This window comes from Dufourea novaeangliae, unplaced genomic scaffold, assembly GCF_001272555.1.
Source record: "Dufourea novaeangliae isolate 0120121106 unplaced genomic scaffold, ASM127255v1 scaffold147, whole genome shotgun sequence".
Classification (NCBI taxonomy): Eukaryota; Metazoa; Arthropoda; class Insecta; order Hymenoptera; family Halictidae; genus Dufourea; species Dufourea novaeangliae.
This window is the reverse complement of record NW_015374029.1, coordinates 897876-1042054: the sequence shown is the minus strand read 5'-3', so window position 1 is coordinate 1042054 and position 144179 is coordinate 897876. Positions and strand designations below refer to the sequence as shown.

The 144179-nt window shown below is 36.1% G+C and overlaps 2 protein-coding genes across 2 annotated transcripts; one reads left to right on the top strand and one right to left on the bottom strand.

Moving 5' to 3' along the window:
* Positions 1-68674: 68674 nt before the first annotated feature.
* LOC107189407 lies at positions 68675-127904 on the top strand. Its single transcript, XM_015577932.1, has 20 exons — positions 68675-68807; positions 69726-70184; positions 71092-71335; positions 72449-72911; positions 74036-74174; positions 74726-74903; positions 76194-76398; positions 76884-76995; positions 105916-106018; positions 110160-110332; positions 115262-115742; positions 117132-117528; positions 118544-118778; positions 119215-119386; positions 119658-119897; positions 120369-120524; positions 124215-124372; positions 126077-126186; positions 126251-126772; positions 127752-127904. The coding sequence occupies exons 1-20, from the start codon at positions 68675-68677 to the stop codon at positions 127902-127904; spliced, it is 4833 nt and encodes a 1610-aa protein (XP_015433418.1).
* Positions 127905-141019: 13115 nt separating this feature from the next.
* On the bottom strand, positions 141020-143605 carry LOC107189408 (histone acetyltransferase Tip60). Its single transcript, XM_015577933.1, has 5 exons — positions 143561-143605; positions 143398-143455; positions 142912-142980; positions 141749-142829; positions 141020-141607 (listed from the first exon to the last, which is right to left on the bottom strand). The coding sequence occupies exons 1-5, from the start codon at positions 143603-143605 to the stop codon at positions 141499-141501; spliced, it is 1362 nt and encodes a 453-aa protein (XP_015433419.1). The 3' UTR covers positions 141020-141498.
* Between the last annotated feature and the right edge of the window lie 574 nt (positions 143606-144179).

Below are 144179 nucleotides of genomic sequence, written 5' to 3'. Positions count from 1 at the left end.
GGTGTACATTATCGGGGAAAATATCATTTTCCAGCAAAAACGTTTCTAAATATTCACGTGTATTAAATTCACATTAAATAACAGAACGATTTTAGTAAACGTTCGAAACTATATGGAAATTTTTTTCCTTTAGAAGTAAAAGCTCTATAGACTCTTTGTTTTCTAGATCCATAATATTTACGAATATTTTACAATCATTCTTCCATTTTCAGGTACAAAATGAACAATACTTATTTAGACAGAGGTTTTAATGTGCATTAATTTCCAACACTTTCGCCTTTGTAGCTTTGTTTGTTCGCCCCCTTTTTTTTTAAAATTCAATCTTACGGAGAAACACGCTCTTAGCATGTTCAATGCAGAGGAATTATTAATACAATTGAGGCCATTGATGGAAAAGGGGCACATACGCCACAACACTATTTCGAGAAAATCGACTTGAAAGGTTTCAGTAGAGCAGAGCTGGGCATTGAAATGAAAATAAGAAATAAATATTTGAAATAATTTATTTTGGAATTTTATTTTCAATATTGTTATTTGAAAATGAAAATATTATCTATTCATTTGAGATAATAGCAATTTCAAATAATGAATTATTTTGCTCTTTTTGTATTTCATATTTAGTGAAAGAAATAATACTCAACATAATACGCAATAAGATTTTATTTTAAGAAATCTTTACAGCAATTTGCTTTAAGCAGAACTCGCTCTTCGACAAGCTCATCCGTGAGAGATTATTGCTTGAGTCCATCTGATATTGTCGCGCAAGAAAATAATCGTTCCACTGGTGCGGAAGATGGAAGAGGGGTGTTACTCTCCAGAAAAATGTTAATAAACCAAACTTAAATCTAGTCACCTGATATAACTTCGAAGAACAATTTCACAATTATTTCTAAGAATTCTTTCAAATGATTAGAAAATAAAATAACATGTTATTCGAAATGATATTTCAAAGGTGCCCAAGTCTGCAGAGTACTACCTAATGAGAAGTAATGTAATTAAAACCAATTTGTCTAAAAGGGGTAGTATCATATCCTTCAAACGTCCTGAAGCCACAGGTCATGATTTCAAGTTAATATTTCTTTTTTTCTATAAGTTTTAAAGAATTGGTATATGTTTCCTATTTCCACCAGTGGCCTCAATTCCACCCCCAGTGACGAAAATTATTTCAATTTCCTTTTGCTCACTTTTACTTTAAAACGATTACAAATTCTCATACCATTAACTTATTCAATTTCAATTTTCACTTGCTATACGATTAACTTATTTAATTTTAATTTTCATTCGACATACGTATCGACTTCGTCATTTAAAAACGTCTTCTCCTCGGTACACAATATCGACTCAGCGCTGAACGTGTTAATGGTTCTCGCGAAACGAAATTCAAAACGACAAAAGGCGTCTCGCGGGAAAAGCCGTTTCCCGACGTCAGTCGGCCCTCGCTCGACATTTAAAACAATCTGGAAACTCGTTTTCGCCGCGTCTGTCCTCCCTCTAGCGCGCAATCTCGCCTCACGGAGAACAATTCCGAGCTCGAGGACCGCGCGAACAACTGCCCCGAAAACGGTCTCGGAGTAAACGAAACTGGTGGGATCTTTTCTTTTGACGCGTGACACTCGCGGTGTGTCTCTTCGACGGGGATTTCTTGGCCACGCCGGCTGGTGAAAACTGAGCACTTTTCAGAAACTTTCTAATGAAATGGGGCGTCCGTCGTTTAGCTGGCAATTGTGATGATTACGTTTTGCGGGTAGTACTTGTCTGAGGGTGGCTTTTGTTCATCTTGCTGGTGGATTGCACACTGTATATTTTTTTTAAACTATACACAACCTGTCTGGTATTTAGCGGTCTGTCCATTTTAAAGTGCATTTTAGGTCAAATTATATTCTTGTGCAAGAATAATGTTGAAGGTAAATTTAACCCAACATGGTGCAGGTCTGCCTGTTTTTATAACGATTCTGTGAAACTTATAGGGTCTACACTTATATAAACTGTGTGTGATCGGTGTTGATTTTTTTTACTGTCGAATTAGTTATAGATTTTTCTATTGTTTTACTATACATAGATTTTTCTACTGTTTCCTCTGTTGATTCGTTTACTGTCTGAACACTTGTAGATTTTTCTACTGTCGAATTAGGTATAGATTTTTCTATTGTTTAACTATACATAGATTTTTCTACTGTTGGTTCAGTTATAGATTTTTCTACTGTTTCATCTGTTGATTCGTTTACTGTCTGATCACTTGTAGATTTTTCTACTGTCGAATTAGTTATAGATTTTTCTATTGTTTAACTATACACAGATTTTTCTACTGTTGGTTCAGTTATAGATTTTTCTACTGTTTCATCTGTTGATTCGTTTACTGTCTGATCACTTGTAGATTTTTCTACTGTCTAATTGGTTATAGATTTTTCTACTGTTTCATCTGCTTATTCGTTCTCTGTCTGATCACTTGTAGAGTTTTCTACTGTCGAATTAGTTATAGATTTTTCTATTGTTTAACTATACTATTCATCTGTTGATTCGTTTACTGTCTGATCACTTGTAGGTTTTTCTACTGTCGAATTAGTTATAGATTTTTCTATTGTTTAACTATACATAGATTTTTCTACTGTTGGTTCAGTTATAGATTTTTCTACTGTTTCATCTGTTGATTCGTTTACTGTCTGATCACTTGTAGATTTTTCTACTGTCTAATTGGTTATAGATTTTTCTACTGTTTCATCTGCTTATTCGTTCTCTGTCTGATCACTTGTAGAGTTTTCTATTGTCAGATTTGTTATAGATTTTTTTACCGTCAAATTAGTTTTAGATATTTATATTGTTTGACTATACATAGATTTTTCTACTGTTGGTTCAGTTATAGCTTTTTCTACTGCCAGACTAGCCACAGGTTTTTCTAGCGTCTCATCTGCAGATTTGTCCGCGGTCCGTCGTTTAGCTGGCAATTGTTATGATTACGTTCCGTGTAGTACTTGTCTGGGGCTGGCTTTTGTTCATCATGCTGGAAGATTGTACACTCGCGTTCATAAGTGTTGAGATACTTGTCGAGTGTGAAGTGAATGTGATGAATTTCTTCCTAATATTTTGTATAATCTGAGATGGCGAAAAGTATTGAAGGACAGTAATAAGTAGACTGCGGATGTTTGTGTAAATTAACAATTTCTGATATTCGTATCTAAAAATTAAAACATGACAGTATATTGAATTCTACAGTGGAAGCTGTATTACCTTTAGAATAACGTATAAATAGTAATAAACTTTATGAAAATCATTATTTTAGTGCATTTTCCAAGTTACGGGATGCTATAAATGCATAAACTTCCACAGCCTACTAATAAGTATCGATAATTATACATGAATTGTTAATTTTCAAATATAGTATGCGTTATTGAATGACATATTTAATACTTGTAAGAGTTACTAAGCATAAATAATACTAAAAAATTATTACAGGCAACTATTAATTACTATTACTAATTATTAGACTGTGATTTTTTTTATGCAAAATCACATTTCCATAAAGTGATTCATAAAGACAAGAACGAAATTAGGATTTTCTTTTCCGCCTTAACCCCTTGCCTTATATTGGCGAGTCAGACTTGTGACAATTTTAAACTGAATTTAGCAAACATGAATTCTACTCATTTCCTTTAAGTCGAAGTAAAGTACTATTTTCCTGATTTTATGTTGAACTTTTAAGATAACTGTACACTTATAATGAACGTGGAATTGATTTTGCGCCTGGAAAGTTATTAATTATAAAGTAATACCCGGCGAAGTCATGAAAAATATCGTAAGACAAGGGGTTCAATATCTTATTGGATTAAGAATAAAATAGAAAACACGTTACGTACACTTAATATATAATAAAATTACGGTTCCTGTATAATTTTCCGGGTTCGATGATCCGATTTCCCATACACAAACGTTGATTTCACGTTCCTCGACGACCCATCGTCCAAATCTCGCGTCTTCCCTTCTTGACACAGTTTCATAACACCGTTGCCCCCGCGGCCTATTCATCTTTTCCCGGCGTCAATCTCGTTTCCCGTGGTCTTTGCTCCCCTCCTCGAGTCACGAAAAACCCCTCCTTTCAACGATGCCATGGGAGCTAACATCGTGGCGAAATCAGCCCCCCCATACGGAATCGATGAAGCTTAAATCCCTGGACAAAAAGGGGCTGACGCGGGACCTCGAGGCTTTTACCGCGATCGTTACGTGGTTGGACAATTCTTCTCTGTGAATTCTCTGTAATTCCGAATTGTAGTGGTGAGATATTTCACAGCTTGGAATTGTTATGGTTAAATTTTGTATATTTTGTAATTTTAATTTTCGAATCCTGTATTTCGAAGTTGTAATGGAATGCTTTATATTTTGGAATTGTAATTTTCAACGTTTCTATATTTTGGAACTGTAATTGTCGAATTTTATATATTTGGGAATTGTAATCTCCGAATCCTTTGTACTTCAGAATTGTAATTAAACGCTCCATATTTTGGAACTGGAATGTTCCAATCCTCTATACTTCGAAATTGTGATTGAATTCTCTATATTTTGGAATTGTAATGGTCAACTTTTCTATGTTTATCTAACTTTATTGTATTTCTGATATTTTGGAGTTATAATGGTCAAATTTGTTCTATTTTGGAATTGCAAAAATATTCTACAATTTGGAATTGTAACAGGCTAATTTACTATATTCAGAAATTACAGTACCCAAATCCCGCATATTTCGGAATTGTACTCAAATTTTTTACTTATATCTATTCTGGAATTGTATTAATATCCAAGTTCTCTATACTTTCGAACCGTAACCAAACTTCTTGAATCAGTACTTCTTCAGCTTCAATTCCTTTAATTTCTTCAACTTCCTTCACACCATTTCCGTACATCTAATTTTCACACATTCAACCCTCTACCACCGCGGTACACCAAAGTCGTAAACTGTCCCCCAATTTTAAGCCATATTTACACGATTATCGGTCGAACATCTTTCGCAAAACGCTCTCAAACCGCCACCCTTAACCACCCCAAAGTCCGTAACAATTTAACTCGATAACGTCCAGTACCGAAATTCAGATTCACTTCTCGACCCAAGATTAAACGTCGTCGTTCCACATGGCGTCTGGAAGTTGCGTCTCAAAGGGGCGAAACTTTCGTCGCGTTTCAGGTCGTAAAAATTTTCCAGGAGGGGTGGAGGATAAATCTTCCCTGCGGCGGTTTCTCTTCTCTGTGTGCTCTCACCTATCCGAGTGTATACGTTGCGTTTCACGACGAATCGGTTCTGGTTTACGAAATTTTCTCTAGTACATCTCGGTACATATTTACGACGAGCAAGTACACTTTCGATCGATCGCTAGGATGGCTAATGCGAGGCACGTATCGGGGCCAAGTGGTGGTATCGGAGGAAAATCCTCGGTGAACGCTGGAAAACGCTGGAAAATGCTGGAAAACCTGGGAAATTGTATGGATTGCGGTCTTACACGGGTTCCGTGGTCTTTGAGAGTTCGGTATTGCTGCATCCTGATTTAAGGCAGGTAGAATCGCGAATCTTTATGCGAATTTCGATTTATATAGGGTGTCCCGGTATTGATGGTACAATCGGGGATGAGGTTCATTCTACATGAAAAAATGAGTCGCAAATATGGGATAAATTTTTTTTATTCGAGGTTTCGTTTTCGAGAAAATCGACGTTGAAAATTAATCTGAACGCGTGCATTGGCCATGGTGTTAAGTAGAAACGGAATTCAGTCAACAGACACGCTAATCCTATCCAATTGCACGCGTATCCAGTAGATTTTCAAATTCAAACAAAAGTCTCAAATAAACAAAATTTATTCCATTTTTTCGACTTATTTTCTTATGTGAAAGCACCCCCTCCACGGTTGTAACATCAATCCTGGGACACCCTGTATAGGGTGAGTCACATAATTCGTCCAACCCGAATATCTTCTAAAGTAAGTGTTCTATAGAACATTATTTTATATAGAAATTGTAGGGCATTGAAGGGAACATATGATGATGCAACGTTTTTTTTAAATAACTTATTTGTTTACGAGATATTAAGGTGACCTTTAATTTTTTTCATGGATTGCGTAACTTTTTGTATTGAAATTTAAAAGAACAGTGAATTCATTATAAGAATGTATTAAACTTTATTTGTTCTAAACATAAGTAGCGAGTAAACTTTACTGTCACTTTCTGTATTATGTGCACGGAAAAGTAAAATCCTAAGTTACCACTAGAACTACCAAACTCGTCAAAATACAGATTGCTTACTTTACTATTACTAAAATTATAGTATTGCTTTTTATGGAATTTATGTTGACTTTTAATTTACAACATATTTTATATTACACTATATTATTCTAGATTGTATTACCTATTATCTATGTATATTACTATATTGTACAATTTAATTTAACGTTGATAGTTCTGGCGTTAAAGAATATTTCTGTTAAAAAAAGATTTGAGGTAGTAAAGCAACGTTTTCAATTTTTCAAATACTGATTCTGTCGATCAAATCGTTATTTAACCTTCTCTCATAAATAACAATGTACGTGTGTGTACGTACAGATATCAATGATTGTGTACACAAGAGCATTGACGAAGACGCTCGTGTGCTCGAGAAATGGCGCACAGTTTCTGTTTGTCTGTTGGATCACAGTGCTTGTCAGTAGTGTACAGGGTATCTCGTTAAATTTACTCAATCTCTGTATAAATATTGTTCACAGAATTTTGACTAATCTAGTGTACTTGTTTATTTTTCATAACGTGCCTATATATCAAGATTTATGAATCTTATTAATGTTAATTAGACTAATTCAGACCAATGTTATGTCACCCACGTGGGGATGATTTACCTGCCCCAGTATTCACTTGAATTTTCTTCAACAATTTTGTTAATCTTTCAATTGAAATGAATAATTTCTGATACAATTTTAATTTTTAATGTAATTACTTCTAGTACAATGTTTATTTATCTAAATAAAACACAAAACTTTCATCAGATGCAACGACTTTCCTGTTTTATTCTGAATCCAATACGATATTTAGGAAAAGAAAGATATTACACTAAAAAAATGTTATTTTGCATAAAAATTTGCAGGCTAATAATTATGAATTCCAATTAATAATTCCCTGAAACAATTCTGTAGTATGATTTAGATTTAGTAACTCTGATGATTGTTAAGCATATAAACACTAATATACAATGATTAAAAATAACAATAGACATCGTCAATACCCACTAGTATCCTTTGATATTTGTCCCCATCTTGGATTGGTACAAAAGGTCAGGAAGAAATTCGTATGGTCACTTCTATGAAAAAACGTATGTAAAAATTCGATTCGATGAGGGAAGTTTTATTTCAAGGAATATATAAAAACAAAATAAAATCAGAGTTAATTATTGTGTGGCAAGGAAACACGGGGTTCTCATTTCGGTCGAAAATAACCGAGCTGCTGCAACCGTGTGCACGGAATTAATGGAAATCTTGCTCGATCCCCCTCGAATTCCACACGGGAACGAATACTTTTCCGGGCATGTAAATTTCACGAGGTCACCGTTGCCGACCGGTTCGGTTCAAAGAGTTTCCTCCCGGTAATTAACAACGTAATGGAAAGTAATATTTATTCCAGCCTGGAAAATGTCCCATGTAATATTACATCTGACGTTTGCTCGTCGTCCTGTATTTACGTGGCAGAAATTTTCTGTATAATACCAAATATCGTGTTCTGTTTACCCAAATATAGTGCAACGAATTACGACAAATAATGCTTATATTATTTATATCTTGGTTACGCAGATTCATTAAAAATATAAATTTGCATTATGAATTGAGAGTATGGAACAATGTTGTTTAATTAACTGTGCGTAGAACCATGTTAAATTAACCCCAGCGGTTTCAAAACTGCTGTACTTTTTTTCAAACTGTACACAAGCTGCCTATATTTAGGGGTCTGTGCATTTTAAAGTGCATTTTTATTCAAATGATATACTTGTACAACGATAACGTTTGCAGTAAAATTAACCCCACATGGTGCAGACTTGCCTTTTATTCACCTGGTTCGTAGAGGGTTAATGTTGAGTGAAACATTTTTTATAACGATTCTGCGAAACTTATGGAGTCTGCACTTATATAAATTGTGTGTGATCGGTTTTGATATTCGTTCTACTGTCTGATTAATTACACATCTTTCTACTGTCTGATAAGTCAGATTTTTCTACTGTTCAATCAATTATATATTTTTCTACTATGTCACATGCAGATTCGTCTGCAGTCTGATGATGTATAAATTTTTGTACTGTTGGATTAGTTATAGATTTTTCTACTGTTTGACTAGCCATAGATTTGTCTACTGTCACATCTGGAGATTTGTCTACCGTCCGATTAGTTAGAAGTTTTTCTACTGTTCATGTAGTTATAAATTTTGCCAATGTCTGCTTTGCCATAGTTCATTTTACTGTCAGATTCGAAAATATTTGCTTCACTGTCTGCTTAGTCGTTATTTTTTCTACTGCCTGATGTATTCCAATTAATTCCACTCTCTGATTAGTTATAGGTTTTCCTACTGTCTGGCTATAAATACGTAATTCTACTTGTTGTTTTGTAGAAATTTATTCTGACTGATTAGTAACAAAAACAGTGGAAGTGTTTTTCATGTGTTCGTCGTCACAAAACCTTTCTGCAAACGATGTTAAATAAAACATTGGTTTTTGAATCGGAAAAGTCAACTGTCACCAGTATTGAATGAATGAAATCTAATTATGAAAGGATTTAATTTAATTTATGGAGTGAGTGATGACATAAACTAAATTCTTGTGAAATAATATCTTTCTCCTTCAATAATTATGAGTCTTGGCCTCATGCATTTACCGAATAGTCTTTCGAGCATTAGTTATGTGACCCATAATATACAACGCATAAATATGTAACGAATAATTGCTTCATACCATGAATTCAGCAGTGGTTTTACATAATGATACTATATTTGTCATTGCTATCGGCGGACACACGCGCGAATAAATTATCGATTGGTAATGTTTATTCGTGAATAAATTGTGGGGTATACAGTATCCACTAAATCAACATCCCCTCGCGAAATGAAATTCAGGGCAGAATGCAATTAACACTTCGGAAACTTTCAAGTTCATTAATCGAGCGAGGTCTGGGAGTGATTTAAATTCTGAGAAGAAAGTGTCCGACAATGGCGGGAAATTTGAATGGACCTCGTTGCCTCAAGAGTTCCGTTCGACAGGTGATTCAACGGAGCCCTCATTAATCAATTGGCGTCACGATTTGTTCTTCCTTTACCTTCTATAGTCCTGTACAGGCTATTCCTGGAAAAGAAGGTCAAACATTTAAAACAAACACTTAGATTACATTTATCATCCAAGGTAGATGTATAATATTTTCTATTTCTATTGATTTACAGATTTATTCTGTATTTATGAATCGCCATATGTAATGTATATTTAGGTATCATCTTTACTTCCAACATCATCAAATCATTAATCATTAATTCGCCAATTTTTCTTCAGTATAGTGTAATTTAAAAGTATCCTTTTAATGCCTTGCTCGATGAAAATATCACATACTGCTGGAATAGCAAATCTAGTTAAGGTATCGTAGGTTTCTATTTTCTTACAAGTGCTTGCAAGTTTGCTACAGAATATTGAATTACTCACTGTTATACATGGTGACCTACCTAACACGAACACCTTTAATATTGCATTTGTTTTTGAAGATACAAAAAAACGAATGTGAGGGGATATTATTATTTGGTTACAAGGAGCAAATACTGATAAGTAAAAATTGTTCTCAAGGTCATATTTTTCGAAATTTTGAGGTTTTCGATGTTTTCTTAAATGGGACCACATATTTTTTTCAAAGTGGCGTAATAGTTGAGATCAAAATCAATCCAGTGACCTATATTAGTGTGAACTTCATGTGACCTTGAGTACGAAAAACCTACAAACGTATGAGAGTAGATTTAAATAATAAAATAACTATGATAAAGGGATTAGTGTAAAAATGTATCGAAGTTGATGGACATCACTTTGAGCATTTATTAATATAAATTGAAGGTGTTAGAGATATTAAAGGTGTTTACGTTAGATGGGACAGCTTGTATATATTTTTCATTAGTTTATTGAGTAAGAATGATTCTTAATCTTAGCTGCTTTTATAGGAACACCCTATGTATCGTTGAGTTGCCTTTCACTAGAGTTCAAGGAAGCATTAATCAAAAAGCAGGCGTCACGTTTGTCCTCTGGGTGCCGCGAAGGTGTTCCTTCGACGTGAAAATCCCTCTGGTTCCGTTTTTATGTCCACATTTCTGCCCGTTCTAATTTCTTGCCGACGTTGTCCCTCTTTCTTTTGCTCCATGTTCAGGTAACTTTTCCAAAGAGGCACCCTCGAAGCTTCGAACAAAGGGCGCAATCTTATAAAAAGCTTTCGAAGAATGGTCCTTGTGCTGTAAGACGAGCGAAGTTCAGATGGATCGTGAATGATCATAAATGATGTCGACAACTGAAGTACTCAATCAAATATAATGATATACAATAGCTAAAAAATATAATACAATAAGTACAAAGTTGACAATGACTTTTTAGAACAAACTTCTAAACAGATGGTTTGAGGAATTATTAATTTGTTTCCTCAAAGAAAGATTTCACTAAAATAAATATTCCAATAATTGCGAGATTCAAATGAAGATTTCATTAAATTGAAAATAAACTAAACCAGTGGAAGGGATTTAGTCAACATTTCTACAGTATTCTGATGCTATTGAATTAATAATTCAATATAATTATTCTCATATTATTCCATCGTGTAATTAGACTGCATAGAAATGAAATTTCGTACGTAACAGCGGACAATTAAGAGAGCTAAAATAATTACGGCACGGCCTAATATTTCACCGGTGAATACTAAGATAATCGTGATGTATGGACACACACACACAGGTAATTCGTTATTTTCCAGTGACGTTCGAGAGATCACAAACAAATTATCATGATTGAGCATTGAGTGACAGGCCGCAGTGCATCGAAATATACACGATGAGGTGTAATTTTGGATTTAATTAGTTTTCTATTACCAAGAGATATCTCTTTCTCGAAAGTTGAAATTCGATTAACAAACAGTGCATGTATCGATGAATCGATTTCTCCGATCGTAGTTCCCATATAATCCCGATCCAGACACACAAAGGCGACTAACTTGACGCAATAGTAATTAAACCATGGCTCTTGACCAGGTGAAATTAAATCGTCTGAAAGGCCGATCGCTTCGTTCTGGGCGAGCTTGAAATTCCTCGTTGGATCGTTCGCCCCCAGTCGATAGTAATTACCGAGCATCGATTTCATATTATCGCCTGGTGGGCTTCAAGGTTGATGATTGAGCAGGTTCACAAAGACTTTATGGAAGGTACAATGTGCGCAGGCAACTGTGGTCGATGAAGATCGTGGTTGTTTGAGAGAAAGTTTTGAGTTCGTAAGGAATTTTCACATAATGTCTTGCTGAACGCAATTTAGAAAATATATTACTTTTCTTTCAGTTCTTTAATATTCGTTCCACTGTCTGACCAGTCACATAGTCCTCTACTGTCTGTTTTGTTGCACTTCTTTTCACTGGCTGATCCATTAGGATTCGTACTACTGTACGATTAGATATTGGTCATTCTATTGTTTGACCCATTCTAGGTCGTTCTAGTGGTTCATTAAGTGTGGCTTTTCCTATTTTCCGATGTGTTTTAGTTCATTCTACTGTGTATAGTCGATTCTGTATTGTTTCTTCTATTCGAATTTTTATTCACTGGTCGTTTCATTACCATTCGTACTACTGTATGATTACATATTGGTCCTCCTATTGTTCGACTAATTGTAGGTCGTTCTACAGTTCATTACTTCAGGACTTTCCTTCTGTCTGATCTGATTTAGGTCTTACTACTGCCTATACATACATTCTATTGTCTAATCAGTCACAACTGTTTTGCTGCAATTCATTTTACTGACTGATCCGTTACAGTTCGTACTATTGTATGATTACACATAGGTCGTTCTACTGTCTGACTCATTCTAGGTCATTCTACTGGTTCATTACTTGTACCTTTTCCTATTGTCGTGTTTAAGTTTATTCCTCTGTTTGTTTACTGACAGTGTTTTCTATTCTCTCTTCTATTGCAGTTCTTTTCACTAGCTGCTCCATTACGATTTGTACTACTGTATGATTAGATATATTCCATTCTACTGTCTGACGCATTGTAGATCGTCCTACTAGTTCATTACTTGAGGACTTCCCTAATGTCTGAGTTGGTTTAGTTCTTTCTACTGTTAGTATAGCTTATGATCATTCCTCTGTTTGATCAGTTATAGTGTTTCTTATTGTCTGTTTTGTTGCAATTCTTTTTACTGGCTAATATATTATGGTTCCTGCTACAATATGATTAAATATACACCGTACACTGTCTAACTCATTCTATGTCGTTCTACTGGTTCATTACTTGTACCTTTCCCTAGTGCCTGACTTGTTTTAGTTCATTCTACTGTCTGCACAGTCGATTCTCATTCTACTGTACGATCAATCACACTGTTCTCTACTGTCTGTTCTGATACCATTCTTTGCAGTATCTCGTCACTCACGACTCGTTCCACTATTCGATCAGTTTTAATTCTAACTACTATCTGATCCATTGCAGTTCATTCTACTGTGGTATCAGCCATAGATATTTTTACTATCCGCTTGATTCCACATTTTTCTACTGTCCGGATAGCTACAGATTTTTGTCCTATCTGTTCCTTTTATTGTCTAATCAGTCACGACTCGTGTACCACTGTACGAATAGAGGTCATTCTACTAGAAATTCGTTTCCTTTAATCATACGTACAACGTAATCGATAATAAAACATTTCTTCGTCTGCCCATTGTGTCGCAACATTCCTACACAAAATGTCGAATGAAATTCGGCACTGTGACAGTACAAAAGGTGTCAACGTTGAATGTACGCGTACCATCGGAATCCCAGAATATCGGCTGGCCGTTGTTCCGTCGATACCGTCAACAGACAAAAGGACAGGGTGTCGCACCGCGTCGATAAGTTCGTACGTAATCGACAAACTGTTAAAATTTTCACTGTGTCCGGTCGGCTGTGCCAGCAGAACACTCTTTGTCGACCGTCCACGTGACTGTTCGGTTGTTTGTTGCTAGGAAATCTGTTCCACAGGCGTGTTAACGCTTTGCCCGGTGTACTGGCCCCGAATATTCCTTTCATAGAACGATATTTGAGGAGTGAAAAGTAGAGAATATCACGGTACCTTGGTTATTGCCTGTATTTCCGAAAGAAGTGATTTATAGTCGTTTATTTCGTTTATAGTCATCATCGTTACATAACTAATGGTATTGTGTTCTCTTTTTGTGTGGTCTCTAATCCTTGTCTTCTCTAATCGTATTACATCTCTACTATTACTGTTATTCCACCAGTTGTTAATTATTCAGATTATCCTCAGTCCTTCCGTTCGTTAAATTGTTTACTTCCCATGAAGTTCAATATTGGCAGAGTATTTCATAGTGATATAATTCATAAAACAATATCTGTATTCTTTTAAAGGATCCGAAGAATATGGTCATTTAATGGTAAAGTTTTTCATTGAATTATTTAAAGAATTTGCCAATGTTTGAAGAAACGAGTGGATCGTGACTATGAATGGAAGACTGAAGGATGTTTTAAAGATCATACGAATTTCTCGATCACGTTTTTCGAACAGTCAGGAATCGTGGCGTTGAAAACTAGGTCGGAGGATTCGCGGACTTTTCGGAATTGAGTCTTTTCAATTATCGACAGCCGTTGTTGGATGCCTCGAAGTTTCCGAGCATTTCAACGAGCTCCTCTGTCAACTGTCTTTCAATTCGTCTTCCTCGTTTCTCGCGCTCTGAAATTCGCCGGCTCGAAACATTGACAGGCGACGAGTAAATATCCGCGGGGACAATTTAATCAAGCGATTCTATTTCTATAACCCGCGTATATAGATTTTACATGTACTTTATGTTTCGTGTATACAACATATTTTACAATTATTAGAGTTTTTTTGTGCACAAGATTTTTCATTTGAATAAATGATGCAAGTAGAAAATTACAGGCAAATGAGCTTCGGTATATTTTTGGAGAAATACGGGTTTCTTAATGAGAATGAAGAGTATACAGGGTGTCCAAAAATAACTTCGATTCCCGAAAATGAGGGATTCCTGGGGTGATTTCAAACAACTTTCTCCTTAGCAAAAATGTTACAGGAGGATTTGTTAACGCGATATTAACGAAAAACCCCGACCAATCAGAGCGTGAGTCTGCCAGCCGAGCTCTAATTGGTCGGGGTTTTCCGTTAATATCTCGTTAACAAAGCCTCGTGTAACATTTTTGCTAAGGAAAATGTTGCTTCAAATCATCACAAGAATTCCTTATTTCCGAGACTCGAAGCTATTTTGGGACACTCTGTATAGGCTGTTACATTAATCATGAACATATCGAGTCTTCCAAGAAGTAATCGACCATGTTGTTTGAATGAAATTGTAGGGTCATTTGAGTTCAGAGTGTATTCCAGTATTTTTTTTTCGTACAGAAGATACAAGCTGATTGGGAACTGTTGATTTTCTGAAAAATGAATATGGGTAAAATATAGTGGACTATTTTGTGGGTACAGTTAATGTAAATTATTTCCTCTGTTATTCAGTATGAATTATTGTAACTGATGAAAGGGATATTTTGATGAAATATCTATTCAAAATCATAGACTCTTTGTTATCCACTGCTGTAGGAATTATTATTTCTATCTTGACTCAACACTAGTTGCAGTATTTCTAGTACTACTTATATGCTCATCTTTTTTCTCTTTCTGTTATTTATGGTCGCGTCAATAACTAGATTAACTCATCAATGACTGGATGATGTATACTTGCGGATAATTATATATGTTCATATATTTTAAATAACTAATTAGTCCTTGAATTGTTATTATATCTTTTAAATTGCTTCTACTGGTGGTATCAATGTTGAATTGTTGTCAATGGGTAAAGCACTTTCTGCACTGGAGGATGATTTGGTGTACTGTCAGTTTGGAGTTGCACAAGTCATAGAATAGGGGATCTTCTTTGCTGAAGAGATATTGACGAGGGAGTTCAGTGTATTAGTATGTTTCAACTGAAAAGTAACTCATACGAAAAACATTGTCTTCTATAGTACCTATGTACTTTTACGTATAAAATTACTTCATTTAACGGTAAATTGCATTTTCCTCTTCCTAGTGTGGTATTTTAATCAAAGTATAAAATTATCGTACTCCTTCGCGGGAGGTTCAGCGTAATCGAGACCGGTAGAGTGAATTTTCCGACGGGTTATCCGATTCGTCGGGAAATTTATGAACGTATAATAGTATAGGGATGGATGGAGCCGATATCGGATATCTGCGAAACTAATTGAAATATTTGCCGATATTTGACCGGTCGTCGTGCCAGGCAATGCATCCAGTTTAAAAGTTCTGCGGTCGGATCACGTAACCCAGCATTGTCTTTATTATATTCCCCGTTCCAGCATGTATACGCGTAAAATGTAGCGGTTTCGCTATCAGATTGGTTCAGTCAGATGTGCTTTTGTTGTGAAGACTAATAAAAGTAAAAAATAAAAGAAAATTATTGTCGATCATAGATAGGTTTTTATGCATTACATAGGAACACATTATGTACATGTTACTTTTAATTGTTAAGTCTTGCATTTTGTGTGATCTACATCATTTTGTTTAAGTGGACTAACAATAGAGTAAAATTCTGATTTTGGAGGATAAATGTATGTTCATAGTCTTGGAAGCTCTTTCATAGTTCACTTGAAAGTTTTTTGATAGTCTTTAAACCCTTTTGACAGTTTTCAAACTCGTTTGATAGTCTTGAAGACCTTTACATAGGCTGCAAACCATTTGGATACCCTGGACACCATTTGGGTAGTCTTGAAAGGGTTTCGATAGTCTTCATGCCTTTTTGATAGTCCTCAAGCCCTTTCGATAGTCTCCATGACCTTTCGATAGACTTTAACCCTCTCTATAGGCTTGAAACTCTTTCAATAGTCCTGAAACCCTTTCAATAGTCTAGAATCACTTTTTATAGTCTTGAAACCCATTCGATAGTCTTGAAATCCTTTTGATAGTCTTGAAACCCTTTCAATAGTCTTGAAACACTTTTTATAGTCTTGAAACCCCTTCGATAGTCTTGAAATCCTTTCGATAGTCTTTAAACCCATTCTTGAAATCCTTTTGATAGTCTTGAAACCCTTTCAATAGTCTTGAAACACTTTTTATAGTCTTGAAACCCCTTCGATAGTCTTGAAATCCTTTCGATAGCCTTTAAACCCTTTCGACAGTCTTGAAACATTTTCGATACTCTCAAAAACTTTGTGATGATCATAAAGATCTCCTCAAGTTCTGCACCTCTTCTGGAATTCTTGAAAGTCCACCGATACTTTGAGAAGCCTTCTAACGTTCCTGCAAAAATCTCAAATGTTTCGAAGCTTCGACAGTAATTCTAAAAACTATTAACCAATCCTTCCGAATGTTTCTTTTCCTCTCAATAACTAAGAGCTTTAGAATATCGTACCGACGTCTAAAGACTTTTCACATTTCCAAATACCATGAGCCTTAATCTTAAAGCTGTCTCAAATATCTCTTTTTAACAACGACGAATCAATCGACTTAGAGAACGTTTCACATCGGTTCAAGTTTCGCAATCATTTCGAAATCTCGTTGAAGCAATAAGTAGTTCGACAGATATCGTTCCCCGTCTCCCAGTGCCCAGCTTCCGCTCTAGGGAAACAAATCCCTGGCCGAGTCTCAGTTCTTCCGTCCTCCAGAGAGGCCAGATAACGACGAGGTCTTCGTTATTTTAATTTTAATCTGACCCACCCTTTTTAATAGACGTCCTACAGACTCAAAGCACTGCCGCGTATAAAACGAAACGGATGGTGGGCCATTGTAGGCTAAGAGTAATTCGCTCGTGGACAGAGACGAATAAATTCGGAAAAACAAGAGATACCGACGAGAACTGGCCCCTGTACACGGATTTCTTTTTTTCGCCAACCTGTCCCATTGTTGCGTCGCTCCTTTTCTACTTGCCAGTGACAGCCACGTGGACAAGATTTACAACAAAGACGCTTTCCCCTCCCGCTTTCTATGCCGCCCTTTTCAAGCGGATAATTAATCCGTACGGTGTTCTTTATCATTTTCAGTTCTTTCGTACGTTGCATTCAGACGGTAAGTGTTCGTGATTGTGCACGATTAATTTTGGGTGGAATTCTGGTGGATAAGGAAGAGAAGAATGTAGGTTTCCCTACTGTGACATTAGATTTGTACGCTGCTTTTGTCAAACAGAGGGATTCAGTTCTTCTTTTATGGTGCTGTGTATGTACTTACTATGCACAAAATATTTCACAATTATGACTTGATTTCTGTGAAGTATCTCTGGGAGAATTTACTTCACAGGTGTTTTGTTGAAGATCCTCCGAGGAGTGGTCCTCTGTGATTTTTAGTACTTAAGATAAAAATGGGGTTTGATGAGATTTGATTTGCTGGAGGAAAATTAATAAGAAAGCTTTATTTCACTGTAGTACTGTAAGAAATTAAATTTTGAAGTATGTTTTTTAATTTCTTGGACCTTGACGTTAGAAGAATCGGTGGGATCGAAATGGTCCATTAACGTGTGATCAGCGAGATTTCATAATCTTATTCTACTACACTATATAGTGCAGTCACTATTATTGAGATTATTTTTGTTCTCAGCTTGCAAAAAATTTGCAATGCATACATGTAAAGATGGCTCATCATAACAGACATAAGACTTTTCGATGACAACAGGTACACGTGGGATCAAAATGACATGGTGATATCCTAACCTCAAAATCCTCCAAAGTACGCTACTCATATCCTCTTTCTCTCCACTTCATAAATGTCTTCCATCCTCTAATTAAACGATACACGATGGATACTTTAGGTTCCCTAAAGCCTCCAATACGTAACACAGCTAACCGTCGACCACAATAATCCTAGTCGCTTAGGGAGTTCTAACCTCAAAACCTTTCAAAACCACGCTACTCGTGTCCTCTCCGTCTGCAGTCTCTAAATTTCCTCCATTCCCCAATTAAACGATACACAATGCAAGCTTTCAGCTCCCTAAAATCTCAAATTCGTAACACGATTAACCCCAGATCATATCCTAGATACCACGTGACGCTTTGAAGACGGCTTAAAGGCGCCTTAAACCTAATATAGCCGTAAAATAGGCGTCTTTAAGGCGTCATATGCTGTTTGGAATTGGTAGATATTTCGAGTATTCTAACCTCAACATTTTTAAAACCACGCTACTCAGATCCTCTTCGCCTCCACTGCTTAAATATTCCCCATTCTCCAATTAAACGATACCCAATTAAAGCTTTTAGCTCCCTAAAACCTGACAGTCATAACACGGATAACCGAGGACCACAATAGTAGACATTTCGAGCATCCTAACCTCAAATCCTTCCCAATCACGTTACTCACGTCCCTTTCGTCTTCGCTCCTTAAATATCACTCATTCTCCATTTAAACCATAAACAATTAAAGCTTTCAATTCCCTAAAACCTGACAGTCATAACACGGATAACCGAAGACCACAATACTAGGCATTTCGAGCATCCTAACCTCAAATCCTTCCAAATCACATTACTCACGTCCCTTTCGTCTCTGGTCCTTAAATATTCTTTAATGAAACGACACACAATTGAAGCTTTCAGCTGTTTAAAACTTCAAAGTCATAACACAGATAACCGAGGACCACAATAGTAGACGTTTCGATCATCCTAACCTCAAATCCTTCCAAATCACGTTACTCACGTCCCTTTCGTCTCCGCTCCTTGAATATCCCTCATCCCTCATTTAAACCATAAACAATTAAAGCTTTCAGCTACTTAAAACCTGACAGTCATAACACGGATAACCGAGGACCACAATACTAGAAATTTCGAGCATCCTAACCTCAAATCCTTCCAAATCACATTACTCACGTCCCTTTCGTCTCTGGTCCTTAAATATTCTCTAATTAAACGACACATAATTGAAGCTTTCAGCTGTTTAAAACTTCAAAGTCATAACACAGATAACCGAGGACCACAATAGTAGACGTTTCGATCATCCTAACCTCAAATCCTTCCAAATCACGTTACTCACGTCCCTTTCGTCTCCGCTCCTTGAATATCCCTCATCCCTCATTTAAACCATAAACAATTAAAGCTTTCAGCTACCTAAAACCTGACAGTCATAACACGGATAACCGAGGACCACAATACTAGAAATTTCGAGCATCCTAACCTAAAAATCTTCCAAATCACGTTTCTCACGTCCCTTTCGCCTCCGCTCCTCAAATATCCCTCATTCCCCACTTAAACCATACACAATTAAAGCTTTCAGCTGTCTAAAGCCCCGAATTCATAACACGGACAACTGTGGCCACAATAATTCTCGCCATCCGGTCCAAGTCCCTTAAAACCGGCCGCCCCTTAATTTCCGCGATCGAAGCATACCAGCCGGTCACGCCGACCTTGAATCACTTGGAACGAGTTCGAACGTCGGGTCAGCCGAAAGCTCGTTAACCCGGATTGAACTCCCGGCCGAACGGTGGAAAACCAGCCGCGTCGCGGCGGTGTCCCCGTGTCGGAAGTCAATTAGGAACGGGCCGGAAGTTAGCGGGGAACACGGGGTCAGGTTAGGCGAGTGTGGCGCGGTACAGGAAAGGGAGGATTTCGCGCGTAAACTAGACCGAACGAGTCTACGTCAGCCGCGAGCTATACCCCGTAAATTCTAAAGGTCGTTCGCGATGACCGGCGACACGGTAAATTGATGGCGTCCGGAAAGGGGGTGAAAGGGGGTTTAGAGTCGAAAGGACCGCCGCCTTTATATTCGACCAACCTGTGCACACATTGTTTCGGAAACTTCTGGCCGCACATTTCGGGGGCCGAACCAGTTTCGGCAGGATATTGGCCGTTGTTAGCCTTTGAGGGGTATTTTAAGCTGGGGCTTGAGGGTGGTTCGACGCCCTGCGAATGGCCAGTGGAATTGGTAGTCTGTTTCTGTATAGGAGGTATTTATTGTGAGGGAATGTGAATGGAACAGCTGTTGGTCGGTTTCTGTTTTGAAGAAATGGGGAATGGGTGTTTCTTGTGGGAGGGAGAGATTGAGTTAGAGCGATGGGGGTTGTGGTGTTGTGGGTCTTAACTCAGAGCTGATCTAGGTGTAGGCCATAATACAAATCTTATTATGATGTAGGCCATGTCTGGTCTAGATCTAACCAGAATCGACACAGGTAAAACCAAAACTTAATCCACACTTGACATAGACTTGTAGATCATGATTGGTCTAGATCTAACCAGAATCGACACAGGTAAAACCAAAACTTAATCCACACTTGACACGGACTTGTAGATCATGACTAGTCTAGATATAACCTAGGACTGGCACAGATTTAACCAAAACTTAATCCACGCTTGACACAAAGGCCTTTTTTTGACATGGAGGAAATCTTCAAAAAATTTCCAGGTTTCCTAGGGGAGGAACCGGGTAGTATGAAATTTTTACTTTACCCCTACGATGTTCTTGCATCGGCGCTGAGTGGGGGAGTACCAGGAACTACAAAAATCGATAAAATCGAAGCGATACAGTTGGCGTTCTTCCTTCCGAGTGAAAAAAGTATTTATTGAATGAACATCCATATTATTACTGTTGTAACCACTATTTCACTATTAAGCAATCCTAAGCTTATCGTTTACGCATCATCAATCATGGGTGACTGTCGTACCAACGTAAATTGATCTAAACCTCGTGAACAGAAATTGAACTGAAATACAATTAATGCAGAAAATATGAAAATTTGCGTTTTCCATATTAACACTATTATACTGAATTTTTGTACCACTAACAAGGGAAGGCACAGAAGTGTCCCCCTCGTATTTCTGTTAAGCAGTCGAAAATAAGGGATGCGTATTTATTTTTTATAAGGGGTGAAATCACCCCTCGAAGTTTCGACCCGAAAGTACTATCTCCAAAACTTCTAATGGACGAGGTTTGTGGTTTGTCATGTAGAATAATATTGTGCTAAAAAATTATCCAAAACATAATTTGTTTATAACAAAAAAATTTCGGAACAAAACTTCGAGTGGAGGTTTCACCCCTTAAAGTTTTGTCTCAGCCGATAACAAAAATACGTATCCCTTATTTTTGACTGCTTAACAGACATACGAAGTTTCATCAAAATCGGAGGGGGACACTTCCGTGCCTTGTAAGCAATTCTGATCTTTTCATTTACGCGCCATCGATCATGAATAATCGCCGTTCCAACCTAAATCGATCTAAAACTTAAACATCAACTGAGCTGAAACACACCCAATATGGAGAAAATATTAAAAATTGCATTTTGAGATGAATGGTAAATTGTGTTTCTCTGTATATTTCGCGAAATTCTTCCTAGAGACAAAAACGCTTAGGTTTCCATCGGGGCACGGTATCGAGAAACTAATTTTCCCATAATGGTCTCTTATTTCGCGGGCAAGCGCCGCGGTATTCGCTCGTGAGGCATAATTAGATTCCGCCGCAAATTAGGTCTCTATTTTTGCGGTATCGGCTAAATGCACCGATACAGGTGAATTATAAACAGTTAGCCTCCATTCTCAATGCTTAACCACCACGATGATGTCGTTACGTACATCACGTCGTGTTCCAACCACTTCTGCATTGGATATTGTGGACGCTGTAAAATAAACGAACGCACGTTCTGCGTGATATGTTGTCATGCGTGTGGTCACTGTATGTTACACGAGGCGGTAACTGTGTATTACAGGCATGGTCGCTGCGTATTACACGCGTTACGATCCGGTTACAAGGCTCACTTTGAATTGCAGACGAGGGTGGACGGGATTGATGGAACGAGAGTGATTCGTGTTCCGAGTCACCTTAACCTTGAATTGTTAATCATACCCTGTGTGACCAAACTAGGAAACTACCCTAAAATTTTCAACTTGTATGTATTGTGGTTAATCTTCATCCGTCCCTCATTTCCTCAACTTAATTTGTTCCGCGGTGTTAAATCGATACAGCGGTGAAAAATTAATATAATTGATGAATACTAGTTAAATTTGCAGATTATTTAAAATAAAAGTCACGGAGCTTCAACTAAGTTGATATATTATAGATGACAGAATGATATCATTTCTTAAGAGAAAAGTGGATCAATTTGGCACAAGGGACGGATTAGGGTTAAAATAAAAACAAACCAAGTACAGTAAATTATTGATGAGTGTTTGAAGGCTCCTCTGCACTGAACATTAAATATTTCATAAACTGATGTCCATATGCGGCTGAAACAAATATCATTGGATTCAGAATTTCAAATTCCATCACTGTGGTAAATGGACTGCGGATTTTATGGATTCATAGCACGCAGAACTATGTGAAATATAGCAAAGGATAAAAATTCGATAGAGTTTAATAAATTTTTTATTTTATTTTTGTACTAATAGAATCCCTGAGAAAAGAAAGAACTTTCTATTTTTACTCCCCTCTTTGTAAATCACTTTATAAAATGTTTTTTTGTATAAAAATCAGCAGTCTAGTGATAAACCCCATTAAAAAGTCAGCGTTACACCTGGGGATTTTTCTGTGTGAGTGTCGAGGAGCCTTCGAACACTCATCGAGGATTTACTGCATGCCATGTCTGAAATTGTGTTGAAAAATAATGTTTCCCCAGAAAAGGATAGATTATATTCCCTAGAAAAGAAGTGTTTTTTTTACTATTTTCATTACAATACATAAGTAGACTGCGGATTTGATACATTTATCGTAAAAATGAATGAACAAAACACACTAGAGCAATAATTTTCGTCAAAATTAGCATCGATTTTGCTTTGCTTTGTATTTAACAAAACCGATAATAAGGAAAACAAATCCCAAACGTAACTTGAGTTTAATGAATTAATCTATAAAAATTTGAATTGACATAAAATTCCGCAGTCTACACATAAAGATTGAAAATTTTAGGGTGGTTTCATAGTTGTGGTGACATGTACAACGTATCAGTGAACCGATATCAGGGTTCTATATTTTGGTATATATTCCATATTACGTACAATTTATGTTTTTTTTTAAATTTTAGTTCAGTGTTGAACATTGTTCATAATATTAGAAATATAAGACCGCTCTTAAATTGAGGGGTAAATACACGACTAAATAACCATGTATAAGTCTTTTTGTTGCGATTGATTTTGTCAGAATGACATTCGAAAAACAAAACGGTACTTCATATTTGTCTAGGTTCCTCTACAAGTATCAATAAACCAACAGTTTAATTCGAAAGAAGTTGATTCTACAGAAAAAGAAAGAGAAACCTGTAAAGTTTGAAAGTACTGAAAGATTCAGTACATTATGCATTGATAATTCAATTACCTTAAAGATTTTCTTCAACTCATGATAGACAAGATCTTCAGTAAACGTTCAGAGTAGATCCCCAATAAATATTCCACTTTTACGAGCATTAGAGATAATTGAGGAGCGTTAATAATTTTAATGCATCAATGATTCGCGAGCATCGTACACTTAAGCTTCAATATTTATTCTTCGCCACCCGTAAAATTCCATGCAAGCGAAACTTTCGATGTGTGTATATTTAAATTGAATTACTAGTCTCTTTATTTAAATTTTTGCGGAATCAATACGCTGCCTCGATCAACCCTGTTAAGGATTGCACGCTCACAAATATTGATGCTCCACTCAAAATTCTTTAATAACGTAATTCCAATCTCGTTTCAGTCTCTCGGTCTATTGATATACTTTTTTTCAATAATCAAGTTAACAGCGTTACCATTGATACCTTGCATTTAGTGGTACTCGAAACAAATATTTCAAGCCCGTCTGTTACATTTAATTGAACACGTCGTTTCGAATTTTATTATTGTCCATTACCGTAAAAATAAATTAAAGGCTATGAATTTCCATTTATTTCGAAATATTAACACGAATAACAAAACGGCAAACCTTCAATGAAATCGCTGCAATGTTGTTCGATTGTATCGCGAAACCCGGCCCGTTAACCAACGAATCTGATATTAATTACACGGAACGGAAGGAGAAATCTGCATACGGTTAGTCCACGTAAAACATACAATTACGATCGATCCCATGGAAATTGCAATCGTAACGAAACACTGCATAATACGGCAAGGACCAATTAGCGACCGGTGTGTATGACGTGGATCTCAGAGAGGGGAGATTTATATCATTGGATCCGATTTTTCTCGTGAATATTTTATCCCGAGGCGTGATTACCCGCGTTATTTATGGCTGTCGTCCGGTTCTTTATATTGCGCTCGAATCGTCAACGTTTCCCACGACGTACAGTGGCTCATAATAAAAAATTTAACAATTTTTACGCTTATTTAGCTGAAGCAATACAAAATTTTGAAACTTATACAAAGTGGAACAAAACATTTTTTGTTAGAAAGTAAGTCTTAATAAACATCGGTCGGAAAATTAATATTTTCGATGTTGTAAACAATATTCTCTTTCAGTTATAGCTAGTGACTTTCTCGGTATCGTATGGAAACAATGAAGAAAATTGTACAAAAATTAATAGTTATTGTAGAATACCTGCTGTAACTAGAAAAAGGAGCAATGATAAGGTAATCTATTGTTTTCACACAATACGATAACTCCCGAAACGAGGAAGTTACTAGCTTTAACTGGAATAAATAATTGTTTATAACTTCGAAAATATGATTTTTTCGATACAAGTTTATTAGGACCTTTTTTTCATCATTTGGCGTGTACTAAAAACCCTAAAAGTTATGAACCCTTTCTTTTGATCACCGTATATATTTTCAACGATCTAATGTAACCATTATAAGTTACTTCACACGTCACGAAACAATGTGAATTTTTCTTATAATTCCGTAGGGGGAATTGATTATAAATATTCAAACCGAAGTAAATACTTGCATAAATTTTTATAAAATGTAGGGATCCCCAACATCTTCGTGAAAGTCGGAATTTTTAGGGGACTTTCTTCTATTTTTTACTAACAATTCGTATGGAACAAATCTGTCATGGTTAATAATATGTCGATGTGAGGTTTTCGGAAGATAAAAGAAATTTTTGTAACCTTTTCAACTGATAAATTATGAAGCTGCGTTGAATTTCCGCCGGTTGTCACTTAGTCGTCCGATAGAGTTAAAAACAAACAGAAACGAATATTCCCCGGTCATATCGAGAGCAAAATAGGATCAATTTGTTCGCGTTCCACTGGATCCGATCGTAATCCTGTTTTACAGGGCGCGCAAATTTTTATCGAGAAGCTATTATTCAAACAGACCCGTGACGAACGTGTAATCAAGACCTGTCGAGACTCAATTATTTCAATTTCGTGCGTGCATGTGTACTTTGTGTTTTCTGCATGTTCGAAATCGACAGTTGGTAAAAATTCCGAATTGCAATTATTTGAAACTGGACGCTGAATAAGGTATGTAAATTTCAACGACGTGTTAGTATATTATTCATTGCTCAGAATATTGGGAACATTTAGTAAATAATAATTTCGTGTTAGTAACAAATGGACGTCAGATAGCTTTGTACAATTTAATTATAATATATAATTTATTTTCATCTGTTCATATTCCCCTAGAATTTCAATTCATAATAATTAAATCAATTTTACAATAACGTATTCACTTCATCGAGAGTTCTACTGTATTCAAAATTGAACAAAAGCTTTAATGAACTTCGTTAAAAATCCAATATATTATACATTTTACAGTCATATTTGTCAGAAATGGAATAAATTCCGAGTCTGATTACTCAAAAATCGCAGGAACTGAATAAAAAATGAAGACGGAATACGTGAATTTTTAGTGTAGAATTTCTCAGATTAAAATAGCTGATATACAAAATTCATTGTACCAACATAAAAAGTAATCGAAATATATGTTCAGATTTGAGTAGAAATGTTGGTGAAGAAAGAAGCAGGAAAAATGTAAGAATTCACACTGAAAAGATAGAAGAAGATTTGCTCTTGAAAACGCATTTTATTTCATGTCGATATCTCGATTCGTTCTCGAGGTATAAGGTTACAAAGTTTGCCATTTGAGACGGGGATGATGAATGACAGTCGTGGGACACGGAAGTTGCGTGACCTAGTTTTTACGCACGCCGTAGTAGTAATAGTAATAGTAAAAAACTGCTGACTCTGCATTCGTCGCTGACTGCGAGCCTCGCCCATAACGGTGAATGAGTGCGAGTGAGAGGTCCGATTGCGCGAGGGAGAGGGAGATAGTCGAATACTCGAAATTAGGGTTCACTTCAAACAACGATATCTCGGGAACGAAAGGACATACCTGCATAGAACAAAAGGCATTTTGAAGAGGAAAAACCTCAGTCTTTCTGTGGAGGTCGGATAGTATACATCGAGGCGACGCACCGTCGTGATATACAGGTATTATTTTGAACTGACTTTAAATACGTTCATGGCAAAAATTGTCGATGATATTATTGTTCATACATACGTGATTAGTGTTACGTTTCGTCATTGGTGATGATACGTGTTAGTGCGGTGTTATGATACACAAGAGTGTTAAAGTGCGTCTGATAGTATAATTTTTAATTAACATGAAATAGATGGGAACGAAATGCAATTTATTGTAATGTTATGGCAGTATTAAATACGATAATTTTAAGTGATAATGGGGACGAGGAAGTTAGTATTGATAGTCATTGAAAGGAAATTAAAATATTAGAAAGGATATTTACTTATTAAAAATTAACATAGATGCCTGTAGAAAATATAAAAAATAAGGTTCTTGGAAAGTAATGACGATATATACGATTTTATTTTTTATTTGATTAACAGTGAAAAGGATAAATAATACACACATTTTGAGGATGCATTGTGTAGGACATTAATTTCGATAATAAATGTAGCTACGATAATTTGGAATGATGTCTCGATTGGTTTCGCTTTGAATCGGATGCGTCGGTTTCAATTAACCCGGTTAATCGAACTCCAATTGTAGTTACATCGAATTACATCCGGTTACGTTGTCCAGTGATAATTGACAAGGATCGATGGCGAATATAAAGTGTATTCGGCTGAGCTTATTGACTGTTGATGGATGGTTTCGCAATGTCAGGATTGAATTGCTCGTAAAACGGTTACGAAAATTCTCTATTTATATCAGCATAGTTTCCAAAATTTCTATCGTAAAAAACAAATGAACCTTGCATTAAATTCTATACAATCTATACCGTGTAACGTCTCTAAAATTCTTATGAAATTTAAATTGGTAAAGATCCACCATCTAATTATAATATTACATTCACGATGCCAATTGTTAATGCCCAAAATATCGAATCTTTTTATTGGTAGACAAATGACGCTTGATTGTCCAGTATCACGCATAAAGAAACACGAAAAAGGTTGTTTCCTATCGGAAGAATAGCCTCGATCGTGTCCACGATTGTAAATAATCAGCAGAAATGAGTTGCGTCGAAACGAAATCCAATAACTCGTTTTAATGACTCGGTTACACGTTGGGCACAACGTCGAAAACTCTGGCTCGGTCTTCAGACGACGGCTTTGTTCGGCTAAATGACATTCGTACACGATAAATCAGCTTTTGTGTGCGATGAATCGGGACGAGTACGTTGAAACAATGGAGAGCGTGTAGCACGAAATGTCGTAAACCGATTGGCAAAACTCGATGATTTCGGCGAAAATGGAGAATTGAGGCCTCGTAGCGTTCATCGTTGATCGGATCACACGTATCATGCACGACCTGTGGACTCCCTACGCGGTTGCACACCTGTGAATTCGTTAAGTAATGTATAATCGGTGCAAATTAAGAGGTAGCACGATCCCTATTCCGTCATTTTTTCCTTTCGACGAATGAAGAAAGTACTTATGCTCTCTTAGCGAAAGAAGAAAGAATTTGTAGTTTCATGTTTATAGAGAAAGAGAACAAAATTTTCTTAGCATATTCATAGAAAGTATTTAAGGTAGTCAAAGAATGAAGAAGAAAGTACTCATATTGTCTTGCATACAGTGAAAGGATACAAAATTTTATTAGGAGATTCATAGGAAGTATTCAATCTATTCTAAGAATACTTTTTTGTACAAAAATGTAGAAACTTCTTTCTTTTCTTATGTAGCTTACAGGATTCAAAGTACAATAGAAAGCTTGTCGGATATCATGAAAGCTTTTTTTGTATTTCACAGAGCTCTATGGGTTATAAATGTTTAAAATCAGCAGTCTACTTATGACTTATAGATGCTGCTCCAATGGGAACAGCACCCACATGCTACCCATAATTAAATAATATAACAACTTGCTGTATGTCCACTTGGATAAATAGCAGGAATAATTTGGGGATAAATAAAAAAAAAACTTAGACTCAATCCAATAGGTAGATACAGTGGCCGAAATAAGGATAGGTTCACTTTAATTGGATGACATAAAAATGTGTCTTATATTGTATTTTTGATTTTATTTATTATTATTTATTCTTTCTAATACAATTAACAAAATACACAGTTGAATTGAATAACATAATGTTTATTTGTGTCAGTTATAAAATTTAACAGTTTTCCACACCCCATTATGATGTAAAAGTATTAAACGAACATAAACTATTTTTCGGAATGTTTGCAGATTAAAAATTTTTGTGACAAAAAATTGCAGTGACAAAAGTATTTTTTAAATATTTCAACGTGAACCTAAGATTATTTCGTATCCCGTACACGATACTTTTCAATATGTTTCCTAAAGAAGTACGTGTTTACATTAAAGCTTTTGATATTCGAGTGACTGCTTATACAGTGGGTAGAGCACATTCTCGTGCAACAATAACAAACGGCACAGTACGTTTCCGGAAACGTAAACAAAAATAAACACAGTAAACCAGACGACACGGATAGTGAATTTATCATTATTTCGGTCACTGTACATATGGGATACGCAATATAATTTTGAAAAAACATCAAATTTCCTTCACAAATACCAGGTAACCTACCACTTACGAGCGCCAGTACAGATTTTCCTCTTCGATGGCGAAATTGTTAAGCACTAAGAAAGAAGGTCAATGAGAAACAGGACACCTTACAGATGTCCCCAATCTTCCCATGTTTTTCTTGTCGCGAGAAAATATTTCCAAAAGTCCTCATCTCCTCTAGTGTCTCGACGTCGTGCAAATACTTGGTCAAACATCTACGAAACGACGAATAAAATCCTCGAACCGTGATTCCCCGAAAATTCATCGAGGTAATCAAAGGGGAACGTGTTTCTCCTTTATGTTCGTGTGTTTGTTAATAGTAGAAGCCTTCCAAATAAAACGTCGTCGTCGAAACGATCGTCGATGTAGAAACGTTTCCCTAAAGCGTTATGCGCGTTTCATGAGGCGGCAACAAGTTCTCCGACGACGTTAACGAGCGATCGTGCTCGTGAATTATTCTAGGGATGGAGTACATTGTCAGCGGTAATCAAAGAAAGTGGTCCTCGATGGGTACCACCTTGACCGTGACACGCAATCGTTTCGATTTTCGACTCAGATGGCACAATACGTGTGTACAGGACGACACTTCGGAGTTGTGGGTGGGTGTTTTGTTGGAACCTGGTGGGAAAGATAAATTATTTATATCTTAAAGACTTAAGTTATAATGTAGTTTTTTTTAAACATCAGCAACTAGAAATTTAGTTAGGGTGAACGCACCAATAATAAAATACTTAAGAGAATTTGTAACTATTAAAATTGAATTTTAAGCGATGATAATATTAATAATTATTTGGCACATGAAAAGTAGATTTTTTATCTTGTAACGTATAGATTTCGGTTTGAAAAATTGGAAAAAGGTAATTAATTATATTAAAAAGAAAAAATACAGATTTCACCAGAGAATGAACATTTTTAAACAATGGCGCGAAAATTTGTTTGAATATGAAACAAAGAATTGAAAAAAATCAATGTTTTATCATTTGCTTAGTTTAATAACTTAATGTACTCGTTTTTATGTATAATGCTCATTCACTGGTCGATCCATTTTTCCAGGAAAATCGAGAATTTAGTTGGGAATCGAGAATATTGTTGAAAATCGAGAATTTTTATGGAAACCGAGAATTATGTTAGAAATCAAGAATTTTGTTGGAAATCTAGAATTTTTATTGGCAATTGAGAATAATGTTGGAAACCGAGAATTATGTTAGAAATCGAGAATTTTTATGGAAATTGAGAATTATGTTGGAAACCGAGAATTATGTTAGAAATCGAGAATTTTTATGGAAATTGAGAATTATGTTAGAAATCGAGAATTTTTATGGAAATTGAGAATTATGTTGGGAATCCAGACTTTTTTGGAAATCGAGAATTCTGTTGAAAATCGAAAATTATGTTGAAAATCGAGAATTTTGTTAAAATCGTGGAATTTCGTTGAAAATAAAGTATTTTGTTCCTCTCTCACGGTACAGTTCACCCTTAACAGGGTGCACGTGGTTGACCCAAGATCCCCCAAATGGTTTTAGGGCGAGCTTCCCCACAGAAATGTTTCCCCGGTGAATACCGAAATGCTAGCTTCTAGAAAAAGGCACGGACCTCTGCGTCGCTAGTCACGGTGTTTCTGTTCTACCTACAGTAACCTTCCAAGTTGAAAATCTCAGTACTTTCAGGCGGACATTAGGTTTCTTGAAACGTTTTATGTGTCATAACAAAGGGGAAGAAATTGGAATCTTGTAGACTTTTATTGTGGTCCAATATAGATTCGACTGTAAAAATGTGGAATTAAATGGGCTATGACTGTGGATAAGAACGGATACTAAAATGTGATTCTATTGTTTTTATTGCATACAATTTTTCGGTAGACATAATACTGACGAAATTATATGCTTTAGTAGTTTTTTGTAAAATTAGTCGTCCAGTGTATTTAACTCTAGAACTATGAAGTCAAAATGTCTGTTTTGTAAGTTATTACAAAGCTTCTTAAAATGTCGTAACTGGTAGTTACACAGATATAGATTTTCATGGACGAATTTCCAGAGACTGGAATTAAACAGAAGTTTGTTCACTCTGTTACAACTTCCATCAAGTACAAAATCAGATCAAAACCTGATTTATTAGTTTCTTATTGTACTGAGCTCTCTCAGTTCACTGAAAGTTTTTCTAATCCTTATTGCAATATGAAAAACGAAGAACTTGATCAATTTATAGATCTGTATACAATGACGTTCATATTCGTTAACATACCTTGAAAAGAACAAATTAGTGTACCAATTTTTTATGCAATTCCTATTTATGTAATCTCATCATCACTTTGATTATCCTTTTGTGATCAATTTTTTAATTACGAATGGAAAAATTCACAGTTTGCTACGTAATTGGGTCAAACAAATGTGACACTCTTGTGGATCAAGATTTGATCAATCTGATGGCAATAGCTACACTACGATACATCTATTGGATGGGTCAAAAGTGACCCGGTATCAGTTCAATAATGTTTAAACAGACATTGTTCTGAATAAGATAACCCAAATTATGTGGATATCAAACGATCTTGAAAACAGTCGATTAGCAATCTATTCAGCGTTTAATAATTATCGTTAGCTACTATTCAATTTTGTATTCCAATACCACCTACATATTCGTACGCGACAGAAACGCGCGAAGTAGGCGGTCTATTGGTAATCGATGGGACAGGTTTCTATGTACCCATCTGTTCGTCATTACATGTCATGCAATCCATCCTGCTGGAGTATTGATTAACGTACAATCAGTATCCACACTAACAGTGTGTATTATTGTATATACAGGGTGTTAATAAAAATGTGTGGCACTTTCAGAGAGTAAATTCTATACAAGATGTCCCACCTAAAATCGAATACATAAATATCTTCTTTATTTTTACACAGTTTCAATGGTTTCAGATTGGAAGTATCGTACATGGAACATTTTTCTTATGATCGTTTTTTTCGAATCTTGTTTAGGTTGCAGGTATTTTTTTTACCAGACGTTATACTTAAATATGTCTAATTTACGATCTCGAGGTGAATTGGAATATTGAAAAAATAATAAAATTCAAATTTTTGAAAAAAAAAAACTTTCTTTAAAATCACTCATTTGTTACTTTTGTCCCTACCCGTAGAGATGATTGTAACATCGCATTTATTAGTCGACTGTATAAATGAATTAAGGGGTTATACCTACCTGCGAGCTTGAAAGAAGGCATGTATTTTCGGAATTTATGATTAAAAAAGTCTTCAAGTTTTTTAAACATATGTCATTATATTCGAAAGTGTACATTTTAAAGTGCTTATAGTAATTTGTTCAATGCAAAATATGAATAAATAGGGGAAATATCAGCGATCTCCCGGCGGCGTTTTTATTTTAGACGTTTTACGGTGACCACTGTAACTTCGAGTTCGTTTATCAGAAATAAAAAATCCGAGCAAATTTAGTTAACATATTAAATTATCTAGTGCCCGATAGTTGATTATCCTGAAAAATTAATTTACGACAAAATGGCGGCTGTTTAAAGTCGAAGTATCGATTTTCGCTAAAAAAAATCGTTAATTTTTTATTTATAAAATAAAAATTACGCAATGAAATACAAAAAGCCACGATCAGGCACTAGATTTTTATGTATAGAATGAGTCCACCAAAGCTGAATCAGTTCGGTGCAACGGTTCTCGAGATATTTTGGTCACCGATTTAGAAAATGTGGTTTTAAGAAAAACACGTTTAAAGTTTGAAGTCAGGTTTACAACCGAATCAATGCAAATTTTTTATATATAGTTATTCTTAGTATAACGGCTTCATATATCTTTGGGTATTTACTAACACAACCATAAATTGCATTGGCGCACAGTATTCATGCCATACGCACCCCTAGAAAGGGATTCTACCACTTTATATCTGCTCCGAAACTTCCAAGACCGTATACTTTAAACGGGCGTAACTCCGACAATTTTGGTCGGATCTACTTCAAACTTCCACACAATATTTCTAAAACGACGTACTGTAAAAAAAATTTAAAACCCAAAAATCGATTTTTTTCCAAATTTATAGGTAGACATAACCCCTTAAAAGAAAAAAAAACAAAAGAAACTGTTCGTCAGGGGTTGAAGAAGTCGACTGACCAATGCGAGCGTCAATGGCGGTAAATAATACAGTGGCTTAAGTCGGAAGGCGGGCACTACTAAATGTACTGGCTGCATTATGTACACACGGTGGGACGGCGGCGGTTGTTGTGTACCAATAACGCGGCTCGCATTATTGTGCGCGCATCGCCGTTGATCGGCCGATCGGACGGCAATCGAGATTACGGGGATAATACGTGCGGTGGCCGTTGCGTCACTCACGGTACGACGGATACGCGGCCGCCTCTGGATAGATCACGAGAGGGATAGATCCCAGCTTCTCCCTGGGAATTAAGGTGTTTCGAGCGATTGGGAGTATTGCTGCTGTCTCGGAATAACAATAACGCTCTTAGATTAACAACTGAAAACAATTTAACAGGGTCATTGACACTTTTTTTTATTCAAGAAAGTTTTCCAAAGTGCCACAAGGTTTTTTAGCGGTTACTATAGTTTCTTTGTAGAAATATTTTTAGTACGGTGATATGAAATGTTTGGTAGCAATGGAAATTGTTTCAGAATTTTCGTTGGTACACAGGATGCGGCATTTGAGTTGACAAATGGAAATATTATAGAAACGAAGCATTTCGTAAGAAAGTATTTTTGATAAATGTTTGGTTTTGAGGGGAAAGAGAATGATGTTTTTTTTTTCTGGTGAACGTTTTGAAGGACATTTGAAGGTTAATTTCGTTTTTTAAATGGACACCTATGTTTTTTTTTAACATTATGTTACGTGTCGTGGAGTATAAGTAGCGATGCAGAATGTTTTATTTCCGACCGAAGGAACTTTTTCTCTTGCTACTCACTTAACTATTTAACTGTCAAACTGCTTAACCATTCATGTATTTATTTATGTAATCATATAAAGATTTACTCATTTACTCAGTTATTCATTTACTCATTTATTCATATACTTACTTACTCATTTACACACTTACACAGTCACTCAATTACTCAGTTACTCACTCACTCAATTTATCCATTTATTCATATACTTACTTATTCATTTACTCGTTCACTCAGTTACATATTTACTTGTTTATTCATTTACTTACTTACTCATTTATTCATTAACTCATTAACTCATTAACTCATTTACTTACATACTTATTTATTCATTTACTCACTTTCACATTTATTCATTTACTTATATATTCATCTACTTACCTACCAATATTCTCGTCTCTCATTTAACGAATTAATCAATTCCTAAATTCCGAAGTTAAAACATAGTGGATAAGTAAAAAATTTTACCTCAATCTTCCCTGAACACCCTATTACACCCCGAGGTGATTAAACTTTCTGAATCAGGTCGGAACAAAAAAAATAAGGATCGACTATAAAATTGCTATTTCACCGAAAACCATCGCAAAAATGGAGCTCAATTTCCGGTGATTCAGTTACACAGTAACGGAGAACGTTGACGGAGCTTCATCGACCACCGTAGCACGGCGCGGAACACGTTCAACGGCGCGCCACGAGAATCTGAAAATAATCTCGGCCCTCCCCTTAAGGTTCTCTCTTTATTTCGCGGGGAATTAATTAACGCGGGCTTAAAACGCGTCCCTCCTCTCCCCTATGTCGGACGTCACGATTTCGAACCGGGGATCGAGCGAACCTGGCGATTAAGTTGAACTGTGACGGGGGAGTCGTTAAGTAAGTTGCTGCTAACATTAAGCGAGTTGCTTGCTCGAGCATTCCGCCGCATTAGCTCTCGTCTCGATTACGGTCTACGTGCGCCGCTACAGTAGGCCAAATGACGATTCTAACTGGAAAAAAATCATATTTCGTAAACTAATGAATATATGAAAAAGTTATTTTTCAAAAGTTTTTTGGTACAGAGGGGCACATTACATAGTGTACACAGTTTTCCTATGAGTGCAATGGTGTGAAAAATTTTAAGGTCGCCTTAATGTTTTAATACAGACTGACATACTTATTTATTAATAATATTTATTATTGAATAAAATGATAAGTATTTTATTATTGAACGTAACACAACATAATGTTTATTAAAGACTGTACAACTGTACATACTGTTGAATAGACTCTACAGTATGTCTAGTTTAAGTGTATACATGCTGTTATTTCTCTGAGTTTTGAAATAATATTGTATATGAAATTTGTTCGATTTTACGAAGCAAACTTAATAGAGTGCTTGGTGTTTTTTAAATTTTTATTGACTGAGGTTTTAATAACAATATAATTTTTTTTAATGGAATCACATATTTTTGTTATTGCCTTGTTGAGTTCAACGACGTATTTGATAGTACTGTTTGGATAATAATTACTCGGATAACTGAATGAGTATCGCTGGCAAATATCAAGTTCGGTTGGCGTCTTTTACCCTTAAAGTGTGATCCGCGGGACAAGAAACAATAAAGTTGCCATCAATATTGATACAGTTATCCGAGAAATTATCGTTCAAATAGAACTTTCAAATATGTCGTCGAATTTTTCTAGAAATATTTAATAACATAGCAAAAATAAAAATATTTAGTAAGACTATTTAAGTTTTAAATAATTTTCATGGATAAAGTAATATTATCTAGTATCATTAAATTTGTCTTTACGTCCTCTGCGACGTTATGACAGTAGTAATTAAAAATGGTGTAATAAAATTGTAAAATAAAATTCTAAACTGCTATATAGTAACAGTTTGTTGTAATAAGGAATGTTGTGAGACACAATAAGTGTTGCTCGGTGGGACTAAAATAGCATTAATCGGACACGGTGGTGTGCGAAGGGAGAGCAAAATGGTCGTACAGATGGTTCGCTTAAATCACAGGGATTCTGTCTTCTCCGTCCTTGTGATTAATGCGGCTTAGCAGCGTTCCGTTCACTGAGCACGCGTACGTACGCTTATCACGATCAAAGAGGAGCTACAACGATCGATCTCATGAACTCCATACCAAATCGTCTGTGATACCAAAACAGAAGTTTAAATTAATTCCTCCCCATAACCGGTACGTGTATATTTAACCTTTGTATACATTTTTCACTAAACTCCTCGAGTGGAATTGGTTTTAATTGTAATGTCAAATTACGGAAACACAGTAATCAACAATCTTTGATACTAGAAGAATTGGAATGTCTATTTAGATCTGAACGGTAGAGATCATTTAAACTAATATAGAGGATGCGACAGAATAACATGTACAAGTAGGCACGATTTGATTCCTTATTAAAAAAGAAGATCAAAATATGGAATAAAATTTTGGAATGTATTAGGTTAATAGTAAAAAACACTTGCTAATTATCGAATTCAAATATCTCTATTGGTGAAGGTATTTTCGAAAGGTATGTGTATCGATAATTATCACACCACCTCTCAGTTTCAGATGATATTATGATATACAACATAATTCATTTTTTAACAAATACAAATAAACTTACGAGTGGTATACAGGGTGAACCACGAATCGTGATCAGTAGACATCATTAGATGTGTTCCAATGTGCAGAACGAAATGTTTACAAACAGTAGGCAAGAGATCAACATCGGAACGCGAAACGATACTCTTCGTAATATTACAGTTCGAATATTTCTTTAATCTTTTTTCTACCCAGATGAAACAAAAAGGAACACATGTCATGTTATGATACTTAACAAATTCGTTTTGAAATCCTCCAACAGATAGGCGTAAAAAAATTACAGGTGCACTTTCAAAAAATTGAAGGTGACCTTGAAAAATCATGAAAAAAAAGAGTTGACAAAAGATTTGCTATAATCACGTGAAAACTCTCTTGAAACCATGCTATATCTGATAAAAACATTTTCGATCGGACCGTTAATAACAGAGTAATCTCTACTGATCATGATTCGTAGTTCACCCTGTATATCTGATAAAAACATTTTCGATCGGACCGTTAATAACAGAGTAATCTCTACTGATCATGATTTGTAGTTCACCCTGAATTATACACGTATAAATTCTCCACACCAGCGTTAAAATATTTTTAAGTCACTCTGTACAAGTTCCATATGCAGGTCAGTAGTATAAGTCACCTATGTCCAGACAGTTGCTAAAACTCAAGTAGAATGGTACGTGTGTAATCAGACAAACAACAACTTTCTCACGAATAATAGTTGAAAATTTTCCTCGGAAATCAACGGGACGATAACGTTACTGATGCACGTAACGCAGTGATAAATCCACTTATTAAAGCTTCCTTAATCGCATCCTGTCATCGATTCAGTTCCCGGTGGCATACATCGTGGCGTCCTTACGCGTATGTACACGATGCCGCAGCGGATCCAAGGCATTATTTGGGGGAGTCCACGAGGCGCAGAGGCACGGATAACGGCGAGCTTTCTCCCGGATTACGGGCCACGAAATTGAACCGAAATTCGATCAGGCTTTGTCTGCCCGCAGTTTAGCAGCGTGCACGGGCCTTCTAACGCGACCACGCGTGTTTTGGAAAACCAAAATTTCCCCCCACGACAGGGAATTATGTAATTCTTATGGAAACTTTCTCCATGAGTCTCGAGTAAACTAAATCGTAACGAAAAATATAGGCAGATCCATTTTGTAAACATTTTGGTAATTGTTTTACGTTTTTCTGGATTGTATATAGGGTGTTTAGTTTTTTTCTGCTGATTACTTGGAGGTGATTGTTGATTAACAATTATTGTATTTTGCAGAAATTATAAAGATTGTAATGAAACATAGTGTATTTATAAACATAATATTTAAATACAGTAAATCGAGGATGAGTGTCGTAGGCTCCTCGACACTGACAAGCAGAGGTCCCCAGGTGCAACGCTGACTTTTTAATGAGGTTTAACAGTGATAGATCTTGCAATTCTGAAGCCAATGATGTTTGTTTCAGCCGCGTATGACAATTAGTTTGTGAAAAATTTAATGTTCAGTGCTGAGGAGCCTGCGAATATTCACCAAGGATTTACTGTAGTTACCTTTCTAGAAGTAGGACAGAGGGCCACATGAAAGAAACAAGGTTGTAAGGGGGCCACGGTCGGAAAAAGGTTGTGAAACACTGATACAGAATATCTAGATCTAGATAAATGGCGTAGATTCATTCATGTCACAAGTAAGGTGGAGAAGGAATTCTGTGATTCTCATGGAAACTTTCTGCACGTGTCACGAGATAATTAAATCGTAACGAAAAATATAGGCAGATCCATTATGTAAACACTTTGGTAATTCTTTTACGCTTTTCTGGTTTATGTAGAGGGTGCCTCTTTTTTTTTGCTGATCAGTTGGAGGTAATTGGGTAGGAGAAATTGTAATGTAATGTATACAGGATGGGACAACAACCTTTTTGCATCTAGAATATCTACGATATTTTTAGAAATATGGAACCATAACACATCAGCGATCCTTTTTTTTTGTGGGTGCAGGTGGAGGAGGCTTTGCCATTTTTTTAATCTCTTGGGGCATACTGGCACATACATATACGGTTTAGTTTTTCTTTGATTCAAGCATGCTTTCAAAGATTGCATATTATTGTGAATAAACACTCATTCGAAAATTCCCTAACAAAACAAGGATAATCTGTTAGTTGATTGTCATTAATATTCGTAAATATTTTAAATAGATGCAGCTGACAAAGAGAAAAAATTATTCTTTTCCGGACTTTATAATTTGTCCTTGGAGAGGTTAACTGATATGTTATCCCTTTTCATCTCTGGTGTATAAAAGATATTAAATAGATGGTACAGTAACGTCATAATCATGGAATTGTTGAACATCATATTCCTCCGATGACGTAAGAATCTTTGTGTTGCTTTTATGATATAATATGGAATAAAACCTTCTACTATAGGTCGTTGAAATCTTCCAAAAGTCTACTATATACCAAGGATAAGAAAAAGTATAGTATACGAGGAGATTTTGAAATTTCCCTCTGAAGAGCCATCGTCGACAAAAAGATTATTACTAGAACCTTATGGCCTCCCTGATACTAAATATAGATCTGAAAATGGCACAGACATTCCAGGTGGACAACGTTACTGCTCCATTCAGTACAACAACAAATAACATTAGAAATAAAAATAATATGTCCTCGTTAATTTCGTTCGTTTACTTTCTGGGAATTCTATTTTGACACACGGTCTACGGCCAACGGGAGCGGTCTTTGCAGCCAATTTCTTGTCCACTGTCGCGAGTGGTAATTTTTCCCTCGTGGAACGAGAGCCGGGAGAAATTTTTCGAGCGATGAAATATTTACGCGTCGACGACGCCTGTAAGACCGTGAAGAGAATTTCCATCGATCGCGTCGGAGAAAACGTCGCAGCGGAGAGGGAAATGAACGATCTTTCGTTCGAGCAAGAATTTGAAAGTAAAATTCAGTGGTTGGTAAACGAGAATAATTATTCTTATTCTGTGTAAGTGGAAAATACGACACGTAAAATTTTTCTTCCACAGAGAAAGTTTCGGGGAACAAAAAAATTGATTATAGTTGTTCGAAACAATCGAGTGGATCGATAAATCGTGGCTCGATCTCGACGAAGTTCGACGTTGTCCTTTGATAACGTTGGGAATCTTCGCTAAAACCATTTGGTTTGAAGTTTAATGATTTTGGTCGAAGTTTAAATGATAACAATATTAATGTATATTTGGCAAATGAAAATTAGATTTTTTAATATCAATATATTTATATAATCTATACATTTCAATTTGAAAAATTAGAAAAATGAACGAATACTTAAGAGATTTTCTAGTTGTTAGAGTCGAAGTTTAAATAGTAACAATATTAATGAATATTTGGTATATGAAAATTAGATTTTTTAATATCTATATCTTTTTATAACCTATACATTTCATTTTGAAAAATTAGAAAAATTTATTAAATTAAATTAAACAGAAAAAATACAAAATTTCACCAGTGAATGAAGAATATTAAGTAAATGAACATTTCTAACCAACTGCGTGAAAATTGTTTGAATATGAAACAAGAAATTGAAAAAAGTCCATATTATTCATTTTACTTACTTGTTTTTATATACTGGTGCTTTTACCCTAGTACATTTCCGTCGGCGACGAACGATGCAACGCAGCGCGAATTCGTGAAACTAGAGTCGACAAATACAACGTAGACGCGTTTCGGATTTTTTGTTGGTCACGGCGAAATATTGCATCGAGTTCCACATTCTGGAAATTCACGCGCAAACTGGGTTAAAATTTGATTAAAAGTGGTTCCAGTGATATTAGAGAAATTGAAAGGGGAGGAGTGGTAGTGGAGAAGTTTGATGATACGAACTGGTCAGTTGATACGATATTTGGACAATGGACATGTTTGGACGATCGAACGTTTAGACACAAAAATGAATGTTCATTGTTTTCCTTTTTTGAAACATTCTGGTCCATGACTTTATTCTGTTATACACATTTGTTAAGATTTTTATTGAACAAACTGAGAGTTGGGAAATGATAACTCGCACAAAATCATTGACGATTTTCTTCTTTAATTAAATATTAGACTGCGGATTTTTATGAAAAATGATATTTTCTATAGTAATTCATACAGAGAAGAGCAAATGTAAGAATTTCTTTCTTTTTTTAAGTATCATACTGGGGTCAGAATAAACTAGAAAACTCATTGGATTTGATGAAAGTTTTCTCCTTTATTGTATTTTTTAGACCTCTATAGGCTATAATTGCATAAAATCCGCAGTCTGTTAATTATTAACTGTTTTCGACGGAATCGAATTCAAGAAGGAAAAATGAAGATTATTTTTAGCTCAAGTCAATATTAAATGGAAGACACAAATGCAATTCCGAGTTCTGCAATCCCTTCAATTCACAGTGTTGCCATTTAACAACATATCCATATTTCCTGATTTAGTAAACATATAAACACTTATTGCATGATGTATTCGAATGAATATATGCTAGGAAGGTATAAAATTTCGGAATAAGTGAATAGAGGGAAGGTCTATCCACAAATAGACTTTCAAAAAAAAAAAGTAAGACCAAACTGGATATTGGCCTAAAATTTGAGATTCAAAAATGTGTTAATTACCTACACGCAACTGATTTTATGCATACAAAATACGAAAAGTATGGAATTGCCGTATGTTTGAACAGAAATAATAACTGTTCCAGAAATTCTCACGATAAATAGCTTGAAATTCGCTTACATGTTCTACATATAGTGTAGTCATTTTAAAATAAAAATTTTTCTTAAATAAAACAATACAAAAGAATGAAGTGGAATTTTTTAATTATTTTCCCATGATTTTATATCTCACAAATCTGGGATTTTTTAACGTTTTATTATATTTAGAGAAACCGGGCATTCAAGGGTCCAATTGATCTAGAAAAATCGTTTCCATAAACTTCTTCCTATTCGTCAGCCTCAACTTCGCTCTTTAAATTATGCCTTTATAAGGGCATTGCCAATTTTTTATCTTTGATCTAGAAAATGTTATGATATACTTTTAAAATTTTGTCGATCACAGAGTGAACAACCAAAACAATTCTACAAAAATGACAGTGTATTGTTCCGATATTCGATGCCCTTCACTTGATATATTACACTCCGTATCGATTGCCACTCCGCGAGATGCTCGAATGAAAAAAGAACAACAAAAGCCGGCCGACCGTATTGAAAGCTCTGTTCGCTGGGTGAACAGTTCGAGGAACTATTCGAAAGCGTGTACTCTCGCGAACAGATACGAAAGGCTCGGTGAGATCTCCCTTCGGAACGGGGAGGAAACTTTTTCCCTCTGTGACCTTTGGAAATTTGGTTCTTGGACGGAAGTTTCGTGGCAAAAGGGAGACAAAGAAAGCGATACCGAATCTGAAAAATTCGAGGCAGAAAGGAGCTCCCGAGCGTCGAGAGGAAAGATAGGAAAGTATGTGGTACTTTGTCAAATTCAATTTCCAGATACCAGGCGGTTTCTTTTTGTTGTTTCGCGGTGTTTTGGTTCCCAAGTAGTTTTCACGGTTCGTTTCTCCTCCTGTGGAAACAGTAGAGCACCTATTGACATTTAGAATGGACTTTGGGGCATGAAGGGATGTACTTTCAGTTGTTTGAGGTATTGTTTCATGGTAGATAGAAGTTATGTGGAAATTGGAGAAAGATTTATAGAGAAGTGAACTAGTGAACGACAGTTTGTAATCTTGTTATGTTATACTTTGATCATTAAGGGAATTCAAAAGTCAATGAGGACTAGAAGTTACAAGGGGATTGTAAAATTTGCAATTTTTATGTATTGTGGTTGAAATAGAAACGAAACATTCTTTTCGTAGGGAATATAATCGATTTTTTTCTGGCGAAACATTACTTTTCAATACGATTACAGGCATGGGATACTTGGTTCGGTTTTACTGTAACCACAATTTATAAGAATTGAAAATTTTACGATGGTTTTATAGCTATAGCACGCAGTGTATATGTTCATGTTTACTTCCCTTCGGTTGTTTACAAAATCCGTGTAGTGTTGTAACAATGTAACGATGAGCGTATCTAAACAGATATATTAGGTCGAGTCGCAGATAACTTTCGACAGAGACACCAAAGCAATTACTAAATAACAATTGAATAGCAATGGTCACAGGATTTAGTTAACTAGAACATCGATAATTAAGTTAACAGATCCTAAGGAACATTGCATATATTGATATTAATTGTCAAAATGCCTTGGAACGACGTAAATTTAAGAAAGCAAAGCGAAAGTTACTTATCACTCAACCTAAGACTAATTGAAATATATATCAAGTTTTGTAAATTTGAATTAATTCTTTAGGGTTAGGTGGGTTAAAATCTCTCCCACCTTTTGCTTAGCTTTTTATGCATGGTGGGATATATTTTAACTCACCTCGAAAAGTGGAAGTTACTCATAGTCATAGAGTTTAATATTTTATTTTTATATAATTGTGTTTATATTAAAAAAAATTCTGTGCAACTAGGGTTTTTATTTTCATTAAAATCGTGTGCCTCAAAGAGTTAAAGTAAACAGGCGATTACTTATAGACAGAGTTGGGAAAAATGTAATGTAATTACAAAATCCAAATCACAATTATATTGTAATTGCAATACAATTACAATTACATTGTAATTTTTATTGTAAAATTAGTACAGTTAATTACAATGTAATTGTAATTGTAATTGTATTGCAATTACATTGTAATTGTGATTTGGATTTTGTAATTAGATTACATTTCGCCCAACTCTTCTTATAGGTACGCCTAACAGTACTCTTTTGTGTTCAGTAATAATCGAAAGGTGGATGTGACTGTTACAAATAAAAAATGAATAATAACAAATTAACCGAACAGCGAATTGGTAGCAGCAACAGCCACACGGGCGATGAATGAAGTAAATGAAAGGACAGAGTTAGACGTAGAAGAACAGTCGTTCCATAAAAAATATCTTTTCAAGAAGGTGTGTCGAACAGTCTTCTTATCGGAAGTACAGGCGTGACAAAGTATTTATAACCTTTTCCCTAAAGCCTCCGTTACCCAATTCTCTTCTTTTTTTGCACGAAGCTCCGAGCACCTCGAAGACCGAGGGGCACTCTCGGTGAGTGATCATAAAGAGAGGGGTCCAGAGGGAAAAAGAGTCGTCGGACGAGCGTCGTAAAAGGTTAGGTGACTATTAAACTGTATTTCTCGGTTTATCACCTCATTATGTCCGGGGAACAATTTGTAGATAAAAAGCCAACCGTCCTGTGGATCAGTGCGAGGCAGCTAAATGTACGGGGGGAGATTGCGCGAATCGACGACCCCGAGGATCTAGCTGAGAGATATAAAATTCCATTATAACCAATGATTAATGCAGCATTCGTTCGATTGGTTGACGAAAGAGGGGGAGAAAACATTAACGAAAAGTGTACAAGCTATGAAGGAATTGTAATGGTACATTTTTACGTGAAATTCATCTCAGTGTGTTAAGTAGATATGTAAAATAGTAACTCTATTCCATTAGGAACACGTAGTTCATTCTTATAATTTTATAGGAGGCTAAGTAGAATAAGACGTATGCAATCAGATAGTGGTAGATTAGTGGTATAGGTCGTTTTTAGCTAGACAAGTGGTGCATGACTTTGGTAGGTGTGTCAGTAGAGTAACGTGTCTATATTCAGACATTTAAGATAGGATATCAACAGACGGGCAAGTAGTATAGGATGATTGAAGCCAGACAAGTAATATCTAACAGGGATTCTCAACCTGTGTTCATATGGCTCTCAAGTCTCCCCAGGATATTTTTGATTTGGAATTATTGTATTTTGTATAAATTACGAAAGTTATAATAAAACATGGTCTATTTACAAATAATACATTTAAATACAGTAAATCCACGATGATTGTCGAAGGCTCCTCGGTACTGGCAAGCAGAGGTTCCCAGGCGTAACGCTGACTTTTTAATGAGGTTTAATACAGTGGTAGATCTTGGAATTCTGAAGCTAATGATATTTGTTCCAGCCCCGTACGACCATTAGTTTATGAAACATTTAATGTTCAGTGCTGTGGAGCCTTCGAATACTCATCAAGGATTTACTGTAGTCACTTTTCTGCAACTAGAACAGGGGGCCACATGAAGGAAACAAGGTTCTGAAACGCTGATATAGAATATCTAGATCTAGATAAATGGCGTAGATTCATTCATGTCACACAAGTGAGGTGCAACTTTCATAACCAGGCAAGGAGCGGAGTCTGTAGTTAGAGCAAAGAGATCGATAGAATAGTGTGTGTGGGAAGTTAGACACGTTAAATGCATATAAACTTCTGTTCTATATGGAGATCAGTGATTCGTACTCAGATAACTGGTGGAGGATTCTGACAGGTCTCTAAGTAAAATAGTACATTTTCCCATTAGAAATTGAAGATAAGATTTCTATACGCAGCTCAGTGGTGGAGAATTATTACTGTCAGACGAGGATGATTCAATTTTCATAAAAATCAGTAGTGTAGTATGTTTGTTCCAAAAATTTTGCAACACTATTCATGTAATCCAGGCACTTTGCAATGTACGCGTTACCCATATTTGGGTGTCATTGCAGTGAAAATATTAATTAAGTATTAAGTAGTATTAACTCTAGACAATCAAACCGTTGCTAAAACTTTATTAATGTGTATCATGAAAACTACTTGTTCACGGTATATAGATCCTTTTGAACTTTTCCTCCCTTCAACAAAGAGAACATCTTGATCTAACACAAAAATTTAATATTAATTTCCAATGTTTTAAATAATTTTGTGGCAAGCTTTTTACCCACAAATGTTCATCGGATGCACCCGAAAACATGACCATTCATTTTTTCACACCCTGTACTTTCCCTTAATACCTTGCAAAATCTCACGTCCTCGCAACGAAATTCTCCCATAAATTTCGATCCACTAATAACCGTCCATGGGCGTAGACAGGTTATCAGTCAGGGAGGTGGGGTCGAAAATATTAACACATCGACTTCCACAGTGAAAAAGGCTGTACGTAACCAGACAATCTTAGTTCCTTTTCAAAGTCATAAATCCTTGAAAATGTATGCGTTTTGTTAATACAAGCTGTTGTGTAACTCTGGGAAGGGCAGTGGGGGGGCAAAATCCAATTTTTGTCTTGTAGGGTGGGGCAAAAGCCACTTTTTTCCTTCCTGCCCCCCTGGCTACGTTCATGTAACCGTCTCCCGATTTTGTGATTCGACCCCGTCATTTTTCTGTTTACACCGTTCCCGTCATTCGCACCATCCGTCCTCCCGTCAAGATAAATAATTCCCGGATCATATTCCGCGCGAGCCGTTCATTTAGCGTTCTAGCTCGCTAGCCTCCTGCTTTATCTACGGGCATAAATTCTTACGCAGGAACAAGAAGGAAAACTGTGGCAGCGTGCGCTTGTTTCCCTCCCCTGGGAGCATCGAAGATCCCTTTCATTTTCCTTCGTCCCCGTTTTCGTCGGTGGCTTTATTTCAGGCTGCTCAGCCGCCCTTCGTTCCCCGCGGCTCTGTCCCTGTCTGTGGTTGCTATGGGGATACCCTCGGGCGTGATGCACGCCACGGAGCAACAGCTCGTGTGATTCTGTCCCATCCGCGATTCGCGCGCGTTCATCTTCTCGCTCTTTCCTCCAAGCAGACGCTTCTTCAGGCGACGCGCAGTGGTCCAGCATCGAAATTTAGCAGCTCAAACGGTCAGAAATAAATTCCTTTTATTGTTCAAAAATTAGATATCAATTTATCAACTGCCAAAGATTTGTTATGTGCATTGTTATTCCTGGCAGACCCGTTCGCATCATCAGTTTTAATCGAAAATAGAAGAAAAATTCTGTGAATGTTTGGACTTTTACGGGAATGTTGAGAACCACTGTTCGTGAATGATGACGTCGTCGGGGGCATCCATAAAATTGATAACAAAATTTTCATTTACCTAGTTCTATGTGAATAGAATATATGAATATCATAAATGTTGGATTCTTTGAGCTAAATAGACGCATGAGCTGCTAAATTGTGATTGTCAACCAATTGAGTGATGAATTTTTCCTTGAATCGTGGAGAAAATTAATGTTTTCGGACCTAACAAGGTGAATTGTTGGAATATCCTATGGTAAAAGGACTTTACAGAACATACCAATGTAGTTTTTTAATGTTAAATATTAAATTCGTAGTCTTGGTTACATTCATTAGTATAAAAGATAGAAAATGTTTTGTCACTTATATTTACTAAATTTAGTGATTTACTATTTATATAACTTAATAGTACTATTAAATAATCTAATTTTACTACCGTGATTGTTATCATTCAAGGTCATTTGAAGGTCATGTTTTTGTAAGTCGCTGAGTTCGTCTTAATGTGCACTACAATGTCTCATTAAAAAAGCTGAAACTTGAAGAAAATGACTTTGAGAGAAAAAAGTCAAAGATTACAATATATTCGTCATTTTGAACCCATCAACTTTGTCCTTTGATAATCTTTGTGTCGGTAAAAGTAGAAAATACATTAAGGAATTCAAGATAAATTAAAGACTCTGTATATGGATATAACAAGGGGTTGTGAAAAATATTTTCCAAGTGTTTTTCTTTCTACAAAACTTTCTAAAATAATGTTCCTATAAATTTTTTAATGTCTTTATTACGAGACCCTTACGTTGTTCTCTTTCCTATCGGTAGAATTATTTAGGACGGTAAACAAATGACGATAACTGGTAAGATCGCATTTTATCGCAGCCAAGTGTAACGGTAACTTTTTATGTGACCCCTAAACTTTCCTTTCAAACAAAAACAATCGTTGCCAGACTTATTCAAACAATTTTGTTAATAACTCTAAAGGAAGCCTCGAATGCAATTTCGTCTTATTGTTAGTTTGATGTGTAGAATCAACCTATCAAAATAACGGATTTCAAAGTTCTTATCTTACAATAATTACTGAAATTGTAAATGTGCTTTTGACGAAGTTTACGTTGATTTCCAATTTATTATAAATTTTACATTATACTATATTCTGTTATAGTACATTCTGCAGGGTGATAATACAGTATAAAAAAAAGTATCTTTATAATTCCAGTAATTGTAAAATAAGAAATTTGAAATCCGTCATTTTTCACTGTTAAATATTTACCATTAACAACATTACATTTCTATCTTGTTAAAGTCAATTTATTTACTAGATATTCCAACAATTTACCTTGTTACATCTGAAACTATTAATTCTGTCCAAGATTCTGGGAGAATTCGTTTTGTGGGTTCTGTACGATGTTTAACCGCGCGGAAAAACACTGTCTTCGTGGACCCAGTTCACGAGACACTGAAGTCACGACGACAACGATCCTGTTGTAAATCTAAATTTCCTCGCGCTAACCGGGGCCGGCTTTCGCCCGTTCGAGAATGTCCTTGCGTGTTCACGGGCGAACGGCTTTAGGGCGCTTATTAGGAACTTGCCGGGTGAATTGATGGCGTGGAAGGGCGCTGGCTTTCGGAAGGGAATTGAATTATGTGGATTCCTTTCGTTCCTGGTCTGACCGTCTTGCAGGAGGTCGGAAGCGGAAGTTGAGACCTTCTGGATGGGATTGGTAGGGATTGTATGAAAGTGAAGGACAGGAGAAGGAGACATGTGTTGCTTTTATTGAGTTGGGGTTGCAAATTGAGGGATGAAGCAACCTTAGACGATGTAGTCCCACGATTTTTTGTTCTCGTTTCGTGGGAGAAGAGGAGAGTGGGGTAGAGGGGTTTCTGAGTGGACAAGTAGAATTAGAAGCTTTGATCAGACAAGGAGTGTAGGATGTATTAAGTTGTGTATCATAGATTCGACTTTTTTTGAATAGTTAGGTTGACAAAATCTGTAGTTTTAGGTGCATTGAGGCGAGCATACTGGATGGTGCTTGGTTACTCGAATAGGAAATCATAAGTAGAGAAAGATAAATCTTCTTAATACGTATAAATAAATGAGGGAGGTTAATGAATAGAAAAGTAAAGTCAAATCTCCGTACATCGATAAGTCAATTAGGTCTCCGTGTAAATATTCATCAGTAGTAAAAATTGATTATAATCAGGCAATAGGTTTCAGTAACTGTAGAATTCGAATAAAAACGAAGACAATCTAATAAAATGGTCTGTTTGTTAATAAGCAGTCATAGTGGATCACTGCATGGACAAATCAGTAGTACAAAATGACCATGGTCAGACAAGAATAATATTATCTTTCTCACAGCAAATACAAAATTGCTTTTGATAGCGTATATGGTCTAAGTGGTGACTTTTTATAGTACAAGGAGATTGAAATGACTTTTGAGAGGACGAATAAAGTAAGCAAGCATTAGAATCAGCTTAGATAATTAAAATTACCTGACTTCCAGTGGTTTCTAACAACATTAAAGTTACATTTCCTAGATTTCTTGTACTGGCAATATCTTAGTCTGCAGACATTTCTAAATTACATATAAGAATAATAAAGTATTTGTAGCGAATTTGCCTTAATATCTGAGTGTTTAATATTTTTTACTTACGGAAACCAATATGCAAGAAGTTATAGCATCTGTCAGGGAGATGTGAACAGCCAGAAAGTAAAGTTTCCTTAGTATGCTTACCAGGAATATTCTGGGCATGGACGAACAACATTTTTTTTTTCGAAACTTCGATCCCACTACTGAATAATGGCCTCTAGAGACGTTAGAGCCTCGAAAGTCTCTAGACTCCTACCAACAAGATGGGGACTGAATTATTGAAAAACTCTAATGCACAAGAATGTGAGGGGAGGATGAAGAAGTTGCAACTCTAATAGCTCTAACTTGACTACACGGTAGTTCTTAATTATCATATGTCGGACATTTTAACTTCTACTTTAACTTTTACATGCTTCTAAAACAAAAGTTTCAGGAACTAAATTTCCATTCGACAATTAATATAAAATATTGGTAGCAGAAGTTTCTATTTATCATTTTTTTATTTTTACATTCGTCGAAAATTGCCATCAAACGAGAACCATACAATTCTAGCTTTAATACAATTTTATAAAAATTTTGACAATTTGCACAATGTTCACGTATTTCTTGCTGCCACGTGGAAAAATAAACAGATTGTTTCGATGAAAGTTTCACGTTTTCCAATATTCCGTTTGCACAAATCGACGACATTAAAAAAATATGTGAACATTTCTGGCAGCGATTACAGACCATTTGGATTCTGACGTTCACCTGTCGAAACGGATTTCGTACAATTTTTCGCTGTACAATTTGATTTATTGGGAATTGAGTGCTTTCCTATTACAGGAAAGTGCGGCGATTCTCGCGGATTTTTTCATTTCAGCCGGAAACGCAAACAGAAACGGAAAATTTATCGACTGCACCGAAAACGCAGCGTTGTCAAGCGATTGGTTAATCCGACAAATTTCAATTGACGTCACTGCGAACGCAATCCCTCGGATCGAATCCATTCCATGTTCGAAATTTCTGGTAATTTCAGTTCACGAAAAAAAAGAACAGTATTTGTAAATCCGAATATTCATTTCCTGAATTTACAACAGGTTTGTTCGTGAAACGAATTAATCGACAAACATTTGGCAAAGTATATATGTAAATCGATCATAATGTTTAGTACACGATTTACGAATGTAATGGAATGTTTTTCAAATTCCATCTCTTCATTTTCGCGAACAATTCGCAGAAAGCTTCGCGGAACCTACGGAACAATCATTCTCCTCGTATTCTACATAATTTCGTTTGATCACGCGTCGAAGCAGATGCGTCAAATTGTTTCATCCGCAAATTGCATAAGCGTTCAGACGCAGGAATTCACGGATCGGCGGAAATTCTGATCGTTGGAATGCTGTTAACGACAAGAACTTTGCGGTAATTTTCGAAATTATAACGAACACTTGGGAATTTAATTTCATTTCAAAGAATAATCGAAAAACAACAGATCGCTAAACCGTAAGTCGAATTTAACCTCGAAGACCTCGAATCCTCAATTGATATTATTCAAAGTAGTCATTTATTCGATTCTAAGCATTTTGATAAAATACAGTGACTCACAAATTTCTTCACAGAAGTCAGTTCATTGATTTCGTCAAATTACGTACCAAACTACGAATCTTATTTCAAATTCACGAGAAATTTTATCAAGAAAGCATGATACAAGTAAAAATCATGAAGACACATTAATAGTAATTGCATAAAAATTTGTACAATTAATTGTAATTTTGGAAAGTACGTGAACGAATACGTGAGTCACTGTGTTCTCCATTCTAAAATAGAATTTAATAATCCCAATGTAATAGTCGATATTCCTAATTTAGATGCAGAATTAATTAGTAGACAGGATGTCTCCGAATTGGTGGTATAGCCCGAATGGAGGATATTTTACATGCAAACATACGTCGAAAATGTAAAATAAAATTTTTAGTACGATGCTTCGTTTTCGAGATAACTAAATTTGGAAATTTGTTGGATACAATTGCAGTAGAATAGGATCTGGGTAATATGTCTGTTCATTATATTTCGTTTTTATTTATTGTCAGCGTGAATACGTGCACGTTAGATAAATGTTTGAGTAGAATATTCTTGTTTAATGCTTGGTTTTTGAAATAATTACTTTTGAAAATTGATTCAATACGCAGAAAATTGAATCAATAAGTAGAAACGGAATGTAATGATCAGACGCGTTAGCAAAGTCCTATTCTGCCTTGCTAATTGACGTTTCTGCAAAAATCCTGTTTTGAGAGAAGAGCAATTTAGTACTTTTAATAATACCAACCATGTTACTTTTTAGGCTAATTTTATTGCGACTTAATAAAGTCAGTTAAAGTTATTTACTTTACTTAAAAATATCAGATACGTTCATTTTTGTTTTACAATAGCAGCTAACCAATAGAGATCCTAATATTTTCGTAGTAAGTTAAAAAATAATATTTAGTGCTCCAATTGCTCATAACCCGAAATATGTCAAAATTGCAAGTACTTCAGTTAGCCTTCGCAGGCCAAAATTCCAGCAGCTGTTCAAATTCGATTATCTCGAAAACAAAGCATCGCACGAAACAATTTTGTTCCATATTTTCGACTTATTTTTCCATACAGAATCTCTCTATTTCCGGTTGTACAATCAATACAGAGACACTCTGTATTTTCGAGGCCCCAAAATGAGTCTCGACGAGCAGCATTTTACGATTTCAAAAGCGTTTCATTCGCGTCGTTCTTCGCCATTCAGGAGCCACCTGTGGATCACTGGCTCGGTAAACAGCCGACTGTTGCTCGAAAATCTTCCAAGTTGTCACGGAAACTTTCCTCTTCTCTCCCACTCAACGAATATATATATATATATATAACACCAAACGAAACGTATTCTTTTTTTCTTTTTAATAATACTCCATCGTGGGGAAAAATCGAACGTGAGTCGGCATATCGAGAAATCGAATGGCCCCGCGAGCGGGAGTTCGTTGGATTTGATTCGATCAAAGGCATTACTTTCGACCGGCAAATATCCGAGGGGGAACCGTGCCCGATAATAGACAAGCCGTGTCGCAATTTCGCTGTGCGAGCGTGTTTCTATTTCGTTCGAATTGTGCGCCGACAGTTTGCCCCGGCAGTCTATAGCCTCCGTTATGCCGTGCTCGTGTCGCACGAAATATTTCCCATTTCCCATTTTATTCCGACGGTGTTTTCCCGCGGAAATGGACGAACAGTACCGCGGGAGGGGCCCGAAAGCGTGGAAAATATTTGAAAGTTATATCGACGTCCCGCAGTTGCCGGGAAAACGACATTTATTAGAAGAAATATTGGCTGCCCCCCGGTGCGGAAATTTGCCCCGCTCGCTTCTGGAACGTAGAAAGTTCGAGCTTTTTTTTTTTTATTAAAAATTTTCTTTAAAGGAAGTGTAGAACTGCTTCCCCTAGCTTTCTGTATTTTTCGTTGTTTATATTTCGAAAGATATTGGTTTCATTTGGAAGACTGTATATTTTATACAATTACCACACGTGTAATATTTGTAATATACAGAGTTTTACATTTATTATAGACTTTTACATTATTTTTGTTGTTAATGAAAAAAGAATAAACATGGGTTATATAGTTCACAAACTTTGGAGACTTTTTTTTATGAGTCTTGTGTGTTGCTTTTAATCATTTCTGTATATCTCGAATAACAGTGGAAATAATTCAGGTGATTCGTAACTAATGGCATACCTTGTATGTTCATGATAGTAACAGAAAAAATATTTTGCATGAAAGTGTTTGTTTTAATGAAATCGTGTCAAGTAGATTGCAAAAGTTTGAGGGTACCTCCACTGAGAAAAGTGGAACAGAGTGTAAATAGTCGGATCAACAGAACAGATCGAATTGCTAGCAGACAAGTGGAACAGGATGTATATAGTCTGACAAGTAGAGCAAGATGTCTATAGTCAGTCAAGTAACGTAGATCGAGTTTGGTTATGATTAGTAGAGTAGACAGTGGCCTGATTAGACAAGCAGAGTAGGGCGAGCTCCAATCAGGCCAATAGAGTGAAATCTACATGATCAGCCTAGCTGAAGAATTGTGTACTAATGCAGATAAGTGGCACAGGTCAGTCATTAGTCAGACATTTAGACAGTCTACCTTACTCGATAGGTTTTCCTGGAAATATCTGATTAAATAGGTTAATTTGTATTGATATCAAGTGTCATTTCTGGTGAGAATATATAAAAATATATACACAGTGGACCGAAAGTTCGTAATTACTCTGCGAACCTTGGAACAGAACAATTTCCTCATGAAATAAATCAATTTAAAGGATTTAAAATATAGTACATATTGAAAGAAACTTAAGAATTACCATTTTCTGGAACTGGAAGTATAAAAAAGTTTTTCTTACGGTATAATTTTATCATAGATAAATGATTCCAAACACTTGGTGTGTTTATACGTGTTTCTCCAAATTCATTACTATTCAGTTAAGAAGTAATTTCCATCCACTGGTGAAATTCGAATTTAGGAAGTTTATTTCTTTTATTATCATCGCGAACTTTTTCTCCTGCTCTGACGGTGAACGTAATTCCATCCGACTGATGGCGTGTCGAGGGTGTTTCCTGAAAAATGTCGGGATTTGCTTTCCGCTGCCGTTTCGTTATTTTCCCACTGCGCTGGCAGATGAGTTTTTAAAATGACCCTCAACGAGCTTCTTCAGATTACATTCAAGGCCGAATACGATTAAGCTATTCCCAGTCAACGTAAGAGGGAGAAATGCAAACCAATTTCATCATTTGAGACTGGAGAATATATACCGAGAGAATATGTCCGGTTCTGCGCAAGCTTAACAAGTCCTGTAACGTTCGCGCGAAAATGTTCTTTATTCATTCTCGTAAAACTTGTGATCGATAACGCGTTCTTTAAACTGAAGGTGGATTTTACGGTACACTGAGAAGAGGTCAGAATTATTATACTACTGATATTCCTTGTAAATTTATTTTATATGTTAACGGAATGTATATTTTATCTAAAATATTTCCGTATTCTCATTGCTTTATTACAGCGTTCACTACCAATGGAAATGGTGTGATTGATTAGTTAGAGACACCCTTTATATTTGAATAAACTTTAGGATAACGATTTGATTCTTCCATTTGTCGTCCATTAATGGAACAGATATTTTATGTAAATACAGAAAATCCTTCCCGACAAAGGAATAACAGTTCTAGCTGTTCCAAATTTCCATTTAAGTGTATACGAAATATCAGAAAACTATGATTTTGCGTTAATTTAAAAATACGTAATAAGAAACAATTTTTGAGAATTGTATGATGATTCGTTGAATCTGACTACAGTAAAGTATACTACAACAAAGAAGTAGCAATTGTAGTTGTCTAAAATTTATATTTAAGCGCATGTACACTGCAATTCATAAGAATTAGGACACCAAATGTGTACGAAAAAACTCGATGTTTCATAAAAATGATACATTTTGGGTTACATTTATTATTTTACATTACTGTTAGTGTCATTCATCGAGTTTTACAATATTTATTTCAGACTTTTAACAAGCTCATAATTCTGTCTTACAGTCAGTAGATATTCGATGAGTGTTCTAATACTTATCAACGGAAGTGTATACAACGTACTAGAAAACTATAATTTTGTATTACTTAAAAATCACGTAACAGAAGGCGCAATTTTTAAGAATCGTATGATAATTCGTTGAACCTGACTAGACTAACGTATACTACAACAAAGAAGTAGCAATTGTAGTTGTCTAAAATTTATATTTAAGTGCATGTACACTGTAATTCATAAGAATTAGGACACCAAATGTGTACGAAAGAAATCGATGTTTCATAAAAATGATATATTTTGGGTTACATTTATTATTTTACATTACTGTTAGTGTCATTCATCGAGTTTTACAATATTTATTTCAGACTTTTAACAAGCTCATAATTTTTTGTTAGTCACTTTATATTCGATGAGTGTCCTAATACTTATCAACGGAAGTGTATACAACGTACTAGAAAACCATAATTTTGTATTACCTAAAAATCAAGTAACAGAAGGCATAATTTTTTAGAATCGTATAATGATTCGTTGAAAGGGACGTTGATTCCGTGTGGCGAGTTTACCGCACAATGCACCAGCCGCGACGGTTCGTTAAATGAACACGGAGTTCGTCGTCGGAGCGACCTGTCCGAGTAAATGATATCAATTATGCAAACTGACGGGGCGCGGAGATCATAATTTAGTGAAAACTGTGAACGCGTGTGCGCGCGTGCCAGTCGAGCGACAAACGATCGCGTTTCCAGCCGTGACTGGCGTTGAAACGGAACGGGCACGCGTAGCGGGAACAGTTTTCGAATTGCCGTAATTTGTTTCGTCGTCAAGCTAGCTTGAAGTTTCGCGGGAATAATCCCCGACGACGCGCTTACGCGGAGATACGAGAGAACTCGGGCGGAACTTTGATTGTGGTGGATAATGGCGGAGGAAGTACAGGTATCTTGGGAAATGATAATTCTCAAACTTTCGCCCCGAGGCTCGCGCGTGACGTATCATATGTGTTTTGCGTGTGACAGAAGTTATTAATGATTGTCTAAGAGTCAGCTGAAATAAGTAGAGCAACAACTACTGTAACTTTATGTCGGTGGTCTGACGCCTGATCGGTCACTGACCATACTACTTGCCTGGGGTCACTTATTATAACTACTTCATTCATTCTGGTCACGTTATTAACAGTTTCACTGCCACGTCATCCATATATGAGTGACACGTACGTTTCAAAGAGGCTGAATTAATTGAATGGTGGTATAAAATTTTTGCGTAACATTCATATCGCAGTGTAATTTATAACAAGACCAACAGCTGTTATTAACTAAACACATGTAGGATATAAGCACCTACGAATGAACACTTAAGGGATTTTGTAACTATTAAAGTCGTGGTTTAAATAATAGTAATGTTAATAAATAATCGGCACATGAAGATTAGATTTTTCAATATCTATAGCATTCTATAATGTATAGATTTTAATTTGGAAAATTGTGAAAATGTAATTACTTAAATTAAAAAGGAAAAATACAGATTTCACCAGGGATTGAATATTAACCAGTAAGTAAACATTTCTAACGGATAAGACGAAAATTTTTGAATATGAAAGAAGGAATGGAAAAAAATCAATATTTAATCGTTTGCTTATTTTAACCCTATGAAAAATGTATGGAAAATTAGAAATTCTGAGTGCAAAGGGTTAATAACTAAACTTTTTCGTTTTTATATATAATGTCTATTTACTGGTACGTGTTCATTTATTGGAACTTCCAGTTTATTTTCGACGATTCATGTCTTTCAAAACGAAATAATGCGTGTCTGGCTGCATACGGCCATTTTCACTCTGACAATCAAATGTGTTAAAGGAAACTATGTTTCGTTTGTTTGACGACAAACTAGTACAGATCTATTAATTTGGTGAGAAACTTGGCATGTTTCGGTTGTCTGACTAGGGACTATCCATATTCTACTTCTTTCGGGATGAGCGCCAAGATTATATAAGTTTGTCTATTAGGAAGTTTCCGTGGCACAATACTTGTTGTAGCCATGAAACGAAGTGAGACGCTAAAAATGGTGGTATGCTAATGTCTGACCTGCGACTGGCTGTATCTACTTGTTGGAGAAAGGAGTGTCTAACGCCACATATTCTATTAATATTGATCATGTGTTGATCTTCTCAGCTGAAATCACATTATTATTACTTATTCTACTACAATTTATGTATGACCATGTACTGGTATTATTCCACAGGTTCTCCTAGAGTTACATTAAAGTAGTCCAAAAAAGAAACTGGTTATAATAGGGTGGTGATTGACATTACTTTAATCGTTCAATTGAAAATTTCTAGTTCATTGGTCCGATATAATTATTTATGTTTCAGTTGTTTAACAATTTGTTCCAACGAATATGTATCTAATACTTATTAACCTGTTAAATGTTTTTTACGAGTATATTCGTCAGAAGGAAATGGCAGTTTTTGTGTTTCTGACGAGTATATTTGTCGTAAAGAAATGGCAATTTCGTGTTTTTGACGTGTATATTCGTGAGAAATGGCACTTCTTGTGTTCCTGATGAGGATACTCTTCAAAAACAGTTAACAGGTTAAATAATTAACAATTACCTAATCTTCCTTTCTTTTATTTATGTTCAACTGAAACTTGTAAAAGTAGAGAACGTTTTGTAGTATATTTACTATTTTGTGGAACAGATAACATAAAGTTTTTAGTGAGGAAACACGTGACACACGTAACAGCAGTTTATGTTCGTATGTAAACACTGGACACGCGTTTACATGTCGTGCCTGAACTAAATCGTTTATATACTGTCCCGGTCACGTTACCTCGCCGAGAAAATGAATGTCCCGGCCACAAACCGTCGAATATATTCCATCGATGACACGTGGACGTTTCAATGCACGTTAATGCGAACCGCAACGCGACATCCTTTCCCGGTCTATTATTACGATACCTGGCAATTCCGATCGTGTGGAAATTGTTTTCTGTTTCCTATAGTAGATGCACAATGTATTCTCATAATCAAACATTTATGTTCATAAAAAGTCTTAAAATTAATGAGCATATTGCAATAGAGTATTTTGAAAAATAAAAGTTTTTACAATCTTGTTAGATTTACCATTTAAATTTAATTTTTTATCTTTTTAACTTTTTCTCGTATTAATAGTCGTACAGCATATAATTTATTCATATGATTGTGTGAAATCGAATATTCAATGGATAATGAAAAGTCGAATTCAATGACGAAGCGTTCACGAGGGTTTGGAAGGATTAACGAAATGACTGAGTGAACCTTTCAAATCTACTTAAAGTGGAATAAGACTTTAGCAACCGTTGGGGAATAAACCATCTCGTTCAAGTATACGGATCTCGAATTAATCCTATCTATTTATTATTTATATGAAACGTTGAATATTCGACGAGGATTTGGCTCGTAACTTTCATCGAGGTCTCACGATCTTTGAAATGAATACAAATTCTATTCGCTTTCTGATTTCGAACATATTCACCTCAACACAGAAATCTTCGCTAGTTTTTCCGCTAATATAACCAGACTGCTTCAGTGTATCTCGAAAACCAATAGTTCTACATTTCACAACCTTTTCAAAATTCCCATATTTATCTTTTCCTATTCGGACAGTAAGAATTCTTTTTTTCAAAGAACAAAATAGTCATCTCTGCACAAGTCTTTTCTGACAGACAATACACAATGTAAATGATACTGACCCCACATTACATTGTATAAAACTTACTTGCTCGAATAATAAGAATTTAAATACCCCATCAAAGGAATTACTATTAAAAAATTTTACATTTCCGTGACTAATTCAATCATCACCGATTCATCATTAAAACAATTTAATAGAGATTGTATTTTCTTTGTACAGAATAAATCACATGTACGTCTAACGTGTAAAGTGTGTGGATATTGTGTATCTTGTTAAACGAGATCATAAATTATTTTATTCATAGGGACACGGTAGTAACCGACGTTTTTGTTGCTTGTATCGTAGTCACGTAATCATAAAAATTGTGCTCGCGTGAAAAGCGTGAGGCACCGGGTGGAACACGTCCGAAGAAAGCTTCCTGGTTGCGAGAACAAAATAACGTCTAGTCAAGGTGCTCCCTGTTATACCGGCTATAAATCACGGGCTCTCGAGTTGCGGTTAAAAATAGCCCGTAGGAGAAGACAAAAGGCGGCCTTTTACACAGCTACGATGAGTGAGCGCGGTTTCAGGGAGCATTGAGTTTATTAAAAGTATGTTGCTGATCGATGTGACTACGAGATACACTCATTTACGGGAATTTTTCAAATCCTGTATTAAATCTGAACAGGTTTACTTAGTTTTTTTAGCTTGTTTTTAACAGTGAGGCAAGTAGAATTGCCATGTATGTAGTCAGGCGTACAGTGAAGTCTGTCATTAGTCCCACATTTCTATCAGTAGAACAAAGCTGTAACTGATCAGACACATAAAATTGGTTCAATTTTAGGAGAAACGAGTAGACTAATGCACGTTCTTAAACAGCAAAATGTAATGAGGTTAGTAATTGTTTAGACTAGTAGAATAGACCTTTGTCGGATCAGACACGTATTATTGGCTCCATCGTTGTGTACAGGAGTAGAATAATACCAGTTCCTGAACAAACAGATAAAAGAAGGTCAGACTGTTGACAATAGTAGAATAGGACTGTATTTAATTGGACACGTACGATTAACTCCGTCCTTGAACAAATAACTAGAAAAGAATCTCGTTGTTTAGTAGACAAGTAAAATAAGCTTGGCTCTTGCTTTTGTAAGTAGAATGGCTCCGTAGCTGGTCATACATGTACATAACTGGATTAAATACTCGTACACTCCCGTTCATAAATATTAGAAAACTTGACTAGACTGAACTTGAACTAGACACACTGAATTATTTTACAGTCAAACATGAATCATCTGACAGTATTAACTCTTTTACTACGAAAAGCGTATGTATACTCCCCATAAATTTTTCTTACTATAACACATTTACTGTTTTATTAAACTGACCTAACATAGAATTTATATTTTTTGACATGCGTATATCGCGCCGCAGTCAAAGAGTTAAACATTTTTCAAAAATATTCTAGTTTCCTTTTCCACAATTGATAAATCCATCCACGAAGAGAATTGAATCAAGAGAGCGTTTCTCCCATACCCTAATCGCATCTACAAACCTGCACAAGGCAGCAAGAACTTTCCGTATCGCTTGTTTACGAACTTCACTCCATCATCCATAAACCGAACACCAAAAGCATCATGTCTTATTAATCAACCGTCTCCAAGGCCAACAGTAAATTCGCGAATCCCAAGACACCGGAAAGTTTCAGTAGTCGAAGTCAACCGTTCGCGTTCCCTCGAGGAGATTTATCCAGTTTCGTTGGATCAATTATCAAATTATCTCCGCCCAGCCAGTTTATCAGCCATCCTCCCCGTTTCCTTTTCCTCGTCGACTTAGCATACGAATGGATTTAAAATAGGGTTGAACGATGATTCGCCTCCCCCACTGAAACCATAACTCGCCAGCTGGCTGCCTTTTATGGTCGCGATCTCGTATTCCGTGAACCACGTCAAGCTACGCGCGTGCGATTAACGTCACGATCCACGTTAAATCAATTCCGCCAAGATTACGTGTACACGGTCCGCGAAAACGTGTTACACACGTAATATAACGAGCCGTGTTTGCGTCGTCGACGCGTTTAACGTGCGACGGTCGTTTAATATTAATATTTGCCTAATCGTACGTAATTTCGAAATTCGACCAAACGATCCGCAAATATTGCCATTGATACGGATATCATTTATTCCTGACGCGTGCGTTGTGTGGGGCATTTGGGACGGGAAATTGGAATTTTACGAGACAATTACGTTAAGGGGTTAGTTTACCATGACGGATTGAAAATTATAGGCAACTTTGTGCAATTTTTCTGGGAATATATTACGGTAAACTGGAAACCAGTTGCACGCCTGTGAGACTAGAACTACCAAACCCGTCAAAATGAAGGATTTACATTCACCATTAGTGACATTATAATGGTGCTTTTGACGGAATATATGGTGGCTTTGAATTTACTACAGATTATATTTTATGGTATATTATGCTAGATTGACTTGTATATTCTGCATATTATTGTTTGTACAATTTAAATTGGTGTACATTCAATGCTGGTAGTTGTAGTGGTAATATGTACAGGGTGAGTCAATAAGAAATACTATCTAAAATAACTCGTTACCTGTTGATTGTATCAAGAAACGTTTCAATAGATTATGTAGCATTTTAAGGGACGCATCGGATGGATACAATTTGGGATTTTTTAAATTTTACATTTTTATAGATACCGAGGTGACCTCGAGGTTTTTCAAGGTCAGTGCATCTTGTTTTAATACAATCATGCTATAGGTCGCCGAATTCGTCCTTTCACCCACAACAATGTGGTATTAAAAAAAATGCATTCACCTTGAACAAATACAAAGTCACCTTGATATCTAAAAAAGAATACGATATGAAAAAAATCGAATTGTATCCATCATTCTTTAAAATGTTACATAATTCATTGACACATCTTTTTATAGAGCCAACAGGTAACGAGTTATTTTAGATAGTAGTTCTTTCTGATTCACCCTGTGTATGTTCAAATATACAAAAATATTTTTTTCCATACAAAACGGCGATGCTGGTACCACTATTGTAGAGCACCTTTTCGACCTATTGTTTCCCCGCTGGCATCGATTAAAGTCGCTAGATTTAAACTAAAACAAAAAACAGAAATTTTTCATTTCCTAAAAGAAATTTGCTGAATAAGAAAGTAGGATTTTTTTAAAATGCTTAGTTTCCTAAAGATGGTGAGCATTTGAAATAAAAAATTGATTTTGGCTAAAAAGTTTTGTACAAAATCGTCTCCAAAAAAGGAACGTTTTTACGATATCGAAAAAATCCTACGTACTTCTCCAGCAAATGAAAAAAATTTCGTTTTTTGATTCACAGAAGTGCAATACCTACCATTGTGTATGAAAAGAAAATATTTTTGTATATTTAAACACATATTTGTTGCAACTGATTTCCAGTTTACATTATTATATTCCCAGAAAAAATTCACAAAGACACTTACCTGATCCTATGATTTTTTACCGATGATTTTCAGGCGGTCAGAGTGGGCTAACCCCTTAACGCTGCTCCGCGTTTGCCCATCGTCCCTTATTGCGGTGTGACGCCCTTTTCGGGGAATGGGAGAGAAACTCGCACGATGGATTCTGGAACGTGTGGTGAATTTACGGACGGCGCGATGTGATTTCTCTGGTTCCTTCTTCTGAAGTGAGTCGACGGTGGTTCGGACTTATTTGATTTCGTATCGCTGAGTGGACCGTATTTCCTGCTGTTTAGAAATACATTTATAAAGTTGTTTTTTTTTCTCTCCTTCTACGTCTCATCGACTGTTATACACAGAATGTTTCCGAAATTGTGATACAAGAAGTGATTCTATATGGAAAAATGAATCGATAATTTAGAATAACATTTTTTTGTATGATTCTTCGTTTTTGAGATATTTGAATTTGAAGAAATACTGGATACAGGCTTAATTGAATATGACTTGGTTAATGCGTCTGTTCATTGCAGACCGTTTCTACTTATTGTCAGCACGAGAACATAAGATGAATTTTCAAATTTGATTATCTCAAAAACGAAGCATTATAGGATAAAATTTTATCCTACAGTTTTGACTTATTTTTGCGTGTAGAATCAGTTCTTCACGGGTTGTTACACCATTTTTGGAACACTCTGTATATAAATCATTAACGATAAAGTGTAATTTGTGTGGCAATGGTTTAAGATAATTTCATTTTAGAGTAAAGGTTTGTGTTGTATGGAAAATTGATTGCATTCATGAAGTTTCTTTCACGTTATGTCATTACTGTTCATCTATAAGTAATAATTTGCCGAATTTCATCACTATCAAGAAATTAAAACGTAGCAGGGGTCCAGGAAAGCGAATAGTTGACTATAGATGATTAGTATTCGGAGAGAAATGAGAACAGTATTTGATCAGATATTCATAAATCAACGAAAATACCGCCTGAATAATACATAGTAATTTCAGTGAACACAATAGGAAGGTACACTGCCTGTCAAAAGTTTGGAATCACATCTGTATTGAAGGAAGATTAGTTTGTCACATGAACAAATTTACAGAACTATAAATAATGCAGTTTATATCTACGCTGAACCCAGTAAATGAATGCAATTATACTATGCCAATACTAAGAATTTAAAATTGAATAATTGTTCCTAAAAATATTAACTTTGAATCAGGAGTAAATTGGTCATACGAACAAATTTGCGGAACTGTAAATAATGCAGTTATATCTCCAATTAACCCAGTAAATGAATACAATTATAGTAGGCCAATACTAAGAATTCCAAATTTAATAATTGTTACTAAAAATATTAACTTTGAATCAGGAGAAAATTGGTCACACGATTTTTTATCGACAACCTTCATTCCAAACTTTTTGGTTATAGCGTATATTTTCCGAGCGTAGAGTACACATTTACTACAATCTAATAATAGGTGAACGAATTTTCTTAACATGATTTCGGTTCTAGTTCAGTTTAATTTAAAATATGGTAAAAAACAACTCCATGGGCAGTAGACGAAAGTTGAAGTATGAACGCAAGATTTACAATCCAATTTTTTTGTAACGAATCCCATTAATTTTTTGGTTCTTGCATGGATTAGTCGAACCGAGAATGTTCTAGCTACGCGGATTAGAAAAACTATCCCTGCGGTGAGAAGTATCGAGCGTTTAACTCAGCAAATATTTACCGTGTCAACTTTCGACGACATTGATCCCTCCGCTGGGGGGTTACAAAGTTGCAGATTACAGTAACCTGCCACACGGAGCGTTGAAGCTCATTAAATGGGGAGTTTACGGAGGCAGCACCACCGACTAATTATGTCTTGGGTGGGGAATGGAGCCTCGAAAGATGGAAGGAACGAAAGAAACTGTACTGGAAAGGCTGGAAAAGGGGGGAATAAATTGTCAAACGTGGTTTCTAGCTTTTTATCGCTAATGTTCAATTAGATATTACGATGAAAGGGTTAAAAAATGAACGAAGAATGTCTTCGTTTGATGACTAAGAATTTGTAAGTGAAGCGAATTTGCGAATGAAGGTCAGAAGGTCACGATTTAACGATTAAGGATTTATGAACGAATGATTGAGTTTATTATGTATGAATGTTCGAGAGTTCGCGATTTCGTGATCGCGAATTATCCAAGTTGTCAAGTGAAATTATTATTGAAATGATCAAAGGACTTTGAAGGAAACTGCGAGAGGTAATTTACAATTCATGAGGGGACAACTGAAGAAGCTCGAGAAGAATCGACAAGAAATTGTCGGAAGAACAATCGCGTGCTCCCGTAGAAATGATCGAAAACTTCTGAAGGAAGCAATTTGCGGACGATCGACTCTGAATTCTTAATGAAATTGTTGTGTTCTCTCGATCTAGAGATCAAAAAGCTGGTATGAGGTGATTGAAAACGTGCGACAAAGTAATCGAGAATTCGCAATTTAAAATCCGAAGGTTTAGAAATTGGGAATTTGCGGCGTAGAAATTGGAAATTCGTGTAGTAGAAATTAGATATTGTCGGCGTAGAAATGAAGAATTTGCGTTGTTGAAGTTGAGAATTCACGATGTAGAAATTTGGAATTCTTGAAATAGAAATTGAGAATTCAAGACTTAGAAATTAGGAATTCTTGAAATAGAAATTGGAAATTCAGTACTTAGAAATTGGGAATTCCTGTAATAGGAACAGGGCATTCACAAGGTAGAAATTGGGAATTCAAGAGATAGAAATGAAGAATTCGTGACGAAGAAATTAGGAATTTACAACGTAGAAATTGGGAATTCTTGAAATAGAAACAGGGAATTCACGAGGTAGAAATTGGGAATTCAGGAGGTAGACATTGGAAATTCGTGACGAAAAATTTAGGAATTCACAACGTAGAAGTTGAGAATTCACGACATAGAAATTGAGAATTCTTGAAATAGAAATTGAATATTTTTGAAATAGAAATTCGAAATTCAAAAGGTAGGATTTTTTGCGACTTAGATATTGGGAATTCAGAAGGTACAAGTTAGGAGATCGTGACGTAGAAATTCAGAATTGATGACGTAAAATTTCAGCATTTGCAACGTAAAAGTTACTAAATCTAAATATAAGAATTCCAAATCATCACTTTGAAAGATTTGGAAGTAGCTAAATAGGAATCGAAAAACGGTCCGAAAACGGCGATGGAAAAACGATCAGGAACCGGTGGTCACTCTCCACCATCAACTCACCACAATTTTCCGTCGCGGCCTCTGATGGCTCCGAAAAACGAAAAACGTTTTGTGTGTGTGTGTCTTTTGCAGGTCGGCCAAGCCCTTGCCATGCGATGTCGTTGCCGAGCCCCAGACTTCGACATTACAGGTCGAGACGACAAATTAAATATTGCAAAGAGAATTTTTTTCTTATATACGCTGATTACGAGGACAGACATGCGGCTCTATTTTTCTATCTCTTTTTTTTTTTCTTTCTTGCTCTTTAGTCGCTGCGTACGGGGCGCGTTATGAATCCACGGATGGTGATTCGACGTGCAAAATTTACGAAAATGGTAGAATACATTTTTTAAATTAATTTTATTAAAGTACGAGTGATTTGAAGATTTTTTAAATGAAAATCATAGATTTGGCAATGAAAACTATAGATTCTTGCAAAGAATTAATTTATATATTGCAATAAAATAAGGTAAATGTTCAGGTAGACCGCTTCAAATTCGTGTAATATATGCAAAAGACTATAAACGAGGTATTTTTACTGCTTTAATATTTCTACTGTTACAAATGACGCATAAAACAGGACATTTTCTATTATCTTTTAAGATTCATTTTTCTCTCATTTACATATTTTTACTGCTTTAATACCTCTATTTTTGAAAATACGCTAAAACAATATTTTCTGTTACCTCTTAACATTTACTTTTTTTTTAGATATTTTTAATTCTTTAATACTTCTACTCTAAAAAAGTACGCATAAAACAAGGAATTTACTGTTACCTCATAATATTTATTTTCCATTTTTTGGATACTTTTAATACTTTAATACTTCTACTGTTAAAAATTACATACATAACAGGAAGTTTTCTAGTACCTTTCAAGATTTCTTCTTTTTCATCTATTTCAACCGCTTTAATACTTCTACCGTTAAACATAATGCATAAACCAGGAAACTTTCTATTGCCTTTTGACATTTATGTTTCTTCTATTGGTGTATTTTTATTGCTTCAGTACATCTATTGTTAAAAATAATGCATCAAACCGAAAACGTTGTATAACCTTTCAACATTTATTTTTCATTTACATATTGTTACTACGTTAATGCTTCCACTGTTAAAAAGCATGAAACCAGAAATTTTCTATTACCTTTCAATATTTCATTTTCTTTCATAATCAAAGTCTCAGAAGGAACGGAGTGATTCTATATTTTCGCGAAATTTTTCCACGACGAATCGTCCCGTATCATCGACGAGAAAACTTGCCGCGCCCCGTGCGTCGCATAGACCACACGCGTCCCGTGTGCGTACGTATAGTGTTTACGACGTATCATCGAGTTGTTTCACTTTGCATCCACGCTTCTGGAATGACGCTGATCGGCGCTCGCTGGAACACATTTCGACAGCTCTGTAACCACGCCGCTCTGTGTCCTTAGTGCATATAACGTTGTCCCGGAGTGTGCTGCTCCGTTTTAGCGATCGTTTGTGCCGTCGTGAACGTTCACTGGGGCGCAAGCCCGCGCCGGCAAACACCGAAACGTGGTTTTCGCCTCTACGAAATTTGGGGCGGAGGAACGTGTGTTATCCCCCCCATCTATGCGTTCCTCCTTCCAATTTCTATCTTACGTAAATTGTAGAATTATTATTATTATTATCGATGTACAGGGCGTTGATGACAATTTCGAAAGTCTTGTAGTCGAGAAAGTAAGAAGAAAAAGAAAATAGACCTGGAACATATTTGGTCTGAATTGGAAATATTATGAGGTCAAATATAGATTTTGTAAGCTGGTTTTGGTTTATATAGTTTGTATTGTAGAGGTGTGATTAGTTTGATATTGTATGATATTATCAGGCATACAGTTTGATTGAGACTGGTGCATAATGACTTTAAGTAATTATAGTAGTGATGTGAGAAATATGTCGGACATAAGATGTAGTTCTTGAAAGAAAACCTTACATAGTATTGTAAACTAGATTATTTTATCCTATTTTTGAAAGTTGTAATGAAATTTGAAATATTATCAAGTATGAATTTTACCATCTGTTGATAAATAAAATTTTGATCATTTGCCAATTAATTTATGAGTTTTAATATGAGCAACCTATTTCGTGCTTGGTGCATTTCGAATAATAATAATATTTATTAAATAAACGGGATAAGCCCCATTCATAATATAGTTAATATACTTTCAATTGATATTTATTATGCGATGTACAATAGATGAATTTATTATGACGACAATTTCTAACCACAAGTTGACTATGACACACTTCCATAAAGTAATATTTTCAACAAATAGTTTGATTAGATGGATCAAATCAAGATGTATTTTTAACTACAAGTTGACTATGACACACTTTCATAAAGTAATATTTTCAACAAATAGTTTGATTAGATGGATCAAATCAAGTTGTGTCTTATACATATTTCATAGATGAAAAATGGGACTCATGTATTCACATGCGTCAGACACTCGATATTCCGACTTTATACGTATTCAAAGGTTCGAAAAAGTTGTGCATTCGCGAAGAGTATACCGCATAAAGTTTTCTCGTTAACTTCTTGCACAGACTCTCGATCCCGTAGTGACTCTTATCAGCGTCAACACCCTGTACATGAGTACGTCATGCAAACCGGATGACGAATGGTTAAACTTCGTTGTTGTACTGTTAAGTTACAGTAAGACTATTAACGTAGTTTGTTCGAAAGAGGTATATTCATTTTACTCTGTGTATTCCTCAGACGTATTTCTTTTCTCAAGTTTTGTACGATCGTAGAGCTTCAAAGTGGATATCGATGTTTAATTTAACTTTTATTCAGAATATCATTATGAAAGCTGGAAAGTGGTTAAAAATATTCTATTTGCTATTAGGTATATTCAAATTTTTTAATTTTCATTTTTGTACAAAACGTTGGTAAAATACATGATTTTATGCAGCACGTAAGACTTTTTGAATTAATATAAAATGTGTCAGATTCTACAGAGAATATGGAGTAATTTAGCATGAATATCGTTTATTACTATCCGAGTAAGTTAATGTTTTCCTGGTACGTTGGCTATCTTAAAATACACTAAAGAATAACGTTACTCGTTAACTGATAATATTTTCCACTTTTGCAAATAAACAGTATTTATTCGAAAAGAAGGAACTAAAAATTGAGACAAACTGTTGCTCACAATTACATTACCTCGAACAATAACAACAAAAAGATATTTTCATTAATTTTTCTATAGCAAATAAATCGTCCAAACCACGAATGATTAAAACGTTCTAGCAAATCGAATTCGTTCGTCTTCGAACCATATCTTTCCACTAACACAGAGGCCACAGATGAATATTCACTGCAAAGCTCTCGGACGATTCGAAAATTGGAGAGAAAGTAGGACAGAGGAAAATAAACAGACCTCTTTCACCGATCCCCGCGCGATTTGCAACTCGTCCAGCATGGAAGAGATCGTAGCCCGAAGTGTCGTGCAACTAGTAGAGAGTAGCCAAAAAAGGAAACCACGTCTTCGACGAATCCCGGTAGTTTTCACGCGCTAGCGTTGGCATGGCCTGGTTTACACCGTAATTATATATTGTTGAAAAGTGCACCACTTTTTTCCTTAGAAATATAGTTCCCTCCTCTATATTTTTTTTACACCCGTCGATCGAAGGAGAATCGATGGCCCCTTCGTTCTTCGCTTGAATTTACGACCGAGGATTCTCGTTTCCAGGACCATGACAGCGATCTGCTTCGTGTGCAACCTGCCGATCCTGAGCCATCAGGTGGGGCTGGTTTGGGAAGGAGGGAATGGCTGGGATGATTTTATGCGGGAACAGGTGGAGGATGCGACTGCGAAACAACGACTCGGTGAGGAATTTATTAATAATACCAGCCTTTCTTTCTCCATATCACTATCTTTCTTTCGTGCCATTCAGAGTTGGGCAGAATTTTATTTGAATAATACACAGTGAAAAGCAGAAGTATCTAAGGGCGTCGTTCTGAGCTTTAAACAGTTAATGAGATTAAATAATTGTTCGACAAATGTCGACTCATTCATAAAGAAGTATTATTTTATTATAAAAATTGAAATTTCCACGTTTAAATAATTAAAAATGACGAAATACTTTTATCTTTTATTCGTTATTCGAAATTTTTTATCTACGTAATTAGTTTGCCTATCCCTTGCCATTAATTAGTGCTGGGACTGATACGATGCATATCGATGATTAGATTACGGATTTTTATGCAAAATGTTATTTTATGTAATGATTCATAAACACAAGAGCAAATATAGACAATTCTTTCTTCTGATGGGGATTTTACTAGGATCAAAATAAAATAAAAATTCATTACTTTCGATAGATTTTTTTATCCTTTACTGACTTTTATGCATTTATAGCAAATTTTAATGTGCAAAATGTAGTAAAATAAAGACTTCAATGAAAATTAATAATATTTGTATATTATTGTCAACATAATAAAACATCTAGTGTATTAAATAGATTTCTATCTGATTTTTACATTTATAAATTAATGCCTAAAACTGTGATTCATAGTAAATTATAATATGCAAAATGTAGTGACACAAAGACTTCAATAAAACTTAATGATATTTGTACATTATTGTCAGCATAATAACACATCTAAGAAATAGATTTCTATCTGATTCTTACGTTTATAAATCAATGCCTAAAATTGTGATTTTGCATAAACATCCGCAGTCTAGTCATTACACATAAAGACTAACTGTCTAATAATGCCATTCAACGTTATTTGTTGAAGCAGGAACCGGAAGGCGCGACTCCGCGACGCAGATCTCGCCGTCGAACGAGACCCACGAGACATCGCCGACGAAGCAGCGACGTCGACGGTCCAGTTTGGCTCAATTGACGGACATTCTGAGGACTGGATGGAGCGGCGGCGGTGGCGGTGGCAGTGGCGGTGGTGGCGGAGATGCTTCTGGGAAAAGTACCCGTGGGAACAAGCTTTGTCGTCGCGAAACATTGGCGGACATCGCGAAATCGTTTCCATGGTCGAGGCAGACGACGGACGCCAGCCATTTGGAGCGGTTTCGTAAATGTCGCGAAAGCTCCGTGGACAGCGGGATCAGGAGCCAAGCGTCGACGAAATCGCGGAGGGACTCGGTGATCAGCGATCTGAAAAACGACATCGCGAAACTGTGGAGCAAAAAGGACGAGACGCCGCAGCCGCCGCCTAAGGTGATCTCGCCGTCCCCTCGACGAGGTACGGTTGAATTTTTTGTTAGTTTGTTAGCTGGGAGAGAAATTTGTAAAACAAGAATATTTTTAATAATTCTGCATTGCAACAATACCCTAGTAGCAATTACTGTTGGCATTTTGATGGGCATGTGATGCAATATTGGTTGGACAACAGGTAGAATTGTCACCCTTGTTTGCAACTGGGCCAACAATAATACCATCATATGTTTCTTTATACAATAATAAGGTGGATATTTAGGTGATCCCATTTACCTGTGACACTAACAAGGGAAGTTCGGTAACACGAAAATTCCGATTTTTTTGTAAACTTTGCAGGTTTGTAGGGGACCTCAAAAGAAGTATATCGCAATTTTTGTTTTTTGCCCAATTTCAGTTCTTCAGGGTGAAAACATACCTGGAAGGTACATAGGTGTTTCCATATTTCCCTGTATATCTTTAAAACTATCGTAGATATAAAAAAATGGTTATAATAAAAATTGAATGGTTTTAATGCTCTACAAAACGATGTAATTAAACTGATAAAAATTCTTTGTTTAAATAAAAACACCACCCCCCACTTTTATTAATTATCTCCTTTATAGAGCATAAAAAACCATTCAATATTTTTTTACATCTTCGATAGTTTTAAAGATATACAAGGAAATATGGAAACTATGTACCTTCCAGGGATGTTCTCACCCTAAAAAACTGAAATTGAGCAAAAAACAAAAATTGTGCAATACTTGTTTTGAGGTCCCCTACAAACCTGCAAAGTTTAAAAAAAAAATCGGAATTTTCGGGTTACCGAACTTCCTTCGTAAATAGAATAAGCATAGCAGTGGGAAGTAAGAATGCTATAATTCGCGATATAAAGGGTTGAATTATGCGAAAGGATCTCAAGGTGCTTCGTTTGAAATTTGGGAATGTTTTAGGTTCCGGGGAGTCGAGGAACTCCAGACGTGGTTCCGGCGAGAGTGGACGATCCAGAAGAGATTCCGTGATCACGGGACAGACCCCGAGTCCAGGTGAACGGAAGCATAACTGCCGGCACCATAGACGCAGACAGTCGCAACAGTCGATGGACGGGGGTAGTATCATCACGCCGCCGAAGTATGATAGACACAATCAACGACCGAGTGCTTCTAGCACCGATAGCGCGGCCAGCAACGCTGTCAGGTAGGTAATAGCGCAACAATTGGGTACGGCCCTGTAATTTCGACCATGGTTTTGCATAATAACCCTATAGTCGGCTGAAACTCACTTCTGTAATCAGTGAGTATAAATAGGTGCTGTAGGATGTAATGGGATGTTATAGCGACATTCTGTAGAAAACGCAAAAATATTCCGTTGAACGTAATAGAATTGTTTGATGAAGACAGGTTTTATTTAGATTTAAGAATCGGTTATCAGACCTTAACGGTTCGATTGATTTCTACTGTTTGTGGTATATACAGGGTGTAATAAAAGTCTTGTAGGTCCCTGAAATGGATCACTTGTGAGGTGATTTGGAAGAAATTTTTTTCTTAGGAAAAATGTTATCCGAGGCTCTTTTAATGAGATATTAACGTAAAACCTCGGTGAATCAGTTTTGTCGGCAGACTGAACCTAGAAAGCAACAAATATTCTTTCAAATCCTAATTTTGAAACTTTGAAAGTTTTTTTTCTTAGTGGTTGCATGTCTAAAGAATAACAACAATTAAAAATTTATGCTGATAATAAAATAAAATTTTATTTAATATTGTAGTAAATAGCTATTCAGTATATGATATTATAGTTTGCTCGATTATTTCACTACTTTCCTGCTTCTACAATATTAACTATAAAGTTTATAATTATAGTTATAATTTATAGTTAACTTCGTCAACTTGAAACTCAGTTTTTCCAGTTTAGAAGCTAGTAGAGCTACAACAATTATAAAATATCCAAAAAATTGTCAGTTGCCACTCACATGCCAAACTGTCGCGTCATCGGCCACTAAAAATTGACAGTCACGTGAAGTCACTGTGGCAGCATCGATCCTTATAATGTTAACACTAGAACAACCGACGATTACATGTATCGATTTCTACCGGATCGATTAACATGACAAACTTTTGAAAATATACAAATTTTTTCACTTTCATATTTCAACAGAAATTCTAAAAGTACTCGGAAACTGCATTGCTATAACATTTCAATGACCGTTATAAGAGTGTACTAACCAGCCATTGTGACTGCTTTGGTACTTCCAATGTTAATATAAAGGACTCTTAAAAATTTCGTTCAAGTAGTAAAAATTTGTTGGTGCAGAGACCACATGGAGGCCAGGAACTCGATGGAAAAAAGCGACCGATCGAGCAGCATCGATAAGCCTAGCCTGATGGTGGACACAAAGGCGCTAACGCCGACGACGACCACTACTACCATCACCACGACGTCCATGATCGACGGCAAGACGCCCGTTACAACGTCCATCGATTCGAAAACGTCGACGACGACGAGCACCACGACGACGTCCACGTCCACAGCGACCTTGTTGACCGTGGACGCGAGAACTGGCGGGGACAGCAGAAATCTTAGCCTGGACGCGTCCATCACACCTCCTACTATTGTAATGTCGTCGGTTACGCCTCCGTCAGTTTCACCGACGACCGGACGAAGCCTACCGCTTCCGGCACCTTCCACTTCCGGCAGCTCCAGTCCCCTTGGCTCGCCGAACGTTCACACGCCAACGCATCCGCTGATAAGCACTAGGAGGGACTCTACTACACAGGTGGAGTATCGAGCAATCTTGACCTTTGTATCGACCTACTGAAGTCTGTGAAACGTTGTATTTTGTTTTTATTTTAGCCACAAAATTATGTAGGTGAAAGTAGTTTACGTTGTATGAATTGGGGAGGCAAGTTGTATGATGGCAGTAGTAGAGGTGTGTGAATGATCAGACGTGGAGAGAAAGTTTGATGGAGAACTTGTATTGTGGTTTTATTATATTCATAGGAGCATCTAGATGAGAGTAGTTTATGTTACAAGAACTGGTGGGGCTGAGTAGTAAGGAGGTGGCAGTAGTAGAAGTACGTGTGATGTCAGACGTGAACAGAAACTGGGATAAGATGACTTGAATGTAAAGCTTGTATTCTATTTTTATTATTAGCATATGAGCATCAACATGAGAATAGTTTAAATTACACGAATTGAGGAGGTAGGTTTTATGGAAATATCAGTAGTAGAAGTATGTGAATGTTCAGACGTGGACAGAATCATGGATAAGATAACTTGAATTTAAAATTTGTATTCTGTTTTTATTATAATCATGCGATCATGTATATGAAAGTAGTTTAAGTTATACGAATTGAGGAGACAGATTGTAAGGAGGTAACAGTAGTAAAAGTACGTGTAATGTCAGGCGAGGGCAGGAATGATAACACAGAGGACTGTGAAGGTTTATACAGATCTGGATTTTCATAGATTATTCTGTGGGGAATAGACTGGAAAGGTTTACTTAACTAAATTGAATGTTTACTAAATTAACAATAATTCATAGTTTTTGTTATACTGTATTTTATACGGGGGATAAAGTTTTACATATCATAAGGGACATGAAATGACCAAAATTTATGGTCCTTCATCGATTATTACCAAATTCAAATTTATGACAGAAGAAATTAACATTTACAATACTTTTAAACCATGAATCGAAACTGTAGGAGTCCATACAGTCAGACGTTATGATATATTATTATTATTTCAAGAATACATGAGAGAGTGTAAATCTAAACAATTGCAATATTACGTTCTATACAGTCGCCCACAAATAAAAGTAGTAAATGTATAATGAGATCTATGTGATCAGACATAATACGTATATATTCAATTAACAGTAGATTGATTTTATTGCAGTGTTATTACAAAGGAAAGAAAGCGTACACGAGCAAATTATCAAGATTAACGCGTCAATCAGCGGCCATAGACGAATCGATGCCACCTGCAGGACGTCGCGGGAGTCAGCCGACTTTATCACCGGATCCTGATGAAGGAGGTACAACTATTAATTTCAACCACTATACATTATACCCAAATTGCGAATCTCTACGCAAATACAAATTTTTTCAAAGAGAAATAAAAAATTTGCTTATTCAACTATTCGTTGGATCAGATTGCAATCAAAATACAAAATTCATTTGAAAGTGTTACACGATCATGAATATGCAGTAAATACATAAAATTCACTGTCTAAGTATAACAACTGAACACTCAAATTCACTGTTAAGTAGATAAATTCACTTGTCATAAATATGAATGTGCAAAACGCAACACAATAGTAAATTTTCGTAAAGATTAGCGTAAATTTTACTTCGAACCTAACGAAACCATTAATAAAGGAGACAAATCTCTGAGATAATCTCAGTTTAATAAATAAATCTATAAAAATTTGAATTTGCATAAAGATCCGCACTCTCTCTACCGGTTAAGTATTCAACTACCTATTTTTAAAAACATATCACCAGTTATTTTTCTACTTTCTATGCGCACGTTATCGCTTTTCTGTGTGTAATTTTGAAAATGAGATTTCTTTTTATTCGTTTGAAGAACGAAGAGCTCGACGGGACTCGCTGAGCCCTGATTCGGCCTGCTCACCGAGGCGGCGCGATTCGAGGAGCCATCTGAGCCCGGACAGGAACGTCGATAAAAGAGATCTCAGTCCTATCAGGTCGCAGAAGCACCAGCTGAGACGGCAGTCGACGTCGATGGCCGGTCGGCCAGCAAGGTATCTGCCTTCTATCGATTTTTTACACGGTGTACACCGACTCGAACCACAATTGCTCCGATGATATAGACCTGTTTAAAATCTATGTTCATTGTTCGACTGCGGATGTTTACGCAAACATACAATTTTGAGGCACTAATATGTAAAGGACAAAATTGCACAGAATTCCTGTACTAGGGTTTTCAATATGTTAGTAATAATACATAAATGCTGTTATGTTTTACTAGAATTATTATTTTTATACGTTTTGCAATTTGGGGGCGCTATACATGCATAACAGTGTATTCATTACAGTAAATCATCGATGAGTGTTCGAAAGCTCCTCGGCACTGAACATTAAATATTTCATAAACTAATGACCGTATGTGACTAAAACAAATATCATTGGCTTCGGAATTTCAAGCTCTATCACTGTGCTAAACTTTGTTAAAAAGTCAACGTTACACCTGGGGACCTATTAAACTTGGATCTCATGGATGATTTACTGTATATTGTATATAACAGAGAACACTTTGGAAACGTATAATAAACCCAGACAATAATAAATGTTAATACAAGTCGAAATGATAAATGGAACTGTTGAGGTGTTAATACCAGGTGATTCGAAAAGAATCGAATATTTCGAAGAAATTTTCACGTACACCTGGTAACTCAGTTTATGTACCTTCAGACTTATAGCATGAGAATTTATTTTGAAATTAAAATGTTATATTTACGAATTCAGTGTGGAAATTGTTGATAATTGATAAATGAAAAATTTCTCCAAATATAAGACTGTTTTTGGGTCATCTGTTTAAAAGGGCAAAAGGATGTTTCACGGTATAAAGCTAATGTGTTCCTTCCCCGGTCTGCTAGTAGGGCTAGAAATGGAGTACCTAGAAAAAAGATTTTATATAAAAAGATGATCAAAGGAAAAGATCATAAAAAGATGTTTTGTATCCAGAAAAAGGAACTATACCTAGTCAAAAGAATTATTTTAGTGTTTTCTGTCGGATATGTAGCTTAAAATTGTATTTTTCATCTATTAATTATAACAAACGTCAAACTTAAATTTAAATCAACTTAATTCAAGTCAACTTAAATTACGTTCAACTAAAATTTAATAAGGATTTTAGAATTACCATTTCCCTCATAACATCCAAGAATTACAATTAACGAAGAAAGACGTAATTACTCAATTATCTGTAAGGGTTGTTACAGAATCTATTCGAAATGTTTCAAGGTTTTCCTCGATTCGAGGTATTGTCAGATTCTATTTCTGGAAGACTGACTATAAATTTTTCGTTTCAGATCGCCGGACAGCTCCTCCTGTTCCTCGAGGGAGCCGAGTCCGTGTGCTCGAGCTCCTGGAAGCATCCAGCAAGCGCCGATCACGAGAAGACAGTCGATGACCGGCGAAATCCTGATGTCGTGTGGTTTCCGGCGGCAGAGCACAACGGAGGAAATGATACGGTGCCGAAATTTTCGAAAGCAGAGCTCCCAAAGCGACGAGGCGGTCAGTTTCGAACAGTAAAATGGATTACTACATCTATTGAATGTACCAATGAGAAATCCATTGAAAAATAATTTAATTTTAATCTATAATATTGTTATAGAAGATTATATTTCGATAGGTATTATATTTTTAGGTATTTGTTTTTAGTATCCAACGTATTTAAATATCAAGTTTACTTTTTGTATATTTTTAATTTCTTAAGAACAAATTATTTCAAAATTTGATATTAATTTTATTTAAAGTGATACAAACGTGAAGGGGAAGTGAGAAAAATTTCAGTTCGCGATATCTTTTCGATGTTTTGTTTTATTAACATAGGGTAGGATATTGGAAAGATATTAGTGAATATTGTCGAGGTGACATAAATGCTTCCTGTTGTCTCGAAATGAATAGAAAATTTTATAAAAATAATGGATTCTTCATTGGTGTATGTAACTGTGAATATTAGTGAATATTGTATCATAATTTCTGCGGGATTCTGTTAGGTGCAGAGATATAAAGGACGAAGGGACAGCTCGGCACAGATCACCGATGGCACGTTCGCGTCGATGACGGTCGAGACTTCGAGTACACTTTTCGATAGCAGTACGCAAACTGGTGAGTCCATACATTCCATGATTATTTTCAATACGTTCGACCGATCGTTAGGGCCTTCGACGTGTGGAAAGGAACGTAAGGTATCATGAGTATCATTGTCTAAAATTAATTTTTGTGATAAGGATCAAATATAGGATATATTGTTTGGAAGTTACCAGAGGAAGTGGTCGGTGGAATTTAATTTCGTTTAAATGTGAATTGAAATTTTCTTCTGTACCGACGATCTTTTATTATCATTTGAATTTCGCACTGAATGCGTTCATGTTTTATCGACGGACGATGCAATCGGTGTTTGTAACATTCGACGCTAAACTTTTGCAATTTCAATTTGTAGAATTCAGGGATCATGGATCACCTGATGGTTTTCTATGCGTTTTTGTTAAGAAAATGGAGATGATTACTTCGCCTTTTCATATAAATTCCAGAGTATACTAAAATCTTTATTTCAGAAAAAACTATCACCGACAATGCTGCAAATTGAACATAAATTAACACTTACTTTAGAAATTATTAAATTGATACATACTTCAAATTTATTATTTTTATCAAAATCATATTAAATAGACGATATTTCTTTGACGACATTTTTATTCATCAAGCTTCATAATGAGCTAAATACTTATCATCATTAAACCAAGAAATACATTACGTATATTTACAGCAAATGTTCACGATCAATATTTCATTCGTGAATTGATTCAGGAAGCATAAAGCTGTAAAACCAAATATTCAAATGTCAACAGTAATCAGAACTTCATTCATGCATGCTTCAGAATCAATCAGAAATTACCTTAACACCCCAACAGTTCATTTTTCAAGAATTCTGTGTTTATCAAATCTGCATCGTAACGATTTGGACGCGAGGGTCTTCTTTTTCACAGCCATCAAAACATAAGGACCTTCTATTCACTACAAGAATTTCATCGTAAAGATTTACACACGGGATCCTTTCTTCGTAAAGATCCAAATACAAACATCATTTCCTCACAAAAATTCAAACATAAGAATCCTTCTTTTTAAAAGAATTCCAATCACAAGCATCCTTCTTCCATGTTCAATAAAACCTTGAAACCAATTCATCCAAACGTCTCAAAAGTACAGGGGGTTTAAAAAAAATGTTCCCACGTGCACTGCCGGCAAAAAGTTTTCGATCACTTCGATTCTTATAACGAACACGTGAATTAATGAAATTACAACATATTTATAATTCTAGTGGAATACTGACACATTTTATTAAGTAAATGACAATAAATTTTACTCTGTGCGTTTATTAAACAGAATAATTGTAAAGATAATGTGAATTGCTGTTAGATACTCAGGGATCAAAAATAACAGTGATCACAAAAATTTGTATGAAAAAAATCAGTAGCAGAAACTTGTCTATTATTTAAGTTAAATATATTAATCACCAAATATCAAGAAAATTTTTAAAAACCTCATGGTTCAAAAATTTCGATTTATAAACGTTTAGGTTACAAATAACGATTATATGTGACGAAAATTTTTTTCGTTGCCGATTGCCATTATTGATAAGACGAATTCTATTTCGGTTGCTCTTAACAGTTGCTAGTGAGGAAAACTCTGTCCCGGTCATTCGTACAATTATTGTGATCGAAGTACTGAATAACTTTTGTGCGAATTTTATATTTGTTGTTAGTATAATACTTGTTAGTAATAAAATATAAATTTGGTTGATTAAATACAATCAAAACATTATTTTCGTCATCGATAACTATTATGTGAGATTGAAATACAATTTCTCTCATCGATAACGGTTATCAGCAACGAAAAAAATTTTTTAGTCACTTACAATTATTATCTCTAATCCAAAGAACATTTTAGTCGAAAAAATGATTATGACCCTGTGACTGTTTCATTTTGGTTGCAACAGTTCTGGTCCCTATTAAAGAACATTTTCAAACATTACGTATCACATACAGTGAAGATTGTTATTATAACAACAGCCAACCTGTACTGGTCCCAAAAATTTAATAGTCGTCTTCAGTAAAGCTAGATACCTCATCTACTCCAAAATGGGACAAAAGAGTGACCTTCATATAACTACCCTAATTGAGACTTAATTTGTTTAAACTACCACGAACAGTCATAAAACCCAAGGAAAAATATACGCAGAATACCATAGTAACGAATGAAACTGGTTTTACAATAACTATTTTAGAACATTCCCGACGTATTAAGGAGCAGATTTGCAAAAGCCGATGCTGGTCAGAAATGTTTCGCCGGCAGTGTACATATTTCCTTCTATTCCCCTAAAAACGTCACATCCATACAAACGGTAACATTTCCTCCAAACATCCTGTAACGACCGAATTATCACCTGACCGATAAAATATCTAACCATCGGAATCAAACCGCGCGGTTCACGTTTTCAAATCGAACCGCACGGCATGCGCCTTAGCAACGGGTTCACCGCGATCAGCCGGCGTCCCGACGCCGTTCAGCGTCTCCTCGGACGCAGGCGTGGTGTCAGTCGCTGTAGTTCCGACCGAGCGTCCTGTCCGAGCAAGGACCTCCTTGAAACCAGGACTCTGAACAGTAAACCCAGGCAGACCAATGAAGTCCATTAGAAGTCGGTGATCGTGGATGATCCCCTTCGATGTCCTGATCGAGGATCGAACTGGTGTATCCTGTAAGAATCCTGTCAATTGAACAATCATCCAGAAGGATCACCTAGGATCCTGAAGCTTAGGACACCACAAGACGTCCTAAAGAAAAGTGACCGCGTGTCCGACAGTCAGGTGTCTCTAGAGAATCACCTGTTCTCGTGTGTCTCTGTTTACCTCCACGAATCGATCCAGAGACAGGACACCACCGTCCGAAGCTCGTCCTGTCGATTCTGGGAGGAGGATCCCAGCTGCTTTATGATCGTCATCTGCACTTTCAAGTGTTTTCATTAATAGGACCGCGTGTGTATACGCGGGGCTGGTTGTCTTAGGGGTCGCGTGACCGTGGCGTAGATTGCAACCTTGGGATCCTTTTGGCCGATGTTTACACAACTGGAGCTCGTGTCCTTCGTGGAACCGACCGCGTTCGACGTTGACAGGACGTCGCAACCACTTGTGGCGGTGACCGTGTGCCGAACAACAACTCGATAACCCGGTTCCCCGAGCAGTTGGAAGCCGGCCAAGGCCTCGTGTGTCTCCGGTTCAGTCGGTGGTGGTGTGCTCGCGATCGAGGATCCTCGATGCGATCCTTTGGCTCGCGTGGTGCCGCGTGTGATCGGACATTACACATTGTTGTGCTGAACGGCCGTGGTACGCGGTGCTCCGGAACTGTGACATGTGACGCGCGGGGTGGTGGACCGGTGATACGTGGGAAACGGGACTCGTTGGCCTGATGAGGGATTCTGTTACCTGGCTAGCGACGGGACGAGGTTGCCTGAGTTTCAGCTACGGTGTCACAGGTATGACCGTTCCAGTTGATTGTCGGCTGTTGAGTGCTCGATATCTGAAGATTTCTATCATTGGCAGAAAGTGTTTGATCAAAGTGAGTAGGCAGCTTTAGTTAAAAGTATTTGAGTATTCGAATATTGAGAATTTTAGTGCTGAGTATTTAAGTTATTAAGTGTTCGTGTATTCGATTATTCGAGTATTCGAGCAGTTTATTACTGAGTATTCGAGTATTAAGTATTCCAGTATTGAGTATTCGAGCATTTGAGTATTCGAGCCTTTAAGTATTCGAGCATTTGAGTATTCGAGCCTTTAAGTATTCAAGCATTTAAGTATTCGAGCCTTTAAGTATTCAAGCATTTAAGTATTCGAGTATTTGAGTATTCGAGCTTTGTGTATTCGCGTATTTCAGCATTCGAATATTCGAGTATGCGAGTATTCAAGTATTCGCGTATTTAAGGATCAAATAATGTATTCGCAAATACTAGACGAAGTAGATCAAAAGAATTATCTGTCTGTACGTGAAATTTTGATATCAAAATACGTATTTTTATTTGTTTTCGAATACTGTAGAATGACAAAGTGAAACAATGATCGTGAGAGGTGTTCAATTATTTCCAAACATTGAAGAAAGTTTCTGATCGCAAGATTGAAGTATTATCATTACTTTATTTGGAAAGTTCCGATAAATTCTATTTTTATTGGGATTTCTTTTATTGGGGAAGTTCGGAACGTTTTAATATTTCACAGAATTATTTATATAGTTCCTTATATTCCTTACATTCCGTTTGAATATTATATTCGTTCACGTTTAACACACAGATAAATAATCTTAATATTATCATTTATTAAATAACTCGGCCAAGTTCCATGAGTGTACATAAATATATATAGTGAATTGTAAGCAATATTCATTAGATGTTGATATTTCCTTTAAACATAATCGAGTATATAGGCAACAGTAGGTACTTTCTTTAATACATACGTAAATAATTGCTGCAACGATATTTATCTTCATGTTCGAATACTTTCTGCCAAGGGTAGTACAATGGAAAAGGGACGAGGGTCTATTTTTTGCCAAATCTGCTATATGAATACATATCGATGTACTTCTCATTGTAGAATTTATTCTTGTATTTAGAAACGGAACAAAAGAGATGAGGGTTCCAAGTTATGGCCGTTTAAATAATACAGAGAAAAAAAATGAGGGTGTCAGGTGTTTGTATGGAAAAAGGATGAGAGCGTGTGTTATACAGTGTCCTTTGTGTTACGTTAATTCAGTTTCTAAAGTAACTGTTCATTAATTCGATAACTTACTTAAAATAGAATTTCGTTTCACTCAAAATAATATTTAGTGTACACTCATCCTTATTCCTACATTCTCCTCATTTATCGAGTGGTTTTTCTTAAGAAAGAGGGTAGTTTATGGAATGTGTTCCTATAACTATCATCGTCATCATTTTATGTTCTACTCCCGTGGAATCGTCAATTTCGATGATATTATAGTTACAAATCACGGGTATAAACGTAGAAGTCGCAAAACACAGACGCTTATCATCCGAGGATCCAGCCGCGAGTATTTTCATCGCGCGTTTTACGAGCTCCGTGATTAGCGGGGCAGAGAAACGCTTCTCGTTAGAATGCTTTTATTGTCCGTCATGTTTGATCCTGGCCGCCTCGTCGAGATCCGCCGTGAAGGCGAGCGTTATATTCGCGGAAACACGCCCCGTCGTGATTTTTTATGAATCCCCGTGATTGTGTCGCTCATTTAACATACGTGAAAATTAATTTTTTCGATCGTTTTTACATGGATCTGTTCGATTGGTGTAATTCGAATTATTTATCGATTGGATGAATTTGAATGTTTATATCTGTGAATTTTTATAAGCTTTAAATTAATAATAAAAGGGTACTCTGTATCCGTATTTATCTTCTTCTGGGTGAATGATGTTAAAAATTTATCGGTGAAAGTTATATGGTACAAAGGGGAAATATAGCGCAGGGTTTATTAAAATGAAACTTTATGCAAATTAAAGCTTCTCAAAGCATTAAGGTTATTATGCTATTTTCTTGAATAGAATTGTATTCTTCTTTTAATGCGATTATAACTGAGATTGAGATTGATGTCAATTTGTATACTTATTCTCAATTATTCAGGTGAAAGGAATATTACTAATAGTATAATTATTGCTGGTACGTTGTTCTGTATAATGTCAACCAAGCGGAAGGTAATGAGGCGTTCTATATGTAGTGAAGTACTCTGCATAATTTACAAAAAGCAATAATATTAAAACATGAAACGAATCATAGTATCGTTTAATTTGCTTCCTCCAATAAGTTACAATTATCACATTTAAATTGCTGATTTTATATATTTATTGCACACGTACGATTAACAATACATAATTTAGAAAACTTATTTTCGAATTTACATCTAGAATTTCGAAAAATATTAATGTCCCATTTAATTAAACGTACGGACGAGTGATTAAAAAATTCCCATACTTTCGTCACACAATTTCCATAAAGTATAAATTCATGCATATCTGCAAAAAGTATAGAGTAATAAATAGACATATATTTTCAATTTTTTTATAAATATTAAGATACTACATTACTCACACATCTAATTCAGCGTAGCACAACTTTGAATGAAAAATACAAATTCTTAATTAATTCACACCTCTGTAAGTAAGTCAACGATGTCGATAATTTGCATAAACATCCGTAGTTTAATTGGAAATGGATCCCAAAACGTTTCAAGGGTCGTGTCTATCCAAAGGAAAAAGAAATATAGCTGCTCGCAATTTATCAGCGGTTCCAAGAGAACCGTCCGCGGAAAGAAAGAATCCTAATCGGGGACACTGAAGGGGACAGACACTCCCGAATAAAATTAAAAGTTCGCCACGGGGAACCGGGTAGCAGAAGAAGCGTTGTAACGACTTCCGGTGGCAGAGTTATTCGAAGTTTTTGCGTAACGAGCGCGCCGCGGAACCAGGCGAATTTTGCAGAAACTTACATCTTCTCCTAAATTTTCCGACAAATATATTATGTATACAGGGTGAACCATGAATCGTGATCAATAGAGATTACTCTGTTATTAGCAGTCCGACCGAAAATGTTTTTATCAGGTATAGCATGGTTTCAAGAGAGCTTTAACGTGATTATAGCAAATTTTTTGACAACTCTTTTTTTTCATGACTTTTCAAGGTCACCTTCAATTTTTTGCAAATACACCTACAATTTTTTACGCCTATCTGTTAGAGGATTTTAAAACAAATTGGATAAGTATCATAACATAACATGTGTTAGGTGTAAAAAAATTATAGTTGTATTTGCAACAAATTGAAGATGACCTTGAAAAATCATGAAAAAAAAAGAGTTGAGAAAAAATTTGCTATAATCACGTTAAAGCTCTCTTGAAACCATGCTATGATAGATCACGATTCGTGGTTCACCCTGTAAATAGATAAATCTTCTTGTTTACGTAATGACGAAAAGTTTTCTTCTTATCGTGGAGCCCTGTACAAAGAACCCGCGGACAATTACAGCGACCCTTTGACGCGACTTAATGAAATCAGAGAGCGTATGAATTTTGCAGTTTCTTAGGCAATCACGCGATTTTCGAAACAATTCACTGTTAAACAGAGCAGAATGTTACTTTGTTGAATGGACTGAGGTAACGTTTAATTGTTTACGAGGATAGTGAAAAGCTATTTAGATTTTTTAATTTTCAAATCCAGAGAACAAAGCTTTAATGAATGCTTACACTGAATTATATATTATTACTCTTTCCTGTTAACGCAAGAATTATTTATTGTTATTTTAATGACAGGAATTTTTTTTATGTCATTAATGAAAGGAAAACATTTCTTTTAATTTTAATTGTGGCAAGTTACTTTGATACTTTAGTTAAACTTTGAAAAATAGTATTTCAATAACTCATTTGACGATGTGTTCTAGTAGAAATAAAAATGGATTTGAACAATTGTTTAACTAATGTTTCACGAAAGAACACTCTCCTTTCCTTTTTATATAATGAATATATTATCTTTCCTTTCAAATTCTGCATTTGTTTCGAAATAACTTAAATTTCTGTTCTATCTTAACGATATTTGTTTCCAGTATTCTATGTCATATTGACTAAACAAGAAATTGGACAAATTTTCTGAATTTAAATTGTGTTGCCGTTTTATTGAAACAACAGTGGATTAATCATTGATACAGCTAAAGAATAAAGAAGTTATGTATTTCAACAGAACAAATTCTTCCTTCGCAGTATTTACTTTACTAGAATTAATTTTACAATAGAATTATTCAAGAACTCATAAGAATTTCAGGAAAAATGATCCATTAATGATAATGCATGATGATTCTAAATATTTTTTCAAATAGGTTAAAAGAAACTTTCTAATTTATTCTAGTTTCTTTATCAATTATTAGATTATTATCCAGCTAACAAATATTCTATATTACCTGAGAGTAAATCTCTCAACCAAACAAGGTGAATTAAATCGTCCTTGAAATTCACCTGTATCCTCCGAGAATTTTTCTTCTCTTATTTATTTATCCAGCGATTTTTACACTCGATTGCATTACAATGTCCGTAGTAGCGTGAATTACATCATACCCGTGTCAACTGCAAGCAAAGTCCCTTTAAATCGTTATTATTATACTGCGTATATTTATGCAAATACAGATATTTACGGAGTAATTAATAGAAACTGAAACTGAAATAAAAATTGCTTACTTTATCGAGGGTCCTATTCTATCAGATTCCATGTTGAAATTAAAATATCATTGAACTTTATCAAACATTTCGTTAGACTGACTAGAGAACGTATCGAACCCACACACATCGATTTTAATGAGACTTATACGACAGATAGTTCTCCAAAAAATATTCGACACGTATTTTTTTTTATCGGCCATCGTTCATGTTAATAGGGTGATAATAGCCTCCAAAATTAAGGGATGAAAATATATTTCTTGGATATCTCAGAAACTAGAAGTAGGAAAAAGTTTCTTCATTTTAAATTATAGGTTCTTGAATTGGAAATTTAGTCGCATAAGAAAATTCAAGAAAAAAATTATTTGTGCAAATACTATATTAAAAATTTGAATTTTTGTTAATTCTGCCCATGTTGACGTTTTTGAGTTGGGAATTTAGTCACATAAGAAAATTGAAGAAAAAATTATTTGTTCAAATAATATATTAAAAATTTGAATTTTCTGTTAATCCTGTCAACACCATTCTGTCCATGTTAACGTATAGTCCACTCGAATTAGGCATGAAATATAAACCATTTCACAAAGAACAATTTAACATGTATTTCATCGTTAAATGCAGTCATAATTACGACTAAGAATAAGGATCTGTTCGAAGTAAAAAAATAATTCCCAATAACACCAATCAGCACCAGGTCAACAGGTCAACAATCGAAAACAGTTCCTCCGCCCCTAATATCCCCCAAAAAAGCCCAGAAAGATTCGCCACAGTTCCCAATTCCCCACAGACCGACAACAATTTCTATAATCCAACACGCAATCCCTCCTCTTCTATCACGCTTCCCAATTACACACGCACATCGCGACTCCGCAGGAAGCACGGATAGAAAAGCAGAAAAGAAAAATAAGGGACACACGAGTAGTGAGTAAAAGTGAAATTGCCCTTAATTCGCGCGAACTAATGCAATTCGTCCAGGTGGGACGGGGGACACGGTGGCTCCATTTCGAAAATTGCGTCAGGGTGTCCCAGCTTCCGTGTTCCCTCGCTGGAGCCTGGAATAATAAGGTGAAACACACACACACACACGCACACTGGCGTACGTTCTATCCACTCGCGGCCAATTCCTCAATCGTTGGTTGCCCACCTACCACGACAGACCGTTCGTTCTCGACGGATTTTCCTCGGCTCCCCCGGACCGTGGATGGACGACAGGGATGGTGAACGTGGCCAGAGAAAGAGAGAGAGAGAGAAAGAGAGAGAAAAAAAATGGTGGAAGAACGGGTCGGTCGATCGTGCTTCGTTCGTTTCCTTCGACCACTTGTGGACTCTAGGGGCGTACAATGCTGCCGCTTCGGGCGAAGACGGAGCAGACGGAATTACCCCAGCGTGCCAGGTTCGCGAATGGAAATTCAATCGAACCGGCTGATCGTATTATTCCCTAATCTAACCTCTTCCTACCGGGCCGGAGCCGCGTGACGCCGAACTTGATGGGCTTTTAATCGAAAAATGTTAATCGAACAGGGGTGGGGGGAACTATCGCGAGTGGAGAGACACACGGGGCGCGAGAGATCATCTGTTGGTAATCGTTCGACTAGTCGATTGACGTTATATCGGAGCCTGGATGGTAATTATAAGTATACGGTGACCAGAGGTGGGCAGAATTTTATTCGAATGATACATAGTGAGAAGCAGTAGTATCTAAGATCGTCATCCTGAACTTTAAACAGTTCATGAGATTAAATAATTGTTTGCAAAATGTCTAGTAATTCAAGGAGAAATATTATATCATGATGAAAATTGGAATTAAGGGAAAGGTGTGTAAAACAATCCCTTTAAGGTGTAATTTATATAAAAAATACAAATGCTGATTATTTAAGTAAAAGTAAAGTAGTGTTTGTAAGTTAGTCTATCTATCTTATCATTGGCTGAAATAAAATTTAGTTACGTGATCAATTATATTTTTTATTCACATTTCTTTGAAGGCATACTTAAGGATCATTTTATAATGTATGTGTATAAAATGGTCCCCAGGGATCATTTTATACCTACTGATAGTAAATACGACGAACATTAAAAAGCATTTCAGTTATTACATTTTATTTAAATAAAATCAGCTTTGACGCGTTGTTTGTCTTTCATACTGACGGGGCATTGTTGTAACTAAAACAAAAAACAATAATATAGCATATGGGTAAAATGATTCCTGGGATCATTTTATCCTACTAGAGAGGAATCATATGACCCTAAACACCCAACTCACATTCAGTGGTTGAATATAACATCAACTTATTACATGCGGTTACGAAACATCAATTAACTTATTAGTGAATTGTGGTTAAATCCGCGGAAGAAGCAGCTGTCACATTAAACCGTTTATGACAAAAGTTACAAAACATTGAAAAACACCTTATCTTAGATAAATTGCAGTAATTTTAAATTTTTCTTCTGGACAACACACAGAGCACTGATATTCACATTGCACTTCGAGCAACGACTAGTTACGTGCGGGGAGAACTATTGTAGAATGACATTACAATATAGCACCATTAATAACCACAGGGCAGCTAGGAATCATTTTACCAGGAGGCATTGTTTTAGACACATTTCCCCTAACACGTTCAATCAAGTAAAAATAACGAAATATTTTTTTCATCTTTTATTCGTTATTCGAAATTTTTTATCTAGGTAAAGAATTTCCACATCTCTGACGGTGACTGTACGTCCTTGATTCAAGAGAACAGAATTTTATTTTGTAGGAGAACGGAGAAGAACACAGAAAACAGAACGGAATTACAGAAACAGAAAAAAAAATGATACGTTTTATTTCGTTACAAATGTCAGATTAATTGACAGGCGCGCTCTTCTTATTTTATTATACGGATGAATTTTGAACGTTCGAGATACTCCTGAATGACTCGCCGAATGTTTGAGATTAACATAACAAAATATACATGGTGTTTCGTATACAATTTCACTGTTCTGTCCTTTAGATTTATTTTTCTTTTTTAGTGGACATTCTGTTCTTTGTTTTGTGAATTGAAATAGTAAATGGAATTTAAGTGTACAGGTGGGTAGAAAGAAAGGGTTCATAACTTATAGGGTAGATAGTACAGGTCATACGATGAAAAAAATCCTAGTGTACATGAGTTGAAAGATTTTATTGTTTATTTAATTATATAAAACATTAATATTCTGAAAGTTAGGAAGAATTTTTTGTTCTGGTTAAAGCGACTTATTTGTTTCGAAAGTTATACCGCATGGAAACAAAGTTAACAAACAACCTTATCATTGTTTCTTCTTCTGGTTACAGAAGGTTTTTACAATTTCAGTTAGTTTCCTTTTACAATTTCAGTTAGTTTCTTTTTACAATTTCAGTTAGTATCTTTTTACAATTTCCTTGATTATTTCCAACAGCTATCAAATTGTGAATAATAAAAGGAAAACAAATGATCGACCATTGTCACGTTTTTCTAATGGACGAATGATCAAAGTCCAACTCGATACACCGAAATTCGTGCTATACAAACAAATTTTACTTTTATAAAATTTATAAACGAACTTCCTAATAGCATTTGATGTTCTTACACAAATTCTGAAATCCATTATAAAGAAGAATATTACATTTTGGATCGTGTACAGTTTGGGATAGTTCGCGAAAATTATTTAAAAAACAAATAGTAAGGCTTCTTTGATGACACCTTGTATATTCCTCTTCAGGAACCATTAGATCATCCGAAAAATTGGTATCAAGTTTTATACCGGAGTCAGAATGTTTGGATATGCTTCTAAGTTACATGGAAAACGAGAAAAGTATCAAGTTCGTGGCGTGACATGTTTATATTATACTACATTTCACCAATATTTTTCAGGTCCAGAACTATTGAACAGAGAGCAAAGCGATTTTTCATCGTGACAACGCTGGACCAGGTGTGACGAAAAATGTTACGACAAAAAAAGTTACATGAATTTACTTGAGAAATGTCACCACGCCCACCTTATTCTCCCGGACTATTGCCTCGTCGGTTTCTCATGTATGGGCTCTGCGACAACTTTTTAGTTAGTAAAAAATACGAAAATAACAACGAACTAAAAAAACAGTATTGAACCATATTTCAACGTAAAACCAAAGATGTTTTATAGCAACGATATAATGGCTCTAACAAAAAAAAAAGTGGGAAGAAATTATGTGAATGAGAAGGCAGTTACCGTTTTTCATCAGATTTAAAGATGTGTGTTAAAATACTGATCTAAGTTTCGGTATGGAGTTCGGAAAGAAGTTATGGGATGACCTAATATTGACCATCGAACGGCAGACCGAAAACAGGTGGTGGGACTGATATTGGATCACTTTTGACCGTAACAAAATTTATATTATAGATAGTAGTTCAAGTATTTAGTTAAATATTTTGTAATATCATTTATTTTATTTATGTGTATATACTAGATGCCAGAGTTGGGCAAAATGTAATCTAATTACAAAGTCCAAATCACAATTACAGTGTAATTGCAATGCAATTGTAATTAACTATACTAAATTTACAATAAAAATTACAATATGATTGTAATTGTAACTCTCTCGCAATTACAATACAATTACATTGTAATTGCAATTTAGATTTTGTAATTAGATTACATTTTGCCCAACTCTGCCAGATACATAAATTGATTTATCACTGATTTATTTACATCCAATAGTGCTTCATCGTTACGATCTTGTTTATCTTCTAAAAATTCACTAACAAGGGAAAGACCCCAACTATCCGACTTCAATTTTAACGTAGTTTTGTAAGATAATAGTATACAGGGTTCCTAATGATACATGTGAAATATTAAATGTAGACACTCGATAATTTTAAGGATATAAACAATTAAAATGACGAATATTCAAGATATACTATGAATATAATTCAAAGTTATCAAAGTTGTGTTTCCAAGTAAAACAAAAATACTTCGATTAACACGAATCGGTCCCAGGACATCTGACTTATCAGCCAGACAACTTTATACAGTAAATCATCGATGAGTGTTCGAAGCCTCCTCGACACTGAGTGTTCAGACAACATCCCCACCACTGGGGGGAGGGTCTCATGAAAGCAGTCAAGCGTCCAATGGCGGGGATGACGTCTGAACACTCAGTGTCGAGGAGCCTCTAAACACTCATCGATTATTTACTGTATTTCGATAAGTTTGACTTATATTCATAACACATCCTAATGGTACGTAAATTTAATTGTTTATATCTTCAAAATTATCGTCTGTTTACACCTAATATTTCACATATTTCATTAGGAACCGTGTATACTATCATCTTACAAAACTCCGTTAAAATCGAAATTAGGGCAGTTTGGATCCTTCCCTCGCAAGTGCAGACGTGCATTTAGGAGAATACACGTGTCTTCTCTCCCCAAAATTTAGGACGTAGATATTGGGTCAAAAGTGACCCTGTATCGGTTGGGCGAGGATTAAAAGACGTTATTTCGGGAGTGTTTGACAGATGTCAATTTGACTACCCGTTAATTCCTGTAATTTTGCAAATATTAGCAAATTTACGGTGCATTAATGGTTGGTCCATCTTATTTGCGTTGCCATATCCCTAATTATGTGTTCTTCTGATAGTTACGAGTATTTGTTCGACGCTGTTGGTACATGTCGTTGACACCGGAATTGTTTTGTGATTACGATATTGTAAAGCTGGATTCCTGAATGAACTATTACATGGGGAAATGGGCAAATTCGAATGGTTTCGTAATTGAAATACATTTGGAACACTGAGCACTGGTATTGCATGTACAGAGCCTTGTCGAAGTGATACAAGCGGGATTTTGTAGGAATCAGTTAAGTCAATAGAATGTTCAGTCATCGATAAAAGTGAAGAAACAAAATAATTAATCAAAAGTTATGTAATACACCTTCTGTCATCGTTTGCGTATATAAGGTGTAAATTGGGAAAAGGATGAGAATTCATTTTTGCCTATTTCAATACATATAGATGTACTTTTTACTGTAGAATCAATTTTTGCAATTTTTGAAATGGGAAAAGAGATGAAAGTTCCAAGTTATTGTTGTTTAAACCAGTGTTGAAGGAAAATATCGAAGAATGTTTAAATTTCGTTTTGCTCAAAATAATATTAACTGGAAAATCATCATTTTTATACTGCACTCTTCGTGTACAGCTCAGGAAAAACGTAAAAAATATGTGAGATCGCCATTCGTTAATTCTGCATAAATAAAAAATTATTTTGTTTCATATTTTTTGTCGATAAATGTACGTGCGTGAATAGGGTGACTTGGACAGGAGGGGTGGTTTCTCCCCTGAAGTCCAAAACGTGCACCAACGGAATACAGAAAAATTCTTAGGTTCGATCACTGAATAACGATACAATGTTTCATCCAAATCATCAGGGAGTGACACTTCGCCAATATTCGTTCTTGTACGACTTGGGAATAAATTATTGAGTTGTATCACTGGTGGGCGACGTTGACTTGTACCACTGCATTTTTAGGTATTGTGCTACCTTCTGGGGCAATGGAGGTGTTTGTAGTGGTTATTGATATTGAATTTCATTCTTCTTTGTAGGAGGTGGAGTATGGGTGTTCAATGTATTGAGCTGAACTACTGACTGGAGTTATATTAGTCTATGGATAGGTTCTTCGTGGTTTCAAAAACTGATATAAACATATAAATTATAAAATCGTATATTTGGATATCGTTGAGTTTCGTTAGCATTCGTTGGACATTTTTTAAACTGGCTAATCACTGACTTATACTACTGATTGTCGTTGACCTATTCCATCTCGTTCCTTTTCAATTAGCAATTTCTCCCGTCAGAAAACGGTATTCAACTGTGAATCGAAATTGCAGGAAATAATTAATACATATATATATAATTTGACATATATTTAACGAACAAAATTACACATTCCCGTCATATATTACCCCAAAAACAAACTTTAATTTCACTGCAAGACATACACGTGTCTCTCCGTAAATAAACCAGAGAAAAACCCGAGGGTGATTTAAAATTAATAAAACTCGAATTTCTTCCATTTCCACCGAAAAGAAACCCACTCGTTCGCCTCCAATTTCGTCCGCAATTTCTCATTAAACTTCTCATTCCCGGAAAACGGAAAGCAGAATTTTCCCGTTCACGATTATCAGACGCGCGAACACAGAGGAAGACAATTCCCCGACGTTCCGTCCCGCCGGGGGTTAACAAGACAATTCCGCAAAGTAAGGTTCGTTAAAAATTACATACCGAGCGAGGTAACGCGGCGCAACGGCGGCCGCGGGTCAAAGTTAAAACCCGCGAGGCACGCGTCGTCATTACACGAACGATTCGACGGCAAAAGAAATCTGTTACAATTGACTTCGTCGTTGGTTCTTTCGCGACGTGAAATTCCAGGCGGTTTCTACGAAGAATAATTATCATTATCACGTGGGAGATCCGCCCTTACCCTCTCCTGTAATCGTCGGCCGCGGCGCAATTCGAGGAATTTCATTAGTTTCGATAAATTCAGCACCAACCCTCTTCGCCTGGTGTACCCGTATGTCTCCCAGTCATTAATTCCAGGACAACGCGGTCGCGTTCATTCACTAATTCCTATCTAACACGCCAACTTGATCTCGCTGCCCAGCCCAGGATCGATCTGGCCGGTTCTATTATCGTTAGAAATGTCCTAATTACTTGGCCACTTCTCTTGTTATATGCAACGACGACGTCTGGTGGCCCTTCTCCCCTGAAACAGCGTTCGTGTCCAGTTTCGACCTGAACATCGCGTGTTTCGTCGACGACGAAGCTGTTCGAGCTTGGTGTTCGATCGTCGCCCCGATTTTCTTCGAAACGAATTACGTCGAAACAGACCGATATTGCTCCCCCACCATTGAACGTTGTTAATTAACCCTGGGGGTAACAGTAACGGCGCTGGACCGTAGAAATAAAATCGGGAGTTGAATTCGAACTCGAGGTCATGGGAACGATCGGTTCGATTGGTCCGGTAATTGATTTCCTGGGAAATGGATCGATCGTTCGAATCACCTTTTGTTCGGTATGGTGTGCAGGAGAAGTACGTGGGTTCTGGTGAATGAGACTGTCGTTTTATTTGTAGACGATGGTGTTCGTTGTTGTGATATATTGGGTAGATGGTACGTGGGTTTTATGAATATGCTTGACCTCTTCTACTTGTGTGGAGTCGAACGGAAAAGTTTAATTGGCTGGTCGTGAATGCGTTATTCTACTGATTTGCTTGATTTTGGAAAATGAAACTTTCGTTTGTACATGACGGTTTTATTCGTGTAGATTTTAGGTTACATGGTTTGTGGATTTCATGAATGTGCTCGACCTGTTCCATTTGTCAGAGTTTATAATGACCAGTTTGCTTGCCTGAACATGAATGTATGATTCTACTGATTTGTGTGGATTATGAAAAATGAAACTGTCGTTTCATTTGTAGATGACAGTGGTGTATGTGTAGATACTGGGTTAGGTGGTTAGTATATTTTATGAATGTGCTTGACCTGTTCCATTTGTCTGGGTTTATAACGATTGTTATGCTTGACTGGTAATAAATGTATTTGTCAGTGATTCTATAGTACTTGCTTCGCTAATCGTGATTTGTCTTACTAATCTTGGCATTTAAATACGAAATTTTAACTATTACAAAGCGTAATTGTTATTGTGTAGACGCGCTAATGTTTGAGATTTGACAAATCTTTAATATATGAAATTATCGAAAATCATAATTAAGATTTTTCGGTTATTAAATATATAAAAATGTCTTTTAAATTCTAAATGGCTGATAAACAAATACTCTATATCATTTATTAAATTATATGTATTAAATCGACACTTTCTAAAATACTTCCATACTTGGGTCTACGGTAAAATAACATGAAAATTTCCTTTGAAGTGGATTCGATGACCGTGAAATTTCCAAAAGCCTAACCTTAGGAAGTTTCTGATCTTTACCCAGTTATTGTGACTATTATTAGACAGATGGTGACATCTAAAACTGACATTTACAACGGACAATGTAACAATGAGTCAGAGAAATATTGAAATATGAGAAGGCAGCTTTATGTAATACTAGAGAACTGGACACTTCTTTGACATTCTCAGGATATATTATGTTTCCATGATGATACAAGCAGTATCTAAGTGACATACCTTCTCCATTAAATAATTTCAATATTCTTTTATTATACAATAAGAATGTATAATACAGTGTGTCCCTAAAATCGTGGTATAACCGGTTTGGCGATGATTTTATAAGAAAAAATAAGTCAAAAATAAAAATAAAATTTTTTTCTGTCACAGTTTCTTTTTCGAGGAAATCGAATTTGACAATTTATCTACAACGCGTATGTTTGTTATGATAGTAAGTAAAAACGGAATGTAATGCATAGACGCGTTTGCCAAGTCCAATTAATTTAAACATCCTAATTGAGAAGATACTCTCAATTTAAACCGTATCGTTCTCTGTTTACTTTCATTTTCTCTAAATTCATTTCAATTTTTACTTTTACCATTCACGTTCTATTTCATTAATAGACTGCGGGTGTTGATGCATTTATAGCACCTGTTAACTTTAACTTCCACACATACCAAACTCATCAAAATACAAGGTTGTCTGGCTGACAAATCAGAGGTTCTGGGATCGATTCCCGTTCACTGAAATATTTTTCTTTCACTTTGCCTACACAATTGCACTAACTTTGACTTATATTCACAATATATCTTGAAGGTTCGTAACTTCAATTCTCTGTATCTTTATAATCATCGAGTTTCTACACGTAATATTTCACATATACTATATCATTAAAAACCCATATACTGTCCTCCGACAAAAACCCGTTAAAATCGAATTGGGACAGTTAGGGTCCCTCCCTAATAAGTAGTCTATAATAACATATACTGTACACTATAAATCCACAAAATCCTCAGTCTAATGATCCCGTACTTATATCGACATTGACGAGACTTTCGAAAGAAAAATCAAGAGAGACGTCGTATTCACACGCAGGTAGACAGTCATGAATTCACGTTTAATTGCGTTTCACATCGTGGACACGGCTCTAATTGCGTTCGTGTTGGTTCAATTTTACTTTACCTGGTTTCGTTTTCATGCCAGCTTGGCTCACGCTCGGTCGAAAAAGCTCCTTCATTTTTTCGTTTTTTTTTTTTTTTTATACGATTCGTGACGAATCCCGCTTTCAGAACGCGGATAAACCAGGCGGGTTGTTGCCGCGCGCGCGGCGAGAGGGAACCCCTTGGCGAGGTTAAAGCACCGATAAACCGGGCTTACGATCATGACGCGCGTGCTCCCGCCACGGAAACTTCGTCCCCCCTTTCACGTGTTCACGGCCGAGAAATCAGAATCGGGTGTGTCCGTCGGCGTTTCCCAACCGACTTACCAGAAATTACGAAAAAGAAATCGCGTTTACTTGGGAAACTAACGTCTCTACGAACACGAAACTCTCAATGGAGTATTGACGACTATATTTTTTATTATATTATTTAGGTTCTTAATAAATTTCGTTTCCATTAGGTTGTTAATAAATTTCGTTTCTATTATGTTAATAAATTTTGTTTCCATTAGGTTGTTAATAAATTTCGTTTCCATTAGGTTGTTACTAAATTTCGTTTCCATGAGGTTGTTAATAAATTTCGTTTTCCAATGTGTTTGATTTTGATCACCTTAATGTCCTGGATCCATTTGGAGTCGAGTTTTTAAGGGTACATTCTTATATGAACGCTATAAAAAAACGGGTTTTTTTGTATGATTTTTGTAGTGGAAAACTATAACGTATAAAGTGAACAATCAGTTTGGGGTTTATTAATATAGATTTTAAGGTATGAACAAAAATTGGATTGTTATTTTGTTTAATATATGTATACTGCAAAAATCAGGAATCTTTGTGACGTTAATGAAAAACTGATGCTCAAACGGTGTACACGAAATCTCGAGATTCACGCATCTGAAATCGAAGATCCGAAGTTTATCCTAAAAATTATAGGGACGGTTATCGTGTCAAGAACCTTTATTGCAAAATAATAAAAATTTGCTGATAGGTACAAGTTTTCGTGAAAGTGTTCAAAAATTAGGTAATTTTTCGGAGAAAGATGTTAAATAAAAATGTATTGGTGAACCGAAACTTCTGAATCTGCTTGATACGATAACCATCCCTGTTCGTTTTAAGAAAAACTTCGGTTTTCTTTATTTCAGATGAGTGAATCTCGAGATTTCATGTACAACGTTTGGGCAGCAGTTTTTTATTAACGTCACAGTCATTCCTGGTATTTGCAGTATTAAACAATGTAACACAAACAAATTTTGTTCCATGCCTTAAAATATATATTAATAAACCCTAGATTGATTGATTACTCTATCTAGTATAATTTTCTGTTGCAAAAATTATAAAAAAGCCGTTTTTTATAGCGTCAACCTATGAATCGTACTTAAGCCAGAACCTTAATTCACATTAAGTCGTATAAAAAAGAGCAGGTCATCTTGAATGATCGCGTTCGATCAATGTCTTAAAAGTAGTAAGTATTAAGGGTCTAAACGGACCCAAGCATCGTTACTGTACAAACATTGAAAACGTTTCCGATGGTTAATACTTCCTAGATCTCATCTTGGGGAAAAACCTTTTGCAGAGGGTAAATAAAATATTTGGTCACTCTGCTGAAGTTATTATAGGCTCTTAGGTTATACAAGTTGTTCCAGTAATTGCGAACGTGTGAAGTATTCCTGTTGATATTGAGGATACGAAAAGAAGATTGATGAAAGATGATGATAAAGCAATATTTGTGATGTTTCTCCTGTCGCTACAAAATATTAATACAAAATATTCCAATACATACATTATTATAACCCCCATGTTTCTTTTCGTTAGTACACCAGCACAATAAACTGTTTCTGGAACTATGTTTATATAAAATTTCCGTCTTGTTTCACCTTACAGAAAGTATTGGTAAAGTTTGATCGCTCAACTCTATAACGCCTTGCATTTCATTTCGGCGGGATATTTGAAAGCTATTCGGAACCTGACTATTACGAAACTTTCGAAAGTATGTACAGTTTCCAGAAAGTGAAGTTTCGGATCACTATTTATTAAAGGATATAAAAGGAAGGTTATTACGTAACTTCTGAATATTCCACGTTCCTAGCATTACTCATTTCTTTAAGGACTCTTCTTTCTTACTTGTTATTCACCAGGCGCGATATTTATCCGATAACAGTCCATCATCCTGATTCTTACACAGGCTAATTAACAATGTTGTTTTCGTTCACTAATATCGTTCTTCACGGGGTCGCGATTGTCGCTGGGTCCTAACGAGACAAGTTTTATTATTTATTTCCCGTAGAGGAAGAGAATCCGTGGCGCAATAAACACGTCGTCCTGGGAAATTACGATTATTCCCCTAGTTTTTGTGTCCACCGTATTGAGGAACGGTTCCGCGGACGAAGGTCCTGGGTCGAGGACGACGAAACTTTCTTCCCTTTCGAAAACTCGGGGACAAGAATAATCGTGCGCGGAACGTTGATCGAATTGCTCGTGTGTATTTCACTTTTTCCCCGTTTACGGAACGATCCTTGTGTCAACACATCGAATGTTGTCGTAATTTAACGAAGAAAAACACGTCTCACGGGACACTGTGAACACAAGAAATTAAACTACTCTCCGTGAAGATACTGTTAAGCAAACTCTTCGCAACCTCTTATTTACTTATTTTGTCTATCGTTTCAGCTTGCATTGATTTTCATTATTTCTATAAATAATACAGAGAATTTAGAACAATAGTCATGAATTGATTTAATATATTATTGGGCAATTTTGGGAAAGAAATTTATAGATTTTCCTAGAAAAGACATCGACAAATGAGTTCAGTGATAGAGTCGTGTTATAAAGCAGACGACTGCGTTCTATACAGTGTGTCCCCAAAATCGTGGTGCAATCGGGCACGTGGTAATTGTATAAATAAAAACAAGTTGAAAGAGAAAAATAAATTTTTTTCGTTTGAGATCTCGTTTTCGAGAAATTGCAATTTGAAAATTATGGTAGTAAGTAGAACAGGAATGTAATTAACAGACTCATTAGCCAAGTTTTATTGAATTGCACGCGAGTCCAGCAGATTTCAAATTCGATTATCTCGAAAACGAAGCCTTTAATGAAAAAATGTTATTCTCTTTTTTTCGATTTATTTTTGCATGTAGAATCACCACTCGACCAATTATACCATGACTTTGGGGACACCATCTATAGTGGACTACTTACTGGTACACCTAATAATTATGCAGGTGCACTTAGTGTGATCGTCATACTCAATTATGTCATCTTACATGTAATGATCATACGTAGTATAATCAATATTTAAGTTTCATCAATTTTGAGGTTTCAGCAAACTTTTTCTAAACTTCCAAATATCTCAGAAGCATATTTATTAAATGTAATAAATGTCGGTTTTGAACTGCAGAGTTTAAACGATTATAACTTACCTTGGACAGAAAACTGTGAATCAAAGAAAGAATCAATTGATTCTTACCAATGAGTACAGAAATTTCTTGATCCCATGTTTAAAGATTCTTAGATGGACGAGATAAAGCACGTTGAAAATCGACTTTTGTTACACAACAACTTAACAATTGGAATGCGAATTTATATGCAAAATAACCTTTTAGAAGGTAATTTGTAAATACAAGAACCAAAGTAAGAGGGCCTTTCTTCCCTCAAATATTTTTATTCAGAATAAAATAGAAAACTTGTTGTATACGACAGACGTTTTGTCTCTTTTTGTATTTCACAGAGCTCTACAGGCTATTAATGCATAAAATCCACAGTCCACTAATAACAATAGGTATTTAGTATACTTACTACAGCTACAGTGACTCAAACAGTTCACAAAAGACTGTCACATTTGTTTGGCCAAGTTACTTATCAAACCACAAAGTTTATCTCAAAATTAAGCAAAATGTATCAGGAAAGGACGATAAAAGTGAAGACTATGAAAATACATAAATGGAATTGCAGACAAATTTTCAAAATTAATTATTGTTTCGAAACGATGTAAATGAATATGTGACTCACTGTATATAGTCCATGTGCAACGGCTCAGATTTGTTATACCTAATCCTTATTACGCCTATTTCATATCTGTACAATAACAATCTAGTGCAGAATAACCAAACCACAACATTTTCTCCATTCTATTCAAATGAATTTCAATCTCCACATACTGTCAGAAATTGATTTAACAGTAGTTGATTCATTAATCGAAGTTTGAATCATTCATCGAAGTTTCAATCAAAGTTTGATTCATTATTCGAAGTTTGATTCATTAATCGAAGTATGATTCATTAATCGAAGTTTGATTAATTAATTGAAGTATGATTCATTAATCGAAGTTTGAATAATTAATTGAAGTTTGATTCATTAATAGAAGTTTGAATTATTAATCGAAGTTCGATTCATTAATCGAAGTTTGATTCATTAATCGAAGTATAATTCATTAATTTAAAAAATTCCTAGCACAGTTTCGTAGTTATTGTCAGACATAATTACAAAAAAAAATGACACAAGCCAGCACTTCTGAACAAAACTTATTCAATTCAAGCGTCAGATAGACGTTTCAAACGAGACAACGAACGTTTCCAATTTAATCTCGATTATCGTGTCGCGAATCAGCGCGTGAAGTTCGTTTCTTGCCCGCGCGAGCGTTAACCCTTCACGCTCGAGCGTGCGTCTCTCGCATGAAAGCGAGACAGAGGGAATACACTTCATTTTGTTCTAATGGTCGTATCGATTAAACTTGGAGCCATCCTGGCCCCTGCAGTAGCATTTTGCATTAACAATTTTCTGTTTCTTGTAATTACCAGACGCTCGTTAAGAAAAATTCGCCACCCCATTTAGATCCTAATGGATAATCGTTACTGCAAATCAAAGATCTTTGCAGTGTTTAATAGATTGAATTTCTCGCGTTATATCAGGTGTACCAATAATTAATACAATATTTCTTTGTTTTTTTGGAAATTCTATACTTGATTCGAGAGGACTCAAACATTTATGCTACGTTAGATTTGAAGGAAAAAAGGGGGAGGAAAAGCAAAGGCGTGTAATGGGGTGATAAGAAATAAATAGTAAGAAATAAGTTAGGATTTAAGATAGAGAGGAAATGAAAGGAGGCAGTGAATGAGAAGAATGCGTGGGTTAAGTTAGTAATGTAAAGTTTAGGTGAGTTGTAAACCAAGCCCAAATTTCTTGGATGTGAGACTGAAATAATGAATATATCTCAACTTCTCAACATTCTACAGTATTTTCACCGAACAATAGATCGGACAGGTACTTTGAATTTCCATTTTATCAGAACCTTAATTGCAAAAATAGTGGATTATTTATTAGCACAGTTAATACTTCCTTTCGACAGACAAGACTTATCTTTGTTCCGATTTAACGTGAGTCGATGTACTCGACGTAATTGAGTTTTTCATATTCTTTTTTATTTCCTTCGATGTAAAGGAACGTTTCAGGAGAAACTATTTCGAAACAAATTTTTTATTTTCGAAATAAATTTTTACTGCAACAACGACGACTGTGTCACGGGAAAGAAATTGAATTGTGAGTAAGAATAAACTCGTGTTTCATTTCTGCATCTTGATTATTGAAATTCTCGTCTGCAAACGTCACGCGACAATTATAATTCATGCGACAGTTTTCGTTAAGTAAGAGGAAATTATATATGCTGAATTTTATAGGTGCATATGTATAATATATTGTCCTGGATAAAAATAACTATGATCTGTCTTCTATCGTTATATTTAACTGTCCATGAACTAAATCGTTAATTATCAATATAGATATCTCTATATACATTAATAAATATCACCGATAGCTATAGAAATGTCTTGGACAATTTTACATTCCAAACCAGGAATAATTAATTGGCTTAATGACAGTATCACCGTTTGCATAAACGTATTCAACACAATACATTTTATTGTGTTACCCCATTGTATACTATATCATAAAGAAAATGAACCTTTAATATATATATATATATATATAAGATGACATTACAATTGAGTACAATGATTATATTGAGTATTCCACTATATTTTATGAAATTTTATACATATCTGTTCTGAAATAATTTAAAACCCTGTGTAACCTTAGCAGTATTCGTTGTTTCTATCATCCTCCGCCATTTTGACTAAACAGAAGATCAGAACGGTATTCAGATTTCAAGCTGTATTTTTACTATGTTGAAACCATAGTGGATTACTTATTGGTACACCTAGTATGCTGACATAGATCAATATCAACTCTTATTAGGACGATATATTCAACATCCCCGTTATCAGTGAATCTACACATACACCCCTCGTCCCAAAGATAGAATAAAGCTTCCGCTATCTTCCTATGATGTTAACAAAAAATTCATAAAAAATTCTCCTCACACCATTAATCTGCTTTCAAGGGTTTAAATACATATAAGCAACCCCCGTATAACACTACATTCCCATAACATGGTCAGAGAATTGAGGAAATCCTCGAATGGTATTCCTAAAACACTATTTCAGAACTATTAACACTATTAACACTATTCTATGACATAGTATTCCTAAAACACTATTTCAGAGTTGTGTAAAATAGTCCAGTTTTTAGTTCTAGTTTTATTTCTGTACGTATCTACAAACCAGTTCTTACACAGAGTGTTACACGAGGGTTACGTCAATCACTGTACAGTAAATCCTCGATGACTGTTCGAAGGCTCCTCGGCACAGAACATTAAATATTTCATAAACTAATAGCCACACGCGGCTGAAACAAGTATCATTGGCTTCAAAATTCCAAGCTCTATCATCGGGTCAAATCTCATTAAAAAGTCAGTGTTACCACCTGAGAATTTCTCCTTGTACCGAGAAGCCTTCGAACATTCAATGAGGATTTACTGTATTCCTATTTCTATAAACTCAATGGTGCATCTGACCCGAAAATCGGCCATCTTATCCACACCCATACACGAGTCCCCTACCAAGGGTCAATTATCGTATTAATTAAAATATAAGAACAGGGTGAAAAGTGAGTCAGGCTAGGTCGCGGTGGCTTAAATATTAATTCGCCTCCGGAGGGCGTAGCGCACACGGGGGTCGGGCAGATATTTGAATCAAGATAACACCCCCTGTGTGTGCGTGCGTTCGCGCAATTAGACGTTCCGGTGGTCACGAGAGCCCAGAGCGTCGACGTCGGCGCTCGCGACGCTTGGGGGTTCCTTCGGGGTGGCGATATCAAAATTCCGTGGCCGGCACGCGTTGGAATTCTTTATGGCAGCGGCGGCGTCACGAGAGACCACACCCCTCGGCGACACGAGCTCTCTCTCTCGAGGGGTCGTTAAGTATAAAACACGGAAAAAAATGGGGGCGGTGAGGGGGTGGAAAAGTAGGCGATCGGGGACGATGGCGAGGGGTGAAGGGCGCGTGAAAGGCAACGATCGAACACTCCTCTTGGATGCCACGCTTGCCCCAACGGCCGACGACGCCGTATCGCGAAATTGATCGATGGGATAACAGGCGGGAAGGAAATGGGACCGATGGAAAAGACTGTTCCGTGTTCTCTTGCTTCCCGAGCCACTTTTGCCACGGTGAATTTATTGGATGCCTTTTGTTTTCGGATGGTGTTACCGTCTCGGGGGGAATTTCGAAGGGATGGAGCTCTCTCGGGGGAATGGTGCTGGTTGGACGGAGAAGAAGTGTTTTCGGATGTTCGCGAATGTATTGCTCGGAGAAGGTGAAGTTTGAGGGAGTTTGAGGGAATTGATTACAAATTATGATGAGGATTTAGTAGAAAGTTGTGATGTAATGTGAAGGTCTAGATGCTGGTGTTATTTGGGGAAGAAGTGGGTTTCGGAGTGTTCGGAATGTTTGTGGGAGTTCGAATGTTTACGAATGTATTGGTCGGAGAAGGTGAAATTTTAGAAAATTGATTGGAAAGTATGACGAAGATTTAGTAGAAAATTGTAGTGTAATGTGAAGGTCTGAATGGTGGTGTTATTTAGGGAAGAAGTGTGTCCGAGTGTTCGGAGTATTTGTGGGAGTTCGGATGTTTGCGAATGTATTGGTCGGAGAAGGTGAAATTTTAGAAAATTGATTGGAAAGTATGACGAAGATTTAGTAGAAAATTGTAGTGTAATGTGAAGGTCTGAATGGTGATGTATTTAGGGAAGAAGTGTCTTTCGGAGTGTTCGGAATGTTTGTGGGAGTTCGGATGTTTGCGAATGTATTGGTCGGAGAAGGTGAAGTTTAAGGAAGTTTGAGGGAATTGATTACAAATTATGATGACGATTTAGTAAAAAGTTGTGATGTAATGTGAAGATCTGAATGGTGGTGTTATTTGGGTAATAAGTGGGTTTCAGAGTGTTTGTGGGAGTTCGCAAGATGTAATGCAATGTAATGTACAACGTTAGTGTTCTTTACGAAGCAAATGTACCTTTGGATATTTAAGCTTGTATGAGTTTAAAAATCTGCGTTAATTTTGTTGGACATTGTCAAACTATATTAGAGAATGTCAACCCTTATCAACGTTCAGAAATATTAGTGGGAGGAATTATTGTAGTTTCGTTAAACCACATCAAACTGTATCATCTAGAATTGGAATGGAACTATCTTTGACTATTGATACTTTAAAGGTATTAAAATGCTGAGTATTAAGATAACCGTGTCAAACTATATCGAATTACGTACGTGAATCAGTATCAGCAAGGCTCTAGGGATTATAAGTAAAATAAAAGTTCATAAGAAATAAGAAACATCTCTATTTATCTGTAATAGATTCGAGAATGTTACATTTTAATATTATTATGAAAATTGTAATAAAAATTAAAAAACCTATAACCAAAGAGCAATTTAAATAAATCAATTTAACATTACATTTTCATCGTATGTATAATTTTCTGTATAGTACCTACGTTTTGGTAATATGGGACAATTAGTTATAAACGTTCGCAATTATCACTTGTGAACATAATAAGAGAAGATAAGCCTTTCTCGATTTCACGTGCAGCGTACAGGAAATTTGAATGAATTATATTATAGATGTAATTAAAGCTTAATGAACCGAGTAATTCTGATAAGTCGAGATTGAAATTTAATTACCCTGATAGTTCTAGTGCCCTATAAATGAAGTATCGAACAAATTGGGATTAAATGATGGAAACACATTCTCCGCCGGTTTCAATTAATTTCGACAATCGTTTTGTCTTCCACGGAAGAATTATAGCTCGGAAAAGTACACCGAGAAGAGGAAAAAACTTTCCCTATAATTTTTACTTATTCTGTAATGAGAACCTGTTTTTTTTATCTATTATACTCCTATTCGTCGGATAATGCGTATAAATTGTACAATATTTCATACGACCAATTAAAAACTTCCCTGGTGCTAATAACACAAAATTCGAGTAAAGCAAAAAATCTGACGGTAAGAAATGTCCGGTTGAATTTAATTCATTTTATATACTTTATTCTAGGCTTAAGTCCTTTCTTCTTTCGTAAATAAAGAATGGTTCCTTTTCACACGTTCAATTTGAATTCCAAAATTACAATTCCATTGAACTCTCATTATCAGAGATAAATGCACACGAGTTAGTATAGTTCTAGTTTATGTATACACTGCTCAAAACAATCATAACACCCAGTCTTATTTTAATTAAAAATCATACAGGAATTAGACACAATATTGACAGTGAAAGCGATATACGATGCTCTAATTGTTTCGAGTAATGTATATAAAAATTATACAAATAAACCATTCCCATTGTAGTAGAACTCGAGACACTACATTTGAAACGTCCTGTACAGTGCAGATTCTCATTTTCCGAGTGTAGAGACGGATAATTGGACAGGTAGATATTTAATGAACTCGTCCGGATGACCCAGTTCTACTATAATATCGAAACTACAGATTTTTTTTTGCAATTTTAATAAACATTGTACTTCATTCAGAATGCAATAAAATAATCAATACATATAATTTTTCTTTATAATTTTCTACGAACAAATAGCTGTTCTTCCTCGCTATTGTTTCTCTAAATCAGCCCACAAAAAGTATTAATATACATAAAAATCTGCAGTTTCTTCACAATTAACCCTTTGACGGTGAACAACAGGTGTATTTCCTTCGTTCTAGGAAGAAATTCGGAAATTCCCATTTTTTAATCGGCTGTTGCTCTGCATCTATCGTATTCTTATATTATTCTATAATTTATTCTATAATTATTATATATTTTCTAAAACTTATACAAAGTATTAGATGTTTTTGTTAACCCTCGGTTATCACACATATATTTTCGAACATAATTGTCACACTGGGTCACACTACCGATTAAATTAAGTCGCAAAAATTGTAAGATAAATTTGAAACATTGTAGAATATATTTTCAACGTAACAGATTAGCATTTAAAGTATCATCATGCTAAAGAAATTCTTGAAACAAAATTTCGAAAAAATTCTTTCAGGATACCTGAAGTTATTGCTACATAGTAATACCATTTTCAATGATGCCTGAAGGATATTTTACTTCAAAGACAAATTTTGGTTCGTTTCGACCCCGTACGACAACCGAGGGTTAAATCATTAACAAACAACATCGTAATATAATCAGCGTCCTGTTTTGCGAGTGCAGTTCGTAGTCAAAGGGTTAAGCGAATCATACTCAATCCAAAGAAGAGAAAGGTGATCACTGCCACGAATAGGATATTTATAATAACACCCAATCTGTTTGTTGTTTCAAGAGCCGTCGCCGTTGTACGACAACAATCACCACCATGAGGAATGCCTAAAATGTAACAGCTGCGGCCTGAATCTCACGGGACCGAATCAGAAGCGGGCTAGACGGTGAGTGGAAAATCACAGATATCGCCGAACGACCCTGGGCCCGGCTGCTTTAATTTCCTATTTGTACAGAGAATACCGGGCTCGATCACGCAATAAACATCCCGGTTCTGTTGTTTCTCGCGCGGTTGTTCCGTGGAAAAGAGGAGCATTCGTATTGCAGCCTTGTGCTGGAGAAAAAAGAAGGTTCGAAATCCGTCTCGAGAAAAAATAATTTCACGGTTAACCCTCCCGTTGGTATTGCACCCACATGACTGTACATTTAGAATCACTAGGTAAAATGTTACTGCAATTTAAAAAAGCGTTTCGTTAAATGTAGCACATAGTTTGTAGTAGATTCGAGAAAAAGGGTGTACAAATTAATTCGTGGCCCTATTACAAATTAATACTAACTAAGGATAAATTAATTCGTGGCCCTATTTTCGTAGATTTGTTGAAAATAAAGTCTAGGATTGAAAATATTCCCCAAGACTTTTTACACATTTACGCTATTTCTCGGGAATTTCGGGAATCTCCTCTCGAAAATATGATGGCGGTTTTGAGTAATTAATTGTGGAGGCCACGAATTAATTTGTAGACCTAATACTAACAGTAACAAATCGAAAATATGAAATGATGTTTTCTTATTATTAGACTACGGATTTTATGCATTTTGGGAATATTCGATTGTCGAAGTCAGTATACTCAGAAGTAGAATGAAGTTTAATGGAATTTTCGTTTTGTTCGGAATACGATGAAACCTTTAACACTAGAACTACCAGTCAAAATGACTGGTCAGTACACTTTTCTAACGATGATTGAAATGTTATAAATGGACTATGGATTTTTATGCAAGATCTAATATTTTCTGAAGATATTTATAAAGACAAAAGCAAACGTAGGAATTTCTTCCTTCTGTTAAGTATCTTACTTGGTTCAAAGGAAAACAGGAAACTGGTTGCATCTTACGAAACTTTTGTGTTTCATTATATTTCACAAAAGCTCTATACGCTATAAATGCATAAAATCTACTGTCTAATTATAACAATACATTTTCTCAGATCTTCTGTAACTTTATTACGAAATGAAAGTGAATGAATTAATTAATTTATAAACTTGCAAATTTTCGAAAGTTCGTTATAATATCAACGGATTTAAATAAATATACATTTATTGTCGGTGGTTCTAGTGTTAATAAGGGAAATAAATTTCTGTTGGATTTCAGTTTCCAACAATTAACTCACAAAAGTCTATACTTGCATTAATATCGACAATCTACTTATTATAATTTAATGATATAAATTGTTAGGTAGAAAATAATATAATCTATGGAGACCAAAAAGAATACCGTGCATTTGTGTCTATTATAAGTAGAAATAGTAAGCAGTGGTCAGACACATTTGTTGATGAAATTTTAACGCAGGCTACTGCTTCGAAAATAAGAAGAAGAAACGCTTCGTATTCGTTTACAATTGTTCGAACTGTGAATTTTCAACGTGAATTGTTTTTTCATGAAGGTGAAACGTGACGGAGCTCCTGGCGATCGCGATTCAATCAGTTAAAACGTCCCTCGATCGTAACGTTCGACTATGTATCACGGCGACTACGACGATTTCCATCGGTCCGACGAAAGTTGTTTGGCAGTTGTTCTCTTTTCGGTTTCGTTTCGATGTTCAAGACCGCGATAAAACGGTTGATTCGGATGTTTACAGCGTGGAACCGTTTGAAATTTATGCGAAACTCGGGGTCGAGGGAATGTAACTCGATTTGGCTCCGGGTAGAAAACAACTTTCGGACATTTTGTTTTACCGCTCGACAGTGAATTATAAAGATAAACTACCTCGATGCTTCGGAATGAAATGTTATCGCTGTTTCTAGAAGAATTACTTGGAAACGACTGAGCAATAACTTTTCCTTTTAATACGGTTGCATTATCAAGGTATTAAGAATCCTTTATTTACGTCTTCTAGTTAAATGTTATATTCCTAACAATATTAATCTCAAACAATTTATCAGTTCCTTAATTTTTTAGTAAATTCTGAACGCTGATTTTATGTGTTACTGACATTGTTCGGTCAACAAACGGAATAAATCAAACCCTGTTTTAATTTTAAGAAAAAACTTGTAACACTACCGCAATAATTAAATTGTTAATTAAGTTAACACACAAATATTCGTTCTCAATTAGTCAAAAACTTTACATTTCTTTACTCTGAAACATATTGGATTAATTTTTTAAATTTTGACCTCACTTTAATACTCTTTAATTTATTAATTAAAGCGTTAAATTTCATTCACTTGACAAGTTTTCGAAGTTTGCTTGTTTGAGGCATGTATCGGGCTTGTATAATTTGATGGTAGAAGAAAAAGGTGAAAACGGTAAATGCATTAACAGCTCAATATTGCCTAGTAAACAATTTCATCCGAATCGTGATTCAAAGCACTCCTCAGGCATCGCATTGATTTTAATTGGTATTGCGTGAATCCGGGATAATAAAGGACGATAAAGGGGATAAGAGGGTCGGCGTGATCCAATAACGACCGCCGCTGGGACGCCACGGATTCACTTTTTATCGACCGGATTCGACTTTCATGAAACCTCGCGCCCCCACGCCGGTTGTTTTCACCCGCGATAATGTTCGCACGAGTTCGAGAAGTATCATTCTCACAAGGATTCTTCCTTCGGGAATTTATTAGCTTTTTATTTACAAGCTGGATATTCTTCTCCATTTCACTTTATCTTAAACGGGTAATTCTATTTAAAGCCAAAACCTTTGCATTCTGAAAATTGGAACGTCGAAAAATTATAACTAGATTGTTAATATATGCAGAAATTAAATGTTTATGGATTAATTTACAGGCAGTGGAATCGAATAAAAATGTATTGGTTCTATCAATGAGTCTAGTAAACTTCAAATGAAATGAAAATCGCTATAATATCTAATATATTATTATTTTCCTTCTAATATCCAACTGTTTCATATATTAGGTGGACTAATGAGTACTCCACTATTTTTTGTGGAACTCTATGTTCAGTTTGAAATAATTCAAATACCTATTCTATTTTAATAATATTAACAATTTGTTCCCATTAGTCTCTGTCATTTGGACTGAATTGAAGATTGGAAAGATATTCTACAGCTAAAATGTATCGCCATCATATTGGAATTCTATTGAATTACTTATTAGTACACTTACTATAGATCATTAAAGAATTAAAATCAAACTATTATGATTCTTATATTATATAATTACGAATTTTAAAGTAATAAAGAAGTACAGAATGTGAAGGATATATTCTTATGGAATATGGAATCAATAAACTAGTATGTCAATAAAATAAAATAGTTTACTTTGTAAGAAGTTGAAATAGAATGATACATTCCTTTAGTAGTTTCATTGCTTTAGAAATACTTTATTTATAGGTACATAAGTAATTGAATCCTTCATCATCAAAATCTCAATCACGACTCCATTGTCTAGTATTCAATAATAACGATTGTTTTAAAGTGTACGATACAAGTAGAGATTATTATAAATTTCTGTAAGAACAAAATTAAAATACGCATGTAAAACTTATATTTCCATATTATTCCCGACAGTTAAAAGCTTAAGTTTAAGTCACAAAAAAGTGGACATTTTTTCCCATGCGTTTGATTATTTCAGCAAGCACTCAAAGGATTAACTCTTTGCAGTCGGAACTTTTTGAGTATGGAGAGCCAACAAGTCGAGAAATTCTTTAAGTAAACAAAAATTTATAAATAAAAATATAGTAAAGGATATAATATTAGTGTTTTAAGTTCTATAATTTTCTTTCGTATGATACTTTAAAAAACATTCTCCAAGAAGCATCTATCGAACGCTCGTGTCCCCACACTTCGTTCAATCTTTGAGTCACTTTTTCCCATTCCTTCTTTCTAAATTGGACTCTGATAATTTTCCAAGTTTTTCTTGAATTCTGTTACTGGTTGCAGGCAATTTAAAGGTGCAAAAACAAAAAATACCTGAAGCAATTCCTAGTGGCCAGTCTCGATCGCCACTCGACCTTCCGCAATATATTTAGTCGTGACTGAGAGTTCCGTTTCGACTGCAAACGGTTAATTAATAAATCAATGAACAGGCAGTAGTAAAAAAAGAAAAAAAAAGTGATCCCTTTGACCGACAGGTTCAAGAACCAAATACTTTGCGATCTTCACTTCGCTGACGTGGCGCTGATGGAGTGCTCGGACTTCATGGAGCAGTTGCGCTGCTTTAAATCGCATCATTTAGGCTGTGAAGTCCGGAGGAGAAAGTCATCGACCACCCTGATATTCCCGTTGCCGCCGCAGGCCTGCTCAGGTGAGGGATCGGAGAAGAACGATTCGAATTTTCGTACCGCCTCGAGCGGAAAACCTCGACTCGGAACTTTTACGGTCGCGCATATGTATGAACGAACGCTACAGGTGGTTCCTCCCCCTGTCTCTTGGTTCCATCGTGCAATTCCAAGTCGCAATCGACGACTTCGAGCTGAACGGAAACGCGAAACGTTCGCTCGATCCTGTATTCCGTTTCACGTTTTCGTCTGTTCACTTGTCGATTGAATCGATAGACGTTTCGTGTCGTCTTTTAAAAATACAATACCGGTGTTTTCGGTGTTCGAGAGTAACTCAAATGGTTTACGATTCTATCGAAAACTTATCACAGTATGAACGTCGATTATCGGAAACTCGCAAATAGAGATTATTGGAACACAGTGCACGTGGATAATATTGTTTTAAATGTTTTTATTGATATGTTAAATTGTGTGTTTTTTTGGGACCAAATTATTAGAAAAATATGTTTGTCAGAGTGGATTTGTCTACCTATTAGTTCGAATAATCAAGGTTCTAGTGTACTGAAAGTTGATGGGGCATGGAGATAATACAGGTGTTCGATCATTCGACCCTTTTAACACGTTGACTGTCACAGTGGAAAAGGCTGTACGTAGCCAGACATATTTTATTTCGTTTTAGTTCGTGTTTAGTTAACCCTTTCGTTCCCGCTGTTGCCATATGGCTACATGTTTTAAATTACGAAATACAATATGGGTATCTTGTATTTTTTCATATTTGTGAGTGTACAATATAGTTTCTTCTAGTTTTGTATAGATGATATGCCACAAATCTGAATATGCACTTAAAAACTTATATTACAAATACAATAGAAACTCACAAAACTGTAATTTCTTTCAAATATATCGAAAGGGTTTATTGATCAAAGGTAAGAAAAATTGGGTTTCATTACAAATAATAACATTACAATGAGAATTATTATATATAACTGTGATAAATATAAATAAATTGTCAAATGGCAACGAATGAAAAATGGGATCAAACGGTTCGAAAATGTTAAAATGTTCTTATGAATCATTTATCTGTTATGCAATATAAAGAAAAATAGAACAAAATATTTCTTCGGTCATTTTTATATAATTTCGGAATGAAAAGGTTAATATAGGCTGTTGGTCTTGTTTTAAATTATACTGTGACATTAATTTTACTTAAATAATTCAGCCTCCTGAGTGCATTGCAACATTCGTATCATGTACTTTTAATGACAGTCAAAGTGTTAACAGAAAATTCGTTGAAAGAAGATCTGGAAGAAGTTACACCCACCTTGAAGTATCGTTCCTAGTTTCTAAATGAATTGTGTTTTCACTTAGAATATTCCAACGAACGGTGGAGAGAGAATTTTTCCGTGTATGTTTGAAGATTTTACGAGGGCTCTTAACGTGGCGCGGGAATTTTCATTTAACGCGCATTTACTGCATTCGCCACCTGTTTTTTTTTATATTATAACGCGTCCCTCGAAGCAGCACGTGAAGGAAATGAACGTGTTTTGGATTTTCGAAACACTTGTTGCGACAGGAGCTGGAAATTGTTATCCACTATTTAATAAGAGTTAAAGTATTCTAAGATGGATAATCTAAACCGAAGCTTCTCGACATTCTGAGTACCGAACGGAGAAACTTTAACAGAAAGAAAAACTATTTATTTCTTGTTTTAACTATTTCGTACAGATTGTTATGTATATACGTTAACGGACGAAAAAATTACTGCTCCTTCGATTTGTTTTATTTTTATTATTTTTTAACGTCAACTTCGAACTACAATATGTGTTTAATATATATTCTGATAGAGAATTAAAAGCTGTTTAAAATCCAGTACAGCAAATCGACGATGAGAGTTCGAAGGCATCTCGGCACTGACTTGTGTAACGCTGACTTTTTAATGAGGTTGAACACAGTGATAAAGCTCGGAATTCTGAAGCCAATGATATTTGTTTCCACCGCATACGGCCATTAGTTTATGAAATATTTAATCTTCAGTGCCGAGGAGCTTTCGAACGTTCATCGAAGATTTGCTGTATATGAAAGTTTACCTTGATATTAAGAAATACTACAATAAAAAAAAATGAAGAAAGTGGTAACTGTTTTGTTCGTTACGGTACAGGCTGTTTTATTCTTCGGGACATTAAAAAATCTTTTAAATCAATTTCTGTACTGTTATAATAATGTCATTTAGTATAGTTACTATATACACAATCTTTATAAAATCTACAATAATATTCATTATATTCACGTAGATTGCATTGTTCCAACGAGAATTGTTCATCCATAAAAAAAAGTTTGAAGTCATTCCCTTAATTTCATTTCATATTAAAACTTCAGAAAAAGAAATTAAGTCCATTCCGAACAACTTCGAAAATCAAAGATATTTCATAATTCTCCACAGCACTCTGCAATACTCTTCCAGACAATATTTTAAGTAAGAAGTATGCGACCAGATATCACAACTCGTACAAATATCACAAACCTAACTCATACGGAATATTCGCGATAAATATAAGCGACCAAGAAACCAAGGACCTAACTTCAATACTCTACGTTCATTTTCCCTCTCAGAAACGATAGAAAGATCTCCAACGAACACGTCTTCAACTCCAACAAGACAATGACACTAAAAAAAGAAACTAAACGTTCACACGTGTCACCAACCGAAGAACAAAATTTACCAATCGCAACTGTCAACGACTCAAGACTATTAAAAACTATTGCAATAACTCAGCCTACAAAAGTATACCAAGTGAAGTTTCTCCACGACTAAAAGAGATCGACCACAAGACCATGGACACTCTGGATCAGATAAAGGACGGCCGTTCGACGGTGTGTGGGGACGGATCGTATCAGAGACACGATCTTCATTATTTTATCGAAGGGAATCTCGTGATACTCCGAGCAGGGTGGAGATACAGGGGGAAAAGGGGAGAGTGTGGAGGTGGGAAACTGGAACGGCGGCGCCCCGTATCGACGATCGAATTTACGGAGCACTATAGCCCATTAATTCCAGCCAGAGGGAGAGAGCCGGAGATTAGAGGGGGCGGAAAGACGACTTCGTAGGGGCAACTGGATAAATGCGCCCCGGCCGGTTCACTTTAAGTTCGAATACCAAGCCTGTCTGTAAAACAGTTTGGTGTTCCACCTTACAGTGAGTCGATCGCGTGGTAACGTCTACGCCACGGTAATCCAGGTGTTGCAGGCGAAGAGTCGGAGGATCGCCATACGAACACAGACAGGGGGATGGAAACGGGTGTGATCGAGGAAATGCATTATTGGTGATACGTGCTTAAGTGGCTCGGAGTGTCTTGTCGCAGGAAAAATCTCTGAGATGCCGTGGCGCCTCTTGGATCCACGATGGATTCGAGGTGGTTCTTGAACGCGGAGAACAACGGAGATTCATGCCTTAATGATTTCTAGGCTGCTTTGGTGATCTTCGCGTCTCTATGCGGTCTGAACGTCTAGACACTGGAGGATGCTTCGATGGCTCTTGCGGCGAGAAGTGCAGTTAAGAAGATTCCCTGTTGCGTTTTTTGTGGGTTAGGTTTTGGAGAATTGTGGATCTAACGGTGATTTGAGGGATAAGATAATTGAATGATTGGAGTTGTTCTTTTGTCTAGAGAATTTTCCGAGATTTTAGAATTATATTAGTTTGTATTGGGTGCGGTCGAAGTAGTGGAAAAAAGGGCAGAGGGGATTGCTCTAGCAAAAATGAATCAGACGTGTGGACTGAAATCTTTTCAGCGGAGAGTACTTAGTTTTTGAGGAAGTCACAGTTTAAAATTAAGCTGATAGTGTTCGTGGGTATAGTAAACAGAAATTGTTAGTAATGAAAAGACACGTTAGCCAAGTCCAATTCAATTGCACTATTCTGTAGATTTTCAAAGTCGATCTCCTCGAGACCTTAACCCGGACGAAAACATTTAGGAAGTATCTCCTACCTGCCTGTAAATACTATAATTTTAGTCGCACCCTGTATATTTTATTATTATTGTATTATATATTTTACTATTATTAGCACCAGGTAGGATCTACGAGAGGAATTAATTGATAAATCAACCCATTGTTTACCGACGAAATCAGTATTCATTATATTTAGATCCTAGAAGATCTGCGAAAAACTATCTAAGGTGTATGAAATACGTAAGTGTGGCAAGTACCTAAGATGTAAAAACTACTTACTTAAAGTGCAGAAACAACCTAAGGTGTTGAAGGTACCTAAAGTGTAGAAAGTACCTAAAGAGTAAAAACTACCTAAGTTACAAAAACTATCTCAGGTGTAGAAGGTATCTCAGGTGTAGAAAGCATCTCAGGTGTGGAAATAAACATAAGCTGTAGGAATTGCCTAAAGTGTAGAAGCTACCTAAGGTGTAAAAACTATCTAAGGTGTAGAAAGTATCTTAGGTGTGAAAACAATGTAAGGTGTATGAAGTGCCTAAGGTGTGGAAACTACCTAACGGTAAAAACTATCTAAGGTGTAGAAAGTATCTCAGGTGTGGAAACATTATAAGGTGTAGAAAGTGCCTAAGGTATAGAAAGTACCTAATGTGTAGAAACTACCTAAGGATAAAAACTACCTAAGGTATGGAAAGTATCTCAGGTGTGGAAACAATGTAAGGTGTAGGAAGTGCCTAAGGTATAGAAAGTACCAAATGTGTAGAAACTACCTAAGGGTAAATACTATTTAAGGTATAGAAAGTATCTCAGATGTGGAAACAACATAAGGTGTAGGAAGTGCCTAAGGTGTAGAAAGTACCCAAGGTGTAGAAACTATCTAAGATGCAAAAACTACCTAAGTTCTATAAACAACTTAGGTGCTACTACCAACCCTGTCGATCCCAGAAGAAGCTTTCAACCAAAACCATATCCAACCACAACGTATTAACACCCAGTTTCCTAACCTCTAATTGCAGATGAGTTCTGCACCGAGTTCCCGCACAACCTGGTGCCAGGCGCCGGTTACTGGATCGAGTGTTCCAGGCAGCAGATCATGACGGACACGATCTGGGACGAGAGCGAAAGTGGAGACGCGTCCGACCCAGAACAACCGGACGATCAGGAATCGTCGCAAAGACGGCAGGACAACAGCAATTGCTTCTACGAGGAGCCGGAAGACGGGCTGGACAAGGTGCCTAAGAAGAAAACGACCATCGAGGAGCAATGGGAGAAGAATCAGGGGTTCGAGCTCACGTCCGTCGAGCAGGAGACCTACGAGAAATACTTCCATCAGCGGGAGCACTGGAATTACTTCACCAAAGACGAGGACCTCGGACCGGTGATACTAAGCATTAAACAGGAAACGCTGAACGGCCGGGATCAATTCCGGATCCTCGTTAGGGCGACCAACTACACCGTTCACGGCCTGATCCCGGCCAGTTGCGTCTTCGCTGATCGGTACTAGAATGCTCCACTTGCTGATTTATGGGGGTGATTCCGGAATAGCGTACCTCGAGAATTTGGTCTAGGGTGCTATTGTTCTAGGACTCATGGAGGATTCCTAGTGAATGTTGGCTTTGGGACTATGTTTGCGTTTGAAGTAATCAAGGTGGCAATAAGTAATTCACTTGTGGTTTAATAAGACGACGATGACTGGTTATTTGTTTCAAGTATTCCGGGTAGTTATGATTATTTAATTATCTAGTTTCATAACCCCCAGATACCACGCTAGTGCGAATTTGCAACAGCGATAAATTGTTTCCGTTTGTAAGATTCTGTTTGGGCTAGCATAATGGTTTCAAATTTTCATAGTTAACTCTTTAGGGTTAGGTGGGTTAAAAACTGTCCCACCTTTTGCTTAGCTTTTTATGCATCGTGGGATATATTTTAACCCACCTCGAAAAGTTGAAGTTACTCATAGTCATACAGTTTAATATTTTATTTTTATATAATTTTTTTTATATTAAGAAAAAATTCTGTGCAACTAGGGTTTCTATTTTCTTTAAAATCGTGTGCCTCAGAGTTAAAGAATTATTTCTCATTTTTGCAATTATTAGCATTGAATTTATGAGGAAATTGTGCCCCAAAATATTTGTTATGAGATCAATTTGCTGTTATTCTCTTCGAATTCTTAATTATGAAGAATTCGAAAACCCAATTCTCACTAGTGTGGTATTCAGGTATGCTGAGGAGGGGTGTGGTTTTTTAGGGTTAGTAAGATGAGGATACAGTGAGGTTCTCTAAAATGTTCACGATTGAGAAGAGTCGATGGGCAACTTGGGGAGCTTCGAAGACATAATTATTTACGGTTGACTGTACTGAAAAGGAAGAATTGAAGTTAGAAGATATTGTAGTATTAATGTGTAGAGAATATATCAAGAGCATAGTAAACAAAAAAGTGGTGGGGATTGTGTAAATTCGTTAGGAGTCTCATAAGAAGAATATTACAGTTGTTAAAAAGTTGAACAACAATTTTCTCGAAGATAGAATTCCATGGTGAGGGGAATTATTAAAACAGAAGTCCTCTTTCTTGAGATAATTCGAAGAACAGAGTTTATGAATCACCCTGTAAAGGAAGCAGAGAGTCCAGGTCATCGCCTAAGAAGATAAAATCATTCACAATCAAATATTCATAACCATTTTTAAACATAGAATTCTATAGTCCTTTATGAGATAATCAGGCGAACACAGTTTATGAAACATCCTGTACAAGATGTGAAGCGAATATACTGTAGTATAAAAGATTCGAATCGTGCATAACCTTTACAGCTAAAGAACAGAAAGTTAAAGAAACAAGGGGTGAATTATTCACGAAAAAAGTGTTGGAAAATCGATTGTTTTTCGTAGATACAATCGCGAGGAGGTAGTCCGCAGCCTCGGCAAGGAGGTGAACGTGAATCCACCGTTCACGCTGGGCCAGTTGCCGGACACTCAGGAGGAGCTGCTCAAATTGGATCAGGTATTCATAAAGTCCGAGCTGAAGGTCGGCGTGATCTACGTTCAGGAGCGCCAGTGCACCGAGGAGGAAATTTTCGACAACAACGAAAACTCGCCCCTCTTCGAGGAGTTCATGCAGATTCTTGGTGATAAAGTACGACTGAAGGGCTTCGATAAGTATAAGGGCGGCCTGGACATCACCCACGACTTGACCGGCTTGTATTCGGTTTACACGAACTGGAGGAGCATCGAGATTATGTTCCACGTTTCCACGCTGCTGCCTTACGAGAAGAACGATCCCCAAAAGGTAGGATTCGTTGACGTTTTTGCGGTCCAATTTTATTATCAACACTTGATGTTATATTGAACATTATATGAATTTTATTAGCCAAAGTAATATTAAATAGTTCACTTTATTATATTCGTTAGGTGATTATGACACTGAATTTGAAAATAATTCTTGAAAGACGCTTTTAGCTGCCATAGTATTTTTTTTAGCAGAAGTTTACATGCGTTTTGTGAAGTTTATTTATGAATTGGGCTTAAATGTCCATCTTTTCATGCATGTGGAGAAAATGGTCAAATTGAACTGAGACTGAGTCCCTACTTTAAGTAACTGTAGTATATTTAATTGATTTTATTGTTATGTTAGATAGAAGCTTCAAACAAATAGAATACACTCTATAATTCTGAAATAAAAAAAAGAGCTATGTTAATAATTTTCATTCATAAAAGTAACGTCGAATATAAATACCAATCACTAGATCATCCATTTCATGTGCAAGGATCTAGTATTTACATAAATATCTATAACTTGACTAGATTTCAAACTTTTAATTGCATAATATACTTATAATATCTAATAAATATTACGATAATACTTATGAACGTTGCGATTGTAACATTGCAAGCAAATATATCGAAGATCACTAACATATGAAACTTCTGCAATAATATTAACTGTCGAGGCGATGTCGACTTAGGATCGTAAAAGATTAAATTTATGATAGCACGCACATTATTTAACATATATTCTATTAGTTTATTGAGATTCATTGTTTGGACCGCAGAAAGTAGTTTAGACAATATCCTAGGAGAAAGTTTTCCTCGTTTCTTTATTTAATAATTAAAAGGAATGAATTATTACAAGTTGAGTCTCTCGAAAATCTTACTTTCTTGTGAGTTGATCAAATTTAGTATTTCTAATGGTATTTATTTTTACGTAGACGATGTATTACTCTTGAAAATTGTTTAATTTAATACCCATGTATATTATTTATTAGATATATAATACGTGTGCATTATAAATGCGAAATTCGTAGCTCCAAAGGAAAAGGCACATCGGCAACGACATAGTGTGCGTCGTTTTCCTAGAAGCTGATAACACTCCATTCAGCCCGGGCTGCATAAAATCGCATTTCCTGCACACGTTCATTCTGGTGCGAGTCAGTCCCCGTATAAAGAGGAAAATCACCAGGTACGAGGTGTCCGTCGTAACGAGGGACGAAGTCGGTGCCTACAAGCCCTATCTTTGGGAACAGAATGTCTTCGAGAAAGGTAATAACTGGAATTTCCACGAAAATTCCTCCATCCACCTTTTGACACTCCCTCTAAACTTTGTTAATTTTCAGTTCACATAAGAACATATTTATAAATGAAGAATTTCGAAAATTAAATAAATTTCCGTTTCCTTATTTCGTTTGAAAATTGATCAATTTTTGTTCCCTTAAAATTTTGTTTAAACTTTACCTCTAATAGTTTTTATTTTAAAACTTTCTGTCGTGACTTCTGAAACTTTCTTAATAATTTTTAATATCAATATCTCTATACAAAATTTTGTATGGATAGTTTGAAACAAAATTTCAAATTTAATATAAAGTTAAAAAAATAGTACCTACTTGAATCAATTGTACGTGGTGCGAGTTAAATTTGATAAGAACAGAATCTGAAGTTGCTGGTCCAATAGATTAAATTTAAATTCCTTTGTTCGCAGGACCGATGTTCCGTGAATGGATTCTGACGAAAATCGTGAATGGCGAGAGGGCGAGCTATTCGGCGCCGAAATTCGCTCGGATGCAGGAAAGAACGAGGAGTCAGATGCTGGAGGACATCGTGGCCAATTTGGCTAACCATGCGGAGACTGGGCAAATTCCGAAACCGTACAGGTGAGAGACATTTTGCTCACTGGAATAGAAAATAGTAAGAAAAATCAACTTTGACGTTCTTATTATCGTCTCAAGATACGATTTTTTAAAAATATATTAAATTAAAAATAATTTCGTTCTTCTCTATTGTTATTGTTATTACCGAAAATTCGTTTATTAGCTGTCAAAACGATACAGATAATGGAAAATTGGTTTCCTTGTATCTTTGACGGAATATTAAATTAATATCTACAGATATATTAATTCATAAATCGATATGTAATCGTTCTAGACGTGGTTCCTGGAGACCAATCGGTCACATGAGACCGTCCTCGCCGCTTTTGGACTCTGTCAGGGATCAATTCGAGGACTACGATCAGCTTGCCAGGGACTTCACGCGAGTGTTCTTGAACAATCAAGAAAACACGTCGTTGAACGCGAATTTGTTCGACGTTTCTTTCTTGGTGCCTGGCCATCAGAAGCAGAAGGTCCGGTTCATAGGCGTTAGGGCGATTCTAGCAGTGAGGAGCAGGTAACCACCAACCAATTATTTAATCAGTTCCTCTTCCGAAGACATTTTACTTGTTTAAAAATGATTAGTTAATCACCACGATTAGTTACTTTAAAACGGTTAGCAATTCATTAATCTTTGCACAGATTCTAACTCAAGCAACTTAGAGAAATTAGAAAATATTGTTAAGAACTACTCCCTTACAGATTAATGTTAATTGCATATCAATGTCCTCATCTATGACCAGAACTTTTTTATTAAATAACATACAAAGTGAAACAAAAGATTTGATGATATTTCATAAAATTTCTACTCTACCTTCACTTTAGTACACCTGGACAGTGAAAGTAGATCACCATATACATTCCATTTTCTGCAAATTAATTACCTTAGATTAGTCAGTCGGTCGTTCGAGGGATAAAATTGAAATATAAAGCGAACAGTTAAACAAGAGCGTTTCTGTAAACAATGAAGATTGCACTTTTTCTTCAGAGTCTTCCAAGAAATGCTGTACGGAATCCAAGCCGGTTTCGGAAGTCCTCAAGTGCCAGTTGCTGAGCTGCTCGCCAGACCGGCGCCAACTTTGCTGAGCCCGCAAAAACCGCGAAGTTCGAACTTCCTCCAAGTTCCCGACCTAGAGACTCCCAGGTTTGTATCTTCATGATTATTTTTTACTCTCAGTGATGTACAGTTTCGCCGACTGGACATGTTTAGAAATTCGAATCACGATAATTCAGTGGAAAAACGATATGGTCGATCGAAATTTTGAATCGGTATGTGGATGTTAATCCATTTTTGGCCTGGTAGGCGAGGATTTGGTGTTTAGAACTTCTATTTTGCTATTATTGTATTCTGCCCATCTTATTTCGTTAGAATAACATTTTTGTCTGAAGGTTTTATCTCAAAGTTCAAAGAATTAAAGCTTGAATTCTTCTTATTAATCCTTCATGAACCATTTTTTAGAGGGTTTAGTTATTACTACACTGCGTGGCATAATTATAAAACCACCTCAACATTTTGAGTCCTTATGTATTGTGGTTAAAATAAAAACAAACCATTTTTTCATCCTTTTCTGCAGAAACATTATTTCTCAACACAATTTCAAACATGGCATACTTGATTCGTTTCTATTTTAACCACAATTCATAAGAATTGAAAATTTTGGGGTTAAAAGTTATGTCACACAGTGTATTAATACACGAAGTTAATCTTCCTGAAAGTTAAGATTCACAAGAATTAAACAATTTATCTTACAAGAATTGTCGAATTATAAATAGAACAATTAATTTATGAGTGTCGATTAAATCTGTTCCCATTACAATGTGTTTTGTTTACTTGCACAGTTCACGAGTATAACAACATACACAATCAATTTGCTAAAAAGATCTTCTATTTCTCAGTTCAATGTTTCACTTCACCAAGCGAAAAATGGGTTAAAGAGACAATTTGAAATGACAAACCGAATTTATTCAGCGACAAAAACAGTTGGAACTTGCTACAGAGTTGAGCACAATTTTATTCGAACAATACCTAGTGAGAAGCAACAGTATCTAAGGGCATCATTCTGAGCTTTAAACAGTTAATGAGATTAATATATAATTTGATTCATTCACGAAGAAGTATTATTTTGTTATAAAAATTGGAATTTCCATGTTTAACACGTTGACTGCTCTAGTGAGAAGCAACAGTATCTAAGGGCATCATTCTGAGCTTTAAACAGTTAATGAGATTAATAATTGATTGATTCACGAAGAAGTATTATTTTGTTATAAAAATTGGAATTTCCATGTTTAAACGATTGAAAACTACGAAGTGCTTTTTTTTTATCTTTAGTGAAAAAGGCCGTACGTAGCCAGACACTCTTTATTTCGTTTTTTAAGTCATAAATTGTCGAAAATATTTGTTTAGTTAATAGAGGCTGTAGGTCTTGTTTTAAATTATACTGTGATATTAATTTCATGCAAACATTTTATAACAGTGTTTAAATAATCCGGACACTTTTCAATGTACGTGTCACCCATATTTGGATGACGTGGCAGTCAAAGTGTTAAACGATTGAAAACTACGAAGTGCTTTTTTTTATCTCTTATTCGTTATTTGAAATTTTTATTTAAATAAAAATTTGCCTGACTCGCTCTAACAGTGAGAGACCCGATGCCTGCGATGTCGTGTTGTCGAATGTATATATATTCGTATTGTATTTATACATATAATTGTAATTATGTGTACTTTTGTACGGCACTTCCATGTCTCCTATCCTCACAGCACCGCATGAGAACTACTTATAAATTATATTTTCACGACGATCGGAGAATATTCCGATCCAATCACATCTCTCGGCTGCCAATTGAACTCGACATTATTCTATCTGCGATGCAAGAAAACGATCGAACTCTGCGATCCGTTGTCTACTTTACTGTGAATGACGTGTCGCATGTTTACACTTCCTTCTTTATTAACTCTCGAGAAGCAATAACGCGAATACAAGTTGAAGCACTCTCGCAAGATTAAAATCACAACCAGCCACGCCTGATCTATCTCTCTCAGCTTCGGACGAGATCGACTCGTGTCGATTTTCGTTTCTCTCTGCGTACGTGTTCTTTTTCCACGTCTGAAGTTCTTTTCTCCACGTGTGTCTGTGTATATTTTTCATGTACTTTGCCGGAAGTACACTGTTTTTATCGCAGCGATTTTGGGAGGTAATTTACGGATGGGGAAGAATACGGAATTTTTTAGTCTTATGGAAGAAATTGTTTCAGAGATCATTATGTACGGATTTTTCGATTGTTCAAATCACTACATTCACGTATAATATATACAGTGACTCACAAATTTGTTCACGGAAGGCTGTCACATTTATTTCGCCAAATTACGTACTAAACTGCGAAATTTATTTTAATATTGAGAAATATATGTCAGAATATAAAAAGAGGTGTATAAAAAAGAATTGCATAAAGATCTTAATATTTAATTATTATTTCGACAAATTACGTATTAAACTGCGAAATTTATTTTAATATTGAGAAATATATGTCAGAATATAAAAAGAGGTGTATAAAAAAGAATTGCATAAAGATCTTAATATTTAATTATTATTTCGAAACTATGTGAACGAATGTGTGAGTCACTGTACGTCTCAGATTTTTTAAACTTTCACGATCTAACATCGTACAGTCCCCACTTTGAGGCATTCGAGTATATTTATGTCCTATTAATACAAGGTATAGGCAACAATAGAAACGATTTTGTATTAAAGCACATTATGTAGTATGTGCTGAAATTTCAAATTTTTCGAAAGAAGTTAATATTTAATATTCTTCATTTATTTTAATTCACAATATCAGTGTTAATCTGGATTTTTTATTCTAACTGTCGAATATTTTCTTTAGATTACACGATCAGTAAATTGTATATTTAACATTTTGAACTAGAATCATGACTACCAGACGTTCTGATACTTTCGAAGACTATGGAGCAACGAGTCTAGTCTTCTCCATATTAAATCTCTACACACTACCAGCCAAAAGTATGAGTTCAATAATCAATGACACAGTAACTTATTACTCTGTTACAACATAATAAAATTCACAAAATCAGTACATACACAGATCATTTCCAATCAGATTTAGTTCATTACTATCATCAAATCTTTACAGAATAAAATTATTCTTTTTCTTTAATTATCAAGCCTGGTCCCATAGTTTTGGCCGGTAATGTAGGTATAAAAGCAACACAATTTGATCTAATTATTCTTACATTTCTGCCTATGGAAAAAAAATAATATTATAACTAAACAATCTCAGATCTCCTACAATATCTTCAATTAAATTCTAACGCAAGAGGTTGAAATACAATCTAATAAATCAATAAAATAAATAGATCGATATTCGTACAATACGCACAAGCTTTCGAACCACCGTCAAACCATCTTCTTCCATAAAGCTCCAAAAATTCCATATTTCGTCCATCGAACGCGTCTAACATTATCCTCTTAAATTCATCTACGTGGCATGCAACGATCTATGCAGCTAACACGACGCAAACGATTCGACGAAGAATATAAACCGCCGTTGATCGTGATCCCCGAATCTCTGTTCCGTTCAATTTCCATCGCAACGTACGGACCGGGCTTTCGTCGTTGTCTCGTGTAATGTCCTATCTGGATCGATACGCTCCGAAAATTAAGTACCCGTTAACCACCTTAAACCACCGCGCGTTTCCTCCCAGACGCCCCCATACCCCCGATATGAAAACGTGTCCCGAAAGTCTCTCTACCTCTCCGTACCCTTGAGGTGCCGCTCTGCGGTTTCTGTGAGATACTGGCTCTGACCTGTTTAGACCTAAAAGTGTGCCGTCCTCGCCAATGGTGAAACGAGCGTTCTCGAGGCTCGGAACGATCACAGCGGGCTGGGGAAGAAGCATCCGGAAGCACGGTGGAGGGAACACGCTGCAGAGCGAGGACCGTAAACGATGGGCCAGTTCCCAGGACTGCAGCAGTACGTGGATTACGATTTTATTATTTTTTTTTATTTTCTACATACGATAAATGCAACAATGAATGAACATTTGGGGGATTCTGTAACTATTAAAATCGAATTTTAAATGGTAATATAGACTCCTCTCGATTATTGTCAGGCTTGTTCTACGCGATTGTTGTCTAGATGTTATTCCCACCATTAGAGGAAGGGAGGCCGTCGAAGCTGTCAAGCGCATACTTTGTTGAGCCTCTGGTTTTGTTTTCTTCTGCAAGAAACGAATTTAGGAGGGTATGAGCATTCCCCCCTATATGATTATTGTCCCAGCGTGGATCCGAGTTTGGGACGATAATCGAGAGGAGTCTGTAGTATTAATAAAAATTGGGCATTGAAAAATTAGACTCTTTTAGTATCTATATCTTTTTATAATGTGTAGATTTCAATGTGAAATATTGGAAACATGTAATTGATTAATATTAGAATTACCGAACCCGTCAAAACGACGGACTTAGGATTTCTTGTTTTATAATTACTGAAATTAGAAAGATGCCTTCATAGGCATTCAGGTAGATCTTTAAATTATTATTTATTTTATGACACTATATTGTGCAATACTGTATTATGTATTATAGATATTGTGATATTATAGGTACAATTTAATTTAGTATACTAAATACTATTTAGTATATTAAGTTAACTTATTTAGAAAATTAAAGTAAATGAACATTTCTAACCAATACACAGGGGGACAAATAGCGTACCTAGCTGGACGAAAGTCTGAAAGTAGTCTGCATCGAATGTTTTCTTTCTTTTCTATTAATTTATATACAGTCTAAGGTAAAATATATTAAAATTATTAAAACAAGATATAATATATAAAAATGAACGATGATAGGACATATATACCATATTTCTTAGATTTTGATAAAAATGTAATATTTCGCCTTCTTGTTTTTGTGTAATGTATGCACAGAAGAACGTTGCACATTGAACGAATTAAACCACATCGAACTTGGAATAATGCAAGTTTGAAGGTCAACATAATTAATTTTAATATGACAGATTAGTGCAATGGATTTAAGATCCATTAAAAAAATTAATATGTTCGGATACAAATGTTTGATTATTATTTATTTCCTAACTATCATATAACATCTTTATTTCCAAAAAATTATGAAATCATGAACTCATCGAATTAAACAGTTTTGTCCACCTAGACAGGCTACTTGTCCTGTTGTGCAAAGAAGGAGTTTAAAAAAATCAATATTTTTGATAATGTTCATCATTTAATGGTGCATCCACCCTATACTGCCCCTGGTCCATAAAGGCGAATTTACACTTTTACACTGTGGGTGTGCACGGTGGACGATTCATCCACATTTAATTTCATTAAAAGTAAACACTAGCTCTACTCTGTTCCCTGGTCAAAATGAATATTCACTTTGGATGAAATACAGATGACAACAATCTTTACACCTTTCAGCGTACATAAATCCTCCACAATGCACATGCAAAGTATAAGAATTATTCTACTCGCCTGATAATATCAGACTTATTCAACTCTATCATACAGGTCTGACCTAAGTGTCTGACCACGAACGACATATTCTACTTGCCCCTATTAATATTCAAGGACGAATAAAACCAAATCAGTGATTCTTCCATACACGAAATTCTACATTTACGTCATCATCTGATACCTCTTTTCCTATTTTTCTATCACAGATAAGGAGGCAAAGGAGAAAGAAAAGGCCGCCCAACAGCTGGCGGTTCCAAGGCTCAGCGTGTTCGTGGACGCTCAGAAGGTTGACAGAGCAAAATTAGCCCAGACAGAGGTAAGTCCCTATCATACTAGATACCATAATCCATAATTTTAATCGTGATCTCTTCTAATTCTAGTTTGACATCATCGAATTCGATCCAGAGACCTTCAGGATCCTCCTGGACTACCTGCACACGGGCTCTTGTCCTCTAACTTGCAGCAACATACCTGGTCTGATCTGCGCAGCGGAGCATTACGATCTGCCGGATCTCCTTCAGGCGTGTTTCCATCACGCGAAACAGTTCCTACGGATCGAGATCGTGTGCGTGATGCTATGCACGTTGGAGAACTACTGTTGGCGGTACACGTCAGCCTCGGAGCTGGTCAACATGATCCTCACGTTCATCGAGACCAGAGCATCGCAATTGTTCCTGAACTCGGGTTTCTTGACCCTAAGCGAGTCGATGGTGCAGATGATAATGTGCAGGAGCCTCGAGGTCAGCGAGATCATGAAATTCGAGGCGATGCTGAACTGGGCCAAGCATAGGATAAAGACGAAGACGAAGGTCGTGGACCCGAAGATGGAGTTCAAGTGCATTATGGAGAGACTAAGCAGAGATCTCAAGCTCTACAGGATATCGCCACAGGAGCTAATCAGGGTGAGATGGCGTCAATGAGAGGAAAGTGGAAAATTGTTGCTAATTCTTCTCGGTAATTGAGGATCCACAATTCTTTTAATGACTCAAAAAGAATCTGTTAGATGTACGATGTATTGGGTTGTTGGATAAGTCTTGAACCTTTTCTAGATATAAACTTTAGTCCAGTACCTTGCAACAATACAATTAAAGTAAATATGCACTATTCTTTTCGATAATCTTCTGGCATCTATTGGGTAGTACCATTATTCCATCCGTACAGAATTCTTTTATGTGAGAATACATGGAAGAGAGAAGAATGTAAGAGATACATGTAAGAAAGGTTTAAGATTTATCCTCAATCCAGTATAAAGGATTATGGTTCGTATCAACATGGACCATTCTGTCTTTCAAGTATTGTTGGTAAATTTCTAGTGTCTCCTATAGTCTTCAGAAAGTAAACGAACCTAAAGTCTTCAGTAATTGTAAAAGTTAGAAGGTGAATGAAAGATCCTGCTGTGCCATATTATACAATAACTTTTCCAAGGACTTTGATAAGGTTTTAGGAGAATTAAAGAAATATTGCGCTGAATTTGCAATTAGGGTTGCTATTTTAAAATCTGAACCAAAAGAAGGCTCTAGTAAAACTAACGTGTCTGAATAGCCTTCGTGTAGTAATCGATTCTTTTAACCTTTTATAAGTCCGAGTTAGATTTATCTCACTTTCCTAAAATAATTTATTTCTCGAGCAAATGTGAAACTCAAATTGACAGAAATAAAAAGTTGCTGGCAACATGGTTGCCACTGCCTCAAAGAAGGTTAAAGAATTACTTTAAATAGGATAGAATATGACAAAAGTGTGGAGTGTTTTAAATAATATTGCGATTGAATATGTTGATTTCACAAAAAAAAAACTACAAAGCAACAATTTCACTCCTCCATGTCTTACACTAACCTTACAACAAAAAACAATGTCATTATTAACGTGTTGAATATTTTTCAGATCGTTTTACCATCGCACGCGATCAAGAACGAGAGGATTCTCGAGACGCTGATGTACCAGGCGAATACCGGAATGTACAAAAACGTGGACACTTATTTAGAAACGTACGAGAAGAACATACAGAATCAAGATAGTTTCGATTGCGGAATGTAAACGACACTCGTGCATAATAATCCTTTCATCCCTGCGTAAAAATGGGAGGAATTGACGTGTACCTGAGAAGCAGAGACTCGAATCGTGAGTTCACCTGTGGCAGAAGGGTGATACCCCAAAAAGAAAAAGAAAAAAAGAACACTGATATTTCAGTCACGAGTTCATCGTCGTACACGCCACGTGAACAACTCCTCGGTCCTGGTCAGGACTATTTCTTTTTTTTTTTTTTCGATTAAACCCGAGGGGGAAACTTCGACGCACGAAAAGAGGTAATTATCTCGGGAAACGCGTCGAGAACAATGATTGATCGCCTCGGAAATTCGTACCTCGTCCATTTTTCCGTGTCGAGAAGACCTTACGTCGCATGATCCTCGTCAACGGGAACACGCCACGAGAAGACGCGTGTCGGTTAAACAGACGAGCGCTATCGAGGCGTTGTTCGTGGAAAACAGAAGAACCGAACGGGATTAACGAAGCCCGACAACGTAGATTTGATCGCTGACGGTGGCTCGACCGAGGCTTCGATGTTCCTCGAGTGTCATTGTGATCAGCTTTTATCTGCGCGCGACAAAAAAATGTCTAGTTGATAATAGAAAATCGTTCTGGGTCTCCTGGAAGTCTCGATCTTTCGTTTAAGAGAAACTAAAGCCAACTGAGAAAGCGAATATTCCCTTTGGAGAATGATGAAAGGAGAGTTTTAACGTTCGACGGTTTGGAAAACCTCGTCGATCTCGATGGAACTCGATGGGAAGATCGAAATCCTGGATGAGGAGGGGACCCCGACGGGAAAAGAAATGCACAAATTTCATATCGTTCTAGAAATTAAACTGGGAGTGGAATTCCTTCCGCGAACGAATTCCTCGAAGAATTGAGAGACCTTCGAGACGTTAGTAGTCGATTAGACGAGAGGAAATACAATTAGAGAAATTTTATTGCGCGGGCGACGCTGAAAGTAGTCTAGCCCCCCCTCCCGGTACAATTATCCGCGTGGGGGCGCTCGCGTCTGGCGGCCATCTTGTTTCTGCGCCGAAACCGCGAATCGCCGTGAACGAAAAGTTTCCGGCAACGGAATTCCGAACATGACAATCTGTATCATAAAAAAAGAAAACAACAGGATTTAAGGGGGCGAAAAAAGAAAAAACATAGAACGAAGAAAGGAAAAACGCTATTTAATAAAATTACACGTAACGAGTAACTTACTTGGTAAGCTTGAATGAATTTAACTACACGTATATACGTACACAGGTAAGGGGAATGGGGGGAGGGGGCGACGGTAATGATAACAATAAATAACTAATAAACGATAAGAAGTAAGAAATAATAATAATATAGTAATAAACGATGTTGATGTTGAATGTGAAATTTAAGTGGACGATGAAGAAACAAACACTAAGGGGAGGAGCGAACAAAGGAAAAAAAAAAGAAGTTATATATAATATAAATATACAATACCGGACAAATGAATTCAGACAAAGACATTTTTCGTTGTACTTGTTGTTATGGTGACGTTACTGAAGTTCTGCCCTGCGGAGTGTTTACGATTATTCCGACGCAAGCTTTCATAAAAGTTACACGGAGCTACGTATCACAAAATATAAAATAGGTTTTGTCTGTACATAGCTAGATAAAAGTATTCGGACGTTTCATTCACAACCATAAATTGTAAACTGAAACAAGAACTTAAAGAGAACATTATAATTTTTTATTAATTTAAAAGAGAACATAAAATTTTAACACAAAACATCAATGGAGCGGAATCATAGTTTCACGATGTGCGGACGTCCCCAAATAGACGGTATATTCAACAAAATAAACAATTTGTTCGAGGAGGATATTTAGAAAATATATCAAATATGGGAGACCTAAGAAAACAACAATTACACAAGACAGACGTTGATTATTTAATGCAACGTCAATAGTATCCTTAATTCAAATACAACAGGAAACAGTTTTTGTCTGAAAACATTTATCTGGTACTGTATGTACTTGTGTAGAAACGAATGGAATACGAGACGACTCCTTGTTCTTTTTTTTCCAACGATCGACAGAGAGGTCGACGTGAACGGTGACGACAGAGTTTCGTTTCGAGATGGTGTTCTCCATTCGGCACGTGTTACGCAGGTGCACCGTTCCATTTCAGAAGATCACGTGTATCATTACGACTCGATCGTGAAAAAAGGATCCACCCGCGAAAAATTAATATATCATTTCCATCGGGGGAAACTTTCGCGACAATTTGGTGTCCGCTCGACGATTCCAGACTGGCCTGGCTCCCTCATTCACTGTATTTCCGTCAAAAAAAAACAGAAAAAAGAAAAAACAAAAACAAGTACGAGGAAAAACGAAAACACCACGTGATTTCAAGATGTAAACACTGAAGAGGCTGATTTTTCGTCCACCTTGTCTTTCCCTCTAATCAACTCTGCTCTCGCCGCGTTTAACGACTCTTCCTCCGAAGTTCCAACGAGGACGAACAAAGAAAAAGAGAGATACCTAAAAATGAGATATTTTTTACACGATCATTATAATCCTTTCTGGATTCCATTATCGTCGTGTTGTTTTCGGTCGCTCAGAACTGCGACAGAAACGAGCCACGGGAGAATTAACGTGAAACCGGTAAACGAGGAAAATAGAAAAGAACAGGAAAAAAAAAAGAAATAAACTGCAAATAAATAAGAGTCATTCATCGATTCCCCGGCGCCGGGGGATCGTCCAACTGTTAAGTGTCTTATTGTTCAGGCAACCGGCTGGACGAAAGTAGAGAGATCTGTTGTTTGTTTTTCATTTTCTCGAAGAAACAAAGCACTGAGAAACAACACTATCGCTTGTAATCGACGCCTCGACACAACCAGCTCCGCGGGTGTGTGTTTGTATGTGTGTGTGTGTGTATGTGTGCGTATGTTTGTGCAGATCGTTTGTGCCTCGATCCGCAGCCGACATTGGATCGGATCGACGACTCGGTTAGGAGGAGACAGAGAAAAAGAAGGCTATTTGTAATATTTTTACAGAACCGTAGAATCGAGGGGTACAAATGTGACCGGCAGCAGGAGTCGTGAGGATTATAAGGGGGAAATACTACCGAGGTAAATAAGTAAATCGATATGCAAAACCGTGTGTGTAGCTGTAAAACAACTAACAAAACAAAAAATACAAATAGAATAACACGTGTCGTTGTAAGCGTGAACGTTTGTAAATAAAACAAAAAAAAACATAATAATAATGAAGTGTCGAATTCGGTGGACGATGATCGGTCACACGGCGTGCGTCGGAGTCTTTTTTTTATTTAAATCGACCGCCAACGATCACGAGTTGTTTATCGATATCTTGATCCCGAGAATTAACTCTGAACGATGGATCGATCGACGCGCTATCGGATATACTATATGGTTAATCGATAAGAATATTGACAAATTTCATTTTTTTTTTGTTTAATCAAGTTGTTGTCTTGATACTTTCAATTATCTTGAAGTAAGATTAGATCACGGTACGTAATAATTGACAGATGAGGATCTACAAGAACAGAGTACTATGTGATTATTGGAAAACGTGGTGTCATGTTACTTACGATTTATCATTCATTAATATTTGTCGGTTTCATTCGGATAAGTATATCTGGATCCCGATATTAAATCACACTTTTCAAACTTTAGAGGAGAGCAAATCAAGGATGCAAAAACTTTGTAAAACTTTGAAACAGTTCGGCAAGAATTCAGCAAGAAACAATCGGTACCTTCGAACTATTGAATGGATTTAAGACAAGTCTCTATATGGAGGGTTCAGAAGTTAATCGCTGTAAGTCACTCTGTCATTAAAAATGACTTATGCCGTGTAAATACACTTTCATTGTTTATTTTATCCGCAACCAGTTTCATATGTATGTATTCTATATATATGAATAATTTTTTATTTGTTAACTGCATATATTACTTTTTGCAGTCTATTTTTTAAACAATTATCTCTGTTAACTTACTTTGTGACTTACACTGATTGGATTTTGTAAGGCCTGACATAGTACATACAGGATATAACAAAAATGTTGTCCGACCCGGAAATGCGGCACTCGGGGGGTGAATTGGAACAAGTTTTTCCTCAGCAACAATGTAATCCGAGGCTTCGTTACCGAGATATTAACGAAAAACCTCGACCAATCAGAGCGCGAGTTACAAATCGTAGCGCGTAGCCACCGCTAGCGCGGGAACTCGGCTGGCAAACTCGCGCTCTGATTGGTCGGGGTTTTTCGTTCATATCTCGGTAACGAAGGCTCAGATTACATTGTTGCTGAGGAAAAACTTGTTCCAATTCACCCCCCGAGTGCCCCATTTCCGTGTCAGACAACATTTTTGTTACACCCTGTATGTACTACGTCAGGCCTGGTCAAAAATTCGCCCGTGGAGCCACAAAAATAATAACACCAGCCCCCACCACTCGCTCCTGTTGTGCTGTCATCCTCGGGCAGGAGGTGCGCGCGCATAATTGTCCCCACTTTCGGCAATCCCTAAGTCCCAACTCATCGGTTCTTGGCGACACACGTTGCCATAGTGACTTTGTGTTGGAAGTGGGGAAGTCGCAGCATGTGCGTGCACCTCCTGCCCAAGGACAACGCAACAGAAGCGCGTGGTGGGGGCTGGTGTTATTATTCATGCGACTCCACGAACGAATATTTATGTTGTTAGATAGCGCCGTTAACGATTCGCAACTCGACGATCGGAAAGTGACACGATCAACGCCCGAAACTAACCGTCGCTATGCTCTCGCGTTGTCGTTCATCTTCGTAAGTGCGAACAAAACAGTAGATTTTCCGCGGCACGCGTCGGTCCACGAGTGAAACTGAAATAATTCGAAAGTATCTTAGCACCGAAACGGCGTCGTTAGTATTGTAAAATATACATTTCACCGAAGACGAATATACACTACGTGGACAGTCTGTTGCCCCGAAATTCTACTAGCTCAGTGTGTAAGCGTAGATGTTTTTAGTGTGCGACCGAAGTGTAATCGACTGATCGCTGTATCGATTTATAAGGCGTTCCCGGGGTCATGGCGGAAATAACGGAGGGCTCGTTTGTCGTGATTTTATGCTACTTATCCACGTTGACGACGTTATCGAGAGTGAGACACTCTTAAGTGGATAGGTAGCTTAATGCTGTAGAGGCGTGTCGAGTATGGAATCGTGAGAATAGTTCGTATAAAATAAATTTCTAAATTGCAGTTTTAATGCATATGATAGAAACTATACCAATTTGGTGAAATATGTTTCACTCTTTTTCATTGTGTCAAAGTTAAATTAATAATTATGATAACAATGGTACCTTCATTGTACCCAATTAGAGAATGAAAATGGAAACAATGGCAAAGATAGAAATATTGAAAAAGGGGTGTATTAATTCTGATGGATCTAAATCAAACAATTTGTTAAATTATTTTAATATTTACAATTCATTTCAGTTAGGATCTAAAAAGAATGGGTTCATACAGATAGGAAACCACAATATTTGATCGAGGGTGATTTGAAAGCAATCTAATTGTCGAGAGTTCAACGGTTCACTAACTTTTACTAAGTTTCCTCGATTAAGGAACACCAAATTTCGAATTTGATCGAAAGTGAGTCTCAATGTTTAAGAGTCCAACGTTTCACCAATTTCTACCAAGCTTCCTCAATTAAGACACAAAGAACCGGTACTGAATCCATACACGAACCCACAAAATCGCCGCAAGTTATTATAAACTCAATGTCTCAGGGTGTGCAACCCCAAACCACTCCCATTTCGGTTTAATGTTTGTGCATCGACAAACAAAGCGAGTTATTTTTTAATTTTGAAGGAGCACAAGAATCGTGAAAAGAACAGAGGCCCCAAAAAAAAAACAAAAAAAAATAAACGAAATAAAAGGCGAAATAAATGGAACCATACCTCGTGGCACCTTGCAATCGACAGAAGGGAAGGGGGGTAGGGGAACGTGAAAAGAATTTTCATCGAACGCCATTCTGTCCAGCCATTGCCGACTACTGTTCAAGTGTAGATGTACTCGTACAGAGATATAAACAGAAAGAGGACTACCTTAGAAAAAAGAGAAAAGAGAATGAATATATAATATATATATATATATATATACGTGTATGTACATATATGACGTACGTACACACGCGCACACGTAACACGTATACTGAGAGACATATACACACATACACACATGCACAAATAATGCAAAGAAGAAAAGAGAAAGATACGCCAAGAGGACGATTATTATAACGAATACCAATGGAAAGCCACGTGGGCGGGCTGCGGCGAGTATTGAATCGATCCTGGAATTCCATTCGATGGAATTCGATTACGGGGCGCGTATAAACGAGGGTTGCGTTTGCAATGATTATTACTGCGGTTGTTTATGCGTTTATAGTATATGTGAATGTTGGGGATGCGATGAGATGGTAAATTTAACCTGTTAATCAAGGACGAGTTCAATATTTTCTCCCTTGAGCTCGTTTTGCGTTTTCTTCATTATTAGTTAAACATTCTTATGTTTCAATGTATTAGGTGTATCGATAAGTAATCCACTTTTTACAGTAATATTTAATCAAATTCAATGATGGTTGTTTTTTAGGAAATCAGAAATCTACTTCGATAATATTTGTTCTTGTTGTTCGAAGTTGTTTACAGAATTTTTAAAGATCGAAATGGTGTTTTAAATCTGAACTATCAGCAGTTTATTAAAAAGGAATTATGAACTATTTATTGGTGCACCTGATATTATATTAGTATTTTTATTGGCAGAAATTGTACAAATGCACAGTGAAATTAATGTTTAAATATTCCTATAGGGACGTTGCGGTAAAAAAAAGGTACCCGGTTAACAGGTTGATAATGTTTTTATTTCATCTTTAATTTAATTAAAAGATTGTTAGGAGACACTGATTGCTGTTCAATTTATGTATTTCTAGATTAACTTATGAAGATGTGAATTTGCATAGAGATCCGCAGTCTAGTAATAATAGAACGATTGTCGAGTATCCTTTCCGTGGATTTTGTAAGAGATTCGAACTTTTAACCCTATGGCCCTTTAAACCTTCCTTCGAGGCGAGATCGATTGTCAGTTTCGCGATGCGGATCGTTTTTTGGTATCAGAACGTGGACATATCATTCGTCGTTTTGGATCTTTTACTGCACTTTCCAGAAAGTGAGCCTTTTTTCCTTTGAATGTTAAACGTGTACGAGCAGTATTTTATTTGAACAATAAGCGACGAATTAGAATAACGCGAAGGGATTCGTTCGTATCCTTTGAATAATAATATATAAATGTGTAAAAATAAATTTTTCATTCGTCCGAAATGAAATATTATGTCGTTTAGTGGTTAAAGTCTATTAAGTACGCATTATTTAACGAACGATTAAGAAAATTTGTTCCAATTGAATTGATTAATCGAATGCTCAAATTCTTACGGAAAATATTCATTCTTTTCGAGAAGTCGATTTCTTAGGATTAATGGTAATATTATTGATAGGTAACTGATATACGTGATCACGCTCGTGAAGAGAGGATGTTTCTTCTCGATTATCGTAAAGTAAAATTACTTTGGAGACATCGTTGTATTTAACCAAATTTATGGGAAATATGTTGACGTGATAATCTAACTTTGGTTCAATCGTCTCTGTGACAGCGTATTTTATACAAAAATTGGAAACTGTAATAAGCTCATAATATGATTAATTATAGTAGAACCTCCATTTCGAAATTAATCAATAGTACTCGAAACAACACAGTATTATTTTCTAATCCCTCAATTTGAATCCTATGTTTCGATCGATTTAATACGTGGATTATGTTTGACACGAAATTATCACATTGAATATTCATTGCCGTGATACTATTATGTTTTAAATTTAAATTACGATAGACGTAATTTTAATTTTAAATTAATAATACGATAAACGTAATTTTAATTTTAAATTAATAATACGATAAACGCAACAAGTGCTTTAACTTCAATTACCTGTTGCCAATTCTACACAGGTTGTTTCAAATTCTTTGGCCATACGATACCAATCATATTAACGAAAAAAGTACGGAGTGAATACCACGTAGATCGATATCTTAGAGATTAATTCTGTTGTATCATTAACCACTTGCCTTACGATTTTCTTGACGACTGCGTCTCGAGAGTCCCTTTCTCGTTAATAATTCCCCAGAAAAAATAGAAATCCTATATTTACCAGAACTATATATACATTTACTCTAAATGTTAATACCAGAAAAATAGTGTATCACTTCGAGTTGGAAGAAAACGAATAATATTCACATTTATGAAACCCAATTTGAAATCGTCATCCCAAGTCTGACTCGAAGGCAAATGGTTAATTTCAATTCAAAGAAACAATCCCAAAGTGTACAAACAATTTTCAGACACTACCATTAATCGCATAATTAATACCAAAAACGTACTTTTAAATACCTTCTAGAAAGAATACTGTACTCTAATTCGAAACAAATCCAAACTCTACCCTAACGAAACTACACCACACCGTTCATGTACACTCAAAGCAAACTCATCTTCCACTAAGGAAAAGAGTGACAGAGGAAGAACGTCCTTCGAATTGATTTCGGGAAATTATTGAAATGTATGTCAAATTAATATTCAATTTACCATTTGATTCAATACTTGGAATAAATTTATCAATTTGTAGGAGGTCCTTCTCCTACGCCACTTTTTCTTCGGAAGTGTATGTCATTTGAAAAGTCCTTGAAGTGGAATGGATAGACCACTGTTATCGTTTCTAAAATGTTTCTAATTTTTAATATAATCCTCTAAACGTCAATGCACTTAGAGCAATGATATTCCAATTATTTTCCCTACCGGAAACCGAGTTTGCTCCTAAGAGTACCATTCCCAACGATGGAGGTTCTACGATCGCGAGAAACAACAACCAAGGCACCATTGTTCGGGGGTTTCACTCTTTATTCGAACGTTCGTTACATGAGCATCGGGGTCAGTCGTTTCGTGGTTCCGTAATAATACTCACAATCGTTAGCTCCGGGGAGAGTAAAAAAAACAACCTGTTTCCGGTGTGTGTATCCTCGGCTAAATCGTTCATCGAGCGTGTTTTCTGCCGGATACTAGATTCCGTCTGCGGAACACGAATACAATCAACAGAGAAACACTGACAGAGTACGAGATCACTCGGCGTGTGTGTGTGTATGTGTTCATGGAAAATGTGTACATGTGTGTGTGTGTGCGTGAAAAGAAACCCGACAAATGAGTTTCGAGATCGGTTATTATTAAGTATTTATCGTTGATTAAGAATAAAAAAAAAAAATACGAAGGGTGGGCCGAGGATTGGTATTTTAATAATGGCCCCAGAGTCGAAGAGGCTCCCCTAATATACACTTCGATCAGCCCGACGATCGAGTCAATCGTCCCGTTTCGTTGTTCGCGAGCTAGAACAGCCAGCCTCGTCGTCGATGTCAGCAATATCATTCGGATTCCCCCGTCGACGTTCCGCTGTTTTCGCATTATTCGCGGATACTCGGGAATTTCGTAAGATAGGAGGGGTGGAAGATAGGTACCGTGTATCGGGAATACCGTCTCGGTCGTCGTGAGGTCTCCGAATAATATCTACCGGACCTAAAGCTCTATCGCCCACGTAGCAGTTTGGCACACGAACCACAACGACCCAGATTATCGATGGATTAACAGTTATTTTATAAGTATAGTTCATAAGTATTGGGACACCTGGTCTGTGTGAATGAAAATGTGATTTTTTGTTAAAATTGTACAGGGTGTTCGAAGAGAAACGGATCTCATGCATACGCATCGAGTGGAGTGAAAAAGTGTCTAATCGATATGGGCTCTGCGATCAATCCTTTTGGTGGAACGTTAAGTTTTATACTTACGAGCGTTTGATATCGTAAGTGAGTCCATTGGGAATATATTAAATTAGAACAAATTGGTTTAGATGTACATTAATTCAAGGTTGTATGACAAGAGGTATTAAGGAAGATGTGAATTTTGTATTGAAATAGAAGGCAATATCACAGGAACATCTTGTAGCAAATGTGAGAACACAGTTTTGTATTGTCCTTTGAAAGTATTGTTCCGGAAGACCATATGTCGATTAGACAGTTTTTATTCCGTTCGATGAGTATAAGCAGTTAAAATTTTCGACACTTTTTTTTAATATCCTGTATATTTTATGTCACGTTTACTACTTTATGGTATCCATAAGTGTTATTCGTCGAGGTTTAATGTTGCCTAAACAATATTTATTTCAGACTTGCAGCGATTTTGTTTTGTAACATTTACTATGTCCTCTTACTTATGAACGGAAGTGTATGTCATTTGAAAAGTCCTTGAAGTGAAATGGATAGACCATTTTTATCGTTTTTAAAATATTTATAATTTTTAATATAATCCCCTAAACGTCAATGCACTTGGAGCAATGATATTCCAATTTTATAGATCAACGTTATGAACAAACTCTTGAGAAACTTGAATTTCAATTCGCTTTTGATGAACTGTTATGAGACTTTACAAACGCAAAAAATGTTTTTTCAAGCGGCTGTATACAAAATATTGTGTAGTATATTGTCATAATACGTTACAGTTATTCATATAAGAGATGAAAATATGAAATTTACTTGAAGTTAGCAAATGAAAATTTTTGATATACCAAAAATTTCAGAACTACCAATGTCATTTATACTTCGTTGCAAGAATTCTTCAAATGACCCACGTAATTTAATCTTCGTGCACCGTTCGAGTCAATTTGATTTTCTTTTCAGACTTTAACTTTTACGTATATTCTTTATCAAAGAAACTTGCATGATTGCAGATATTTATGCAAATATAGACTTTTTATGGATTAGTTTATAAAAATTGGAGTCCAATAAAAATTAGTCTGTCTTCCGAAAATAAAAATCTTGGTAAATTTTATCAAAAGTTTAGCTGTTTTTAGACCGTCATATAGGCGATAAATGCATAAAATCCGAAGTCTAATAATAACAATCAAACGACACTACGTTAATTACCCTTAATTTTATTTTAGCTCAGAGATCAAGTTTAATTTGAGTAATAGTAATGCAACAATTAATTGACCAATGCACGAGGATTAAATAAGAATTACTTCATGTATCCATAAAAGCATCGTTATTTCGAACATAGTTTCTTCAATAGCAAATTCTGAGACTTTCTGTTTCGGTTATCGTTTACGGAGTGTACGTGCTGATAAATTATGTCAGTGGTATGATACTGCTGATGTCGAAATGATGTCGATATGTTATATCTGTGGCAAATAGTATCGTCAAGTGGACGTTGTCGCTCGTGTGCCGTGCTGTTATTTAACAGCCTGTTTAAGCGACAATCTATAGAGATCTACTTCGTCATCCCTTTGTCAAGGTTGTAGTCAGAGTTTTGTAGATCAGCGAAACGATTCGAGGGACTCGCCGTGTCACGCTCGCGTGGTAACGAATACAAAGGCAGATGAAATTGTAAACAGAACACAAAAAAAATTATTGTATATGAAGCTACTGTGATGTTACTGTTGAATATAAAAAAATATATATATATATATATACATAAAAGATGCTGTATTAAAAAAAAACATCTTATCTCGAGAGTTTCTTTATTTACTCCTTCTAGGTGCGATGAAATCGGGAGAATAGAATTTAGAATTAGTCCGAAAGATAATTGCATTGAACTGGCGCATATGAAACGTTTTTCGGAGTAATAAATGACATTTAATTGGATGTTTCTCTGTCGGAACGAAAAAAACACCTTTAAGCAAAGAAGATTTTGATAATAATTTCAATTGAAAGATAATATTGTGCGATGCTGCGAAAATTAACTGATTGCAATGTAATTGTTTAATACGTCTAATGCGAGGTTGATACACGTATCAAGGAAAAGGTGCTTTTGAGTGACAAACTCGATACATACATTGAGTATACCTACTTTATGAATAAATTAATAATTTTAGCATTAAATAGTGAATTAAAATACATTTAAAGCAAAAACATTTGAAAGTAAAACTAAGCAAAGAAAATTGAAAAAATTTACGTCACAAAGGGTTGGAATTGCAATAAATCGTCCGTACTGAACGTGTTAAAAAAATTCGTGTACCTATTCAACTTATGTCTGAAGTAATTTCTTCAAATTGAAGAAGCTGTAAAATAACGTCAGAAAGGTTTTAGACTAATATTTACTATGAAATTAATAGATTACTAATTGTTTAGGAAGAAATAAGAAATTATATGACAACTATTATAATGGAAAAACTAAAAAAGAAACTAGCCAAAAAGAACATTTCATATGCATCGGTCCAACAGTACAGTACTTTCTTGGTATGTGCCTTATTTAAACGTCTAAAATATAAACCTACCACAGGAGACAACCTTGTTATAAGCTCGTAGCCAGTCCCAAGCTCATAACCTTCTAATACGAAATGTTTTTTTTTTATCTATCCGTTCGTGTTCTAATTGAAAATTCTAAAACTCTGGCTAACGCTACCATCGTCCGTCGCTATCAAAAATACACACTTTCAGAGAAAAATATCGATTTTATTTCGCAGGTTCATAGGTAACTCTTCGTTTATGGTAGAACAATCGTGGATCAGGTCGACGGATTAATTTTCTATTTGAATGGATCGAATACTTGATCGAACACAGCCGCTGACAACGCAACGTCGAATGAAAGTTCCAATCCCAAAACAAGAATCTAATTAATTTCTGCTTTTTCCATATCTGAATTAACCGCATTTCTTTCGAATAAATGACTAATGGCGGTATAGGTATATGTATGTGTGTATGTATGCACAGTTGTGCGAGTATCTGTGTACACACGACTTCTACGTTGTACCAATCGATTATTATCGTTAATTGTTCTCCTTCTCCCGCGAAAAAAAATTGTCGAATTTTATCATTTTCACGGAAAAATGTAAAAAATTAAAAGAAAAGAACAATACGAGGGACATCTGTACAAATCGTTTCGTCGAAGTCGTGGGTGTACTTATTTTTAATCCTAGATCGCGATCGTGTTATATGCGGAGAATAATGCGCGCGTTATAAAATCAGATTTATTTACAATTCTACAAGTTCGGTAATTCGTAGAGTTCCTGTACAAATCGTGCTTAATCGCAAATACGTATGCGTTTAGTTCCGTTTTAAAAAATTCCTAGCCACCATTATTAAAACGTCGCTGTCCGACACTAATCGTCAAAAAACCAAGCGTAAATACGGACACACGTTTTTTTTTCTCTTTTCGCGTAAAAGATCGCTAATCACGGTTTCTATCGATGCGTTGCGTAAACCGAGATACGCGTGCTTTTTATTCGTGATCCGTTGTGTTTCATTATAATCTCTCTTGTTTTTTTTTCGTCATTTTTTTCTTGTTTCTGTTCTTTTTTTTTGTTTACTCTTCGTAAGACCATTGCAATCGCATGCAAAGCCTGACACAGTCTTATTAAAACGCTAGACCCGTTACGGTCGAAAATATTATGTACAGAAGTCTTTTGTACACTCGCTAGAAAATCATGCGCAGTCACTTCCTGGGTTCCTGAAAATAATTTCAAGACAGATTAGCATCGTCTTATTGTCAAACTTTACAGTCACTTCACCATTTTGCCCTAACACTCCAGTCTTTCGGTGTCCAATGCAGACACTTAGGATCTATTCTGATCTGCCTCTTTTCCATTGCGGCCGCGTGTTGCTCGATAATCTCCCTGCGAATAAATACGTTCTGTCAGTGAAGGTGGTCAGGTAGGAAAATCCGTTGTTACTGAAAGAAGCTAATAATCTCCGCGGCAAAAAAAGTCTGCTCGACTGGTTTCCCTAACGATGCATTGACTTATGTAGCCAATTACCTATTCAACGTAACAATATATTGTCCTTTGTAGTAATTAATGAGATTCAAGTTCTGTAACGTCGATATCACGTCTTCTTTCTTTATCGACGTGAGCTCGCAAATTTCATTGATCGTGATCTGCGGTTTCTCATTCTCCACTAGAGGCTTTATGTTCAACAGAATGTCCAATATCGTGTGCGCCCAGTAACTTCGATATGATAGCAATCCTAGATCGGACAATGGCTTCTCGGGGGAACCTGTTTTGCCCTCGAATTTCGAGAGTTCGTACGAGAATTCTATCAACAGTTTCCCGTAACCCCTCCTTTGATAGGGTGGCAGTGTGAGTATACATGCGACATTGTGATCCTCCGTCGATTCCTTTTCCTTCGAAAAGTAACCGACTATGTGAAACCCTCTGCTGTCAAAATCTGTCATCACATAGAATAAAAACGGGTCCGTATCGTAGTAAAGGGTCTTGTGATCTAAGAACAATTTCGCCAATAGGCAAAGATTTTGTGCGTAATTCTTGTTTTTCCGGCCGTCAATCTCAAAAAACGATATCGATCCTTTCCTATAAATCTCGTTGCCAGGAGGATGTCGCAAATTGCACTTGATAAGGTGCCTCTCCAAACACTTTCGACTCTTTCTGTATTTTAGGCAGAATTCACAAATATATATACATGGCAGGTTCACCATTTCTTGTGGATACGGACTGAAATACCAGGGTCTTATTCTGTGACGACCTAATTCTATCAATTCGACATTTTTCATCCTAGTCACAATGTCATCGTGATGATGTGCGACCAGTGAACCGGTTGGCCTTGGACCAGGTGTCTGTGGAGGTCCATCCTGAGAATCTTCATTTTCTATGAACGTTAACTTTCTTTTCCTACACATTTTCTTTTGTAACGCCGCTTGTAATACCGCAGAACCATTGACCGGTTCATTGCTAAGACTGCTAGGGCTAGGAGGTCTACTGGGTGCTTGCTTTTTTGGGGTTGCTGCACCAGTACCTGGTGTGGTTCCATCTTTTCTGGGATATTGGACTTTCCTAGTGTCCAAACAATCTTCCGTAACCCATTCATCTAATCGTTTATTGACTAAAATGTACAGTTAATTAAATGATTGCTTATGTACATACTACTAACTCCTTGCATCTTAAGCATGTCTCTTTATACTTACAATCTACATAGTGAACATAATAACACTTGACACCGTGTACATCTTTAACACTGATGATTTCAGCTAGAGCTGTGGATGATAAAAGGAAACTGTTGATAAACCTTCATTATTAAATCTAGATCTGTACAACATAAACATTCACCGACCCTGGAGTCACACCAGAAGATAGTATGCATGCATACTATCTGCATCCAAAGTGCCTAAATATAACCTAAAACTAAGCTACTCATTCTACATGGATAATGAATGGAAACAATAGTGAAACAATAACATTTCTGACACCTGCCATGCAATCATGATTAATACTACATGAACGAAAGTTCTGTGTATCCATAAAACGGTCCATTAATGTAATTCACTGACACACTTATCAAGAGATTCTTCTGATAAAAAATAAGGGTATACAATACCGTGTACAAATGTGACTTTTGCGAAAGGAACTGTCAACTGGATATAAAATAGTTATAAAAGTAAGCGCATACTTACGCCAATCATCCGTACCATGCATTCTGACCGGTAAACGACAGCCTTCCACCAACGAATTCTGAAAGTGAGGTTAGAATTTCATAACAACCGCATTGTTGCACTCGCGCACCTCCTTCATGAAAAGTATCAGCGCTTCTCATGTTCAGCATGTTGCACCACTTACCACTGAGTCGCATATTGTTTCACCTTCGTCGTGTTCCTCGATCATATCAATCACAAATCAAGTTACTGGCCACCAAGCACAATCTTGTTTTGAAGCTCTCACGGCACTGACGCGAGCGCCCCACCACTCTCGTTGCAAGTACATGGAACTAAATTCAAACAACTTCCCGCTAGTCGAAACAAGAGAATCGATAGATGAGTCTCGAGATGTTAAGCACTATGTATGTACAAATTACCAGAGAGGGAATAAGAATGCTCACGCCCAGGATTCGTTGTACCCGTGTAAGTGCTACACCAAACGGCCAATTATGGAATAATAGTAGGAATCTACCCGTTTTGGTTTCACGCTACATAACATTTAACCGAAAAATAGTTGGCGCTGAATTGTAGTGTTTCTTAACGATTTTTATCTTACAAAATTGCTCCCCATTTGCGCCCTCGGAATCTAAAGTTACTCCCATCGCAATGTTTATATTTAATAAGATATTGCGATTTTTCTGGAATTCTGGCCCTCGACAGCCCCGAAGGCTACCATAAACGAGCGCCTACTGTATAACGGAATACTTAACCTCTATGCAACAACATTATTTCAATTGATCCGTGTTAATAAGTCGTTATTG

Coding starts and splice junctions, on each gene's coding strand:
- LOC107189408 (XM_015577933.1), bottom strand. CDS start 143,605: ATGATCGAGGAACACGACGAAGGTGAAACAATATGCGACTCAGTG. Junction 143,456..143,560: donor AAACAATATGCGACTCAGTG/GTAAGTGGTGCA, acceptor CCTCACTTTCAG/AATTCGTTGGTGGAAGGCTG. Junction 142,830..142,911: donor TTATGTTCACTATGTAGATT/GTAAGTATAAAG, acceptor TGTACATTTTAG/TCAATAAACGATTAGATGAA.
- LOC107189407 (XM_015577932.1), top strand. CDS start 68,675: ATGACAGCGATCTGCTTCGTGTGCAACCTGCCGATCCTGAGCCATCAG. Junction 70,185..71,091: donor CTCGCCGTCCCCTCGACGAG/GTACGGTTGAAT, acceptor GGAATGTTTTAG/GTTCCGGGGAGTCGAGGAAC. Junction 115,743..117,131: donor AGTTGCGTCTTCGCTGATCG/GTACTAGAATGC, acceptor TGTTTTTCGTAG/ATACAATCGCGAGGAGGTAG.